This window comes from Lutra lutra, chromosome 5, assembly GCF_902655055.1.
Source record: "Lutra lutra chromosome 5, mLutLut1.2, whole genome shotgun sequence".
Lineage (NCBI taxonomy): Eukaryota > Metazoa > Chordata > Mammalia > Carnivora > Mustelidae > Lutra > Lutra lutra.
In genome coordinates this window covers 7,758,557-7,902,735 of record NC_062282.1, presented here as the reverse complement: position 1 = coordinate 7,902,735, position 144,179 = coordinate 7,758,557, and positions in this window count along the sequence as shown.

The following is a 144,179-nucleotide window of genomic DNA, read 5'->3' as shown; positions in this document are numbered from 1 at the left end:
AAGATGTGAAGAGGGTTCCCAAAAGGATGAAGGAGGAGGCATGGTTGGTAGAGGGAAAAACAACAAACATTTTCCATGAATGGTATCTAGCTGAACAGCATTTTAGGCTGGGAAGCCTTTTCACACTTGAGTATCAGTGGTGCTGAATTTACGAATGTTAAAAAAAAAAAAGCTCTGCAAGAGTGATTTGCTGCTTCTTATACTCACACTATTTCCATGCCCTGAGAATCTTGGGTTTTTTAAATCCCCTTTAACCTGAGGCTGTGGCCCCACAGAAAGCCCTTCCCTGCCTTGCTCCCTCTTGTTACACAAGCTGGGCCCTCCCTGTCCCAGGTCTACCAAGCTGGTCTCTGGGAAGAGGAGTTCAGGGAATTGTAAACCAGTTCCCGGGTGATTGTGAAGGGCAGGTAGAGCTGTGCATGTTGGCTCCTTTTGTCTAGAGGGGCATCCCTCCTCTGAGCCGGGCCTCACCCACCAGCTCACACAGCACCATCTTGCCTCTCCCAGGGAGACTGGGTGCTCATCTCTCTAATGCCACCACAGTTTGCTCACCTTGTGTTCCAGCACCTTCAGCTTGTTATGTTTACATTTTTTTTTGTTTGTTTTAGAGAGAGGGAATACGCACATGCTTGCGTAAGTGGGGGCAGGGCAGAGGGAGAGAGACAGTCTTAAGCAGGCTCCATCTCCCGACCCTGAGATCATGACCTGAGCTGAAATCAAGAGTCAGAGGCCTAACTGGCCGAGCCACCTGGGAGCCCATATTTACATTTTGGGCATCGGTTCCCTCAGCAGATTTTGAGGGACTTGTGGCAGGAATCCTGTCTTCTAAGCACTGGGTTTTGGGATAGTGGAGAACAGAAGGGATTCTGAGAGCTGATGGAGTGGAGGGACGTGTCATCTACCGTCCAATGGGCAGGTTCTGCATGCCCGGGGACCAGAATGGACACAGGTAGAAAGTATTAGAAGTAACGTTTCTATTTATTTTTCCATAGAATCTTTTATTACTATTTCTGGGTATTTTTATGAGGCACGTCATAGGTAGTAATAAATACATGAATATAACTGATATGTTTCTAAATGTACATGTATTGTAAGTGCAGTTTTCAAGAAACTTTAGAAGGTGGAGTGTGAGATCAAGAACAATTGGAGACTAGTGGTTTAGATCATTGTTTTCCCATTACTTAGGAACAACAGTCCACCACAAGGACTCCATTTCACATGTGATTCTGCAAGTGTGTGGGTGGGTGTGTGTCAACTGGAAGAAAAGTTGAAGGAAGTGGCATTTACTAATTTATTATTAGTAATAATAATAATAATAATTTATTATAATATTATTATAATGTTATAATTTATTATTAGTTTTTGTTATTTATTTTATTTATTAATTTTTATTTATTTTTATTACTACTATTATTAGTAATAATATAATTTATTATTATATTAAATTATTAATAATGAATTATTAATAATTTACTAACGATGCTGCGATGATTTCTGACAATTCCAGTGCTGTGTTAATTCATTAAAAATGCTCAGCTCACTTTTAGCTCCCGGAACTGATTTCAACCACCCCTGTGCTAGGGTCACACCCAACAGCTTGGGCGTGTGTGGGTGTGGACAGTGCAGGTGCTGCTTGGACGAAGAGGGTTCTGGATTTGGAGTCGTAGTCATCCCAAGAAGCGTGGGTTCAGAGCATGTGTGATGTCGATTGTGTGGATGGTGAGGATCGGGCCCCTAGGGAGGGGGGAGAGACGGAGGGAGGAAAGGCGGGGAAGGGCAGCTGGAAGACTGGTGCTTATTAAACACGAGGCTAGCTAGGGAGGCCTGGGCCTTGGGAGTCAAGTGGGGGACTTGGAAAGGTGGAAGGCGGTCAGTCATCAGTCCTCTGAAGTCCTCGCAGCCTTACCAGAGTCTGTCCCTTGGAAAGCATCAACACGAGTTCCTGTGGCCCAGTCTGTGGGCCTGGATTAACTTGAGTTCCGAGCACACACTTCAGGAAAAGTATCTCCGACTTGGCTTATCCCTGATTTGGGGACAGTTGTAGGTGGAAAGGACAGTGATGTCACGGGGATGGGTTTTCCACCCAAGAGCTCCGAGCCTTTAGGACATTTCCTGGGAAGGCTTCTGTTTTTTCCGGGCCTCGATGTTTTCTCCTCCCATCTAGGAATGGGGGCCACCTGAATTCAGACCGAAGTTTGTGTGCGATTTCCTGAAATCAATGCTGAGGTGTGACCTAGTTCTGCTTTCCTTGTCTATCCTTCTTTTCCTTTCCTTATGATTGCCCAGAGAGGGCAGAAAGGGGGATTTCTTCCCAAGCTTCGAACAGCCACTCGATGACCGCTCTTCTTTCTGACCTCCCTGTGCTTGGCCACTCTCTTATTTGATGGGAGATGCCTGGATGCTGTAAACTTGCCTTTGGAAGCTGTTCTAAGAAAATAGTATTCCATTTTGGGCTTAACCAGGGCTCTACCTTCTCAGCAGACTTAAAATCATCTTGTAGTAATAATTCTTGCATGGCAAACCGTGTGTGATCTCGAGGCTTTCTGAAATGAAAAGCTTGACGTTTAAAATTGGATGCTATCGATAACCAGCCCCATACCTGGCAAGGGGGTGTTTGAGTGGGGTCTTAATGCCCTAGTTTTCATTAACTAGTCACTGTAGCAAGAGTTTATTAAATCGCAAATCGGAAACTCTTAGTTAAAAGGGCTGGCTGTGATCCAATAAATATATTCATTGTTAACAGTGGGGCCCCAGGCTAGGAAAAGGCACTCACTTAGAAATGTGTGTGTGAGTCCCATCTGGGTCCTAGCTCCTGTGTCTTGAAGTTGAACTGGAACATCATTGCCACACTTGGCCAGCGCCCTTGGGCTCACCTTTGAGAGCTTTGCGGAGAAAGGCAGGGGAAGACAGCATAGGTTTTGCTCTTTCCGTAGTCCTAAGGATCTCCACCAGCCCCCAGCGGGGAGAGTTTCTTGCCAGCTGACCTTCTGATCAGCCAGGGGAGGTATAAAGTGAGGGGGGTATCGATTGTCTTTGACTTTTGAGAAGTAAGACAAAGGTGCTTTCTGCTGATGGCTAAAACTAATTACAACCCGGGACCGCTGGGCTTTCAGCATCTTAAACAAAGCAGTGCCCTGCTGTCTCCTAGGAAATCAAATAGAAGCTAAGAGCAAAGGGGGAAGCAGCGCAGGGGAGCTCCGTTCACACCCTCTGCTTACTGGACTTCTGGAAGCGGGAGTTCTGTTCCGAGGACTGATGTAGTCCTTCTCATTGTCTTCCTTGGGTGATAGAGGACCGGGGGTGGGGGTCACCGTGTTCATGCCCGAACCCACTCAAAGCAGGGCTTGGCATCTCTGAGCATCCCCCGAACAGATCTGATTTGACCACGTGTTCATGAGAAAGGGATGGTTGGCTCTGGGTGTCCTGGAGAGTTGGAGAAGCTCGTTTGCATCACTGTCCACACAGCAACAATGGAGTCAGGTTTCGGTCAGACAGCTACGGCCCCCGCCAACATTCTTCTCTGCCTTCAACCCCCAACACCCTGTCTGAAGTCCCTCTAGTTTCTGGATTGACTTTGGCTTTGGCTGGCAGCCCGCAGGCTCCCTCAGCAGAGCAGGGGCGAGGGAACGAGGGGACGAGGGGCTGCGGTCTGTCCAGCACTCCTCCGTGCGCCCCTGGTGTGCTGGTCTGTGTCCTCGTTTGGCTGAGTCTGTGTCCCCAGCGCACTCCTCCCACTGTCCTGTTGGTTCGGTTTCACACTCCCAATAGCCTTCAGGCTTCTAGAGCTTGGAGCTTATCACTGGCCGTCTGGGCTGTTTCCTGCAAACGCTTGCCTCCTAACCGGAGGCTGCGATCTACCTTGTACCAAGTCAGTGGGGCTCGAGGACCTCCTGGGAACCAGTTCTCAGGGGCACATCAGCCTTGTTGGCAGTGCTGCTCTGATCCTGCCCCAGTGAGCCTGTGTGTCCTTTAACCTTGTCCTAGAGGCTAACTTTGCACTTGTCCCCCACTCTTATCAGCCAGACCCCTGTTTTGTTCCTCGGCTTCCATTTCTGCTATAACAATGCACCCTTTAACCCTGGTTTCCTAAACCTGGCATCCTGCTTTCCCCTTGGAAGGCTATTCTAAATGCTTAAACTTCTCTCTGGCACTTTGAGTCCTGCCCCTGCCCCTCTGATGCTGATTCCCCTGGTGAACCGGCCAGTATCGCCTTCTCTAGATTACATGTGGTGGGGAGAATCCCCCTCTCCCTGCACGAGAGGCCCTTGTCCTAATCCCCGGAACCTGTAAGGACATCAGATTGCATGGAAAAGGTGGTGGCAGACGGAATTATGGTTGCCAATAAACAGACGGGGAGATGATTCAGGGGTACGTGGGCCCAGTGTCATCATAAGGGTCCCTAGAAGTGGCAGAGGGAGACAGAAAAGGAGGTCAGATGTGATGTGAAAAGGGCTGGCCTCGCTGGCTTAGAAGATGCGGGAATGGAACATGAGCCGAGGAACTCAGGCAGCCCAGTGAAGCTGGAAAAGATGAGGAAAGGGCTGTCCCCTTAGAGCCTCCAGAAAAGAATGCAGCCCCGCTCTCTGATTTTAGCTCAGGGAAACCCATTCCAGACTTACGACCTTCAGCAGCGTCCGATGGTACCCTTGCGTTGTCTTAAGCCACCGAGTGTATGGTAACTCGTTACAGCAGCCTCGGAAAACCCATTCTCACTGTCCACCGGTTCAAGCATCCAGCATCTCCGACCCCTCCCCAGGCTGCCCACTTGCCCGAACCTCACCTGGCGCTTCCCCCTAGCCTGCCTTTGGTGAGCACTCAGCTCAGTGCCCCGAACGTTCCAGGTGCTGTGTGTGTGGATTCGCTTTACGCTGTATGTAACCCGCCTTGTGCCGGTACCAGAGCCCTGTGGGCTGTGAGCTGGCCCGAGCCGAGCTGCCGAAACATGGCTACGCGCAGGTGGTTTTTGGTAGGTAACCAGCGAGGCAGACAGGTGTTGCCCCCTTTTCTGCCTGCAGACGGCAGGCCTTGCCTTGCAGGTAAAGCTCTCAGCAGGGCCACGAGTGGCATGACCTGCTCTCTGTGGCCGCTCAGGGCCTGGGACTCTGGACCAGCCATCTGCTCTTGAGGGCGACGCAGCTGGCATGCCGGGTTCCTTTGCCTCTTTTCTGTGTGTGCCTAGCAACCGCCAGTCTTCAATGCTGTTGATTTCTCACACACCCACCCACACGCACACATACACACATACCCGAAAATAACTTAAAGCAGGGGTTTGCACATATATTTGTACACCCATGTTCACAGCGGCATTATTCACATCAGCCAAAAGGTAGAAACAACCCAGTTGTTCTTAAAGGATGAAAGGATAAGCAAAATGTGGTCTCTTCTTACAGGAAAATACCGTTCAGCCCTATGAAGGAGGACACTCCTGGCATGTGCTGCCCCATGGCTGCACTGGGTGGACATTATGCTGAGTGCAATAAGGCTGTCGCAAAGACAAATGCTATATGACTCCATTTAGATGAGATTTGCAGAGTAGTCAAATCCGTAGGAGCAGAAAGTAGAATGGTGGTTGCCAGGGGCTGGGGGCGGGCAGGAGGAGTAGGAGCTAGTGGCTGCTGGGTACAGAGTTTCAGTTTTACAAGATGAAGGTTCTGGATGGAGGTGACGGCTAGACCATGGTCTGAATGTAGCTAGTGAACTATATACCAGAAAATGGTAGAAATGGTAAATTTTATGTTATATATATTCTACCACACTAAAACATTTCTTTTTTTAAAGAAAGATTTTTTTAAAAAGGATTTCATTTATTTATTTGACAGAGAGAGAAGGAGAGAGAGAGAGAGAGAGAATGAGCTGGGGGAGAGGAAGAGGCAGAGGGAGAAGAAGCCTCCCGGGTGAGCTGGAAGCCGGATATGGGGCCCGATACCAGGACCCTGGGACCATGACCTGAGCGGAAGGCAGACGTTTAATCAACTGAGCCATTCAGACATCCCTAAAACATTTCTTAACAGCTTCTTATTCTAATTATTGAACTCTTTAGTTTTTGATAAGGACACTGGTGTATGCATTTAATTAAGCACCAAGACTATAAATGTGTGGACATGACCACATGCACAGTTAAGGTGTTTTGGAGACTTCACGGGACCATGTCCCTCCTGACGTTCTGTGTGGCCAGCTGACCTGTGCCTGGGGCCCTCTCTTCCCTCTCACTGATAACCCAGTCTCTAGGCCAACACCCGTTCAAGGTGTGCCCTGTTCTTTCTGCTGGTTCCTGAGCTCCAGGCTTCCATTCTCAGACACCCAGTACATCTCATTGGGGAGGTGGTTGTAAATATTACCCAACCACATGAAAATGAAGTTTTCTAAGTCCTGTAATTGCGGCTAAATGTCATCCCCTGTACATGGACAACATAGGACTTGGGGAGGATCAGGAGATCATCTAATCTGTTTCAGTGGGCCCATTTCAGATGCAGTGCCTTTCCCCACTTTTTAAAGTCTTCCAGAAGTTTCTCCAAATAAGGCTGCATTTGGAGGTTGCAGGAGGATATATCTGTTGGCAGGAACACCATTTAACCTACTGCGTCATCTGAACAAAATAGAGAATGCCAATGAGGAAGGAGTTTGGGATAGAGAGATAGAGAGTGAGTTTGGTCTGGGGCTTGAAAAGTCTGAGGTGTCTACAGAATCCCTTGGTGGAGATGTGTGGGAGGTGTGAGTTGGGAACTCAGGAGAGTGATTTGGGTATGATTGTCTATGTTTGGTAGGTGAGAGGAGGTAAGATTATTCAAGGAGAACGTGTACCAGAAAAAGCAGCGGGATGAGACTGCATTATTCTGGAACGCCAACAATTAAGGGGAGATGGAAGAGTCAAGGTCACCAAGGAGACCAAGAAGAGAAGAACCATGGACCAGTCCTGTTACTGGCAAAGAGGAATTGAGAGTCTCAAGGACACTTCCCAAGGACAAGTGTAGCAGAGATATCAAGGCAATGGCTGTGTTCTAAGGTGCCTGGGTCGTTGTGTTTACATGGACTTGAATTAGGGAGACGTCTGTCATTACTCCTGCCTTGACCGATGAGCCAGCATGTTTGTTTCTGTAATGACAGTTGTAATAATATACGATGGACAACACAACAGCCGTGACTAGGCATGACTTGGCTGTGAGTAGGGTGCTCTGAATTCTGGATGTAGCATTTGAATTTGCGGATAATTACCTTCCCTGGGTAGGGCAATATGCTAAATGCATCTCATTTCCCTTACAAACTTCTGTCTGCTTTCATGCTCCTAATGATCACAATTATAAGGTTGTTTGAGGGTAAAAAGGGATGGGAAACAAAATTGTAGGAAATTAGGTTAAAACGATGTGCAGATGAAGGCAGAACAGTGGGGCACAATTTTGTGTTACTGTCAGAGTCAGGATTGGGCTGCACGGGCCACTGATCTGACTGTGATGATGGATCTCATGAAGGCAGTGGTCTGGTGGGCTCTGGGTTGATTAGTCCCGATTTATTCATTCAGCCCCCAAAATAATTGCTAGAGTTTCCAGTGCTTTTGTACATCCAACTCTCTGAATTAAGTAAGTTTATGGTACTTTCTCTTTTCCACTTCTAAAGAACCAGAAATCCCTATTAATTTTGAAAGGCGGCTCTACGTATCAAAGGCTTTCTATAAGCCCTTTTTGTTGGCTTTAGGTCTGGGTTTGACTCACCTGGAACTTAACTGAGCCGACTGAGTGTATTAGTTGGGACAGGCTGTGTTTTGCTGCAGTAGGAAACAACCCCAACATCTCAACACCGTAACCCAAGAGTGTTCTTACTCACACTTCATATCCAGCATGGTGGGTGGATAGCTGTGCCCTTGCAGTTCTCGGCAGTCCAGGATGTTGGAGCTCTACCATTTTTTGGCTCTGTCATCTAGAACACATGGCCACAGCAAGGGAAGAGACCGTGGCTCTTTGCTACCTCAGATCCATGCATCCACCAGAAGCTAGTCTCACGGTCTCTCAGCTTCCAGATGCAAGGGCCCGAGATGTGCGATCTTCCATTGGCCAGAGTGGGAGGAGAGTGGGATACTGGTGATTGCTAGTGATGTCCACCAGGAACTGATGTAGAAAGCATCAGTGACATGCACCTTTCAGCACTATTGTTTGGTCTCAGGACCAAACACCCTCATGACTGGAATCCCAACTGACCTTCTACAACGTCACTGGTTTGCCAGGAAATCCTTCCTGGAGAACTACTTAGCTATGAATATGTGAGTAAATGTTTGCCAGATATGTCTGGGGTACCAAGGAGCCCATGCTACCTTCTGGGGAAACTTTCTGCCCCAGAAGATGCAGAAGACGTGCCCAGGTAGGCCCCCCACCCCGCCCCGCCATCTAGTGACCCTATACCACTGGATATCTCTGATTGGCCAAGGAGGGATAACCTCATTGGTTGATGCATGACCAATCAGATTCTGTTTCTCATAATTGTAACAAGATGACACAGAGGCTGTGATTGGGCTGTGAGTCTAGGGCGCCTTCTGGGTGGATCCAAGCTGTTGATTCTCTATGCAACACGCCAGAAAGCCACAGGGCTTCTGCAAGTTCGAGTTCCCTGTCAGTCCCGGTCCTGGGACACGTGTCCTGGCAGGGAAGCCTGGGGGTCTGACCTCCAAAATGTTGGTCTTTGATGGCTTACTCTTCCTATATGAAGCAACACTCAAATGATGTGAGTTGGGGTGGGGAGGGGCATGGAGCAGAGGCACGGAGCCAGAGGGGGTTCTTTGCAGGTTGGGTCAAGGCAAGGGGGAGAGAGGGAGGGAGCCAGGTACTGGGTTCTGCCATCTGTCATCTGGAAGCCAACTGGAGGCAGTTGCTCTGTGTCTTAGTTTGCTCACGCGGCTGTAACAAAATCCCACAGTCTGGGTGGCTCAAATGACAGACATTTATCTCTGGCAGTTCTGGGAGCCTGGAAAGTTTGAGGTCAGGGTGCCAGCATCGTGGGGTTCTGCTGAGAATCCTTGGCCTGGCTCACAGATGGCGGCTCTCTGGCTGTGTTTTCACCTAGAAAGGTAAGGAGTCAGGCCCTTCTTCTCCACACAAAAGGGTGCTAATCCTGTCTGGGGCTCTATTTTCCTAATCTCATCTAAGCCTAATCACCTCCCAAGGTCCCACTTCCAAAAATCTCCGCTGGGGGGCTAGAGCTTCAACATGAATTTGGAGAGGGGGGAGGGGACACAAAACTTCAGTGCATACACTGTGCAAAAGATTTTAATTGATTTCTGCATTGCTGGGTGACTCAGAGGAATGTTTCGCCTGGGGTTGTACCTAGTTTCTGCAGCTGAGCAGGCTGACTTTTTTTTTTTTTTTTTTTTTTTGATGTTCAGTTAGCAACTGTATAGTTAGTTCATCATTAGCTTTCGGTATAGTGTTCAATGATTCATTAGTTGCGTATAACCCCCAGTGCTCATTGTAGCACCCTGGATAAAGAAGATGTATGTACAATGGGACATTACTCAGCCATCAGAAAGGATGAACACCCACCATTTGCATCAACATAGATGCAACTAGAAGGACTGATGCTAAGTGAAGTCCAGCAGAGAAAGACCATGATCATATGGTTTCACTCCTATGTGGCACATAAGGAATAGCGCAGAGGACCACAGGGGAGGGGAGGGAAATCTGAAGGGGGAGCATGCTGGCTTTTAAAGTTGGTGGCCTTGGGGCATCTTCCTGCTGTACAGGAGAGCTTTCAAGTACCAGAACTGAAGGACACGTGGGGCTGGGTTTGAGGCAGCCGGGGGCATGGTCTTGAGGAAGGGCAGAATGCTTGTGTGCCCGGGAAGCAGGAGGAACGGGCATGGAGAGAAGAAGGAAGAGAGGAGGGAAAAGGTCACACCTGTAAGTCATTTCTGGTTCCAAGCTGTGGTTCCTGAGAAACCTTACTGAACCTCCTATCTGTAAACATGCTTGAATGAGATTGTTTAGGTGAGTGTCTCTTCCTTAACAGAAAGAAAGCGGGGTGGTGAATATCTCCATTCTTGCAACCAGAGTTGTTGCTATACCATTCACTCATCCAGCAAAGGCATCCTGACCTCTCACCATATGGGGTCTTCTGCTGCGCCCTGGGGATAAAATGGGAATAAAGTAGGGGGACCTACTCTGGTCCAGTGGCAATGCAAATAAGCAAACAGGACAGGGAGATGGGGTAGATAGGAGGGATGCCATCTCTACAGGCTTGTCAGAGAAGGTTAGGGTGCTGCGAATGGGTAAGAATGTGCTGGGGAGGGGAGGGCAGGAGGGTGAGCACTCCAGGCAGAAGGGCGAAGGACACAAGTCCAACTGGGGCTCTGGTTAACAGTCCCTGTTACAGAAATGTCCGGCTCAATTACCTACAACTCATGCTAATATAACAAGGGTCAGTGTTTACCCTGATGCCTGGCACTGTGGACAGCTCCAGTATCCTTAATATTATGAACACTCTTAATTAAATAGGTTCTTCAGATGATACCTGATGGCCATACTAATTAGGAACTTAAGAAAACATTAGCAGTGAATCACTAGAGATTTCTTTCTGAAAGGCTGGGTTTTAGAAGGACACAGTAAAGAACACGAACTAAAGCTATTTTCCCATGTTACAAGGTCGGTCCACCAATTACGGGCTTGTTTCTTTGGCCTGTGTCTGTTGGAAATGAGTGCTAAATATTGGCACAGGCTTATGGTCCACTAGTGTATAATTGATCCAATTTTCTTCATTAAAATATATATATTTCCCCCCAAATTCTGTTCTGCTGCTCCTGAAAAAAAATGCCAGGATCCTTCTGAGGGAAGATTTTCCTTGTGTTCATCTCAGCCAGTCAAGGACTTTTGTCACTGCTGGGCCCATTCAGATGCGGTGGCAGTTATGGACCACGGAATTGCTGAGGTTAGTACCTGGCCAAGGCCCACCATGGAATGTTCTGGAGTAGGGCCCAGAATCCAATTCTCCATGCTCTATCTTTGGTCATCTCTTAGCTTTTTCTTACTATTCTGTTGATTTCCTGATTAATGGAAAAGACCTGATTTTTTTTTTTTTTTTACAAAACCGTTTTATTTTAAAACAGGAAGAATCTGTTATGAGAAGTCAAATGTGCTAATTGAGAAGATGGCTTACTGAAAGGTTTTGCTCTTCTTAAAAAGCTTTGACTTTCAGAACTTGAAGGGCACCTCAAGGTGACCACACCCACCCAGGGACAGTGGCTCACAGGGAACCTTTCTTCTGGGAGCTGGTGATGTTGGCCCGTGGGTAACACACCCAAGTTTTCAGTTTTCTTAAGTGTGAAATTTAGGGCTTGGATTTGATTACCTAAGAGATTTCGAAACCTCTCATTTCCAAACTTCTTCTTTTTTAAAAACTTGAGTACAGTTGAGGCACTATGTTGCATTGGCTTCAGGGGTGTAACATAGTGATGCAGCATCTCTCTGCGTTCTCCTGTGCTCATCGTAGGTGTAGCTGCCATCTGTCACCATGCAACACGACACAGTAGCATTCACAATAGTCCCTGCGTGGTACCTTTTATCCTGTGACTCATTCATTCCATTACTGGCACCCTGTATCTCCCACTCCCCTTCACCCATTTTGCCTGTCCCTCATCTCCCTCCCTTTGGCATCTATCGGTTTACTCTCTGTATTTATAGGTCTGATTGAGCTTTTTGTTTATTTGTTTTTCATTTGTTTTGTTTCTTAGATTCCACATATGAATGAAATCCTGTGGTATTTGTCTTTCTCTGACTGACTTATTTCACTTAGTGTAATACCCTTTAGGTCCATCCATGTTGTCGCAAATGGCAAGATCGCATTCTTTTTTATGGCTGAGTAATATTCCATTTTGTGTGTGTGTGTGTTTGCGCACGTATGTGTGTGTGTGTATATACCGCATCTTCTTTACCCAGTCATCTATTGATAGACACTTGGGTTTGCTTCCAGGGGTGAACTTATCTTTTTGAATTAGTGTTTTTGTTGTCTATGCGTAACAAGTTTTTATGAATCTTTACAGTGTGGGAGAGAGAGGCATTGAAGAACTTGCCCTTGACTTGTACGGCTACTAACAGGCAGGACCCCAAGCTCAGAGTTATAAGTGTGATGTTCTTTCAACATTCTAGAGTGTTAAATAGTCTAAGTGGGAGAGTAAACTCCTATCTAAGGCATTATTTTCATTGTTATTCAAAACACAGCTCAAATTGATATTTGTCAGATACAAAGGGCAACACGAGAAAAATGATTTTCTAAAAGGTCCCTGGACGAAGGCTATATTTAGAATACTCATGGGCTCCATTTGCCATGATGACATCTCTCTCTCTTTCATAGTGACCTTCATGTTTATAATAGATATGTTTTCAATATTTTAATTTTAGTAGCGGAACAATCTAAATTAACCCATTTGTTCCTGAACGAGGTGCCAAGATTTCATCACTGGAGATCGAGTCAGCGTACAGCAAACCCGAAATGTTTGGGGGCGCCTGAGGGAAACACAGCCGGCAGGTGGGGCTGGGAGGAGATTGGGGTTGCCGGCCAGGCAGGAGCTGCGTGTGTATGTTTGTGTGTGTGTGTGTGTGTGTGTGTGTAGGGGATAACTGGGGGCACAACTGGGGATATGAACTTGAGTCCAGAAAAGACAGATTTCTCTACCCAGAAGGCTACTGATAATTTGGGATGTGGGACTATGTGATGGGAGGAGCCCGAGTTCAATTTTGTTTTAGGTAGATGTCAGAACATAGACTCAAAGTGTAATCAAGATTCCAGGGTCAATGTTCAACCTGTCCAGACTCCCTTCCAGCCATGCCCCTCTCACCAGGTGGAGAGTCAGGGGACACAAAGGTGGTGGCCCTCATTAGACCCAACCCTCCTCTCTGACTTCATCCTGGATATCTGAGGTCCTGGAGTTCCCTGTCCGAAACCCTTAATCTTGCTTTCCAGGCCCGAGCCATGTCTTCCTTGGGTTTGTCCTACAGTGAATGAATGGCTCATCCCACCGTATGTAAGGCCACAGGCCCCAAGGGTGGCCGGGGTTTGACTGGTGACTGGAATAAGCGGTCACTAGAGCTTGCGTGTGAGGAGAGAAATGTGCGCACTCGGACACATGAGCAACTTGAGAAACTGGAGAAATTTTAGACTTAAACTTGGCCTTCTAGGTCATTTGAAGGTGTGTTTGACAAGAGTCAATAACGTGCAGGTTTGTTGGCTCGATGAATAACGTGCCCACGTTGAGACGTAGAGCTCCCGGGCCTCCACTGTGCTCTTGTCTCGGGCCCTGTGAATGATGCAGGGCTGGAGGGGTGGGGAGGGCTGATACTCCAAATCTTTAAAAGGATAAAGGACCTTGGTCTCTTTCATGTTTTAAACACCTGTTTGTGTGTGAATAATTGATATGTTCATCACACGTGCTATTAGCCAGTCACCGGATTCTTGAAGACCTGCCCGGCAGCCTGTAGGGTTTCTACCCAGACTTCAAAGCGGCACAGGCCAGGTGCAGCTGGCTTCCCCCACGCAGGCTCCGTCCCCTCCTTCCCGTGGGCAGGATGTTGTGGGAATGAGCACTGGCTGCACCAGCTCCCTGCTCCCCCGTTCTTCACCACCACGTCTGCTTCCTGGGAATTTTCCTAAAATTCTGTGAGAGGCAAAGGGAGATAAAGGTAACATCTGGCCTTGACAACGAGCCAGGACTTGTTCTAAATACTTCATATATTTGGGGACCTGCTACAGATTTTGTGAGTTGCAGATCAAGTGAAAGTACTGGGCTCCGGGTTCAAAAATGATTAGGAATTTCAAGACAATGACAACAGAGCATTAAACCAAACTGGGGGGGGGGAGCTTTTAAGCAGGGAGAGGGTGGGGGTCCTGTGCGATCACATAGGCTGCATATTAACTCGTTACTGCATACGTTCCCATTTTACAGATGGGGATAAGTGTGATCAGTCAAAGTTCTCAAGGTTAAAACAGCACTGCTGAGATTGGAACACAGGTGTACCTGGTTGTGTATGTATCTCACTGCCTCCCTGGGGAAGACCAGGGCCCCACACCTACAGCAGACCTTCATACAACCTCTCCGTGAGATGGCAGGGCCCTTCCTCCAAGCTTTCTCATTTGGTGTTGCCAACTGCCCCTACCCGTAACCCCTAAAAAAAAAAAAAAATTCACACCTCCATTAGGAAAATAAATCCCGAAAGCCATGACCCCCCACCCCGGTAACTTACTGACCATTTATTCTGTCGTAATTTAAACATGGTCTCGGGGGAGTCTCCTCCCACCACATACACACACACAAACCGAGAAGCTTAATAAAGTTTTAAGCCAACAAAAATCAATCTTGTCTGTCCTGGGAGAGATTTGAGTGCCATGAAAATCAGATTTTCTCCATATTGTTGTAGTAACAAAATTACATTCCCCTTAAAACATTCCACTTATTTTTGCCTACTTATTCTCTTTTATAGTCCTTTTCTTCCATTAGCCTAAATCTGTGAGTTTTTTTTCTGGATTGTCCCAGATTCCAAGCAATCAAGAGATAAGGAAAAGTCTATTTTAATCGACTTTGATTTAGCTGACGTTTCAATACACTGAACACACATGAGAGGGTCACTCTCCAGGAATGCCTTTCCTTGTTTTGTGAAAATGTTCTTCCTTTCCAACAAGTTTTGCCAAGAAGTTAATCTTCATGTCAAGACATACTGTTGGGTGAATGAAAAGATGGGATGTCCTGTCCTCTGGGAGGGCACCTTCAGCAACACTCTTCCCAAATACTTGACACCGAGCCAGACTGTTACTAGAACAAACAATTGATTAATTTTGCAGCATTTGTAACAGAAAACTTGTATGTGAAGTGCGTCTTCTTTCTAATGAAGTTGGAGGGCTGCGTAAGTGACTCATTGGAATGATGACCGGATTGCTTGAGGTTTCTTTCCCATGACAAATTACAGGGTAAAATGAGCGTCTCTTAAGTTTCCAGATCTTCCCCCCAGATCTCCAAGTTCCCATGCTAAAGGGTGTCTGCAAATTGGCTCGAGAGTTGAGGGAATGGAAGAAGGAGCAGGGGTAGAAGGAGAAAGGAAATCTCCTTGGAAAAGTTTAAAATACATTAAGTCGATCTGATCAGTAAAAGAAGACAGCTGCATTTCAAGAAGATGTTAAATGTTCTGTACAAATCATTTTACATTGATTAAACAGTACACTGTAATTTCTTTACAAAATTGAATGGGCTACAGTGAAAAATAGTATCTAGCCCACTCTGAACAATAACATCCCTCTGAAGACCTTTACTGCGAACTGAGAATTTTAAATTAGATGAAGAAATAACAATGCGTGATGTTGCCTAGCAACCGCTATTTGCCTGTTAGTAACAGAATCCGAATGGGGAAGTTTGGGGGCACTTTCAGAGACAAATAAACTAATTACCTGGGGCAAAATTAAAAGAATTTCCCAAAGCTGAACCTTATGCCAGTATCATTTCATTCATATATTTGTACCAAGGAGAGAGTCTCATGGTTGTGGAGGTTCATGCCTTGGTTAATGGCTCTTGAATCAGTTACATCCTGGGTGTCCAGGAGAAGGGGCTTTGGTTTGGGAGGGGGACGATGGTGATCCAGCTTAGGCCCTGGGTGGGGTCCCGGATGCAGGGAGTGGGTTGTGTCTTCACAGTCGTCTGGTGTTTTTGTGGATATTGGTTGCCTCCCAAGAGCAGAGGTGCGCGAAGGCTCTAGTTCCTGCCCTCCGCAACCTCATTGCCCAGTGTCCACAATGAAAGCAAGTCTCATAACGAATTCAGCCACCAAACAAGCTTTGCTTAGCAAGAAGCCTGTCCTTGGAAGCTCAGAGAAGGCTCTGCCGTCTGTCCTCAGGCTCTCTGAGCCTCACACCTCCCACCAGAATCCTTAGCAATTTCGTGCCATGCAAGACTTAATAGGATTGCAGACGTGCTCTTGGGTAGCTGACCAGACCCTCATGCCCTGCTCATGCCTGAGCAGTGGTGCTGGGAAATATTCCAGCCAATTCACAGATCTGAACAATGCTCATTTCACCAACAAAAAATTATTTCTAGCAAACCCTTGGATAGAGTCTGAGCGTGGGAGTTGAAGGCTTTGCAAAGTGGGCTTCTCAAAATGGTCTTTCAGAGAGTAAGGGACTGCCCCTGGGGTGTAGATTTCTTTGTTTGTTTGTTTATTTAAATTCAGTTAGCCAACATGAAATGCATCATTACTTTCGGATGTAGTGTTCTGTGATGCCTTAGTTGCGTATGACACCCAGTGCTCAGCACATCGTGTTAGAGGGTCAATTTCTTTTTAAAAAAATTATTATTTTTTTTAATATTTTATTTATTTATTTGACAGACAGAGACCCCAAGTAGGCAGAGGGTCAGGCAGAGAGAGAGAGGAGGAAGCAGTCTCCTCGCGGAGCAGAGGGCCTGATGTGGGGCTCGATCCCAGGATCCTGGGATCATGACCCGAGCTGAAAGCAGAGGCTTTAACCCACTGAGCCACCCAGGGGCCCGGAGGGTCGATTTCTGATTGGGGTCTTTAGAGTGCCAGTGAACCACTCCCTAGGCTGCAGATTAAAACTGGTAGCACACACACGTGTGTATTTTACCAAACCTAAGCTGCCATCATGTGTTAGACACACTGGTATTTTAGGTCTTACTAAGAAAGGAAAAAAAAAGTCCTGCCCATAAAACGGATACCATGCTTCTTATCTCTTAGAAATTTTATTTTATACTCACTGAAAGGGACTTTTAAGATTAGAGTTGAGTTTTTACCAAACCTTGAGCATGTTTGACCATTAAGAAGGGAAAACATAGGTGAAGAATAGCTTACGGGTTTCCTAAAAAACTTTGATCCCAAATTTGACTTTCCTCACTTTTTTTTGACCAAACTGGTGTTTTTTTTTTTTTTCCCCAGTGCTGTTCTTTGTGTCCCCAAGGACACTGATGGTGTGCCTTTACTTGATGGTGTGCCTTTTATTTAAAATAACAAAAAGATGTGGGCTGGTTCTTACCCGGCCACCAGTGGCTGCCAGGACCAGGGGCCGCGGGGCCACGAGAAAGCCATCACATGTGTGGGAATGTGCGAGACTCCTCCACCGAGAGCTTTGTACTGCCTGCAGTTTGAGGTACTGTTATAGGTTTGTCCTCTTAAGACAGACGGATTCTCATTGGGGTATTTTCATAAAAGGGTCTGGTGTGTTTCTAGTGGCAGACATTTCATTTTTTCAATGATTTTTAAAAAAATGATCTCCATGTCCCATGTGGAGCTCGAACTTATATCCCTGAGATCAGGAGTCACACGCTGGACTGATTGAGCCAGCCAGGTGCCCCACATTTCATTCTTGAGTTTCTCTGTAGAAGAGCACCTCCATTCGGATTTGGACTGATGGTAACTGAGCTCCTGCTTGTGGGTTTGCTTTCTTTTAAAGATTTATTTATTTATTCATTAGAGAGAGCGAGCGAGAGAGAGAGCGTGCACACAAGCAGGAGGGGCAGAGGGAGAGGGAGAGAGAGTCTGAAGCAGGCCTCACGCTGAGCTTGGAGCCCAATGCAGGGCTTGATCTCATGACCTTGAGATCACGACCTGAGCCAAAACCTAGAGCCAAACACCTAACCGACTGTGCCATCGAGGCGCCCCATCCCTGCTTACAGATGGAACGGGAGAAATTTGCTCAGACCAGCTCCAGGCTCTGTACCTTTCCAGCCTTGTTCTTTGCCGCCACACTCATGTCTGAGGTATTGGAGCTGCAATTGTCTGTTCTGGGGGACATAATGAAATACTGCAGGCAGGACAGCCGAAGCAGGAACTTGTGTTTCCACAGTCCTGGAGTCCGAACTCAAGGGGTCAGCAGGTTTGGGCTTTTTCCTGTGGCTTCTCTACTTGGTGTGCAGACCACTGCCTTCTCGCTGTGACCTCTCGTGGGCTCCTGTGTACAAGCATCCCTGCTTTCTGTTTCTCTTCTTGCAAAGACATAGGTCTTAATGGATTAGTGGCCTACCCCATGACCTCATTTAGCCTTAATTACCTCCTTAAAGGCTCTTTCTTTATATAGTCACATTGGGATTTGGGGTTTCAACCTATGAATTTGGGGAGGCTGGTAAATAATTCAGTCCATAACAGGGACTGTAGATAACGTTAGGGCTGGAGGGTGACCTCCGGATCTATACTTCAGTGCTGGGTGAGATGACATGGGGGTGGCAGGGAAATCCTGCTACATTTCTCTACCGTGATGATGTGGTTAGACTTGGACATGACTGTGAGACCAACCAACCTGTTTCTCCTGTTCAGTTTCCCCTTAACAAGGTCCCCGAGACACAGTGGCCAGTCCACCCCCACCCGAAGGAGGAAAAGGGAAGTGGAGACAAAGCAGAGTAGGAGGAGATCACAATCCCCACCCACACGGGTTCAGATCTTACCTCTGCAAACTCAGGCAGGTGCTTGCTGTGGCCGAGCCCGTACTCAGTAGGGTCTGCTCAAGGGAGGGTCTCGCAGCTTCCATTTCGTTTGTGTCCTGCTAAGTCCCTCTCTGAGCATGCGTGTACGTTGATGTCAATGACGGAAAGTGGCGGCGTGCCTCTAATTAGCCATTCCCTACACTCCCCTACAACTGTTTGGCTCCTCCCGGTTAAAACATATTCTGTTTCATCTGCTGGCGTTTCTTCCCCATTGCTAACGTCCAATCTGAATGTTTTTTTGTTTTTTTTTTTCCAAATTAAACTTTGTACTTTGAGATAACTGTGGATTCACATGCCATTATGGGGAATAATATTGAATGTCCCCGGGCCCCCTTTATTCAGTTTTTCCCAGCGGTGTCATCTTGTACAACTACAGTGAGGGTATCACAACCAGGACGTAGACATGGACACAGGCAAGACGTGAGCAATTTCCGTCCCCATCAGGACTTCTCACATTGCTCCTAACACACACACATGCTTCCCTCTCACGCTGCCATACCTTAGAGCCCGACAAGCCCTCGTCTGTTCTCCATTTCTGAAATGTTGTCATTTTGAGAATATTGTATAAATGGGTCCTACAGTATGTTACATTTATTTATTTATTTTATTTTTTATACACATATATTTTTATCCCCAGGGGTACAGGTCTGTGAATCGCCAGGTTTACACACTTCACAGCACTCACCATAGCACATACCCTCCCCAATGTCCATAACCCCACCCCCCTTCCAACCCCCCTACCCCCATCAACCCTCAGTTTGTTTTGTGAGATTAAGAGTCACTTATGGTTTGTCTCCCTCCCAATCCCATCTTGTTTCATTTACGCTTCTCCTACCCCCTTACCCCCCCATGTTGCCTCTCCTCTCCCTCATATCAGGGAGATCATATGATAGTTGTCTTTCTCCGATTGACTTATTTCGCTAAGCATGATACCCTCTAGTTCCATCCACGTCGTCGCAAATGGCAAGATTTCATTTCTTTTGATGGCTGCATAGTATTCCATTGTGTATATATACCACATCTTCTTTATCCATTCGTCTGTTGATGGACATCTAGGTTCTTTCCATAGTTTGGCTATTGAAGACATTGCTACTATAAACATTCGGGTGCACGTGCCCCTTCGGATCACTACGTTTGTATCTTTAGGGTAAATACTGAGCAGTGCAATTGCTGGGTCATAGGGTAGTTCTATTTTCAACATTTTGAGGAACCTCCATGCTGTTTTCCAGAGTGGTTGCACCAGCTTGCATTCCCACCAACAGTGTAGGAGGGTTCCCCTTTCTCCGCATCCTCGCCAGCATCTGTCATTTCCTGACTTGTTAATTTTAGCCATTCTGACTGGTGTGAGGTGATATCTCATTGTGGTTTTGATTTGTATTTCCCTGATGCCGAGTGATATGGAGCACTTTTTCATGTGTCTGTTGGCCATCTGGATGTCTTCTTTGCAGAAATGTCTGTTCATGTCTTCTGCCCATTTCTTGATTGGATTATTTGTTCTTTGGGTGTTGAGTTTGCTAAGTTCTTTATAGATTTTGGACACTAGCCCTTTATCTGATATGTCATTTCCAAATATCTTCTCCCATTCTGTCAGTTGTCTTTTGGTTTTGTTAACTGTCTCCTTTGCTGTGCAAAAGCTTTTGATCTTGATAAAATCCCAATAGTTCATTTTTGCCCTTGCTTCCCTTGCCTTTGGAGATGTTCCTAGGAAGATGTTGCTGCGGCTGAGGTCGAAGAAGTTGCTGCCTGTGTTCTCCTCAAGGATTTTGATGGATTCCTTTCTCACATTGAGGTCTTTCATCCATTTTGAGTCTATTTTCGTGTGTGGTGTAGGGAAATGACCCAATTTCATTTTTCTGCATGTGGCTGTCCAATTTTCCCAACACCATTTATTGAAGAGGGTCTTTTTTCCATTGGACATTCTTTCCTGCTTTGTCGAAGATGAGTTGACCATAGAGTTGAGGGTCCATTTCTGGGCTCTCTATTCTGTTCCATTGATCTATGTGTCTGTTTTTGTGCCAGTACCATGCTGTCTTGATGATGACAGCTTTGTAATAGAGCTTGAAGTCCGGAATTGTGATGCCACCAACTTTGGCTTTCTTTTTCAATATTGCTTTGGCTATTCGAGGTCTTTTCTGGTTCCATATAAATTTTAGGATTATTTGTTCCATTTCTTTGAAAAAAATGGATGGTACTTTGATAGGAATTGCATTAAATGTGTAGATTGCTTTAGGTAGCATAGACATTTTCACAATATTTATTCTTCCAATCCAGGAGCATGGAACATTTTTCCATTTCTTTGTGTCTTCCTCAATTTCTTTCATGAGTACTTTATAGTTTTCTGTGTATAGATTCTTAGTCTCTTTGGTTAGGTTTATTCCTAGGTATCTTATAGTTTTGGGTGCAATTGTAAATGGGATGGACTCCTTAATTTCTCTTTCTTCTGTCTTGTTGTTGGTGTAGAGAAATGCAACTGATTTCTGTGCATTGATTTTATATCCTGACACTTTACTGAATTCCTGTACAAGTTCTAGCAGTTTTGGAGTGGAGTCTTTTGGGTTTTCCACATATAGTATCATATCATCTGCGAAGAGTGATAGTTTGACTTCTTCTTTGCCGATTTGGATGCCTTTAATTTCCTTTTGTTGTCTGATTGCTGAGGCTAGGACTTCTAGTACTATGTTGAATAGCAGTGGTGATAACGGACATCCCTGTCATGTTCCTGACCGTAGCGGAAAAGCTTTCAGTTTTTCTCCATTGAGAATGATATTTGCGGTGGGTTTTTCATAGATGGCTTTGATAATATTGAGGCATGTGCCCTCTTCCCTCACTTTGAAGAGTTTTGATCAGGAAGGGATGCTGTACTTTGTCAAATGCTTTTTCAGCATCTATGGAGAGTATCACATGGTTCTTGTTCTTTCTTTTATTAATGTGTTGTATCACATTGATTGATTTGAGGATGTTGAACCAGCCTTGCAGCCCTGGAATAAATCCCACTTGGTCGTGGTGAATAATCCTTTTAATGTATTTTTGAATCCTATTGGCTAGTATTTTGGTGAGAATTTTCGCATCTGTGTTCATCAAGGATATTGGTCTGTAGTTCTTTTTTTTTTTTTTTAAAGATTTTATTTATTTATTTGACAGAGAGAGATCACAAGTAGACAGAGAGGCAGGCAGAGAGAGAGAGAGAGAGAGGGAGGGAAGCAGGCTCCCTGCTGAGCAGAGAGCCTGACGCGGGGCTCGATCCCAGGACCCTGAGATCATGACCTGAGCCAAAGGCAACGGCTTAACCCACTGAGCCACCCAGGCTCCCCAGTACTCTTTTTTGATGGGATCCTTGTCTGGTTTTGGGATCAAGGCGATGCTGGCCTCATAAAATGAGTTTGGAAGTTTTCCTTCCATTTCCATTTTTTGGAACAGTTTCAGGAGAATAGGAATTAGTTCTTCTTTAAATGTTTGGTAGAATTCCCCCGGGAAGCCGTCTGGCCCTGGGCTTTTGTTTGTTTGGAGATTTTTGATGACTGTTTCAATCTCCTTACTGGTTATGGGTCTGTTCAGGCTTTCTATTTCTTCCTGGTTCAGTTGTGGTAGTTTATATGTCTCTAGGAATGCATCCATTTCATCCAGATTGTCAAATTTGTTGGCGTAGAGTTGCTCATAGTATGTTCTTATAATTGTCTGTATTTCTTTGGTGTTAGTTGTGATCTCTCCTCTTTCATTCATGATTTTATTTATTTGGGTCCTTTCTCTTTTCTTTTTTGATAAGTCTGGCCAGGGGTTTATCAATCTTATTAATTCTTTCAAAGAACCAGCTCCTAGTTTTGTTGATTTGTTCTATTGTTTTTTTGGTTTCTATTTCATTGATTTCTGCTCTGATCTTTATGATTTCTCTTCTCCTGTTGGGTTTAGGGTTTCTTTCTTGTTCTTTATCAAGCTCCTTTAGGTGTAGGGTTAGGTTGTGTGCCTGAGACCTTTCTTGTTTCTTGAGAAAGGCTTGTACCGCTATATATTTTCCTCTCAGGACTGCCTTTGTTGTGTCCCACAGATTCTGAACCGTTGTGTTTTCATTATCATTTGTTTCCATGAATTTTTTCAATTCTTCTTTAATTTCCTGGTTGACCCATTCATTCTTTAGAAGGATGCTGTTTAGTCTCCATGTTTTTGGGTTCTTTCCAAATTTCCTCTTGTGATTGAGTTCTAGCTTCAGAGCATTATGGTCTGAATATATGCAGGGAATGATTCCAATCTTTTGATACCAGTTGAGACCTGATTTAGGACCAAGAATGTGATCTATTCTGGAGAATGTTCCATGTGCACTAGAGAAGAATGTGTATTCTGTTGCTTTGGGATGAAATGTTCTGAATATATCTGTGATGTCCATCTGGTCCAGTGTGTCATTTAAGGCCTTTATTTCCTTGTTGACCTTTTGCTTGGATGATCTGTCCATTTCAGTGAGGGGAGTGTTAAAATCCCCTACTATTATTGTATTATTGTTGATGTGTTTCTTTGATTTTGTTATTAATTGGTTTATATAGTTGGCTGCTCCCACGTTAGGGGCATAGATATTTAAAATCGTTAGACCCTCTTGTTGGGCAGATCCTTTGAGTATGATATAGTGTCCTTCCTCATCTCTTATTATAGTCTTTGGCTTAAAATCTAATTGATCTGATATAAGGATTGCCACTCCTGCTTTCTTCTGATATCCATTAGCATGGTAAATTCTTTTCCACCCCCTCACTTTAAATCTGGAGGTTTCTTCGGGTTTAAAATGAGTTTCTTGTAGGCAGCATATAGATGGGTTTTGTTTTTTTATCCATTCTGATACCCTTTGTCTTTTGATTGGGGCATTTAGCCCATTAACATTCAGGGTAAGTATTGAGAGATATGAATTTAGTGCCATTGTATTGCCTGTAAGGTGACTGTTACTGTGTATTGTCTCTGTTCCTTTCTGATTTACTACTTTTAGGGTCTCTCTTTGCTTAGAGGACACCTTTCAATATTTCCTGTAGAGCTGGTTTGGTGTTTGCAAATTCTTTCAGTTTTTGTTTGTCCTAGAAGCTTTTAATCTCTCCTATTTTCAGTGATAGCCTAGCTGGATATAGTATTCTTGGCTACATGTTTTTCTCGTTTAGTACTCTGAATATATCATGCCAGTTCTTTCTGGCCTGCCAGGTCTCTGTGGATAAGTCTGCTGCCAATCTAATATTTTTACCATTGTATGTTATAGACTTCTTTTTCCATCTGCTTTCAGGATTTTCTCTTTGTCACTAAGACTTGTAAATTTTACTATTAGGTGACGGGGTGTGGACCTATTCTTATTGATTTTGAGGGGGGTTCTCTGAACCTCCTGGATTTTGATGCTTGTTCCCTTTGCCATATTGGGGAAATTCTCTCCAATAATTCTCTCCAATATACCTTCTGCTCCCCTGTCTCTTTCTTCTTCTTCTGGAATCCCAATTATTCTAATGTTGTTTCGTCTTATGGTGTCACTTATCTCTCGAATTCTACCCTCATGGTCCAGTAGCTGTTTGTCCCTCTTTTGCTCAGTTTCTTTATTCTCTGTCATTTGGTCTTCTATATCACTAATTCTTTCTTCTGCCTCATTTATCCTAGCAGTGAGAGCCTCCATTTTTGATTGCACCTCATTAATAGCTTTTTTGATTTCAACTTGGTTAGATTTTAGTTCTTTTATTTCTCCAGAAAGGGCTTTTATATCTCCTGAGAGGGTTTCTCTAATATCTTCCATGCCTTTTTCGAGCCCGGCTAGAACCTTGAGAATCATCATTCTGAACTCTAGATCTGACATATTACCAATGTCTGTACTGATTAGGTCCCTAGCCTTTGGTACTGCCTCTTGTTCTTTTTTTTGTGGTGAATTTTTCTGCCTTGTCCTTTTGTCCAGATAAGAGTATATGAAGGAGCAGGTAAAATACTAAAAGGGTGGCAACAACCCCAGGAAAGTATGCTTTAACCAAATCAGAAGAGATCCCAAATCATGAGGGGGGAGAAAGGGGATGAAAAGAGGTTCAGAAAGAAAAAAAAAAGACACAATTAAAAAAAGAAAACGAATAAAGAAAAAATATAAAAAAGAAAAAAATATATATATTAGATAAACTAGTTAAAAAACGTTAAAAAAGAAAAGAGTAAAAGTTAAAAAAAATTTGGCAGAAGAAGAGAAAAAAAATTGAAAAAGAAAAAAAATTAAATTAACTGCAAGGCTAAAGAATCATGGGGAGAAAGCCATGAGTTCCGTGCTTTGCTTTCTTCTCCTTGGAATTCCGCCGCTCTCCTTGGTATTGAATGTTTTTTTTTTTTTTTTTAAGATTTTATTTATTTATTTGACAGAGAGAGATCACAAGTAGACGGAGAGGAAGGCAGAGAGAGAGAGAGAGAGGGAAGCAGGCTTCCTGCTGAGCAGAGAGCCCGATGTGGGACTCGATCCCAGGACCCTGAGATCATGACCTGAGCCGAAGGCAGCGGCTCAACCCACCGAGCCACCCAGGCGCCCCTCTCCTTGGTATTGAAACTGCACTCCTTGGTAGGTGAACTTGGTCCTGGCTGGGTTTCCCATTGATCTTCTGGGGGAGGGGCCTGTTGTAGTGATTCTCAAGTGTCTTTGGCCCAGGCGGAGTTGCACCGCCCTTACCCGGGGCCGCGCTGAGTAATCCGCTCGGGTTTGCTGGGTTCGCTTTCGGGAGCTTTTGTTCCCTGAGCGCTTTCCGTAGAGTTCCGGAGGACGGGAATGAAGATGGCGGCCTCCCGGTCTCCGGCCCGGAGGAGCCGAGAGCCCGGGGCCCCACTCCTCAGTGTGCCCTCAGAGAACAGCGCCCAATGACTCCCGCCACCCTGGCCTCCGGCCGCGCTCCGAGCTGACCGAGCCTGCGACCGGTTCAAGGTAACCCCGAGCTGAGAGTCACCCCTCGGCTCTGTCTCTGTAGCAGGCTTCCCCATTCTAATACCGGTAAGCTCTGCGACACTCAGCTACCCCCGATCCTTCTGTGACCCTGCGGGACCTGAGGCCACGCTGATCCCGCGTGGGCTTCACCCTGGCTTAGCCTCTGGAGCGATGTCCCTCAGCGGAACAGACTTTTAAAAGTCCCGATTTTGTGCTCCGTTGCTCTGCCGCTCGCCGGGAGCCGGCCCCTCCCCCCGCGGTCTATCTTACGGTCGCTTTGGATTCACTTCTCCGCCAGTCCTACCTTTCAGATAGTGGTTGATTTTCTGTTTCTAGAATTGCTGTTCTTCTCTTCGATCTCCCATTGGATTTGTAGGTGTTTGCAATCTTTAGATAAGCTATCTAGCTGATCTCCGCTACCTGAAGTCGTCTCAGCTGCTACTTCTCCGCCATCTTGACTCCTCCCCCAGTATGTTACATTTTAAGGTGGGTTCCTTTTTCCCCCACTCAGCATAATTCTAGAGTTTCACCCAACTTGTCAGACTCCTCTCCATTGTTCAGAGCCGTCTTCGGTTTGTTTTATATGTGATGTCCGGGTATGTCGTTGTTGTTGTCGTTGTCGTTGTACTTAGTGGAAGGAGTCAGGAAACGTGTATCTCCTCCCTTCTTGGAAGCAGAAATTCACCCTGAAGGGGTTGATGCTGGTGGTTTTGATGTTTGCTGCTGTGCAGGTGACAGCAATGACATAGGACAGTTGCCTCGCCAGGAGGCAAGTTGGAGGCAGTCCCATGTGAAAAGATGTGTCTCAGAAGGAAAGAGAGCATGTTGTGTGGCCTGGGGTGGCGTCTTGAGTATAGACCATGGAGCAGGTCACCTCCCGGACTAGCCGGACGTGATGGTTCACCGAGTCCTGGTCTCCTCACTCCTCTGTTTCCCACTCTGCATATACTAAAACCATAAGGATTTTGAACGTGGCTGATGTTTCACTGAGTGGCTGAGAGGCTGGAGCGCCCAGTTTGTGCTGTAGGTTGGCTTTCCTCACAGCAGCCTCTCGGAAGGACTTGGTCCCGCGCGGTGTTTTTTGGGGGACCTTCCTGAGCACTCACCTCTGCGGGAGGGAGCTGGAGAAAGTGGGAGAGGTCAGCTCTGAGGAACCCCCCACCTCGACAGCTTAGGTCAACCCTGGGCATGACCTTCAGAGTCGTCTGGAGCTGGCCCCAGCCATCGAGGCCTTTCTGGAAGAGTCTCTGGGGAAGACCTGTGTGGGAGGATGTGCCGTCCACCAGCTCCGTGTAGCTGAGGTGTCCCCGAAGGGTCTGACCGCTGAGGCTGTCCGCCCACAGCACCTGGAGCAGCCAGGCTCCTTGTCCTTTGTCAAAGGTGACTCTGGGCGGTGCCTCGTGGTGTGCACCGTGGCCTGTCACTAGCGAGATGGATATTAAGGATAATTCTCAAGATTGTTTTACTGTTCAGGTGCATAGTCAAAACTATCCCAGGACCGATTCCTTTTGTGGGAAAATAATGCCCAAGTTAGCAGTGATTCATAAGTTCTGATTTCTTGATATGAGTGTCGGGGTCTTTAAAATGGCTTTTTTATCTCCCTAAAAGGGATAGCTTACATCTATTTGGATTTTTTAGGTTAATTTTCAATTTATTCAAATAAAAAAATGCAGAAGTCTTGTTTTCCTTAAGCTCCTAAGTCCCGCATATAAATCTGATCGCTCTTTTTATAAATCCATTGAATGTTAACAGCCCTCTTCAAGGGTGCTTTTATTAGTGTTCAGCTGAACAGACAAAACTACCTTAAATAATCAGCTCGCTTTACAACTTGGTTAATTAAATTCCTTTAAACATTTTTACTGCATTTATAAATATATTTGATTTCTCCTCCATAGTTGATGTGATCAATCAAACTTATGGATATAGTAAATCTCAAGTTCGCTTAAGCATCCTGGGGCACTATTTACAAACCTAGCCAACTTCTCTTAGCTTAAAATCTCAGGTCTAAAATAAATTGCTTATTTTCATGGAATCACACAGCCCATTCACTGGTCCTGATAGACCAAATTATCCCCAAACACTTTACATCCTAGACGTATGCAGGTTCCCCAGTGTACCACATGGGCATTGATGTTCTAACCTGCTGAGAACTGGTGCTTGTAGGCAGGTGATCGCAACTCAACCAGGTTACAGGGAAGAAGGTCTGAAGCCAAAACCTCCTTATGGGTATTTATCAGAATGGACTCTTATTATCAAGTCTGTGAGTTCTGTGAATTCCCATTTGTCATCTCGTGGGGGGGTCTGATCACATTGTACAGAAGGTCCCTGCGGAAGATACGACATTACCCGCAGGCCAGTCTCCTCCCAGCGCAGGGGCTGGATAGACTTATGACATCAAATGTCAATGGTGTCATTTATAGGGTTCTTCGTCTGTCCAGTTCATGAGGCATGGGGGTGGTTACTGACATATTTTACTCAGTCATATAGCTTGAACACCCCTTGAACATGCCCAGGGTATAACTTAAACCAATATATCATAGCATTGCATTGTGTATGTGAGAGTATTTTAAGATGGATTATATTCATCTTAAGATCTTCCAAGAGTTAAATGATACTCAGTGAAAAAGTCATTTACCATTTTCTGTGGGCTGAATTGTGTCCCCTCCTCCCCCAAATCCACGTGTTGAAGCCCTAACCACCAAGGAATTATATGAGGTGGTGGGGCCTTTGGGAGATTATTAAGTTTAGGTGAGGTCCTGAAGGGAGATTCCTCATGATGGGATTAGAGTTTCCTTTCCTTTCTCTGCCTCCCACCCCCTTTCTCTCTTCCTTCCCAATGTGTGTGGACACCATGAGAAGGCAGGGTTCTCTGCAAGCCAGAAGAAGGGCTTCTACCAGAATCCAACCATGTTGGCCCCTTGATCTTGGACTTCCAGCCTCCAGAACTGTGAGAAAGAAATTTCTATTGTTTCAGCCCTCCAGTCTATGGGATTTTGTTATGGCAGCCTGAGCTGAGTAACACACTGTTCTGGGTATATTGGGGTTGTCATCCTAACAGAAGGACGTTGCTTCTCTTTAAGAGAATTTTGTCTGGGACCCATGCCCTGGGTGGCCAGACCTTTCTGTGCCTCAGATGGACATGTGGAGCCTTTTGTAGTCATCTGTAGGTGGACTATAGGAACTCCTAGGTCATTCCCTTCAACTGGGATGGTCTTGTAGCCCATGTCCTAAGGGTTCAAATGAATTCTCACCAATTACTGGATTAACTGTGAGTTGAGAAAAGCCCTCAACCTCCCTGAGATGTACTAGCTTTCCTCCCTACTTGACTAGACTTTGTTTCATTAGCTCTAAGTCATTTCCATGGTTTCTGTTGTCTTTAGCAGGACAAATACATGAGTTTTTCCTCTCATTTGAGTCTGTGATGAGTCTCACCCCACTGCCTGGAAAGCAAACTTCTTTTAGGAATTCTCTTTTATTTTTGCTGTTTTTTTCTTTAACAGTGATTAGGAAATATTGATCCATGTAGAGGGACGTAAATAGTGTACATGTCTATTATGAAGCATGGGAATACAACTGTGGAGTGGAGTGTCTCAGTAGAGTGTTTCATGTAGTCAAAGAAAGATGGAGCCACTGGTCTTCAGGAGGACAGGGCATGGTGCAGTTCTAGGGCTCTTGGAAACAAGAGCTTCTGAACTACCCCTCCAGGGTGTGGCTGCCAATTTGCTGATTCAACACCAGCTCCCATCTCTCCTGGGCATATCCTTCAAGGTTTAATTCCCAGGAGGGAGTCTGTGTGACCTAGCTTGGTCACACACTCAAGTCTGTGGTCAGGGTGTGGCACGTCCTATTTTTGGGGGGCTCCAAAGGGAGGTAGACAAAACAAAAACCCATCCCTCATGCTCTCCAAGCTAGAACTTGCCAGTAGCTTCCTGCCTTTGTTCCCCTTTGTCCCCAAGTAGGTCTCCCTGCATTGGATGGTAGCAGGCCTAGAGTATCCTATTCTGTAGCTGGTCTCACTTCCCTCTATTGCTTGGAAAATCCTCGAATCTCATTTGAATGTCATTTTCAACCTTTCCAATTTTCCAGCCTTGATGCAGATTTTCTTTGTTCAGCTGGTGCTCATTTTGAGAAGGAATTAAATTCTGTGTTTGAGGCATATTTTGAGTTGTAGGGGATACTTCTGGGCAGGTTTGTGGGTGAGATGGGATGAGTGGAATGACAAAGAAGGTGAGAGAAGTTGAATGTAGCAACTTTCATGGAATAAAGGAATAAAGGAGCAGGGATGAATTTGCTGGGGTGGGGGCAGGGAAGAGACAATTAGTAGAGTTTTCAACCTTATGGGTTTGGGGATGGCCAGTAGGTCGTTGCAAATGTGGGTTGGGTTGCTCAGCTTCTCTTCCCCTTAAGCTACAGTTTTTTGCTCATTCCCTCCCTCCTGAAGGTCTAGTCTTTGCCATCTACTTCATATTTGTCCACAGTATTTGTGTCTACCTTGCTGCAAAGGATTATGACCACCATTGTAGGAACTTATGCATTGAATACATTGAGCATTGGTATATATGTTTCCTTTCAATTTCAGACTGCCTGATGGAGATTGACTGAAGAGGCAGATGGTTCTGGGCTGAGAGCGGTCTTGCTGCCTGATCTGAATCTTGGTCCCATCACAAACTGCTCATATCACCTAGTTAGTCCCTTCACCACTCTGGGCCTCAGTTTCCCCATCCATAAAGTGAGGATAATCCCAGAATTTGCCCAATTGATTCATTATGATGATTAAAGGAATTGATATATGTACAGCACTTTAAACAGTGCCTGGTATGGGATGAGCATGACATAGATGCCAGTGGTGGTTGTTACCTGTCTGTGTGTAGTTGTATAGAAGAGACCTTTCCTGGGCGTCAGGGCAATTTGCTTGCAGTGGGATTTTGAGGCAGGTCATTTTGCCAACTGGGGTTCCATTGTCTTGACTGTGGCATTAGGAGACAGAGGAAATGTTCTCCAAGGGCCTTTTTCCATGGGCCACAATGAATGAAGGGGCAAGAGCATGTTTCTGGGTGCTGTCTGGCTTTCATGCCATGTCCTCAAAGAGTGAGATGCTGGGGAAGGATCCATAAAGGTTGACTCTTAGGATGGGCCCTGCTGGGCAGAGCTTTCTGCCCAGAATGGCTCTTGCTTGTGGAGGTCAAACAGGGCTGGTGCCATATACACAAGCAAGGGGCTCCCAGGCTGTAGGGCAGTCTCTTGCAGTGGGGTTCTGAGTGGAGCCAAACACAGGGTCTTCAAGGATGGGGCAGAAGCAGCCTCTAATGAGGCCCAGGGACCCTTTCTCCAGAAAAATGTTTTTTATTTTTTTTTTTAAAGATTTTTTATTTATTTATTTGACAGAGAGAAATCACAAGTAGGCAGAGAGGCAGGCAGAGAGAGAGGAGGAAGCAGGCTCCCTGCTGAGCAGAAAGCCCGATGTGGGGCTTGAACCCAGGACCTGGGATCATGACCTGAGCCGAGGGCAGCGGCTTAACCCACTGAGCCACCCAGGCGCCCCGAAAAATGTTTTTTAAATGCATAAAATATAATACACAGGATTACAAAGGCAACCGATTTTGTTAAAATATAATTAGCAAATATATGGATCCCACTGGTGATTTAGTGATCCGCCGGCTTCCCTGTTACCATAGTAAAAGCAAGCACGGGCTCCCACCGCAGGTCTCACAGCTGCCTGAATTTTGAAATAGTGAAGACAGTAAATAGTTTGAGATAACTGTGCAACCTTAATGTGAATGAAGATATCTGTGATTTCTCTTGGTGATAAAGTCTCTGGGATGAATGACTGTGGCTGTTGCCTGCAGTGCCATTTGAAGAAAATGCTAAATTCCAGTTAGAACTTAGGGACAATAAAGATGTACCTTCCCTTCCCCCTGCCCCTCCCATCCCAGTGTGTGGATCCTCTGAATTCATCCCACCTATATGATGTCTGTGATTCTGTGACCCAAAGCCAGAACGATACACAGGTTGGGAGGCATGTGAGAGGCTGGGGAAAACCAATTTCTAAAGAGCCCACAATATTCCCATTTGTCAGTAGGAAGATCTCCTAGAGAGCAGGGAAATTAGCAAGTCCCTCTCAAAAGGGCAACATGTTCATTGTAGAAGCAAATTTGGGGCCCGAGGGTTTGAGAAGCAGCATGACTTTGTGTCCGGGTGCCCACAAGCTAGGTGAGGCTGAGTTCAGTTTGGGCCCTGGTTTCTTGCAGAGATTCCTGGATGCAAAAAGGGATGTGATTTCCTGTCAGAGAGCAGTAGGGTTAAATAGATAAAAATGCCAGCTTATCACCCACAATGCAGTGGACCCGCAGGATGATTTAATGCAGCTTTCAATGGCACCGTTAAGATTTATGTGGATAATCATCTCAATGGAGGCAATGATAAGTTATCACATTTATTATTTGCATATAGAAAGGTCCTTCTCGAATCCTCTGCGTTCTCACAGTTCAAGCCTATGCTTGAGAAGAAGGTAAATGGTTTTGAGATTTAATTAGAGAGTACTAGAAAGGTAAATTTACAGGGTGTAACATGTCAAGAGTAGACTATGTATTGAGACTAAAAGAAAAAATGGAGGACATTTGTTTTCTGGTATATGCAAGCCTGGCATAGACAGAGTGATCTCTGAAGTTCTAATGCAAGCCACGAGCTTGTTCTAGAATGTCTGTGATGGGGTAGTCCTTTTTGGGTAATTTTATGGCCGTCACTGCACAGGGTCAGTGGAAGCCAGACAGTGGGACCCAGACCCAGACACTGTGGAATTCAGACAAAGACCTGTGAGTCTCCACATGTCTCTACATTTTTTTTTTTCTGATCCTGTGGGAGTTCTTGGTATTCAAAAGGGATCTTCGAAAAAGTTAGGAACCAGTGCTCTGGAGGATAGGCAATTATTTCCACGGAAATGCAATTTCAAATTTATTCTCAGCAAATTTCAAGAGACATCAGTGTGCTCAGTTACATAGATACCACATTTCAGAGGGATGGCTTTTATGAAACAGCATGCTGTTTCATATACAAAACTTTATTTCCTTATCCTTTTCATTTTGTTACTAGTAAGTCCTTTTTATAAAAACACTAGGAGCTCAGTTTTTAAGTTCTATTTCAATATTATTTTAAAGCTGATGTTCACAGAGAACCTTACAAACCTTGAGTTTGTAGCTAGAAACTGGCCATGGAAGTTTCAGGTTGCAGTAGTTTCTAAGGGAAACCACTGCATTTAAATTTGAGCTGAAATGAAATAAAACGGGATTGAGTGGAGGCTCTTTGCTCATCTTTGGGAAATGTAAGATGGTGGGAGAAATTGATCAAAGAACTGTAGTCTGTATCAGTTTTTGTGAGGTGATTCATTTGAGTGGTAGTCCATTTTTTTTTCCTTATTTGAACTGATGGAATTTGGGGGTCTGATGAAATTCTGGAACTTTCCTAAAGGACAAATGAGAGATATACTTGTAATTAGTTGATATTTTTTCCTACCGTGGGAGTGACTTCCTTGTAACTAACTATAGTGGAGAAAAGCATCACGTGGCCAGATGCCAGAAGGGCTTTGAAACATGGAGCAGTCTCCAAGTCAAGTTCTTCTGCAACTCAGCAGCTGCTCTGGGAGGACTTAAGAATTCACAATATCCAAAAGGAATTTTCTCTTCAAGGCCAGAGACCAATTTGATCTCCAGTGTTGGAGGCCAGCCTGATCCACAGTGTGAGCTCAGTTAAGGATAAAGGATAAAATTAATGATTTAGTCTTCCAGGTAGTTTTCCTAACTGAGTTGCCTAGACTATGGGAGCTGAGAAATGTCAGATCCGAGGGCCGGACCGTTAAAATGTGCTCGTCGCCCAAAGTCTTCCGGCTCTACGTGCTTCTGCTCTTCTGCTGAGAAGGTCAGGATGTCCGAGAATCCTGCAGGGGAGGATTGTGACTTGGCGATGGCCTTTGGGAGGAGGCTATGTTGCACGAGCTCTAGGGCAAGCTGTTCTGTGGGCTAGCTATGGTGTCCGCCTCTGTCACTTTGGAACACAGCAAGCAGACATAGCAGGCTCTGGCCCAGTGGTGGTGTGGCTGAGGTCAGCTCTCGAGGCTGGCTCAAGGGATCTATTTTTTTTTAAATTTAATTAATTTTTTTCAGTGATCCAAAATTGTTTTTGCACCACACCCAGTGCTTCCATGCAATCCGTGCCCTCCATAATACCTACCACTGGGCTCACCCAACCCCCACCCCCCTCCAAAACCCTCAATTTGTTTCTCAGAGTCCACAGTCTCTCATGGTTTGTCTCCCCCTCCGACTTCCCCCAACTCCCTTCTCCTCGCCATCTCCTAGTGTCCCCTGTGTTATTTCAAGGGGATCTATTGACTCAGGTTTGTTCTAATGATGTGAAAAGGTCAGCAGATTGGGAGAATGTCTTAGGAAGATGACCACATACCTTTAAGAACTAGCCAGAAAGAAAAGTTTCAGCTTCTCCCATCTTTCAGGACTAACCTTCACCCTCCTGTTCTCTGGACAACCCGGTATCCTCAAAAGCCGCGGCGAGCAGGTCCCCCTTCCCAGGATCCTGTGGGCAGACTTGACTTTCGTGAGCTTTAAGGGGTCCAGGAGGAAGGAACCATCAGGCCATCTGCTTAGTGCCTCTCTGTTCTCGCAGGTAACAGAGCCTTCGGACTCCTCAGATGCCCTCCTGGGAGTGGCATTGCCAAGGAGGAACAAACAGGTTAATTAAAAGCAAATCTTGTAAAAGGTAATTGTTTCTTTGATTGTAATCACTGATCTGGTGCAGAGAGCAGAATGAGGGGAGAGGCCTTAATTTAGGTGGCAGCTCGGCTTTAAGCCACCTGATTAGGCTTCTTAAAAGCAATGAATTTGGAAGTACAAGCGAGATTGAATTCCCCAAAGCGGGGGTTCCTCCTTGAAGAACAACAAACCGTGAACGTCTCTTGGTGAGTCACAGAGTGGGGCACTGGGGCAAGTCCTCTGGGCACCCTTACGTTTATTCTACTCACCAGTTCTAGTAACCAAATCATCTGAATCTTCCCAGGGGGCTGTGGGCTCTCTCGGGGGGAAAGTGGGTCAATCTTGACCTTTGCATTTTTATAGTATTCACAGATTCTTGACACACAAATCTTTGTTGAGGGAATAAGTAAAAGAAGGAAGGAGACAGGCTAGTTTGGGTCAGTTAAGGTCAAGGATTGAAGCCCTTGCTGGTTCCATGCAGAAGTGAGACACAGGCAGTGTCCTCCGTGAAGCTGTCTGCACTACTTCGGGAAAAGGAGTGGTGGTCCTCACTGTCCCACTGAACATGTCATCCCAGGCCCACTCTCCCATCTTATGTCCGCAGCTCCCTTTCCTACCCTTGCTGACTCACGAGTTCAGGGCTGGCAAATGTGGGTAAACAGAGGTGACATGAAGTAATCATCTAGCTCACCACACAGTGCTCCCAGGCTCTAGGGAATGTCTGCTCGGAGAATCTCGTTCTTCCCACTGCTCGTGATTCAGGGGCGGCCTCCCAACCTTCTAAGACATCTGGACTCCTTGACATCTGGATCTAAAAAAGCAAAGCACAGCAGAGACAAAGTGTCTCCTTGGCCAACAAGGCTCGTTTATTGGGGGGGGCTTCCATTTTTCCCCCTGAGAGGAGTCAAACATTCTCTTAAGTAACGCACACTGAAAACGATCTTTCTGAAAGGGGAATTTGTCTACCTATGGCAGGATAAGCTGTTGGAAGTACATCATTTCTATGAGAGAAATGCATGTGACATGCGTTCCCAACGGTGATTTTTCCCCCAAGGAGGCAAAAATTGATTCTCAGGGCGGGGAGTGAAAAAAATCTTAGCTATTGCGATGGTTTGTAGACCTTTCAAGGGTCATAGTGCATAAACGGACACCCAGATGCTAAAATGTCTTACGGAGGGACATTTAGGAGAAGCCTAAAAAGGCTCCTTTGGGGGAGGGGTGATGATGGAAAACGGGAACACAGGTCGATGTTAATGGAGGTCATTCTAGTCGCCATGTTTCGAGGCCCAGCTCACGTGGAGGCTTCTCTAGGATGCTTTCCTTCCTTTTCCAGTCTGCGGTGGGCTCTTCTGAATCCGGCGGAATCCCCCCGAAGGAGATGAGAGGAGTGCATTCGAGTGAGGGCCTGTGGGGCAGAGTCCTGTCTGCTGCAGGACCGCCACGGGCTGTTGCACAAGTGTGCTCCCCGGCGGCTCTAGGACAAGCGCAGAGGCAGGAGTTCGTGGGGCCTCCGGCCAACACCGACCCAGCCAGCAGCCGCGGGATCCTAAGTCGTGATCGGGGACAGCAGCTTATGAGAACCCACCAGGGCCTTCACCACGAAGCACCTTTGGTGTTTTCATTTCTTTCATGTTGGTCTGTTGGTTGACTTCAACGAAGAGCCCTGGGCCACTCTTTCATTTGATTCCAAGTATAAAAAACAGGGAACAAAGTCTGATGCCTAATTTCGTCTTGATGAGGTCATGTTCTTTAGATGACTTGCCTGATAGGCTGGTCGTCAGGTTCCCACCATTTCCAGATTTCCACATCATCAGCAACTCAGTCAAGTTCATCACTCTGTTCTCTGGACCCAGTATCTAGGAATCAGGGCTAACCAACGGTATATATATGTATATAAAAGAGGGTTTGATATGCAGAATCAAAGAAACGAAAAGCTTGTTTATCCATATCAGATCCGTGTATCTGAGAAACGGACCCATCACGGACAAAATTTCCTGGCCAAGGAGAAAGAGGGCCGGCTGGAACTGAAGGAAGCGCGGCCCAGCCTCAGGCGCGAGCGAGCGCAGCCGGAGCGCAGCCGGAGCGTCAGCCCGATCTGCTTCCAGGGACGGCCGGCGTCATGCCTGATGCACCACTCAGTTCCCAGGAATCTGAAAGGAAAATGACACTGTTTGGGGCTTATGAGAAAGACAGTGGACAGACATCTCACTTTACCACAGGGAGTACTTCCTTTTTTTTTTTTTTTTAAATTTTATTTATTTATTAGAGAGAGAGAGTGAGCATGAGAGGGGAGAAGGTCCGGGGGAGAAGCAGACTCCCCGCGGGACTTGATCCCGGGACTCCGGGATCATGACCTGAGCCAAAGGCAGTGGCTTAACCAACTGAGCCACCCAGGCGCCCCCACGGAGCACCTCTCTACCGATCCATCCCAGAGCACTCTGCTAGGGACAGTTGCTGGGATATAGTTGACTTCATATATCTGATTTTAACAGAATGCAAAAAAACTTGTTATAATTACTCATCACCTTTATTTTTATTTTTTAAAAATTTTTAAATTTTTTATTATTAAAAAAAAAGATTTTATTTATTTGACAGAGAGAGACACAGCGAGAGAGGGAATACAAACAGGGGCAGGGAGAGGGAGAAGCAGACTTCCTGCTGTGCAAGGAGCCAGATGTGGGGCTCAATCCCAGGACTGTGGGATCATGACCCAAGCTGGAGGCAGATGCTTAAGGACTGAGCCACCCAGGCACCCCTTCTTTTTTTTTTTTTTTAAATTTTTTAATTTTTAATTTTTAAAATTTTTTTAATTTTCAGCATAACAGTATTCATTGTTTTTGCACCACACCCAGTGCTCCATGCAGTCCGTGCCCTCTCCAATACCCACCACCTGGTTCCCCCAACCTCCCACCCCCCACCGCTTCAAACCCCTCAGATTGTTTTTCAGAGTCCATAGTCTCATTGGAAGGGGAGGTGAACCAGGCGCCCCTTCTTGTCCTCTGTAGATGATTAATACAGTATCTAGTGTATGTTTTAAAAATTCATTTAACAGTACAGTATTTTAATAATGGGGGAATGGGCAAAATGAGTGAAGGGGAGTGGGAGATCTAGGCTCCAGTCATGGGATGAATGAGTCACGGGATGAAAGGACGACAGAGAGTATAGTCAGCCGTATTGTAATAGTGTTGTGTGGTGACAGGTGGCGGCCACACTTGTGGGGAGCAGAGCATAACAAAAAAAAAATTTAAAAAAGAAAAATATGTTATTTAATTTCTAAAACATAAAGCATCCTTAAGAACAAAAAATGGATTTGACTTACAAATCTCCTTGAATATGTATGAAACTAAACTAATAAAAATCACTGGCGAGGATGAGAGGCTGTAAGACTAAGTTAAAGTGTGTGCGTGTGTGTGTGTGTGTGCACACGCACACGCACAGAAGACAAAGCGTCATTCGATACGGTAGCGAACAAATGATCCCCTTGAAGAAAATGACTAAAGTTCACCAAGAGCAATGGAATCTTCATGGTTTTGAAATAAATCAAGGCTTTTGGTACAATGCTAATTTGCGTAAACACGCCCCCCCCTCCGCCCCAAGGCTAACTCTGAGAAGGACGTTTGGCTTTCTGAGTGGGCTAAACAGATCTGTTGCATATTTCGTATTTGCTGGGTATGTCCTTTCTTCATTATTTGATTTCTAAATAATCCGTTTTTATATGGCCTCACGGTAGGCACGACAAGACCGTCATTGAAGGTCTTGGTCCTATGTCATTGCCTGGGGGCCTCGCAGTGACTGAAGCTGTCCCCGGTGCGGCTGCAACCCTTCTTTGCGCAGCAGCTCACAAACTAGGGGTGATGCGTGATGCTTGGATATCGGTAAAGCACTGTACGTGGAAGCCCCGAGACCGACGTGAATAAGCGTGACCCCGCGGAACTGACTTCTCAGTGGGATCCTACAGATACAGACCTGTTCCACAACCGCCTGCAGATCCGCCCTGAGAGCCCGTCGTTCCGCTCCAGATACGGTGGCCGGAAGCTCTGGAAGCTCTGGTGATCCTGCTAATTCAGAGAGCCTGCAGGAGAGAAGGCTGTGGTACGGGGATGCCCATCCCGGGAGAGAAGGCCATGCTCGGCCCCGGTGTAGGGTGAGCTATCCGAGCCCGGGAATCCGCAGACTGGGCTCTGGGTAGGTCACCAAGAATTAGCTCTCTGATCTTGGGCAAGCCATTTAACTTCCTTGGATCTCATTTTCTCGGACCAGACTGAGACATTTGGATTAGATCTCCAAAACTGAACTTTCAATAATCCTGTAATCCCTTTCTCTCGTTCTGAGAAAGCAAAACTGAGCAGCCAGCTACCTGTCTATAGGGTGACAGGTGTCCTTTAACATAGCTGCTTGGTGCATCGCTGTCCCTGGGGCCCAGGTGGGCCAGCATCCTGGGGGCCCAGTGCTCTGTCCCTCAAGTAGTTTCTTCAAGAGAAAAGGTGAGACCTGTAGCCCTGGACATGACTCGGCTTTTTCTGGATTCTTTCTGATGCCCCATGTATTTTTAGGGATGTGTATAATTGTTTCATCATGTGATGTCTTTAAAACTATGCCAGGATCAAGATATATTTGAACCTGAGCCAGAGTTCCTCTCTTAGAGAACTAAATTTTTTTGTGATGTTCTTCTGCTGCCTTGGATAATCTCTACCTCCCTCAACAGTGTTTCTTGGATTAGTAAACCACTCCACTTTTATATACATTGAGTTTGAAATTTGGAAACTGCCATTTACTCAGTTGGTCTCCAAATGAGGTCCATTGTGAAGGGGAAAAAAAAATGGAACAAAAGTCTCCTGAACTATAATTGAAGTTTCTCTAAGTTTTCTAACCACCATTATGTGGGATGGAGCACTATAAAAACTTCGAAATTTTAGCTGTGCTGCAGTTAAACCAATGGACTAAAACCAAGTTTGAATTATAGCCATGAAATTGCATTATTCTAGAAATAATTCCAGTATAAATGCCATAAAATAGGATGATTTTTTTGGGGGGGAGTTAGGCTCCTCCCCCCACCAATCTCCTCTCAGATGGTCTTATGACATCTTACGGCAATTCAAAGCCGATTTACAACTGATAAGATGCATCAGTCAAACGTTTATTCATCTGCCAAATTTGGTATCGATTGAAAGTGTTTTACATTTCCTATCTATTTCATCAATACTGTTAGGTTTCTTCCTGGCCTGGGCTTCTGGGCTGTGCCCTTGCTTTGTTCCTGCTTATCACCTCCATTGATTGATCAAGTATTAGTTCCAGTTGATTGTTTTTCATTAAGTCTTCCTTTAGAATCATCCAGAGAAAGTTAACTCCTATCTGCCTTGTATTTCCGATACTCTGTTTGAATCCCATGAAACCCAGAAATGAAGCTTGATTATTCAGGGAGAAGAATGGATCTCAAACATGGGACCTGAAGCCACCCAGAGAGCAAAGAACACTTGCTAACTTGAAAAGGGATGAAATGTTAGGGCTCACAGGTACGTCAAATGCTAGATTGCATCATAGAGAGACTCCACAAAACGTCTTGACTTTACAACGGCACTTTGCTAGAGGTAGCATGCAAATGTTGTGTGTTCTACAAAGCTGAGACCCTACCCTATGGGTGCTTATGGTAAAAACTCATCTCCTAATACTTACTGTAGCTGAAATTCAGTGCAAGGTTCAGGGAAACAGAATTCTTAAGAAGTAACCTAATCCATCCATCTGGAGATGATCAGCTCCACATGAAAGATATTGAATCACTTTCTTGCCAAGTAGGTAGAGCTCCTCTTGAATATGAAATTCTGTAGGTACGGGTTTAATGCATGTGCTGCTCATGTATGTATGTAGGCTGCTGATGAGAACCTGTTCCCCTGGTTTGGGTTTCCAGAGAGCTCCCCACAAAGGGTGGGAGTATGAGGAAGTAGTCTGGACCTCCTCTTCCTGCTGGTGGGCTCCTGGGGAAGGGGCATTGCCGAGGATTGGAGCTGGATAGCCACTGTCCGTGTCTGTGCCATTTGAGTGTGGGAGGGCAAAGTTCAAGGGCTCTGCTTGTATCTGGAAGGTTCTCTGGCTCTGGTGCCATGGCTGGTACCAGCTCTCCTACTTCCTGTTTCCTACTGCTCAGGGTTTCCCTAGGAGAAGGTGCCTTCTCTCTCATTCTCACACTTTCTCTATGCAGTGATGAGTGTCTGGGGTAGGTCTGTGGTCCTGCACTTCTCAAGTAAGCGTCAAGGTCTAGCACGGGAGGGAGAAGCCTCGCGGGAGCCTCAGGTCCAACTGTTCTCCAGTCCTGTTCTAGGTGAGGACCTGATTCCTCGATCCCCATGGTGGCATTTCCCCCTCTGCTTTTAATCTACAGGTAAGAAGGAGCAAGCATTAGGATCCCCACTCCATCCCAGGCTCCAAAGTGTCAGTTTATTGCCTGGAGATCCCAGGAGGGTCAGCCTCTGTTCTTGGCTCTTCTGAGTTACCCCGCCTCCGGGTGGTAGGGTGAGCAAGAGGTCTTCACTGAAGCAGTACTTCTGGGAGGGCCTAAATGAGTGCCAGCACTCAGAGGGTTTCCAAGCAGGGTCGTGGAATCAGAGCTGGCTTGGAGCTGAAAGCGGATCACCAGCCAGATGTACAGCAATTGTCCGATGATAAACACTCACATGCTTCTGGATCGTGTTACTGTTTGACCTCCCTTTGGTTCTCAAAGGCGACCCAGACCAGGTTCCTGATGACCCCCAATCTTCCATTTGATGCTTCCCTCTCTCCCTTTCCACCTACGGTTCTCCTCTTTGAAATGAGGGCTTGGTCATTCACATTAAGAACAGTGGGCTAAGGCATATCTTGATAATTTTTTTAAAACCACATAAATTTGAAACTGCTTCTTAATGATCACAGTGAGCACATAAAGATATGTAAATACACGTATGTATGTGTGTGCACGTCTATTACACATGACAGGAAATATACATGGATATTTATATGCAAATATATGCATATGAAACATATATATGTACACCCACACACATATATATGTATGTTAATCCTTTTTTAATTTTTAATTTTAATTTTATTTTTTAAAAGATTTTATTTATTTATTTGACAGAGAGAGACATCACAAGTAGGCAGAGAGGCAGGCAGAGAGAGAGGGGGAAGCAGGCTCCCTGCTGAGCAGAGAGTCCGATGTGGGGCTCGATCCCAGGACCCTGAGATCATGACCTGAGTTGAAGGCAGAGGCTCAACCCACTGAGCCACCCAGGTGCCCCAATCCTTTTTTTAAACTAAAGCTCAAAGATAGCCACTCCTTGCTATTTATGGCCCCTGTCAAATTTTAAACACGTCGTCTGAAATTTTAGAAGAGTATGTATCATCCCTGGAAAGTTCATGATATTTTTCATTCATTCATTTTCTGCTGGAACAAAGCAGGTTCACTAAATAATTTGAAGCCAACAATTGAGGTAACAGTATGCAGGATTTCAAAGAAATCCAGTCTTGGAATGTCTGGGCTTGCATGAGGTAATCACAAATCTTTCCTTAGGTGGTATACCTTGGCATGTTTCAGAGTATTTTCCATGGGAAACACAAGTTTTCTGTAGTTAGGTAACTTTGGGACATATTGTGTTAAAGTGAAATGGGTCTCTTTGCGATGGGACTAGTCAGAGCCTTTAGTGAACTAGAATATATTCCGGATTTCTAATGTGGGATAGTAGTGGCAGAATGGAAATGATCATTCCCCCCAAGTACATCGGACCATGGAACCCTTTCTTTAAGGTGCAGCTCATCAGACTAGGGTTTTATAGGACAAACTTTGGGAAACACTTATCTAAATGCATCTAAAAAATCCTCATCTTCCCCACTTTTAAATATTCCCTTACCCGTACTTTAGCTGTCTTCTGTTTGTCTTATGGAACATTTTTGCTGACTTACTTTTTATATGTAGCTTTGTCTTGTCTCTCGTGTTAACCTCTTTCCTTTATGTCCCACTGGACTGTATACTTGGTGGGGACAGGGTTGTGGCTCACTTTCCTGTGTCTCTTCCTCCCTCGCACCCTCCCCCCTGCATAGTGTTTTTCTTGAAAGAGACATCAAATCCCTATTTGTTGAATGGACATGGGCCTCTACACTTGATTTCTCTTAGTTTATTTTTTGCTGAAACCCCTGTCTCCCAAGACCCCCCAACACCCCCCAACTAACTTTCTTAAAACAAAAAGGAAAGAGTGGTTGTGCTTGTTAGGAGATTTCAGGGAGAGTGGCCGCAAATAAATTATTCAATCAGAGAGGGAAATGTAGCAATTATCTTATTAATAGCAGTGTTGTGAGAAACCAGCCTCCAGATAGCCCCAGAGCCATGGTTCACATGCCAGGAACTGCAATTCTGCCACAGCAGGCGGCCAACTTTCCTTATCTGAGTGGGTCAGATTCTGATGATGAGCCCACCTCTTCTTGATTCTCCACAGATTTCAGGCCCTTGGACAACAGTGGCAGAGAGGGCCATTGTGTGGCCAAGGATGCAGATGTCCAAACACAGAGCACATATCCTATTCACCAACACCCTCACTGGGAACTCATGCCTCCTTAGAACTTGGTTAAAGAAGTGCCTTTTGGGACAATTTATGCCCAACTGGCGCTTGTCCTAGTCTATTGTAACATTCCTAGACACCAACAAAACAGGATAAAATGAAAATAAAAAACAAAAAAATGAAAGAATTAAGATATTTGTTTTTACTTACTACACACATGAAAGGTTAGCCAACAACCAAGGTCTAAACGGTGTCATCTTTAAAAACAACAACAAAAAATTTGCCTGTGTGATATTGTGACATACTAAGAGATATATACTTGTTCCTAGTTCTTGGCACAGACTTCGTAATGCCCCTGGAATTTCCCTGTAGAACTGAGATGAGCATCTTCTGTTATTCTTCATAAAGCCCTTTCAATCATATTTGAGTTTATGATAATTAGGTGACTATGGAAGGAGGGGGCTGCTTGCCAGAGAAGTCAACCCTGTGATTAGAGGGGTGAGATTTTTCAGCCTCACCCCTGACCTCCAGGGTGGGAAGAGGGGCTGGAGATTAAGTTAATTACCAATGGCTAATGATTTAATCAACCATATCTACACAGTGGAACCTCCACAAAAATCCTAACTGACAGGGTTCACAAAGCTTCTGGGTTGGTGAACACATCGAAGTACGGGGAGGGGGGCATGCCCCAGAGAGGCCATGGAAGTCTCTCTCCCAGCTCCCCCCTTATACATCGCCCTGTGCTTCTCTTCTGTTTATATCTTTTATAATAAACTCCCAGATAGTAAGTAAAACCCTCCGAGTTCTGTCAGCTGCTCCAAGCAAATTATCGAATTTGAGAAGGGGGTCATGGGAACCCTTCATTTATAGTCAGTCAGTTGGTCATAAATACCAGAGGCCAAGACTTTCCATTGGTGTCCAAAGTGAGGGCGGTCTTACGGGACTCAGCCCTTAATCTGTGGGGTCTGTGCTAATGTCAGATAGCCAGCATCAGCCTTTCTTGGTATGTGAAACCTACATATTGCAGTCAGAAGAGTTGCATGTAACAGAAAGAGGAGTTTTGTTTTAGCCTAGTTACAGGTTATGATTTTTAACTCAGGGTCCGTGTGAGCATGTTTGGTCCTACAAGTGACAGAAATGCAACTCAAATTAACTTAACATTGGTTTCCCGTATCTGGGGTGCCTAGGTTTGAGGGGCACACGCAGTGATATCAGGATGCCATCTCTCTAGCTTTCGAATCTGCTTCCTCGAATTTTGTCCTTCTCTGGTAGGTTCACATGTTGTCAGAGGTCCCTCTCAGAACTCCTGGGCTCACATCTTCCCAGTGATGAAGCTCGCAATGCATGGAGAGTGTCTCCTTTCTGATGATTCTGGCAAAGTCCCTGTTGGGGGAGGTGGACTGCCTTCCCTGACCTACGTGGCTGTCTGTCCCCGAAGTAATCAATCACTGTGGTCAGGAGCTTGTGTTTCTTAGATGGACCAAGCCTGAGTCACGAGTCTTAAATACATTGGTTGGAAAGAGTTTCCCACAAGGGGTTCTGTTACTGGAAGAAATTGGGAGGAAGGGAAAGTCGGGGGGAGGAGATGAAAGCTAGAATTACAGCAGTCCACCCCAGGAACCTTCCAGAATGAAGCAGGAGGGACCTCAAGTATCCCCATCATTGAGTTTCTTTACTCAAGACACTAGACTCACTGGTTTTATGCCTTCCAGTATTTTCTGTGATGAAAAATGTGGTAAGAGGGTTCCCCTCATCAACATCTAAGTGACTCTTTTTTTTTTTTTACACTTTAATTTTTTATTTTTTTCCAGCATAACAGTATTCATTATTTTGGCACCACACCCAGTGCTCCATGCAATCTGTGCCCTCTACAATACCCACCACCTGGTGCCCCCAACCTCCCACCCCCCACCCCTTCAAAATTCTCAGATCGTTTTTCAGAGTCCATAGTCTCTCATGGTTCACCTCCCCTTCCAATTTCCCTCAACTCCCTTCTCCTCTCCATCTCCCCTTGTCCTCCATGCTATTTGTTATGCTCCACAAATAAGTGAAACCATATGATAATTGACTCTCTCTGCTTGACTTATTTCTAAGTGACTCTTTTTTACACATTTATACTCAGGAGACATTTTTCTCGATGTAGTTGAGGTTCAATACTTACATTACTCACGTTTGGAGTCAATTAAACCCATGGAGAAGAGCAGCAAGCCCTTGTGAGGCTCAGGGTTTGGGACCAGGGGTGCTCTGTAGAGATGTCAGCATGAAACAGGAGCCTGTTGGCTCTCCAGGCACGGCCACCTGTGAGCGCTCTGAGGGCTCCCTGGGCCGTCTCCTCACTGTGTCACTCTGTGTCAGTTCTGTCCGAGGCTGGTATTTCTCCGGCTTCTCAGCCCCACTGGACCCTGTTTTACCCTCAGAGAGGTGGGCTGTTTGCCAGAGGCTGCCTGTGCTCTGGGAGTGCTGGGGCCTCGGCCGGGGGTCCGCCAGCTGGAGCATCTCCGTCTACGTCCTTGTATGGTTTCATGGTGTTTTGCCTGTACATAAAACGTTAGGGATGTAATTGATTCGATAGGTAAAATCACTCCTCTATGGAGCACATTTTTACTAGCTTTTGAAAAAGTGTTCCACAAATTCTCTACATAATGTGATATTATTTCATTGGAAGTTTTCTGTTAATTTTAGCGTATGAGACTGCAGAAGGACGGCGGGTGTTAATTTGTGCTTTATCCATGTCTAGGAAAAAATTAGAGGAGAGTGGTCTTGTCTTTAGATTTGTTTAGGCTTATTTAATCTTTAGTTAAGGAACCTCCCTGTGTTAGTGTCCTGGGGCTGCCGTGACACCTTACCACAAACTCAGGAGCTTAGAGAGAAGTCTAGCCTGTCACAGTTGGAGAAGCTGGAAGGCTGAAAGCAAAGTGACGGCAGGGCCACGCCCCCTTTGAAGCCTCCAAGGGAGTCGGGTTGGGGGGGGCTCTTCCTCCCGTTCCTTGGCCTGCCTCCATCTTCACACGCCCTCTGTATCTGTGTCTTCTTCTGTCTCTTTTAAGTTAGACTTACAAGAGTTAGACTCTGTCTCTTGTAAGTTAGACTCTGACTTAGAGCCAATGGGATGATCTGATCTCCGGATGATCTGATCTCTGGTCCTTAATAACTTTGCAAAACCCCCTCTTTCCAACTCCAGTCACAGCCCCGGATTCTTGGCAGACTTGTCTTTGGGGAGACCACCACTCCACCCACTGTAGCCCTTCTTCCTGTGGTAGTTTCTCCCAAGGAGATGCATTTGTTTTGTTTTAAAATCAGACAGATAGGGGCACCTGGGTGGCTCAGTGGGTTAAAGCCTCTGCCTTCGGCTCAGGTCGTGATCCCAGTGTCCTGGGATCGAGCCCAGCGTCGGGCTCTCTGCTCGGCGGGGAGCCTGCTTCCTCCTCTCTCTCTGCCTGCCTCTCTGCCTACTTGTGATCTCTGTCTGTCAAATAAATAAATAAAATCTTAAAAAAAATCAGACAGATATACACCCAAGGAGAGCGCAAGGTGAAAATGAAGGCCCAGAGATAATGGCAGAGATAGCCAGCAAATCCCGAGACGTGGGGAGAGAGGCACACAGCAGACTCTTACTCACCACCCTCAGTGGGAACCCCCTTGGCAACACCTTGAACTTGGACTTCCAGCCTCCAGACCTGGGAGACCATACATTTCTGCATTGAAGCCCCTCGTCACCCCCTACCTGGTGTAGCAGTACTCAGTATGGTAGCCCAAGGAATTAAAACAAGAAGCGTTTAGGGTTAATTTTCTTCTGAGAATTGGCCTGAGTTCTGAACAATTAACTTCAAAAGAACTTTTTGAGCACAACTCATTTGTCAGCTGGGAGCTGCCTTACAGCGAAGCAAAAGCTCTATGTCATGTTGACAATTATTTGGGACATGGAGTTCTTGGTTCCCAAGAGAGTTCAAGATTTTTAGTGAGTTTTAAGTGATTATGGTATCTTCAAACAGGTTGTCAAAAGAATAACTAGATTTTATAGCCCTTTTGACCTACTTCTTATTTATCTTTATTTTCCTTTAGAATTACTCTTTATAAATGTTTTTCCCTTAGAATTTTTGTTCGTTCAGACCTACAAGTCAACACAATAGACACGGACGACTCATCTGAAAATAAAAGCAAATTAATGTATATTTTGAAGGAACATTGTGTGCAATTTTTCTCTTCCAATTAGCCCAATTAGTCAGTGACATCTAGGACGGTTTCTTCCAGAAAGAATTACGGGCTGAAAATCCAGTTCTTCACTTTAACGAGTTGTTCCAAGAGAGCCGGTCATCTGCATAAATTGATAAGTACGAGATGTTCTGGGTAATAATTCCTAGTGTTTATGCCACTCTTCCATTGTTCATTAATTTTTGTCAATTAAACTTAAGGGTTTATAAATTTGAAAGAAGCAACAATTCATTGGTTACATAAAACTCCCCCAAAAGGTTACAATTCTCTAACATTGTGCATTTTTTCCTCCCACACCTCTCAGTATAGACCCTAATGTTCACACGCATGTGTACACATCTGCACACACATATGCACAATCCGTGTGCCTGTGTGCACATACACAGGCACAGTTCTGCCTTTTAGTTCATAAGTGGGCAAGATGAGGGAGAGTCAGCAGAGGAGTTGTATTCTCTGTAGCTGGCACTTGTTCAGTGTACAACACGCTGCCTGGATTCCCGTCCTGAGAATTAGAATGTGTCTTTTTCACAACCAGGAGAACTTGGAACTGAGAAATGATGATTATGCTCTTCTATAGCCTGGTAGCTGGAGTTCGCCTTAATGAATGGAAAAGTACAGGGAAGCATCTTCATAAAAATGATCTACTTTGAAATGATAATCTGGTGTCTAGCCCTTATTGGCTCTCAGGTTCAAATTGAAGTCACGTTTTCTTTTAGAGTGGCATGACTTCAGACATCCCCCTGCAGGTGCCTGCCCTCCTTACCTACTCTCCTGGGTATTTGGGGGACTCCTGTGGATTGGGGATCTGCTCTCTTGTGACCTTCATCCCTCCAGTCTCATCTTCTTGGACTACTCCACCATCCCTGCTGCTGCTGGCCCTCATGGAGAGAGCCTTCTGGTGGACACAGCCCCCCATCTTTTGGTGAAGGCTAAGGGGCCATTACTCTGGCCTGAGAAAGGGGCATTCCTGACTCCCTTTGCCTCTCTGTCTCCAACATAAGTCAAGCCCTTCCACTTAGAGCCCATAGTGCCGTTGAAATCAGGCTGCACTGGTAAAGTTCTACTGAATGTCTATGAATTAGAGAAGAGAAATACAACAACAAGAGAAATATGATAAGAATTTACGATGGTTATGAGATGTGGTTTTCAGAGTGAGTCACACCCCCACCCCCATCATTATATCTACACATTCAAAGTCCATCTACTACAGGGTCAAAGAGAAGATGTTCCCCTTCACCCCATTCTAAATGTCATCTCTGAAATCATTCTGTGTTCCTGTATCCACCTCTTCCCAGGGAAATTGATGCTGGGAATATACACTCATCCTAACAGAAACTGCCCATGTCTCACTGCGGGGTCTCCAAAGATAATCATTCCAGAAGAGGACAGTTCAGCACCAAATGTTCTCCAAGATTCAGGACAGTTCATGCAAATAATACCAGGGTACGTGTTAACAGTCTTACGCAGCTATTTATTTCCTTTTATAGCCCAGACTCCAGCATTAGGGGAAAGTCCATATCTTCATGATTTTCCTGAAGTTCCAGGTCTCAAATTGGGGGATCTCATGTTTTATTGGGGAAGATTGACATAGTTCTTAATAAGCAGTAGCTCTTTCTAAAATTCACACCAAATCCAGAATGATTTCTTTCCTCACTTCCTTTTCCTCACCCTCCAGTGAGATGTCAACAAAGACACAATTCAAACTCAATCATTTGTAATCTGGTTTTGCATCAGGTCGCCTCATAGTTTTCCCTTGGAACAGTGGGCAGGCACTCACTCTACATCTGAGGAACTAGAAGGATGTGGTCAAGACTTTCCCTCAAGCAAATGAGCCATCCCCTGGCTTCCACCTCTTGAGAAAATTCTGCAGTTCCAGAAATCCAGAAATCTTAGAGATTAGTTTCTTTCCTTCTTTAAAAAAAAAAAAAAGCAAATTTAATTGGCTAATTGGTAGTACCTCATTAGTTTCAGGTGTAGTGTTCCATAAATATCAGCTGTGTGTAACACCCAGTGCTCATCACATCACGTGCCCTCCTTAATGCCCATCCCCCAATTACCCCCCCCCCCCCCCGCCCCACCTCCAGCAGCCCTCAGTGTGTTTCCTAGAGTTAAGAGTCTCTCTTGGTTTGTCTCCCTCTCTCATGACATCAGAGACTAGTTTCCAATAGGCCACCTTCTGACACAAATATCAACAGCTGTATTTCACGGACCGTGTTGGTCAATTTTTAATTTCCTCAAGTGAAACTGAAGAAGAGCATGTTTATAATTTTAGTTGGCCAGGCTATCTGTCAGGAATTTCAGGGAATAGGTTCCAGCCTTGGCTGGTGCTGTTCTCTGGGCATTTTGATGTTCAGAAGTCCTAAATTCTTAAAAAAAAAAAAAAAAAGAAGTCCTAAATTCTGAAGAAGATGGGTACTATGCTGATTGTGCTACTATTTTGCATCACCATATTAATGATGGTGGCAAGGTCAAGAAGCTTCCGAGATGAGAGCCACGGTCCTGCGACTACTCATGGAATTGATGGGAAAGGCAGACTGACACACAAATGAGCATGACACAGAATAGACACTCTAATAGTGGGGTTTACATGGTACAATGGGAACACTGCATACGGTGGCATTCTGTCTGGCCAAGGCTCGGTGAAAGCTAAAGGGAAGAACTATTTTTCTTCATTTTTAATTAGGAAGATGAGTAGATCTTCTAAAGTAGATTAGCAGGGAAGACTTTTCTAAACACAGAGGATATGAGCAAAGGCCTGGAAGTAACTGAGAAGGAGCAGACCATCTGCCCTGATTAGATTGGAAGGTAGACGGAATGGGGCAGAGGCTGGTAGGATAGGCTCGGGCCATTTTCTGAGGGTCTTGAATGCCACGTTCAGGGAGGTTTGCCTGATTCTACAAGTGATGCAAGTTCTCAGGTATTTATGAAAGACCAACAGAATACATGTTTCCTCTTCCAGGATGTAGCATGCAGCTGAGAAGGGGCTGCAAAGGGCTGCACAGATGCTTCTCTCTTATGGAGTGGAAGTAAAATTGGGTTTCCGCATCAGAAAGCTGGATGTGTGGTATTAGGCTGAAGGCGGTAGGGAGAAGCTAGTTCTTGTGTGGACCTGGGTGATCAGTGTAGAAGTGAAAGAGAAATTTACATGTTATTAGAAGCAGGTGGACATACATTCAAGGAGTAATATTTCTGTAGTGTCAAGAGGAAAACTCTCATGGAAGAGCCCAGGATGGGTAATCAGGGATGGAATGGCTCAGCTCACTGTGATAAGATGGGAGATGGTGGAGTGTTTCAACAGAGAGGAAGGACTCAAATGAAGAGAGGTCCAGAAAAACAGTAGTAGAAAACTGTCCACTGGGTTTGGCCATTAAAGAACTAGAGGAAGCAAAAAAAAAAAAAAAAAAGAACTAGAGGAAGCTTCCTTCGAGGTGGGATGATTTGAGGGGAGGGAGAATTGCAGGGGTTGAGAACAAAAGGGCAGGGGAATGTTCCAGTTGGAGACAATTGTTTCATGAATATTTAATAGCGTGAATGAATATGTTCTCTGGACTTACGTCTATACTCATCAATTACTCAGCTAATTATGTGATCTGGGCAGTACAAAGATCACTGCTCCGCCTCTTAAAATAACTTCCCTCCTTTAGTCTCTGGCAAGAGGCCTATCTCTGCTCATTAGCTGGGATATAGGCAGTCATTTTTAGTGTTTGAAATGGTGATGGGATGTAGGGGAAGAAAAGCTTCTCTTAAGATTGTGAAAAACCCTATTGTCAGAGAATGAAACATCCACGTGTAGCTCTGATGTACCCATGTACTAGTTTGCTGGGGCCACCATGACAAACTACCCAGGGTGCGTGGTTTAAGCAGAGATTAAATTTCTCCCAGTTCTGGGGGCCAGAGTTCTGAAGTGGAGGTGTCCTCAAGGTTAGTTCCTTGTGAGGAATGCGGAAAGCTCTTGTAGGCCCTTTCCTTGGCTTATAGTTGGCTGTCTTCACATGATCTCCCTCTATTTGTGTATCTGAGTCCAAATTCCTGCTTTTATTTATTTTTGAAGGATTTTGTTTATTTATTTGAGAGAGAGAGAGGGAGGGAGAGCGTGTGTGCATGGTAGGGGCAGGGGCAGAGGGAGAAACAGACTCCCTGCTGAGCTGGGACCCGATGTGGGGCTCCGTGCCAGGACCCTGGGATCATGACCTGAGCCAAAGGCAGATGCTTAACAGACTGAGCCTCCCAGATGCCCCCAAATTTCTGCTTTTATTTTTATTATTCTTCAAATTTTATTTTTTCAGTGTTCCAAAAGTTATTGTTTATGCACCACATCCAGTGCTCCATGCAATATGTGCCCTCCATAATACCCACCACCAGGCTCACCCAACCTCCCACCCCTCACCCCTCCAAAACCCTCAGATTGTTTTTCAGAGTCCATAGTCTCTCATGGTTTGTCTTCCCCTCTGATTTCCCCCATTTCACTCTTTGTTTCCTTCTCCTAATGTCCTCCGTGTTATTCCTTATGCTCCACAAGTAAGTGAAACCATGTGATAATTGACTCTCCCTGTTTGACTTATTTCACTCAGCATAATCTCCTCCAGTCCTGTCCATGTTGATACAAAAGTTGGGTATTCATCCTTTCTGATAGCTGAGTAATATTTCATTGTATATATGGACCACATCTTCTTTATCCATTCATCTGTTGAAGAGCATCTTGGCTCTTTCCACAGTTTGGCGACTGCGGCCATTTCTGCTATGAACACCGGGGTACAGATGGCCCTTCTTTTCACTACATCTGTTTCTTTGGGGTAAATACCCAGTAGTGCAATTGCAGGGTCAGAGGGAAGCTCTATTTTTAATTTCTTGAGGAATCTCCACACTGTTCTCCAAATTGGCTGCACCAACTTGCATTCCCACCAACAGTGTAAGAGGGTTCCCCTCTCTCCACATCCTCCCCAACACTTGTTGTTTACTGTCTTGTTAGTTTTAGCCATTCTAACTGGTGTAAGGTGGTATCTCAATGTGGTTTTTATTTGAATCTCCCCGATGATGAACATTTTTTCACATGTCTGTTAACCATTTGTATGCCTTCTTTGGAGAAGAGTCTGTTCATGTCTTTTGCCCATTTTTTAACGTGATTATCTGTTTTTTTCAAATTTCTGCTTTTAAATGAGGACACCAGTCATAAAGAATTAGAATCTCATTTGAAATAATCTCATTTTGACCTAGTTACTCTTTAAAGACACCATCTTCAAATACAGTCACACTCCTAGGTGCTGGGGGGTTAGGACTTCATCAAATGAATTTGGGAGGCCATAATTCAGCCCATGGCACCCATTCTACCCAATAATCTGTAAAAGAGTATTTGGAGGGTTTGAGAAGCACTTAGAACCAGGGGCAGATTATCAACATGAGCCCAGAGGATGAGAGTGGGAGAAGACGTTTCTGGTGTGGGAACTTCACTGGCTGCACAACAAGATGTCCTGAGCAGCAGACATGCTTTCATGTCTTTGAAAGTTTTATCTGTATCCCTGCGACTTGATGTCCCTCACCATAAAATCATTCCACCACCTCTTCTTGTTCCTCACTGCATGCTCATCAGTCTCTTGTTTGTAATTTGATTTTCTGTGTTAGAATTTTCCAAGAGGGGAGAATGTGCTCACCAGAAGAGAGAAGTCTCATGGTGAATAAAGAGTTCTTTTTTTTTTTTTTCAAGATTTTATTTTTAAGTAATGTCTGTACCCAATGTGGGGCTCGAACCCACAACCCTGAGATCAAGTTGCACGCTCTACCGACTGAGCCAGTCAGGGGCTCCAGTAAAGAGTTCCTTTCATGGGAATTAAGAAATCATCATTCTCCCTTACAAGATCAGCCTCTTGAGGACAGCTGGAGCTGGTCCCTGGGAGATGTCTGGTGCCTAGTAGAGCTAGGGATCCAGCATCTTCCCTAGTGTTCTTCTCCCAGGAGACTAGGCACTACTTGGTCTTCTCAAGAAGCTTCTGTGGCTCTGTTCACTGCAGACGCAACACCTGTCAATCCTTTTCCTAAAGGATCTTATGGGAAGACTTTGAATCATTTGCTAAAATTAGATTTTTGGATTACTCTTAGCTTTCTGTTACCCATATTCTGTCTCCTAGCCCTGCAAATAATTGAGATGCGAAGGTAACTTGCAATGTTACACAGCGTTATCCATAATTGTGAACTTCCATGGTCTTCTGGGATTCTGTTCCTTTACAGTGGTGTCTCATCAGACCAAGACCCCTCCCAAGAAATCACTTGTCATTAAAAAAAGAAAAAAAAAATCATCGTTAGAGCCACAGTGTGTGTGTAGAGGGCCTGTGGCTGGAAATGCCTACTTCCAGCATCGCCTTTCAGAAGTGTTAAGCACAGGCTTCTCTTGCCCTGAGCAACTATAGTTTCTCTCACTCTCACTCATGCTTCCCTTTCACATTTGCCTTAAGGGGCTTTTGTGTCCTGAATGGGATTTTTTTGTTCAAAAAGCCTGACTCATAAATCTGCTAGGAGTTATTAATGTTCTTATGACTTCTGCACCAGACAGTGGCTGTATCTTTGACCTATGATTCAGTAGATATCTTCTGAAGAGTAGAAAACTGGAATTGCAGAGGTGAAATATTTATATACTTTCCTTCACCCAAGATCCCAAGGACGAATGAGAAGGTGAATACATCCTGAAAAAAAGTCTAAAGAACAATGAAAGTGAGCTACTTAAAGAGAAGAAAGATGCTAATAGGATGTTATTAATGATTCATTTGAAGAACTATAGGTACAAGGTTGTTTCTGTGCAATATATTAGTAATTTTTTTTTTGCTTTTCATATTAAAATACTTTGATTGTATCAATCAGGGTTCTCCAGGCTGTGTGTGTGTGTGTGTGTGTGTGTGTGTGTGTGTGTTGGCAAGTTCCAAATCTATAGTTCAAATCTGAAGGCCCTTAGGCTGGAGACCCAGGAAAGATCTGAGTCAGGTCAGGAGTCTAAAGACTGTCATATTACTAGTGAAAAGTGGATGTCGCTATTGAAGTTTGAAGGTTATCTGCTGAAAGAATCCTTTCTTGTTCCAGGGAGGTCAGTCTTTTGCTCTGTTAAGGCCTTCAACTGGTTGGATAAGGCCCAACTATATTATGGAGGGCCATCTGCTTTAATTGAAGTCCACCAACTTAAATGTAAATGTCATAAAAAAAAGAAAACAAAAACACCAAAGAAGCACCTAGAATAATATTTGATCATATATCTGGGCACCATGTTCCAGCCAAGTTGACAAATAAAATTAACCATCACAGGGATATTCTCCAAAAGTATAAAAGCATTTTGATTGTAATTATATGGATTGTATCTTTTTAACTTATGGCAGGACAGTTGATGTCTCATGTATAACTAGCAAAGAAGAGGCAGTCACAGGAGCACATGGTCAGGTGGAGTGGAATCAGGGGGAATGGCTCCCTTACAGTTACTCAGCAAAGTTTGAATCTTAGAACCCTTATGAGTGCATACGTCCAGTGTAAGTCCATGAAGCTTACACTGCTATGTTTGTGTGTGTGTTCAGTTTCAGCTAAGCCTTTAGAAGACTTTGGGTTGGAGGCAAGGACAGAACCAGTTGGGTGATGATGCCATCTTATATCAATTTGAACTTGAAAAAATGACATTGTTCTTGAATCTATAGACTTCAACAGTTTTATCAGTAATTTGAATGAAGACAGACAGGTGTGATTATTATAATTTTTTGATATGATGAATCCAGACTGGACAGTAGGTAAGATCACAAAGAAGGGACCAGGATCATGTGGAGAGATCCTAACATAGAACTGAGTCTAAGGGGAAATTTACAGGAGCACCTTTCTGATCCTCTTCTTGGCTTCTTGAACACTTTGGCAGATTGCAGGAAGGTGGGGTTGTGACTGGGTCATGTGGGACGTGTGAAAAACACTTAGGAGACTGGAGGTGAGACCAGATTTGTTGAATTTGCCAGAGCAAACTAGATACATTGACAGCTTGTGCTGAGTTTGCCCCTCAAGTCAGCAATGCCTGCTGGGACAGGGCAGTGTGCTCAACAGAAAGTCACAAAACAATTGGCCCGTTCATTTAGTCATTAAGTACTTAAATGGTTTTGCTAAAAGAGGCTTCCATTTAAAAATTGCTAGAAAGTAGAGTGCGTGGTGAGATACTTCCCTGTGCCCGTTCTCATTACTGTCACATTATTTAGAAAACCAGCACTCAGAATTCACTTCCATGGTGGAGGTCTTTATAGTATAAATCCATTTGTTATGGCAAATGGATCTCTATTAGTATATTTTAGCTTAAATCAATTATATAAGTGCTTCGTAAGAACATTTATTTTGCCCAGTGTTTCACCAGCATCAAGGATTTTAGAAAGTGTTTGATCTTTCCTTTTCTGAGACTCTTTTATAAGAGTGATGGGTTTACTAAAATTTACAGTGAAGCTAACCTGATTACTCTGAGCTATTTTTAAGAGGATTAGACTATTTGAGGGCGGATGGATTCTAATCCCATGACTAATGTTTTGGCCAATATAGTACAATGCTTTTTGATTATGAAAATTGGTTAGTAACCATGTCAGTATGCTCCATCCTTTGCTGCTTATGACAAACCATACTAAAATGTTTCTGTTGGAACTTGGTTACAGATCAGCTCCATAGTCCTTAATTAATCACTGTGTCGTAGGGCAACCTGCCATGTTGCAGAAGGGACCTAGGGGTAAAGTTCCTTGGCTGTTGACGATTGGGGGTGACTCATTATATCCAAGTGTTTCCCATTATTTAATCAAGGTCGAATACAGAAAATGGAGTGGAGTGGTTGTGGTAATAATCATCTCAGAGGGGTCTGGTTTTTGCCATGACAGAATTAAGTGTCCAGGTTGAAGTTTCCAATTTTTTTTTCCCCTAAAAGAAAACAGCTTAGTTGAGTTTATTATCGTTTTGCTAAAATTTACAATGGTTACAAGCTTTAGGAAAGTGGTTAATTTACATCACTCCTCAAGCGCAAGGGAAATCTCATGGATTTTGTAACCGTATCTGTGGACCCAAAGCCGTTTAATCTGATAAAAGAAAATTTGGGGGTACATTTGTACCAAAGGAGATCTGGAACTGTGGTTTCATTAGTGAAAGATTTTTCACAGTCATGTGGAGACTTCATGGAGACAAGAGAATCGAACATTTGAAATTGGGACTCTTCTGGTGAAAATAAACTCAGGCTCCATCCTGATCCTTCCCCCACCCCTATTTCTTCCCTGATCCTGGTGGTTCCTTCGTCATTATTTTTCACTAGTTCAGAGCACCACTTGGTAGCTCAAGCTAGAACCTCAGGCATCATCAGGTACACCTTCTTCTTGCAGAATTTCTCTGCCAATCAACTGCTGGGTCCTAGGGATTCTATTTCTAATACCGCTGGAGGGGTTCAGAATGAATTGCCCCAACGTGCGCCACTTTAGTACACAGATTACTTTGAGCTCTGGAACACTCAAGGCCCAAAAGACTCCGGAAGAAGCTTTGACTTTCCCCCTGACCGCCTGAAAGAATTTATTCATTTATTTATCAAAATATTTTATTTATTTATTTGACAGAGACAGCGAGAGAGGGAACACAAGCAGGGGAAGTAGGACAGGGAGAAGCAGGCTTCCCACCAAGCAGGGAGCCTGATGCAGGGCTGGATCCCGGAAGCCTGGGATCATGACCTGAGCTGAAGGCAGACACTTAATGACTGAGCCACCCAAGCGCCCCACCTAAAAGAATTTGAATAGAGGACCTAGTCCGGGAAGAAGCTAGTCAGTCATCGCAAAGATGACTGTGTTATAATATGAACTAGAGTTGGTAGACAAGGAGAAGCTTAGCAAGGCCCATTTGATCAGAGTCCTTTCTGCATCCCTTGGCCCTGTATGGCCTAGCAAAGGTTTGATTACCAAACACTTACTCTTTTTCATCTTCCTGTGATTTGTCTTCCTTCCCTTTAAAGTTCCAGACCCCCGTCCCCATCTCGTTAGTTCAGGATGACATATATACCTCATTTTGCCTGACTGTCTTTGCGATCTCTCATGTTTCTGTGGATTGCATAATTAAATTTGATTTTTTTCCCCTGTGAATTTGTCTCCTGCCAGTGTAACTCATAGACCAGTCAGAAGAAGAATTGTCCCTCTCACCATCATCCACTTCTCTCCACGTCCACACTGCCATTTTGGGAGAAGCCACCACCATACTTTTTGTGGGTTATAGGAACAGTAATCAAAATTTGCCTCTAAATTCCCCTTAGCTCTCTTCAGCCCATTTAAAAAATTTGCTTATTTACTTATTTATTTGACACAGAGAGAGAGAGAGAGAGCGTGCACGCACAAGGGAGGGGGGGCACAGCAGGCAGAGGGAGAAGCAGGCTCCCCACCAAGCAGGGAATCCAATGAGGGACTCTATCCCAGGACCCTGGGGTCATGACCTGAGCCCAACTGACTGAGCCACCAGGCGCCCCCACCCTCAGTCCATTCTTGACACTACAGCAGAGTCACATTTTTAAGACACAGAGTTGATCATGTCACCCACCTGCTTAACTCACGTGATGGCTCCGCATTGCTGTTTAGATGAAACCCCAGATCCTCACCATGACACACGGATCGTCCATTACAGGCCCCTGTTCGCTCCCATATCTCCCTCCTCCTTTGCACTCATTCTCTGTGCTCTATGCTACCCTTCCTTTGGTTTCTTCAAAGATTTTATTTATTTATTTGACAGACAGAGATCACAAGTAGGCAGAGAGGCAGGCAGAGAGAGAGGTGGAAGCAGACTCCCCGCTGAGCAGAGAGCCTGATGCGGGGTTTGATCCCAGGACCCCGAGATCATGACCTGAGCTAAAGCCAGAGCTTAACCCACTGAGCCACCCAGGCACCCCCTTCCTTTGGTTTCTTAAATGGAGGCCTTCCCGCTCTGAGTGTGCATGCCTCTGTCCTCTGCTCGGATCCTCCTGCAGCTTCCACCTCCCGCACTTTGACCGCACTGATACCGCCTCACATCTCAGCTCTCCTGGTGACTGGCACTGCCCAAACTGGCCTTTTCCGACCCTGCAGTCTGGCTTAGATCTCCCTGCCATCTGCCACTGTAGCACCCAGCACTTTTCCTTTGTGGATAGTTGTGATGGCATCATTATTTATCTACCTGTTCCGTGTCTCTCTCACTAAACTAGGGGTAGGGACTGTGTCTGCTGTGTCTTCTCTGTATCAGAGCTTTACTTGGTCCCGACCGCATGGCAGGGGTTCTTTGCTGAATAGAGACATAAGTGAAAATCTGGGGTGTGTGGTTCCTATGCCAGGGGGAGCTGTGATCGGAGCTAGAAGGTCAGAAACCAAGAATCTATACATTCAGTAGTTTATGCCTGAGTGGCAGCATAAGGTGAGTGAATGTGAGCCCAGTGCATTTCTTCTCTTCGACTATGCTTTATCCTGTTGGTACATCTCTACCACTCTAAGTACCTCCCTAAGGAAATGAGTGTTAAGAGCAGAGATTAGAGAAAAGCAGGCGGGGTCACTTTCTGGCTAGTGAGTTGTGATACCGAGTGTGGCCCAGTAAAGAAGATAACTGGTTTTCATCCCCAGTTCAGAGCACAGGACTTCAAAACCTTTGGCATTTCCTATGTGATGAGTATCATTTGTTACTCTTTTTTTTTTAATGCCTTTTAAAGTATTTTTTTAGTTTTTGCTTTTGTTTGCATTTTTAGTTCTTGCTTTTTTTTATTATTATGTTCACTTAGCCAACATATAGCACATCATTAGTGTTTGATGTATGTTCAATAATTCATTAGTTGTGTGTAACACCCAGTGCTCATCACAACATGTGCCCTCCTTAATACCCATCACCAGGTCACCCCATTCCCGCATCCCCTCCCTTCTGTAATCTTCAGTTTGGTTCCTGGAGTCCAGAGTCTCTCATGGTTTGTCTCCCTCTTTGATTTCTTCCCATTCCGTTTTCCCTCCCTTCCCTATGGTCCTCTATGCTATTCCTTATGTTGCACATGAGTGAAACCATATGATAATTGTCTTTCTCTGTTGGCTTATTTCACTCAGCATCATCCCCTCCAGTCCCATCCACGTCGATGCAAGTGGTGGGTGTTCATCCTTTCTGATGGCTGAGTGATATTCCATTATATGTATGAACCACATCTATCCATTCATCTGCTGAAGGACATCTAGGCTCCTTCCACAGTTTGGGGATTGTGGACACTGCTGCTGTGAATATTGGGGAACATGTGCCCCTTATTTTCACTACATCTGTATCTTTGGGGTATATACCTAGTAGCCTTTTGTTATTCTTAATGAGCCCTTTTCAACCACACTTGAGTTTATGCTAACAAGATGACTCAAGGTGGGTCCTCAGATATAAGATGGGGGCTGGCCGTGCCTGAAAGATCAGGCATCTGGGGAAGGAGAGGGGCTGGAGACAGCTCTACCATGTGGCCAGTGATGGACTAAGACTCTGGACACCCCATACAGGAGGAGCTTCCTGTTTGGAGAACACATTGATATGCTGTGGGGATGACATGCCCTGACTCCCTGGGGAGAGGGCAAGGGAGGTCTGCATCTGGAACCCTCTCAGATTTTGCCCTATGCATCCTCCACATCTGGGTGTTTCCAAGTTTTGTCCTTTAATAAAACTTAAATAGTAAGAGCAGTGCTCTCTGTGAGTTCCTTGACTTGTTTTAAGGAACAAGGGGGGTCATGGGATCCTCCAGATTTATAGCCTAGTAGTGCAGGCAGCCCCCGGAACTTGCAACTGCTATCTGAAGTGGGGTCGTCTTGTGCAGGTCTTGGCCCTTAACTCGTGGGGTCTGCCCCAACTCTGGGGGATCAGCGTTGACTGAAAGTAAGAACCAAACACAATCAACAAGAGATCCAGTTGGTGTCAGAGACTTGGTGTCAGGACAAGAAGAGAGAAGATTCAGGGCAACAATCCCAGCAGAGTTCCCTTGCTTTGGGGCCAGTACAGCTGTCCTGGGGAAGCAGTGGGGCACAGATGTTAGCTGACCCTTGGAAAGGGAGCCTCAGCGCCCTGCCTTCCTAAGACAGGGGCCATCAGACGCTGAACTCTCAGGGGGTTTTGTAGGGCATGAGAGCAGAACAGCCCTGTGCCTCCAGATAGCAAGATCCCAGAGAGGACCTGCCTGTCCCATGAAACCCAGATGAAATTTCTCAGGTTTTATGGTAGACAGAAGCAGCCACCTGACCCTGGGGCTGCTGGGAGGGCATAGAAGTAGCAAGAAAGAGCCAATGTGCACACAAGGCAGAAAGTCAGATCAGAAGGGGTTTTGGGGAATTGGGGGGTATGGGTGGGCTGTAGGGAATGCACATTTTAACAACCAAGCAGTGTGCTCATATGGATATATGTCAACCCTGCATCTCCCATCATTCTCTTGTTAAAGTCTCTCAGTGCCTAGTATTTATACAATTTGTGTCAAAAACCAGAGACATGGAATCACATTTACATATGTAATTACTTTGCAGTATGATTTTTTATGGCAGGCAGAGTTAGGGTCCTTCAAAGACGTCCACGTCTGAGTCCTTAGATGTTGCAAATTTGTTACCTAGACAACCAAAAGAACTCTGCAGTTGTGGTTTGGGTAAGGATTTTGAGGTGGGAGATTATCCTGACTTAACTGGGTGGGTCCAGTGTAATCACAGAGGTCCTATAAGAGGGAGGCAGGAGGATTAGTCAGAAAGGATGTGACAACAGAAGGAGAGGTCAAAGTCAGAGAGAGATTTGAAGATGCTACATGGCTGGCTTTGATGATGGAGGGAGGGGCCACAAGCCAAGGAATATAGGTGGTGTGGAAGTTGAAGAAGGCAAAAAAAAAAAAAAATCTCTTCTAGAGCTTCCAGAAAGAACACAGCTCTGTGACATCTTGAGTTGAGCCCAGGGAGACCCACGGTAACTTCTGATCTCCAGAACTGCAAGCTCATACATCTATCATTGTTTTAAACCGCTAAGATGGCAGTCATTTGTTAAAGTAGGAAAAGGAAACTAAAACAATCTTCCACTTAAAATATGTAGCAAACATTCTCCATGTCCCTGGATATATTCCTTCAGCCTCATTTTTAATGACTCCCATGGTTTTCCATTATGAAGCTGTATCATAATTTATTTATTTATTTTTAAATTTATTTATTTATTATTATTATTTTTAACATCTTTATTTTTTTTCATGTTCCAAGATTCATTGTATCGTAATTTATTTACTGATCTCCTATGCTGGACATTTAGGTTGCTTTCAGTTTTTTTTTTCTTTTTTTCTTTTTGCTAAACACCATTGTAATTAATATCCTTGACATACGTCCTTCTGCACTTTCCTGAGATTTCCTTAGGATCAATCTCTAGAAGTGCAGTTCTAGGAAATGCACGTTTTAGAGGTTTGTGACACACATCTGACATTTGATTTTGGGGTATGGAGGCTTCCCATATCCATTTGTTGGCGATTGGGTCCTTTGCCTTCATTTATGAAAGTAGGTCTGCTGAAAGGGAACACCCCTTAATATTTGGCTCAATCCTTTCTTCTTCCTTCTGTTCTCCACTGCAAAGAGGAGAAAAGAAAGAAGCGAATATAGTACCAGAGGGCTCTGATTTACCGAGAGCCTGTGGGGAGGGTCTGTCTGGGAGTACCTTGTAGGCAGCGAAGCCAACAGCTTGCAAGAGTTGAACCCTCGAGTCACCTGCACTTGAATTTACTGATGGATTCTCTACAATATTTGCTTCTGTGTGGACATGTGTGTGCCCACCGGTGACCGGGGCTATATTCTGGGATGCTGTGCCATCTTCCGTGGGCACATGGTGAATACTGAGTTGAGAGAGGTATGCTGTGAATTCCCAAGAGCATCTGTTATGCATGTTAATCACATCTCTAGACTCTATTATTTGAAAATAAAGACACCAGTAGAGTTAATCAGGGACAATGGATTAATATGACAAGGGTATTGCATTGGGAAAAGTGATAATCAACTCAGAGCTTGAACAGTTGGGGGTTTTAATTTGGAAATAAATGCAAAACGGACACCCTTCTTCGCTTCGAAAATACTAAGGCAAACTCAGAAGTGACTGGAATGCAAAGTAAAAGGGGGAAGATAAGGAAGAGGGGAGAGAGAAACTGGGAGAATGCATGAAGATGGTAATTTGCCAGATCTTAAACATGCTAATAGGAGTTCCGGTTCCCCCGGTCCCCAGGTCCCAGCCTGTTATGACCCTGGTGCTGTACACAAGCTTTTCGACTCTGTTTATTATTAATCACCTACATATAATGGAGTTAGCTGCTGTGCATGTTTAAGGAAATCGCCATGGATAAACTCTCAAGGGACTGTTGACCACATACCAGAGAAAGTCTCTATTTCTATAAGCCAAACATCTGGAAAGAAGTCAAAATAAATCTGGAGATTTATCTTCATGTTGTAAAATACAAAGTTACTTTGGAATACCCAAATTTTGAATTTTACAATTTTCTTCTGCCTGTTTGGGTGATTTGCCCCCAGTAGAAGAACCATCCTTTTCCTTACGTCTCCTCCTTGGGCCAAGCAGACGTGGAGGAACGGGGTGCCAGTGCCCATGCCTGCTGGAACCCCGGTGTTAGCACCTCTGTCAAACTAGCATGGCCTTTGCAGCTGAAAACAACATAAATGTACTCTTTCACAGTTGTGGAGGCCAGAAGTGCAAAGTCAAGGTGTCTGTAGGGTCATGCCCTCTGACAGCTTTAGGAGAGGACCCTTCCTCACCTCTGCCAGTTTTGGAGGCTCCAGATATTCCTTGACTTGTGGCCGTGTCCCTCCTACTCTCTGCCTCTGTCCTCACATCCCTCCTCCTCCTCTCCTGGTCTTCTCCTCTTCTGTCTTCCTTTAGGGACACTGTCGTTGAATGAAGAGCACACCCCTGGGTAATCCAGGATGATCTTCTCTCCAGATCCTTAACGTAATTGCACCTGCAAAGATCCCTTTTCCAAATGAGGTCGCATCTCAGGTAACAAGGGTGAGAACGTGGGCATGCCTTTTTGGGGGCCATCACCTAACCCCACTGTACTCTGCTGTCCACTGGAGGCGGATGTGGACAGAGTCGGTAGTGGCTGCTTGGTTGACTTGCCCGGGGGACTGAATACACAAGTGGACAATGGCCAGACCATATATATAAAAATAGAACTCTGACCCACAGCCTATAGCCACTTGCCCCTGAAACCAACCCATTATCTCCATAAGCAGCCCAGGAAGCCAGCCTGCTGTAAGTCAGACTTGTGGGAAGTCAGACGCTATCTCTAGGAGTCATCCAGGAAGCTAAACAACTCTCTGCCTCTGTCCTCACAGACTATAATAGTCAGCCCCAAATGGCCAGGACTTGATTAATAACTGACAGCTTCCCTAATTTTTGTTCTTACTCTGGCTTAGGACTAGCCAGAGAAGCCACACCTGTACATTTGGCCAATTGCACTGGATACCTGCTTCTACTTGGCCCTCCTCCAGCACCCCCCTGCCCACTGCCTCCAGTCAGGGCACACCGAGGCCTCCCCTGGTCTCCACCAGGAAGCTTTCCTGCTCCTCTGCCTGCCTTTGGGTCTCTGCCAGAATGCGAGTGATGGTGGCCAACTCCTGTGCTCTAGCAAGTTCTGGATAGATAGTCTGTGCTTTTCGTGTTTGGTTGGTTTTCATCTACTTCCACCTGCCTGTGCTCTTCTTCCGACTGTATCAGGCAAACATTCGCTGTTGGGGGGTATCCTGCCTTTAATCCCCCCTTCTGCACCTTAGTGGCGATCCATGCTACTGAGAGCGCCATGTCACGTTGGGAGACCAGGGTGGCGGTGGAGGGCAGGGTGGGAAGGTGTGCTGAGCAAAGGGCTATGTGGTAGCGGGGCCACGAGGGACTAGAAACAGTAGGAACTAGGACAGGATGCCGGGAGACACCACAGAAAGCATTCAAAACCCCACTCAGAAGCTATACTTATGCAAAGCTGCCTGTGTCTGCAACCCAAGCATTTGTAAGTCGTGCTGTTTTTCAGATTCCTTTCTCTCTCTCTGGCCTTTCCCTAGTTACCCTAATGGTGTTGCACTTGGCATGGCCCATCATTTGGTTTCTCCTACCCTGTAATTATGGGAAACGGACCAGAAGGCACACAGGAGGAAGACAGATTTTTCAGGTGGCCCTGACTGTAGAAGAATGGAAGGGAAGCCCGAGGGGCTAACCTGTGAAGAAAACGTACTCCAGTGTGAGAAGGTGTGAAGTCCACCTGCTTTCATATAAAGAGCTCAGGGCTGCGAGACAGGTGGAGGGTGGCCTGGAACAAGGGGTCGATTTATAGGATGCTTGTAGTTCCCTTCACTCCATTAATTCACGTCCTGGTACTAGCCCGACGTTCACCAGATGAGACAATAATTCCCGGTGTCTGTATTTTTCACACAAAAACTCCTAGTTTTCAGGAGAAACATCTCAGGGTCAGTGGGACCACTGGCCCTATGAGCCGTGAGGACAGATGGGAGCAGTGGTTTTTGGAGCTCAGCTCCTGCTCCGAGCCTTGCAAAGGTTTTCCCCCGCCTGGGGCAGCCCAAGGGGACCCACCAGGTGCTGAGATCCCTTCCTCACGCCAACTCTCATGACACCCACCATATGTTTCAGTTTTGCATGTGGGGCTCCCGCCTGCATTTCACTTTAAGACATATTCTTCTCGCTGGACATTTGGAAGACGTTGCAGCTGAGGGGTGTGGGGGGAGTAAGCTCTGCAGCCGGTGGCTGGAGCTTCTCTCTTGCCCGGAACAGTCTGGCCTCGCCATCCTCGCTCCACCCCTGCTTGGTGTCCGGAGGTACGTGATGATGGTGCCCCGCTCTCCCCTGGTTCAAAGGTGTCTGGAGCCCTCCTCTCTCAGGCTGTGCTCGAACCACTGGCTGATAATGGTGTGCAAATGAACACATGCTTTATTGAAAGTTCTGTAGCATCCCTGGGGAGAAGGTGTAATGAATCCCGGTCCTCTGGACGAAAAGCTGGCGCCGCTCACTATTATGATAGTGTGCCCCGCATGATGCTGGACAGGTCCGTCGGAAGGCTGGGTTTGAACTGCAGCTGGTGACACCCAAGCCTGAGGTCACTGGGCTCCCATGATGCCCTTTGTGTGCAGCTGCCTTTGGAATGCCAGTCGCTGTGTCTGATTGAGGAGCTAGTGGCCACGAACCAAAACTTGACTTCTTTATAATGAGGATCGGACGGCAGCAGGGGAATTCCTGCCCCAGAAGCAAGGAGAATCAAAAGGAAGACCTGGTCTATACCGGTCTGCTCTGTGGATGCAGAGCCGGCGGGCGCAGGTGCTGACCGTGCAGCATGAGTGACTGGGGCCACGACCCCTGGGCAGCCCTGCAGTGCTGTAACAGGCAGGAGCTGGAGGAAGCCTCTAGCGTTATCCCATCAGGACGGGGGCAGGGGATAGGGAGTATGAAGTGGGGGCTCCTTCCAGCTCTAAGACAGGTGGATTTTCCCCCATTGGCCGCTGTAGCCAATGACTACAAACTTCGCAATTTAAAACAGCACATGTGTATTCTGTTAGAGTCCCAGGGATTACAGAAATCTGAACTGTGTCTCACCGGCTCAAATCAAGGTGTTGACAAAGGCTGGTTCCTCCTGGGGGCTCCGGGGGAGAATCCGTTCCTTGGCTCCTCCAGCATGTAAGACCGCTCGTCCTCGGCTTCTGTTTACGTGGCTGGGCCCACGTGGAGAACCCAGGATCGTCTCTCCATCTCAAGATATGCCATCACATCTGCAGTGTTCTTTTGACCTATACGGTAACATACTCCATGGTCCAGGGACTGCTGTGTGGACATCTGGGGGGGCCGCTTGTCAGCTGCTGCATCAGGCAGTTCTCAGACTTGGGGGTGGGGGTAGTTCAGCATAGATCCAGCTCTGAGACCTGACCTAGGCCTCTGATTTTCAGAGCGTCTTGCTTCAGGAAACCTCCCCTTCCCTGGAACTGGAGCACAGGGAAGAAGAGGGTGCAGAAACCCCAGGCCGGCGATATCCTCGAGAAACAGCCAGAGTGACCAAAAGATGCTAGATGGGCCCACCGTGCGCCCTGCCCCTGGAGACAAGGCGAACGAGGGTGCAGACCAGGCTGTCCCTGACCCTCTACGCTTGCAGGCAGGTCCCTGGGCGTTGGTTTTCTTGGCTGTGGCAGGAGTGTAATTCAAACTGCCAACACCCACAAAAGCCTTATTTTAAAAATTTTATTTTACTTTGATTGTTCATTCTTTTAAAAAAGCATATCTATTGTTTCTTTCTAACAGTAATCACAATACCTGTCAAGGGCAGAATGTTTGAATAATTCAGAAATCCTTGAATTAATCAGAATCCTGCTGTCCAGTTGTCTCTGCTCCAAAGGCAGGGCCTCCTTGTTTTCTAGGCAAATGCGCACGTGCACGTACGTGCGTAACTGGGACCAACCATTCTGTAAGCGTGTATGTTATTTTATTTATTTATTTTAAAGATTTTGTTTATTTATTTGAAAGAGAGCACGAGTAGAGGAGGGGGGGAGAGGGAGAAGCAGACTCCCCACCGAGCAGGGAGCCTGACGTGGGGCTTGATCCCAGGATTCTGGGATCGTGACTTGAGGCAAAGGCAGACGCTTAAGCTACTGAGCCACCCAGACATCCCCATATGAAATATTTTTGCAGTAGTTACTCAGCTCCTATATAGGAAGGGATTTTGATTTATTAACTAGTGCAGTGTTCATCCACATGCACACATTTTGGTGCTTTTCACACTACTTTTCCCTACACTCAGGCTTCCCCGGAGGGGGGCTTCCACAGTCTTCTTTCATGAAAGCCATGGGCCGCAAGCCCTGTGTGTATCCTACTACGCGAGTTTCGTAGATGGCTTTCAGAATTTATGGAGAGACAACAGTCTTTCGATTTTAACCTATTGATTTGCAAGAATTGGGCCTTTTGAAAGAGAAAAAGGTGTTTGAGATTCAGTGACATGTCTTTGGCTGTATCAAAAGCTAAGGGAGTCTCTGTGTATAGATTGATAATGTTTATGCTATAAAAATGGATCTGGGGGAATGGAGAAGAAGCCACACTAGCCTGTCACCGTGCTGGATAAAGATTCAGTGCCATGTGTGGGTGGGTGCTAGGGGATTGGAGAGGACAGGAGCAGAAAGAGAGCTCTGTGGTCCAGGGAGTGAGGGACTGGGCCCCAGGCCAGGGATCTGGGTGTGCCCTGGAGAGGCCAACAATTCGATCACACTCCAGTCTTGGAAACAGGCAATGCTTGCTTTGTCGACGTCTGTATCTCAGCTCTCGGGGGTGCTATAGAATTTCAGGCCACTTGGCTGATTCAATTCACTTCAAATTCATGGTTTCAAACTTCCAGTGAGTTCCCAAGTCTTCCCCCCAAACCTATTTCTCCCCCCTGGGATATTTGCTCTCCATTCTCTGGGATAACTATTCTGTGCGTCAGTTTTTCTCCTTAAATCTCCAGATTCCTCTTCCTTCCCATCCCTCCCATGACCAGGTCATCAGTGAGGTGTCAGCTGTGAAACTAGAAGGAATGAGATGGAAGCATTTAATTTAGCACTATTGCAGCTAGGGACCTACAAGCCCTGGAAGTACTTCTCCTTTCTCCATCCCCAGACTGGAGGCTGCCATTCCTACTGTTTTGTCGAGGATTGAACTCCTGTATGTTCCTTTCCCTCCTTCCGATGTCATCCGTTTCTCTCTGCTGGGTCATTTTTCAGGCTGTAGTTTTATCTGATCCACTTAGATCATCTTTGACCCCCTCCTGCTGGAGTTAGTGCCCTATCGTTCTGCTCCATTTCACAGGAGGAATCCTCAATCTTGTAAGGACTATGGACCTACAGTCTCTGTTTCCCATCTCAGACCCTTGAGATCTATTTTTTTTTTAAGTTAAAATTTTTTTTTAGTTTTTTTTTTAATTTTTAATTTTTTCAGCGTAACAGTATTCATTATTTTTGCACCACACCCAGTGCTCCATGCAATCCGTGCCCTCTCTAATACCCACCACCTGGATCCCCCAACCTCTCACCCCCCACCCCCTCAAAACCCTCAGATTGTTTTTCAGAGTCCATAGTCTCTCATGTTTCACCTCCCCTTCCAATTTCCCTCAAATCCCTTCTCCTTTCCATCTCCCCATGTCCTCCATGTTATTTGTTATGCTCCACAAATAAGTGAAACCATATGATAATTGACTCTCTCTGCTTGACTTATTTTACTCAGCATCATCTCTTCCAGTCCCGTCCATGTTGATACAAAAGTTGGGTATTCATCCTTTCTGATGGAGGCATCATACTCCATAGTGTATATGGACCACATCTTCCTTATCCATTCGTCCGTTGAAGGGCATCTTGGTTCTTTCCACAGTTTGGCAACCGTGGACATTGCTGCTATAAACATTGGGGTACAGATGGCCCTTCTTTTCACTACATCTGTATCTTTGGGGTAAATACCCAGTAGTGCAATGGCAGGGTCCTAGGGAAGCTCTATTTTTAATTTCCTGAGGAATCTCCACACTGTTCTCCAAAGTGGCTGCACCAACTTGCATTCCCACCAACAGTGTAAAAGGGTTCCCCTTTCTCCGCATCCTCTCCAACACATGTTGTTTCCTGTCTTGCTAATTTTGGCCATTCTAACTGGTGTAAGGTGGTATCTCAATGAGATCTATTTTTTAAAAAAATGTTTATTTTTAAATTTCTTTTCAGTGTTCCAGAATTAATTGTTGATGCACCACACCCAGTGCTCCATGCAATACATGTCCTCCACAATACCCACCACCAGGCTCACCCAAACCCCTACCTCCCTCCCCTCTAAAACCCTCAGTTTGTTTTTCAGAGTCTGCAGTCTCACATGGTTCATCTCCCCCTCCAATTTCCCCCAACTCACTTCTCTCCATCTCCCCATATCCTACGTGTTATTCCTTATGCTCGTTTTTTACCCACTTTTATTTTGACTGGCTGTCTTCGAGGCCACCAGTGGTCTCCACATTCCAGTTGGGACTCTTCTTATGGAAGAGACACTCTACCAGAACCTCATGCTCCAGGATTTCTTCTGACCTGACCTCTTTTCTTTCTCTTTCCCATTGTTCGTTCCACTGCTTCTCCTCAACTGCAACTATCTGAGGGCCCCTGGGCTCACTTTTACTCCCTCTTCTCTCTCTGCCCCCGAGAGGTCAGATTTGTTCTCATGACTCCCACATGTAAGTGCCTAGCCCAGATGTGTGCTGTGAACCTGACATCCCTCCCTCAACCATCGGAGGTCTCACAGGCATCTCAGAGCTGCCATGTCCTCCTCCTTCTATCTTCCTTCCCTTCCATAGTCAGTAAATGACACCCCTACCAGCCAGCCAGCCACCGAGCTGCTTCCCCCCTCCCAATGAAAGCCATCCATCCATCTTGCCATAGCCCATGTCAAGGTACAGTTCAAGTGCATTTGCTTTTCTCTTCCTCTGCCATCACTCCTTGTTCCAACCCTCTTAAATCTCACTGGGGCCACTGTGAGATGGCAGCCTTATGACTCTGACCCCTTTTCTATTTCCTGTAGCAGTCATCAGTGCCCATTTCACTTCCCTTTACATTTAAAGTAAAATCCCAGCTCCTGCCCTCGCGTCTGAGAGTCCTCTTGTGCACCCCTGCCTCCCTGGCTAACTCGTTCTCCTCTGTGTAACGTATACTCAGTGCCAGCCATGCTGGGACTCTCCCGCCCCAGATGCACTGCACACATTCCTTCCTCTCCCCAGGACTTCTCAACCTCAGCACTGTTGACATTTGGAGCTGCCTCGTTCTTTGTTGTGGGTCTGACATTTGCATTCCAGAGTGTTCAGGAGTGTCCCTGGCTTCTACCAAGCACACATTAGTAGCATCCTGCCATGCCAAGTTGTGATCACTACAAATGTTTCCAGATGCTGTCAAAGGGCTCTGAATTGGCAGAATCACCCCTGACTGAGAGCCATTGCTCTGCCTGAAATTCCACCCACCAGTCATCCCCTAACCTAGGGGCCAGCATTAACAGGACTTAACAACTGGGATAGCATAGACTTCAACCAATCAGAATTTATGCTGGCCCCAAGCAGCCTTATCTTTGTCTGTAGAATGAAGATACTGATAATCCTCACCTTGTAGGCTTGTTGTGAGAGCAAAGGAGTTTAAGTGGATCAAGTGTTTATCCCGGGGCCTGCCACGGAAGAAATGCGCCATAAGCCTCCGATGTTCCCCTTGCCATCCCCTATTCTAACTGGCTCATTACTGGCCAAGTCTGAAGCAGCCCCTCCAACTCCGTTATTTTTTATGGCTGCTCTCTGGTTGTTTCCGTAGAACCCTTGCAGGTTGTAATTAATTTGTCGTCGTCGTATCCATCTTTGTGTGTGCATTGATCTGCTACCTGACTTCCCGTGTAAATCCCACCGAGGCAAGTGCATCAAGGTAGTCCAACTGTTGTGACAGATAACTGCTCCACCCCTCTGATCTCACACAATACAGTATTACTTCCTTTTTCTCGAATGGCAGTTCCACATGAGTGTCCGGCACACAAGCAAGCCTTCCGTGGCCCTTGTGTGGCTCCTCCTTCCTCTGCGGGGCTCACTGTGGCATCTTCTGCCTCGATTTGGCAGATTTGGATGGGGGGAAAGATGGAGGATTTGACATGGAAGATTTTCAGCGGACCTGGGCTGGGAACACCCAGCGGCACCCCTGGTTAGTGCTCAGTCTCGTGGCCACATAGCTGCAAGGCAGGCTGGAAAATGTAGTCTGGTTGTGTCCAGCAGAGGCAGGAAAGGGTGTGGGGAGCATCTGGTCGGTCTGTTTGCAGGCAGGCGTGCATCTGTAGGCTCAGTGTCTACAACAGTGCTGGGCACAGGGTTGATAATACGTAAGTATTGTTGAATGAACCAGTGAATCAATGAGTAGGCTTTAACCCGTGTAAATCTTTCCTGAGCATCTACATGGGAAGGGATTCACTTTTTTTCAGTGTGACTGTAGCACTTACAAACTTTATTATGTATTGAGAAGCTTGTGGAAGGATGATTTATAGTAACTGAGCACCACGCTTAGCTCTGCAAGTAAGAGCCACCCAAAGCTTGGGAAGACCACCTGCTTCTCTGTGTGGGGCCTCAGTTTCCCCCATCTGCCCAGGGTCTCTCCTGGAGTGCACAGATGCCGTCTGACTTTGTTTCAGATGTGAGCTGTAGCACAGGTTTGTATACAACAGAGACATGAAATAAAAGCTTCTAGATTGATTTTTGGACTGGCGTCGTTCCCTCTGCCTGTCATGCTCCTCCCGGTCTGGTCTGCTCTATGGAAGATACATCAGACAGGACTCTTGACCAGGTGGACTGGAAAGACAAGAGTGTTGAAACACAGGTTGTCTCTCCCCACCCCCGGCAGGGGTTGGCAACAAATATTGTGGTTTACATCAGAATTACAACAAACTCCTTGACAAGCCTTTTGTTATAGGGTTGCCATATTTATGGGAAAAAAGTGTAGGATATCTGTTGCTTGGGACATACTGTAAGTATGCAAAGAATTTGTTGTTGTTCATCTGAAATTCTAAGCAGACTGGACACCAAATTTTATCTGGCAACCTTATTCACGTGGACCCTCAGTGTTTAGCACTGGCCTTGCTAAGAGTGTGTCTCCATTTCTGATGAGTCTGAACAGTGGCAGAACTGACCGGGTACTTCTGAGATGTGTGAGTGGTGAGAGTAGGTCCCCCTCCTCCCTGATCACATGTAAGTTGTTTCCTTGATGATGGCTTGGGTGTTCATCCTTGAGCTCCCTACTTCTATTTTGGGGGCTGGCTGGGCACGTTGCCGTGTCTTTCTGTATGTTCCAGCCCATGGGTCCTTTACTTTCCAGTGTGAAGTAGAAGGGACTGTCTTGGCCTCCTACTCATCTTGCTTTCCACCTGACCAAAATTATTCATCCAAGCCTCTAATGATTGTATTTCCTTCTCCTTTATTAAAATTGGGGTCAACCTTAACATCTGTGAGCCATGTTCAGATTTAATTAAGATACACTTGGTTTGGTCCACAACCACTTATAAATTTTAATTAAACTGGATATATATTATACTGAATTATTTTACAAGAACCAGTGCATTTGATAAGAAATGTAATTATCTGTGTTTGAAATGCTATAGTTTTATATTTTGAAATCCTGATTTTAAAAAGAAAAGTCATTTTAGGTTAACTTTCATCTTGAATAAGCATTGAGGAATGAGGCCATTTCTGGCTTTGATTTTAATTTGTATTAGTCTCCTTCCATTATGGGAGAATATTCCTTTGTTCATTCATTCAACATGGAGGGTCTATTTAGTATCAGCAACTATGCAAGTCATCATCATATTAGAAACTCAGGTTTGCAGATTTGTAATGGTTTTCCTTTGCCCTTGCCTTTTGTCTTCATAGCCTTCATGAGGTGAGGTAGTTATCCACTTAGGTATAAGGATGAATATGAGTATCTTACCACCGGTTCATATGGTGAGGCCCTAAGCCCCAGTGTGGTTGTATTTGGAGACAGGGCTTTTGGTAGGTAATTAAAGTAAAGTGAAGCCAAAGGCTAGGGTCTTAATCTGATGGGATTGGTGCTTTTATAAGAGGAAGAGGCATCAGAGGTCTCTCTCTCCCATGCACACATCAAGGAAAGGCCAGGTGTACATGCACACAGCGAACAAATATCTCCAGACCAGGAATGGATCTCTTACCAGAATCTGACCGTGCCGGCACCCTGATCTCAGACTCTAGCTCCCAGAACTGTGTCAAAGAAATTTCTGTTGTGAAGCCACCCTGTCTGTGGTATTGTGTTGTGGTGACCTGATCTGACTAATAGAGTGAGCCTGAGTCGAATGTTTTGGATATGTAGGTTTTCTACGGGCTTTGGCACTCCAGCCTGGGAGGTGGGCCACTCTGTCTCCAGAGCAGTTTGCCCTTTGCTGTCATAAACTTCATGAAGTCAGCTACTCCGTGGTTCTGGGAACAGCACTGACTCCATCACTAGAGTTCCTGGGACAACTCTTGAGGATGGAGCAAAGCTAACCAGCTTGTCCTTGGACTGACTCATGACCTTGACTTATTAACATAGCATCTTGACTGATTGAACTTCACAGCCTAGACACTGGTGATTTACAACCTTCAAGTCCCCACGAGAGACGATAAATGCAGAATTCAATTTATCAGCTCCCGCAGCTTCCATTCCATCAAGGGGAGTTTTTCCATTAGAAGAGGTAATAATACTTTCCTTTTTTTGTGTTCCATCGTGTCTCATATGTCAACATATTTCAGAACATTAAAAAAAATCTCAAGTTCAGCTTAATATTTGATGTGACTTTTACACTGCTGAGCCATGTCCTGCCCTAAAAGCCTGGTTCCTGTCTTTCCCTCAGAGGCTCACCTTCTGTACCTCTTTGATGCACTAAAAATGCTCTCTGTGGATCAATGGTGAGTACCAGCCCTCCAGACATAGAGCTGTGACAGAAAATCAATGTGCGGTGTGGACAGTTGAGGAGAACCTTAAATAATGTCTTAAAAGAATCTGCAGTCCTGGCTCCCAAAGCCCGTGGAGACTGCTGGGAGGGGTCACACCTGCGAACATGTGCATTCTTTCTTGGTGTGCAGGAGTTAATGAAACCAGCAGATGAGAACTACAGTCAAATCACAAAAAAGCATTTGGATTCATAGATGATTCTGACACTTTTCCCCCCTCCTATCCCTATGGTGAGAATATTTAAAAAATACTGAACTTGGCACTTTCCTTAAGTCATGCTGAGACCTAACGCATGTATCTCATTTTCTTTCTAAAAGCAACACTTAGCAACTTTTACTTGCTGGCATCATCTCGTGCCAAGAACAGTGAGGATGCTCCGGGGGAGAACCAGCGGCTACTTTCTTCTGGTGTCGGTTGAGAAGGGAAGGGCTGAGTACCCCCATTTATTAGCTTCTCGTTACAGCATCAAGCGTTATGAAATGGCCATCTGCGGAAGGACCGATGAAGGAGCTACAAGCCAATGTCTGCAATTCCTGAGATACTCCAAGATACCTGTAACAGCTTTGGATGCTGATTTTTTGCTAGGTTTGGATTTCTTCTGGTGGAGTACACCTTGGATAACATCCTCTGAGGTTTTCCTGGCATAAAATTTATGCTCACACAACTTCTTAGGCCCCTGTCATTAAACAAGAATGGGCAGGTCTTGGAGGGTGTACTTTTCTCCATAGTTTTTGTAGCTGTGTTTGCTAAAACAACAACAACAACAAAAACTACAAGGCAGCTCAGAAACTCAAAGGGCAGGACTGTGTCACTGTAGCACTGTAGCCACGAGAACTTCCCCGCAAGGACCGCCTGGCTTGCTGCTGTTGTGTGGTGTTGCAAAGCTGCCTGTGTGGTGTTGCAAAGCTGTGCAAAGCGTGCTCTCCTGTTTCAGTTTACAGGCACTCAGTGCTGAGAACTAGGTGTGAGATGTGCCTGGAGTGGGTGTGCCTATGTGGAAAGTGAGAGGGACATGGGAGATGGCAAGGCAGAGGAGGAGATGCAGGCTGTTTGCCACAAGGAGGAGAGGAAGCGTGGCTTATGGCAGGGAGAGGGGGATCTGGGAGCAGGTGGCTCTTTTTAGCACTCACTGGAAAGAAACAAGAGCTGTGAAGAAATTTTTTTTCCAATGGAGAAATTGGAAAACACAAACATTTGTGACTCATAATCATTTAGGGAAGGAAGAGCCTCAGGTCACACTGGACTTTGAAGACAGACCTCCCCTTTCTCCTCCTACTCCCACTCCCCCCCTCCTCTTCTCCCCCCTCTTCCTCCCCCTCCTCCTCTTCTCCCTCCTCCTCCTCCCTCCTCCTTCTCTCCCTCCTCCTCCTCTTCCCCCTTCTCCTCCTCCTTCTTCTCTCTCCCCCCACTCCTCCTTCTTCTTTTTTCTTTTTTAAGATTTTATTCATTTATTTGGGAGAGAGAGTGAGAGATTGCAAGTGGAGGGGAGGGGCAGGGGGACAAGCAGACCCCTCACTGAGCAAGGAGCTTGATGTGAGGCTCTATGCCAGGACTCCGAAATCATGAGCTGAACTAAAGTTAGAAGCTCAACATCCTGAGTCACCCAAGTGCCCCTGAAGATGGACCTTCTGGTGTTTCTTTCTAGGACACAATGGCTCAATTTAGGTTCTAGAGCTGCTCTGATCAATACAGCAGCCACTGGCCACATGTGGTTGGTGTGAATTGTGTCAAATACGTGTTGGATTTCCAAGACATGATAAGAAAAAAGTATTGAATTTCTTAATACTCAATTTTTAAAAAATATTGATTACATGATAAAATGGTATTTTGGATATATTGGGTTAATGAAGTACATTATTAAAATTAATGTCAATTCAGCCTTCTAGTTATAAAAAGAGTAAGTAATGGATATAATGTGCAGCATGGTGATGAGTTAATAATACCATGGTGCATATTTGGAAGTTACTAAGAGAGTAGGTCTTATAGGTTCTCATCACAAGAAAAATAGTTGTAACCATGTGTGGTGATGGACATTAACTAGATTTACTGTGGTAGTCATGTCACAATGTATCTGAATACCAAATCATTATGTTGTTAACCTGAAACTAACATAATGTTCTCAGTAAGAAAGTTAATTTCACCATGGTTTTTTGTTTGTTTGTTTATTTTTACTTTTAACAGTATGGGTACTGGAAAACTTAAAATTTTACATGTGCCTTACATTTTATTTTTTTTCCTGGGCAGCACTGCTCCAGGTTATATAAATAGATTAGGTTGAATGTCTCTTATGCACAATCACACCATAAAACAATTTAAGTTCCACAATTTAAAAAAATTCTGCAAATTTTTTCTCTAAGTCACCTGGTTCCAGAGGGCTCACCAAACATGTCACCCTGCTGACCAAACCCCCATTTGTCAATGTCCCCCTTGAAATAGGATGTCTGGAATTGTAGGTAATGATGGCTGACGTGGTTGAGAAAGGGCTCAGGGGAAGTAAATAGTATGGGGGCTTGGAATCTGCATAACAAGATCAGGATCGCTCCCAGTCTGATACAGTTCATGATCTTTTCAGGGTGACTTTGCTGTGAGATGGGCTGAGGTCTGACTTGGATCTGACTCTCTAGCAATAGGATGGCCCCCAGGTAGATGGAAGCAAGAGTCACAGACCCCAAGTGCAGTACTCACAACTCCCCCCACCCCATGCTCCTGGTGGTCCAGATTGTGCCCTCCTTTTAATAGCAATCTGATCATAGGATCAGTTGGATGCTCTCCCATCTGCCCCTGGGAGAGAATATTAGGGCAAATAATTTCCCTGGTTATATAAACAAGAGATGCTGCATTTGTAACCGCTGAGCTTTCAGAATTTGTAACTCAGGTGCCTCAAAAGCCACGCAGGGCAAGTTCCACGGTCCCTGTTCTCTGGGCTTCCAATCCCTTGACCCGCTGTGTAAGCAGATTGTTTGCTCCTGACTCGCGCTAAGCCATACTTGAGCTGTGGTAGGTGATGTCAGTGTGTTTTAGTGGATAGGAAATCCAGGCTCTCAGAATATTCTAGAGGCTCGTATTTGTTTAGTTCAGGTGGCCGGTGAAGGGGTCATGAGCAGGACTAGAGAAATGGTTCCTAATGCTCGGGAGTCTAGCTGTGCTGCGCCCCAATTTCACCCAACACCCTCTGTTGACTGACAGCTGGGAGGATGGGAGTAGGGGGTTGGGGTGGGGCGGGGCTGCAGGAAGGTGGGGTGGGGAAGGAAGGAGGGATTTAGAGGATTTAGAAGAAAAGAGGGATTTAGTGCTCTCTCTCTTCTCCCTGGAACCACTTCTCAGCACATCACCTCTTCAATCTTGGGAAATACTGTCAAAATGGAAAAGTTTCTTTTGACCAGTTGAGGGGTATGTGTGTGTGTGTTTTCATCATTTTAATCGGTTAAAGCTAATCTCTTTAAACCTTTATTTAGAGAAAACCCTTGACATCTGGTATATACATACTTGAAAATCTTGCCCCAAGGAAGTAGTGCCCTAATCTTTCATGAGTCATCATTCAGAATCCAGCAAATACTCTGCTGGTCAAGTTCTCTCAGATGCGTGTCCAAAAGATACCTCTATTTGGTGAACCACTTTGGGGTTTTCCTGCTTCTCCCTTGAGTGCCTGCCCCCTCCTCATCTGGGGCCACATTGTGCAAATTACCCTTCTCCCTCAATACTTCTTCAGCCACCACTAGCATCTTAGCAGACCGCACACCATCCTCACAGAGGCATTGTGGGAGCCTTGTGGCAAAAGGTGCTTTGTAAAAAAATAATGGTACCTAAACAGAAGGTCATTATTACTAGATCAGCTTCTCTCTCCCAGACTGATTATTTTGGTCTTGCAAAGACTGGCATTTGCCATCTGCTGGCCCAGTTACCTAAATGATTCAAATTCTCTGAAACCTGGTCACACAGCTCCTCATTCTTCCCAACTCCTCTTTGAGGGCTGCTGGCAGATTTTAGAACCCCGGGGTTTGGATCCTTGTTGGAGCCACTTAGCTTTATGGTAGGCAAGAGCACTCCCCAAGGTAGCCCCATGACCCTCTTGCCCTGATGGTGGTCTTGCTTTAGTTTCTAATCTACCTCATGCCTCATTCGTATCATCTATTTTGTCCTGTATCATCTCGCTCTTGAAAGTGTACAGGGAGTCTTTTGGGAAAGTCAAAGAAAGCTGCATGATGCCTGCTTTCTATATATTTCTTTATTAACTTGGTTGAAGGTTGGATAACTTTTGGCCATATTATCTAAAAATGAAATTCCAGTAAGTTAGTTGAGGATGATCTATTTTATGTTTGGACTCTTTTGGTTCACCCATTTTTGCCCCCATGCTATTTACTGTATTATCTTAAAAAACTATCCTCTTTCTAGATTACCTCTGTAACTGAACTTTAAATTTATGTTCTAAATTTTTGTGACTTGTTGAATTTACTGTTTCCTGTGTATATATGTTGTTTAAATCAATCTGAGTTAAACTTGAAATGGCAGGGGAAGCATGGAGTCATGGTGCAACCAAAGGGACCCCTGCTATTAGCACCGGGTGTAGGGAGAGGCAATGGTACCAGGCATGTGGGTATTGGCTTTTCCAGCATCTCATTAGTTCTGAACATAGACATTGCCAGGGACTCTCTGTTTCTTGATACTATTCCATTCCTGACTCTGCCTTACTTGTTAATATAAAATAGTGATTTCAAATCAAAGTAAAGAAATCATTTATGATTCCATGCTATAGGCCAGTTGTAGGTTATGGAAGACATGCACGGAGCCACAAATACATACAACCATGTCGTGTTCCCCTCCCATAGTCAAATAACAGGGAAAGCCTTGAAAATCAGTTCAAGATATCAAAACACTCGATAACTAATCAGAGTATTAGTTGTGCAAATAGTAATTACTGCAGGAAATCTGAGAAGAGAGAGATCCTTTTTAAAGAATGAATTTTTCGAAACAAAAATGTGTTTTTGTTTCTTCTGTGCTCATAGACATAATACATCCTCATAAACAGGACACAAAGATGAAGTCATCTATGACCTCTATGTAGAAATTACTGCCGTTGACCAATTTAGAATACAGGCTTCTAGGTTTTTTGTTCCATTTTAATTTATTAGTTTTTGTTTGCTTTAGAAGAAACCATCCCAAAGCTCAGTGGCTTGAAATACCAAGCATTTATTTATTTATTGTTTATTGTTGTTAGCATTTATGTAGCTCATGGTTCTTCAGGTTGGCCATTTGTGCTGGGTTCAGTTGGGGTGTTCAGGAGCAGTAGTCTCCCATGACTTCACCATCAGCTGGTGGATTGGCCTTGACCAGCCCAGGTGGGACATCTGGGCCTTTCTTCAGTGGCCTCTCCTTATTCCAGCAGCCTACCCTGGGCTGGTTCACACAGTGGCGTTGGGTTTCAGGAACAGCAGAAAGGCAAAGGCCAACAAGCAAATATGTTTTAAGTCTGTGGTTCTATCGTATCTGCTATTGATCCATGGGTAAAAATCAAGTGAAATGGCTAAGCATACCGAGAGTCAGTGTGAGAGGTATTCTGGAAGAGCATGGAAACAGGGAGGCATGAACATTCAGTTGGGACATACTTCTGTCAGCGCACCACAACTGAATTACAACTGGATAGCCAGTTGTAATATTTTAACAACATGAGATTCTATTGTCCATGGTGTGTTAATCAGGGGTGGCTGGAGAAACAGAACCAATACAGTGTATTTATATCTGTCTGTGTCTGTATAAGAGAGTTAGCCAGAGATACATCGATATAGATAGACACATAGAATCATGTTTATTATAAGGACTTATCTCATGCATTGTGGAGTTTGGGGGGTCTTGAGATCTATCTGTAGGATTAATTGGCAAACTGGAGACTCGGGAGGGCGGATGGTTTAGTTCCATGTGAGTCTGAATACCTGAGGACCAGGAGGGCCAGTAAGAGAGCTCCAGTCCTGAGGCCGGCAGGCTCAAAATGAGGGAGAGCTGATGTTTCAATTTGAGTCCAAAGGCAGGAAAAAAAGTCTCCATTTGAAGACAGTCAGGTGGGAAGAATTTTCTCCTACCAGCGGTGATTCAGCATTTTTTTGTGCTATTCAGGGGTTTAGCTGACTGAATAGGCCCACCCACGTTAGGGAGGGCACTCGGCATTTTACTAGGTCTGTTGATTTAAATGTTATTCTCATCCGAAATAAAATAAAACAAAACAAAACAACAAAAACAGTCTCCCAGACTCAGAAACATGCAAAATAAGGTTTGGCCAAATATTTGGGCACCCCGTGGCCCAGTCGACTCATAGAATTAACCATTACACATGGTGTTGTGAATCCTGGTTTGTTTGTTTTGTCTTTGTTTTTGTTTCTTAGTTTAAATATATGTCATGGACATTTTTTCATGTCAGTAAATATAGATGAACATTATCATTTTTGATGGCTGCATAGTATTATTCTTTGATTCACATCATTTATTTCCATTTTCTTGACAAACACTTGAGTTCTGGCTCACATATTACCACTCTATTTGCATAACGAAGTTTGATCCATATTGCTAAGTTGTCCTCTAAATTATTTGTACCATCTCACCAGCAAGCGTAGGACTGTAACACCTTCGGCAACACAAAATGTTTATTCATTCGACAGGTATCTGTTGAGTGTCTCCCATGTGCTAGACATTGTGCAAGGAGCAAGGTGTTCAGTAGTGAGCAGAGCACTGAGGGCCCTGGCCTCAGGAGGCATCCATTCTATGGGGAGAGACACAGAGTAAACATATAAAAGCAGAGCTTGGTGAGGCACCCACAGCCTGTGACAGGTGAGTGAAGGGAGTACATGATGTAATATGATATAAGCATAAAGGAGTAGAGGTGATTACTCTAGACAAGGCTATCCGTTTCATTACTGCTGACCTATTAGATAGGAGAACTTGCTTTAGTTTTGAGAGAGATAGGAAGGCATTATGAAGATGGGATTTGAATGGGATCTCAAAGTACACAAAATGGATTTGGCCTGGACATTTGGCATGAAGCATTCTGGAGGTTTTGCAAGACCACAGTTGTCGGGGTGGAAAAACTCAGGAGTCACTGAGAAATGGGCCCATCGGTTCCTTAAACCAGTTTCCAAGAACTCAAGTGAATATGGTTTCCAGGGCACACTGAAGGCCAAACTGTCTCCATAGTCTAGTATTGTCATTCTAGGTAAAGGAAAATCTGTGTAGGTTGAATTAACAGCACCTGATTGTAGCATGTCTTTCTTTTTCCAGTGCTATTTGACGACTTGATTTGACTAATCTGAATTTGCGGGCATGTATTGCATGGAGCACTGGGTGTGATGCATAAACAATGAATCTTGAAACACTGAAAAAATAAAATAAACTTTAAATATCCCCCCAAAAAAGTCACAGTGTTTGTAATCACCTGATATTTCATTTTTCAAAGAACAATTGTTTTTCAAAAAACTCTTCCTGTGATTAAGCTACAGTACCACCAGGAGGCAGTATTGGGATAACCGCTGGCCCAAACACGGTATAAATCATCCTATGGAGAGTATAAGAAGTTGGCAGTTCATGATCTTATAAAAGCTAATCTTACTTGTTTAAATTTGAATTTCACAGGAACCTCAAATGAGTAATTACCTTGGAGTGTCTTTGGAAAATGAATAAAAGTCTAAGCTGCCGTTTGGTGGCTAATTTTTCTTATTATCAATGTGTTTTATAGTGATTGTGATTAAAATGCTCTTTTGTTATTCACCACGAAGATCTCATAACAAAAGCCCAATGAGTGCTCATGGCAGACCCGCTTTTCAGATTGGCAGTGGCCTCAGGCTGGCCAAGGCTGCTGTCCACGTGGAATGTCTGGACACGTCGGCTCATCTGTAACAAGTTTGGGTTTTCCAAGTAGCAAAGCCCTGAAGGAAAAATAAATCTGTAATACGCTTTGCCTGTACGTATGCAATGTCCTTAGAGATTTCCCAATTACAGGTTTTCTGAGTTTCCCTCTTTATTTTATTTTGTTTTTAGAAGAGATCGTGACTCATTTCAGCTTCTGGTGTCCCCTTGCTTAGTTCTCTTCTTTAACTACAAGCAAGCGTGACCTGATTTGCATTGATGCTTGTATCCCTCTCCACTAAGCTGCAGCAAAAGCTTAATATAGAAGCATCGGGTAGTCAGAAAGGTACTTTTAAAAAACTTTATAGGGGCGCCTGGGTGGCTCAGTGGATGGAGCCTCTGCCTTTGACTCAGGTCATGATCTCAGGGTCCTGGGATCGAGCCCCACATCGGGCTCTCTGCTCAGCGGAGAGCCTGCTTCCCTCTCTCTGCCTGCCTCTCTGCCTGCTTGTGATCTCTGTCTGTCAAATAAATAAAATCTTAAAAAAAAACCTGTTTATATATAGATATCTATACATTTTTTAGAACCTTTTTTAAAGGTTTTATTTATTCATCTGACAGAGAGAGAGAGAGATCACAAGCAGGCAGAGAGGCAGGCAGAGAGAGGGGGGGGGGGAAGCAGGCTCCCTGCTGAGCAGAGAGCCCGATAATGCGGGGCTCGATCTGAGGACCCTGAGATCATGATCTGTGCCAAAGGCAGAGGCTTAACCCACGGAGCCACCCAGAGGCCCTAAAAAACTGTTTTTGTTAGCGACGACCGTATTCTTATGTAGAGCGGACCATTGGAACAAAATTAAAGTATGCTTTTGAGAAAGAGGTTAAAACTGGATTTTATCACAATCATTTCAAAGAGTTAGTATCACCAACCGACTCTTCTGAACTTCCAGTGTGTTCCGAGCTGATGGCAAGAAGCTGGGAATCAAAGAGGGTCTTGGTAGCAAGAGGAGCATTTGTCACAACAATTGGAGGAGGAAGCGGGACCATTCCCCACAGTGCCAGGGGGATGGGACCCAGCGGAGCAAAGAGAGGGTGCCCTTGGGGCTGGCTGGATGTGATTGAGCTGTTGTGTGACTCAGTTTCCCCCAGACACGCAGCCTTCATTCCTTAAGACACAGGTTTACCTGGGCCACTGGCTGGCTCACTTTGGTCTCAGGTGGGATACTGGGATCCCATGAGAGCTGATTTACAAAAATAGGTGGTGGACCAGATTTGGTGCACGAGCCCACCCCCCTGATAAAACACGAACCCGTCTGCCTACTATGAAGGACTCTGTCTATTGGTCCTACCCCATACCCAGCTTCACCTCCTACCGTGGCACGCAGGTCCTGCCCACTCCACGTGGCTGCTTCTGACCCATCTTGACCCTTCTGTCTGTTTCTGCTGCCCCTGCTTGTCCAAGCTGCAGCCTCCTTCCTGGACGAGCCATCGCAGACCTCCTCCAGAATAAAGAAGTGGAAGAAAACTCACATCATGCATTTCCACCACTCAGGTGGGACAATACCCTTTTTCCCCCCCATTCTTCCAACTTCTGAGCTGCATACTCTGTCTCATCAGCAGACCTGGGCGCTGGTGGTCCTCGGCGGGCCCTGTGCCCAAAAGGGCTGAGCAGTAAGCCCGACAGCCCTGGCCTGACATCCCATCTACGTTCCCACACTGCTGGGGCCGTGTGCATTACTGACCCGGTTCAAGAAGCCATTCCTAAGACACCATTCCACAGAAAGGAAAATCAATAAGTAATTTCTCTCCCCCCGAGTAGCGCCATGGGTGACAAGGACAGTACACACCCACCCACGACTGTGAGGGAGTGTGCCTGGGGGAAAAGGCTGCGCTGTGCCCAGCTCTAAATGAAAATCAAGACAAATGGTGGAGGCAAAGGAGGCCAGAATGGATAGATGCTGATGTGTGGGGAGCCATTTTTCATAGGCATTTAATTTTAGTTCACCTAGGCACTTTGCACCAGGGCGTGCGTTGGCGGAGCTATAATTCTATTTACGGATGGACAACATGGACTATTTTTCATGGTGAAGGGCAAGGCTCGAATCTCTTGGATCTGAATCTGTCCCGGGGCCTCCTCATCTTTCCCAGTTTGGAGAGCCCTCTGCAGAAATTGCAAGTAAGTGATGAAATGTGAGCGCCGCCGCCGGCGGAAGAGAATCCCTCCTGTGCTTTCGAAGTGGAGCTCGCCGCAACCGCCATCCATCATTTCTTGCTTCCATAGCGCGGCCACCGAAATGGAGCTGATTCAGCGCAGTTTGAGGAAACAGAAGCAACATCACGTTAAAGAAGCCTCGTGGCTTTATGGCTGATGGATGCGCATTTCTTTGGTGCTTTCTGAAATAAATATTGTAGACAAAGCTCTTTAATCTCTTCTTTCAATGAGCGGAAAGCTCTTTGGTCCCCAAATGTTTCTTAGTACTTTGGCTAGAGGCTATTATTCTACATACAGCTGACCCTTGAACAGTGAGGTGGGGGCGGGGAGGAATCGGGGACACAGACAACACCCCCCACCCATCCCTTGCAGTGGAAAATCTGCCCGGAACTTATGACTTTCTCAAAACTTAGCTACCAAGAACCTACTGTTGACCGGAAGCTTTCCTAATGAACAGTCGACTAAGACATATTTTGTATTCTATACAGTATCCTTACAATAAAATCAGCTAGAAAAAAGAAACTATTATGAAGAAAATCCTAAGGAAGAGAAAATACATTTACAGCCCTGTTCTGGAGTTAGCAGAAAAAAATCTACTTCTTCGTGGACCTGGACAGTTCAATCCCGTGTTATTTCGGAGGAAACTATAAATGTCCCTAAGGGCCTCAAACATTTTTGACACTAGTAAACAGTACTTTTCTAGGCAAGGTAGCAAACTTGTTTTCTTCCTGACTTGCCTTTCCCAGTAGGTGATGGAATGCAGATGGAACAATAATGCCAATTATATCAAGATGATGAAGCAACAGAAAGGTTCTAGAAACAACCCTTCATCCATTAATAGAATTAATGGTCCCATTATGTCATCTAACAAATTTTATTTTCCTCTGTGTGCTGAGAAGCATGAAATTATCATGTAAATAATGTCACATCTGTGTAAACATTTTGCAAGGTGCTCTCCAAATTCGAATTTAAGCTGTCATCTCTCTGTTAACTGTTGTAGTCCCTGAAGTTTTTTTCCTCCTCACATGAGAACTGTAAATTGATTTTTAATTTAACTCTACTGCCTATGTGTCAGGAATCTGTGTGTTTTGAAGGATCTGGAGAGAGTGCCCGCCAACACCGTTTGGAATTAACATTCTGTGAGCAAGGACAGCCAGCAAGAGGTTTGTGTGATTATCCTTAGCACTCCTAGCTGACTTCATAACCCCTTTAAAGGTAATCTCAGGGGCGCCTGAGTGGCTCAGTGGGTTAAGCCGCTGCCTTCGGCTCAGGTCATGATCCCAGGTCCTGGGTTCGAGCCCCGCATCGGGCTTTCTGCTCAGCAGGGAGCCTGCTTCCTCCTCTCTCTCTGCCTGCCTCTCTGCTTACTTGTGATTTCTCTCTGTCAAATAAATAAATAAAATCTTTAAAAAAAAATAAAGGTAATCTCATTTTTCCCTTTTGCCTTTGCCAAGTGTGTTTTTATGTCTTCATGCCTGTGTGATGAGGGTCCCTGTGGCCTTCTAGCTTCAGGGTTGTTCTCTGGGAACTCCCTCTTAGATAAGTCTGCATCCAGGGGTTGGCAGTGATGGAAAGAAAGTGATCACTACAGAATCCTGCCCATCCGGATTCCACAAGCTGCCTCTTCATTCTCGTGCTTACGTCCAAATCTTGAGTGTTACAACTGAATGGCATTCATTTTCAGAGAAATGCAGTTTCTGACATTGTGTATTTTGGTGTAGGCATTTGCTAGAGTACTCACCACACACACACACACACACACACACACACACACACAGCTTCACTGGGAACTTGTATTAATTAGTAATGCAAACTCAAACTATTCCCAAGAGAATGGAGGACATTCCAAGCCTCCTCGACATTTCAAGCACACATCTTACATCATTTCATTTAATTCAGACCTCCCCACTCAGAGACGCAGTTTTGTTAGCTGGACGGTTATTTCTAAGGTACCTTTTGTTCTGAATTCAAACCGTCTTAACTAAGTGTGCTATTTATGGTTTTGCACAGTAGAATCATTGGTCTTGCTACGATGCCATTCCATTGGGCACTGGTATTCAGCACCAAACTAATTGCAAATCAAGTCTTACCATCTCAAGGATGTGAGGGTTGGGAAATGTTTTCTCCTGTCACTTGGGTTCAGGCAGAACAACAAGATAATTTCAAGCCCTCTGCGCCATGTGCATCATTAAAGAGGCTGTTGTCAGTAGAGGCTTTTTAGAGTGTGAATGGTCGTGTGTGTGTGTGTGTGTGTGTGTGGCATGGGGGAGGACGTGCAAAAGGACACAGCAGCCTCAGAGACAGGCTGACCACTGCCTAAAGTTGCTAAGATTTGCAACTTCCTATCTCAATGTCTGAGTCTCGTGAAGATATGGCTGATATTCTGTTCCTATAAGTGCAGGGTGTTTGGATATTGGCTTCGTCTCCTTCAGCATGATTTAAAACTCACGGACATGATCAGAATGCTTACTGGCTGTTTCAAGGCAGTGGTTTCCAGGTGACCGTAGCAGCCAATTTGATAAAACGGAGTGTGTTAAACATATATTTTACATCGTCGGTAATGAGACCTGCCCAGATAGCCAATTTCATACCTTGCACTTGGGCTGACCAGAACAAAGAGCTTGTCAGGGCTGTTCTAGGGCGTGAGCTGGTGGTGACTTCTCACTTGGGACTTTTTTCCGCCTCTCTGGGCCCCTCTGGGAGGAACCCTGCCACCCAGGGGCCGCGTTTCCTGAAAGCCCGCTGTGGAAGGCTTCCGTAGCTTATGGTAAAAGCAGGCTTCTCGGAATGACCGACGTTACTGGTAGATCCCAGGCTGCTGTGGTGTTGACACAGCCATCCAAGCACGGCCTGATCTCAAAGACCGCCGTAAGGGATCGCGTTTGTTTCGATGACAGGTTGTCAGGAAAGTGAAGGACTGTGGTTTCATGTCATTTTCCATCACCTCTGAATCATTCACAAATATGCTCCAGGCAGGAGTCTTGGGAACTGTATGAAAAATGACAGTGGCACACTTAGGGCACGTGGCTGTCCCGCGGCACCCGGGTCCTCAGGGACAAGGCACTCGCGGAGCCAGGCATCGCTGGGGGCCGATGGGGTTGGGAGGGAGAAGCTCTCAGAGGAATGTCTCAGCTGTGGCCAGGTCTCAAAGAGAAATGAACGCCTGCTTCCTCTTCCTTAATCTCTCCGTGGCCAGCCTGTCATTCTCTGATTACTGTTTCTCCAACCGTAGTGAGTGATCGGGACACAAAACACAGTTTCTGGGAACCCCCAGAGAACGTTGTTTAAATGAAATACCGTATCTCCTGTACTACAGCCTCTGCGAAGGGCACAGCATGGCCATTTAGGTGTAGGGTTCGTTTATCATTATTTTATCCCAGCAGCACTCACTGAACATTTACTATGTACCAGGTTCTCGTTGAGGTACTGAGATCAGAGCCATGGACACGGGAGAGTCACCTCCTACCCTCCTTCTGCGAATATTCTAGAGGGGAGAGAGAGAATGAAGAAGCAAAATACGAACAACAGATCCCCCTTGGCCTAGACGTGGCCAGGGCCGGGCTCCCTGCCACAAGAGGGACGTGGGCGCTCCCAGGAGACCTTGGGGAGAAGCCTGGCTGAGCCTAGGGAGGACCGCCCGGCCCCGAGGATGTGCACGCTGGGCTCCGAGCTGGTCATTCTTCTCGGGTCACAATCTGGAGTAAATAGACCTGCCTTTCCTTCGTCAGCTCTCAGCTAGCCTTTGGAGAAATGCCGTCAAAGTTTCACAACTTGACCTCAGGGTGCTCCTGTCCTGCTTGTACACTGGGTTGGAAAGGTGTTTGGAGAAATTTTGTCTTAGTTTCTTTTAAAATTAAAGAAGGCGAAGAGGAAAAAAAATCCCACCTTGTCCAACGATCCTGGTCTGGAGTCCTGGATGTGACCTGCGCTGGCAGGGTGGGTGGGGATAAGTCTTGGACCTTCCCGGGTCATTCTTCTTTTCTCAAATGAGGCCATTGGTTGAGAGGCACTTTTGGTTCCCAGGAGTTGTGTGCATCTCCCTGTGGGAGCCCCTGTGCGTCTCCCCCTGGCAGCTCGTGTGCGTCTCCCCACGGGAGCCCGTGCGCATCTCTCCGTACAAGTCCATGGGCGCCGTCTCCGTGTGAACCATGGGCAGTCATCCACATGTGCCTGCATACTCCGTCTTTTTGCCATCTGGTGTGCACTCTCTGTGTAAACCTCTGTCCGTTCTTCTCCCAAATCTCACGGACACTGCTATTTCTGTGTGTGCTTACGGGTCCTCTCTCCATTTAAGCCCACATGTGCCCTCCTTTTATGAGATTGTGGCACCTTCCCCCTGCAGGCCTGTGCATGCTCTTACCTCGCCAATCTTGGAGGTCTGTAATTGTGGCTGTTGGGGCCTCAAGGCCTGCAGGGAACCCGAGGTGTGCCCTGCCCTTGACAATGGTCTTCCTCTAGGATTTTCATCCGAGTAAGATAGCCCAGTGCCTGGAGACCAAGGATTGACTCTGGGCATCCTCCATGGACCGGGCATGCCTGGGCCCTGTCCCAGGCCCTCCATGGTGTGTGGCAGCTGATAAATTCCCACTGGCTTTTCCTGGAAATGGTGTCCTTGGTGTTTGTCCAGGCCCTCCCATGGGTCCCGCCTAGCTCTGCGAGGCCATGTCACCATTGACGTCCAGGAGAGGGAGCCTGCTTCTGAAGGGGAGGTTGGCCCTGTGGTCCATCACTGTACCCCCCCGCCTTGGTACACAGTGGCATTTACTAAATTTCCTATTGGGAATTGCCCTGAGTTTGCTGCGTGACACATAGCTGCGAGGTGTTCTCCCCTGGACAAAGGCATCGGGTCAACAGTTAGAGGTGGGGGAGAGGGTTCGTTATGCCCCCCAACCTTCCCTGCTTAGTTAGTGGTGGAATCAAGTCTTACACTAGACCTGCACCTCAGAAAGAGTCAAGAACAGTTCACACGGTGTCTAGGGGAGCCTGATGACGTCTTTGCTCTCTGTCCTTGCAGCTGGTTCTTGCACGTCTCATGGGGAAGGCTCAGTGACACCTCTGTGGTGGTTTTCCTGTGACAGGCCCCTGCCATCCCTCTAGACTCCAGGCCCCTGGAGCCTCTGACTCAGCTGCTGCAAATAGGACCTTTCAGAGGTAAGCCTCGGTGCTGTCTCTCTGGGTGCGGTTGTGGGGGCTCAGACTTAGAATATGTTCTAACTCAAAAGCATTTTGCACATATGAGAGATGATTAGGAATCTGTCTCCCCTTACATAGGCATAGATGTTAACATTTTAGTGACTCAAAAGGAGTCCCATTTTCTCATTGACAACTTCCTTTTCAAAAAGGTAAGTTCTCTAAGTTACGGGAATATGCTTTCCCCTCACCCTCTCACCCTCCCTGGAGACTCTCTAAGGTTATTTCCCTCACAACTGAAAAGTGTTATGATGGAAAGTGTTACCCCTCCTAACCTGAGGGGGATACAAGTCCCCTTTCTGGATCTCATCTGGAGGGAGGTAGATGGTGGGCTTCTGTGAAAAGGCTGATTGAGACAAAAATAGGTTAGAAATTGTGGTCATGGAAGGGATGTGCCATAGGGCTGGTTGGCATGCTCTGTGGAAATAAAGGCATGTTTGGGTTGGAGGTCCTGAACTTGATGCCCATCTACGTTCCCCTCCATGCTGCTCTCCCCTTAAAGATAGCGGCTACGCAGTGCTTGCCCAGTGGACCAGGAGGAACAGGGTATGTTAAAGAGACAAATGGGGGATGCTTGGGTGGCTTGGTTGGTTAAGCATCTGCCTTGGGCTAAGGTCATGATCTCAGGGTCCTAGGATCGAGCCCTGTATTGGGTTCCCCACTCAGCAGGGAGTCTGCTTCTCCCTCTGCCTGCCACTCCTTCTGCTTGTGCACTCTCTCTCTCTCTTTCTATCGAATAAATAAAACTTTTAAAAGAGAGAGAGAGAGAAACAAGTGGACCCCAGGTAGAGATAGCAGTAAAGATCTGAGAATTCCTGGGAGAGCCTACCCACCCCCTGCACCTTGGTGCTGCTAAACCCTGACTAGTCCTCTCTTCCCCAGAAGTGGTTTCTGTGCAGGGGCCCTGCCCAGATCCCCAGGGTGGTATGGCGTGCCATGGTGCCCAGTGAGAATCCACACCTAGTGGGAACCCAGGCAGCTTCTCGAAGCTGGAAAAGGCAAGAAAACCAGAAGGAAGGGGGCCCTGCCATCATCTTAATTTTAGCCCAGAGTGGCTTGGACAGAACTACAAGAAAATGAATTTGTGTGGTCTTAAGCCACCATGTGTGTGGCAATTTGTGACAGCAGCAAAAGGAATAAGGATAGGCACCCACGGAAGAATTGAAGTCACACACGGAAGAGTAGTGATTCACCCGGCTCAGGGCAAAAGGAGTGGAGCAGAGACTGGTCTGTGGGTGCTGAGGGCCAGGGAGCCCACAGCTGCCTGGAGGCAGTGCCCCCTGGGGAGCTGGCCAGGCCCTAGACGGGGAGGGGCAGCAGGGTGGGAGCTGGACAGTTGGGACGCCAGGCTACCTGGGTTTGCAAGTCAGAGACCTGAGACCACAGGGATGTCTCAGCCACTCATTGTACTTGAAAAGTCCTGTGCTAGACCCAGGGCCGTCTTCTCCAACCCCAGTTGGTGATATCCCCTCCATCTCCTGGCTCAAAACACCATTCTCACTGCGGCCTCCTCCCCACATCCCCTTGCCTAATCCATCCAAATACATTTATCCTGTTGGACTCTGACCTTCCTCTTTGAGTTCATCTACTGTTGTCCTCACAGCCACTTCCATTTTTCACAGACCAAAATGGCTGTTCACATTATGGCTTCTATTCTCTGCGTTCTGGACGTTTCTTCCCCTTGGCTTGTTCTCACTTGTTTCTTGGGTTTAAGCTCAAATGTCACTCTGTAGCGGGGGCTTCCCTGACCCCAGGACCCTTGCAAACCATTGTTCTCTGTCACATCCCCTGGTTTTCGTTTAAGTCACAGTTTGCTCACCTTGATGTGAAATCATCTTGTTTGTTGAGTTTTGTGCTTATTGTCATTCCTTCTTGAGAACGGGCAAGCCCATGACTGTCCTGTTCACTTCTGAGTCCTCCATGACCGGAGTGGCCCCTGGCACGTGCTTGACATCCTAAGCATCTCCAGAGTCTTTGCCATACTCCATCTGCTGCCCCATCACCCTGCCTCTCACAGGGATTGACAGTGGGAGACCTTTGTAACATAACAAACTTTGAATTGTGTTTGGTCTTGAATCTGCCAGAGTCCTTCTTTTTCAAGCTGACCTGTAAGGAGAAAGGGAAGTCCCAGAGAGTCTGGGGCTTTCTAAATAGTAGAAGAAGCTCACATGTGACTTACACAGTTTGGGGCAATTAATACAAGCTGAGAAATTCATTTGTAAATTCAGTAAACAAATTCCATTTCCTAGAATAAACTTATTCTATAGATTTAATGAACAATGCACTAGTTCATATGTCTTGAATCCTTCGCACGCTTTCAAATCAAAGATTGTATTTCTGGGAAGTTGAGTAAGAAAAATGTAGGTTGGAATTGAATTATTTTGGGAAGCTTCTTTCTTCCTCTTAGTAAATATCACAAGAGACAGATCCAACATAGATTTAAATTTAAATGAAATATCTCCCCTCCACCTTCACTGTACCCCAATGATGTGGAATGCAAACATTTCCTATCAGCTACTACTACTTCCTACTATTACTACCACTTCTGCCCACTATTCTTACTACTGCTGCCCACTATTACAACTGCTGTCTACTGTTACTACTACTACTGCCTGTTACTGCTACTACTATTGCCTACTACAGCTACTACTGCTGCAATGACTACTACTATGACAACTACTACAGTTACCACTACAACTACTTCTATAATTACTGCTATTGCTACAATTACTACTACTACTACAACTGCTACTATTACTGCTGCTATCATTACTATGATGATGCGGGCTACAATTATTATTACTACTAAAATTACTGCTACTACTATTACTACTACCATTGCTACAATTATTACTACTACTAATTACTATTACTACTCTACTTGCTACTCAATTCCTACTCTATTACAATTATTACAATGATGACTACAGTATTGCTACTACTAAAATTACTATATTACTACAACTACAACAACTACAACAGTTACTCTCACTGGTATGACTACTGTTACACTGATAACAGCTATTACTGTTAACAGTTACTCCCACTCCCCCTCTCTACTGCTTGTGATGATCCGTATAGTTCTTCCATAGTTCACAGGCTTCTTCCCTTCCACATCCCACTTCATTTCTTTCTTTTTAAAATTTTTTAAATTTTTATTTTTTTAAATGATTTTTATTTATTCATTTGTCAGAGAGAGAGAGAGAGAGAGCACACAAGCAGGCAGAGGCAGAGAGAGAAGCAGGCTCCCCACCGAGCAAGGAGCCCATGCGGGACTCGATCCCAGGACCCTGGGATCATGACCTGAGCCAAAGGCAGTGGCCCAACCAACTGAGCCACCCAGGCATCCCTCTTTTTTTTTTTTTTTTTGAAGATTTTATTTATTTGAGAGACAGAGAGCGAGCGAGCAGGGGAGGGGACGGAGGGACAGGAAGAGAGAGAGAATCCCAAGCAGACTCTGTGCTGAGGGTGGAGCCTGACACGGGGCTCGTCTCACAACCCTGAGATCATGACCTGAACTGAAATCTGAGTCCAATGCTTAACTGATTGAGCTACCCAGGTGCCCCTGCCCACATCTCCCCACCCCCGGCCTGACTTCCTTTCTTTTGTGGGAAGAATATCTTTCCTTTCTGGTGTCTGTATTAAACTTTTAGTTTTAGAATAATTATAGGTTCACAGAAAATTGGTAAAAAGATACAGTGAGGTCCCATGTACCCTTCACCCAGTTTCCCCTAATGGTAACATCCCACATTACTCAAGTATAGTATCAAAACCAGGAAATCAACGTTGGGGTTTCTTTTAATTTTAATAAAGCCCAAATCAATCTTTCTCCCTGCCTCCCTGCCCCATGTATATATCACTAACGAAAATTAAAAGATCACTATGTTCGAAGTCTAGAATCTTTGGGCTGGACTGTCAGTTCTTTGTTCTTTGTGTTTTGTTTGTTTCTAGGTGTTATTTATAATATCAGATGTTGTATTAGCTCATGCCATTTTCTAACATAAAGCCTTGAAATGGTGCGTTGTAGTGGAACAGACTCTTTAATACAGTGATATTTTATGAATATGAAGAAACAGAAGTAAAATGCAGTTTTGTTTGCCTGGAGGTGTACTGCTATTTGCTGTGAAGTGATTGGGGTGTAGGGCTCCTCTCTCTCTCAGCAGGAAACAGCCCCACAGCCCGTGGAGAGAGTCTCAAGTAGAGGGATTTCTAGGGAGCAGCCATGCTGCACTCTGGAACCCTTAGATGGAGTTTCTTGTGGGGTCTTCTTCTGGAAGTCAGCGAAGTTAGATTTACCTTCATCTGTGCAGAATGGCCATGGACAAAAGGGCCTCACAAGATCCCGTTCCAAGCTTCATGAATTTCTTACTGCCATTTTTCTGGCAGGAAGATAGACCTAAAACATTGGTTTGGTCATTCTGATCATTCCAGTGATCTGGTCAGTTATTTCAATAGGGAGCACTGTCCTTATTTTATTGTTCATATTTTGTCTCCCCCACAATTGTGGTGTTTCATTTTGGGGAGCAGGTGTGGGGAAAAGGAAGGATGCACCCTTAACATATAAGTTTGTCCTTTAGGAGCAAGAGATCTAGTGAACACAAACCAGAGGGATGCTGGAAAGGGCCCTTCTAACACCAGGCTCATGTGGTAACCACAGGATTACAAAGAGTTGAACTAATTAATTCACGGCTCACTTGTTCTGACCCATGGCTGTACTTCACAGGAAAAATGCCAATGCTCTCCTCCCACCAAGACCAATTACATCATAATCCCCAGGAGGTGGGGCAACATTAATTAATTAATTAATCAACATTAATAACATTTCAGGTACATAATCAGGGTTGACAACCCCTGACCATAGCACTGAAGACAACATATCCCAGGTGAAAGAAACTGTGTTTGCTTGGATTCTTTTATTAAAAGGTTGGACTATGTAGATTGTGTGATGTCCAGTGTGAAGGAGAGACCAGGAGTGGGGAAGACAGAATGTGGGGTTCATTCCAGCAGGCAGTGCAGGACAAGTAGCAAAGTCAATATGGTGGGCAATGTTCACAGGCAGCATTGCAGTTCTGGGTAGACTGTGCTTTCCAAAATAGACCCATGTCAGTGCATGGAAATTTAGAAATAGAACCCCCTTTGTCAGAAGGCTTGACATCATCTCCAGGTGAACTGGATTTGGAAAGTGGAGTGTCATGGCAGGGATGGAAGACATGCAGTATGGATGACCTCCCACTTTCCATGCAACATGGCACTTTCCCCACGAAGCTTGAATGGAATTGCAGATCTCTTCAGTCTCCTGGAAGCCAGTCTTGAGTGATCCAGAAGGATAAAGAAAGAGGACTGGGAGTCAGAAGCTTTCAGATCTTGGGCTTCATCTGAGGAGGCAAGGCTGCAATCTGGATGCCTGGGAAGGCTAACTCCTTCTGGGAATTTTCCACTATGGCTGCCTCACTGGAGTGCACTTGGTTTGTGGGAAGAGACTACTTGGGGATCTTGCTCTGAGGAGTCAGAGAAGGGCATGGGGATGATGCTGGCAACCCCCTACCCCCAGTACTTCCTTAGAAACCCCACACTTCTGTGAGTGGTGGCATTCATGCTCTGTAATTGGCTTTAATAATTTAAACTATAATCTTATCATTAGTCTCTTCTGTCTTCTTTCTAATCAAATTTCACAGCATCCTGGTGAAAGGGAAGGGAAAGGAAGGCAAGGGAAGGGAAGGGGAGGGGAGGAAGGGGAGGGAAGGGGAGGGAAGGGAAGGGAAGACTGTAAAACCCCATAAGGTAAAAGTGAGAATGCTGACACCCAGGCTGGGTTTAAAGTGACCTCTAGGAGACTCGACCACTGCTCAAGTGAGCTGGTCTCCTGTAATCACAATTCTCTCTTCTCCTCAACCTTACTAGAAGCCACTCATTAATTATAGATAGAAAATATAAAGGTTGGTTTTCCTGCCTTGCATTCATCACAGAGATGTATAGTAAATGCAGTGAGATTGCATTGCTAAACTTGAACTCATCTTAAATCAAAGTGACCTTTAAATAATCCTTCAAACTTTTCCCCCTAGTCTTCATCCCCAAATAACTACTGGTACATAGATCAACTTTTATTAATGACATATTAAATTAGATTAACTTTACTTGAGCTCAGGCTGAAAGGTTGGAAAATAGCTTTTATTGCATGCTCTAGATGAAATCTTTTGTAATGCATTATATTAATATGCTATTTGATTCTCCAACTGAGATAAGGAAACAGAATTATGTTGGAGAATGGAAATCACAGTGCAATCTCAGGCTGGACCAAGTCATCAAAACTAAAGGAGAAATTTCTAAAATACAAAACCAAAGAAGAAGAAGTGTCATGGACAGAATCCACAATCCTCACCTTTCCTGGAAATGTCTTCAGAGACAATGATCTTCCCCAATGTTGCTCTTCCTCAGTGACCTTCTTTTAGACCTTCTCATATTCTCTGGGTCCTTATGTTTTGGCCATTCACCTTTGCTATGTTTCTTGTCTTTGAGCTGGAAGAGCAGGTACAGAATCATGGGAAGGCCCTGATCCAGCTCCTGAACCCAAACCCGAATCTGAGCCAATTTAGGATCATAGGACCACTACATAAGAGGCTACTGCAATTTCTTGTGATAGGGAGACTATGGAAGCTTTTTTCCCCTTGTCCTTCCAGCTGGTTTCCCCAGATCTTCTCCTCTGGGGCTCAATAGCTTGGAAGAATAATGTCTGATAGAATATATCCACCTGTGTGCAACTACAAGAATCCTAAGAAATGCCATCAGAGATGTTAGAGTTCATTGCTGATCCTCTGGAAAGGTGACCAGGTAAAGGGTACTCCAAAGGTCCTATATATGCAAAACAAACCTCAGAAAATATTAGCCAATGATTTCTGTTACCCCTGAGAAGTTGTTACAGAGCTGTGTATTTAAACCTTAGAAGACAAGTAAGACCCTCATATTTGCAAATTGAGTAGTTGAATTAGGAGAATGACTCACGTATTCTAGATGTTTTATATATTTATTATGGATTGAATTGTGTCATGATTGTCAGTGAATTGAAAAATGCATATGCTAAAGTTTTAATGTCCAGTACCTTAGAATATGAGGTCATTTAGAAGTAAGGTCATCTCAGATATAATTGGTTATATTAACAGAGGTCAATCAACAACATGACTAGTATTCTTACAAAAAGGGAAATTTGGGGGGCGCCTGGGTGGCTCAGTGGGTTAAGGCCTCTGCCTTCGGCTCGGGTCATGATCCCGGGGTCCTGGGATCAAGCCCCGCATCAGGCTCTGCTCAGCAGGGAGCCTGCTTTCTCCTCTCTCTCTGTCTGCCTCTCTGCCTACTGTGATCTCTGTCTGTCAAATAAATAAATAAAATCTTAAAAAAAAAAAAACAAAAAAAAAACCCAAAAAAAAACAAAAAGGGAAATTTGGAAACAGAGACACATTCAGGGAGAATACTATGTGAACATGAAGACAGCCATCTGAATGACCAAATGAACATGACTATGAGCCAAGGAGAGAGACCTGAGACAGATTTTCCTTCATAGCCCTCAGAAGGAAGCAACTCCATCAACACCTTGATCTTGGACTTTTCAGCTTCTATATCTGTACAACAATACCTTTCTGTTAAGCCGTGAAGACGGTGGTACTTTGTTTTATCAGCCCTAGAAAACAAATATAATATTACATTGAGAGGAAGAAAGAAAGGAAGAAAATAAGAAAAAAATGGGAAAAAGTGGAATTAAATAAAGAAGTAAACATTTATAGTACATACCAGTTCTCATGTCATTTGAAAAAATTATCTACAGCAAGGCAAACATTAATTTTACAGGGGAAAAAAACCCCTAAGGCTTAGACCATTCATGAAGAGCTCAAGTTTGCATCACCTGGAATTTGTAGAAGAGCCAAACTATTTGTCATATCACACATCCTATATGAGGAATAAATACTTTCTAGTTAACTTCAAAAAACAAGGAAACTTGTCCCACAATGGGAAGGTTTCACTCAGTTCCAATTATGGCTCTTTGGGTTCTAAGAAACAGAATCCCACCCTGGCTTATCAGAAAGAATGGTGGTAGGCTTTTCTTTGCTTTATTGAAAGTGTCAGGGAACATCTTGTGAAACCCAAGGAAGGAAATATCCTAGGGTCAGCTGAGCCTAGAGGGGGGAACTAGAGATTCAGAAAGAAGGTCCAGTCGCCCCCTCCCCTCCCCATCTCTTAGGGCTGCATGTTTTCTCTCTTCTCAGATTCTGTCCATCATGGATTCCCAGGTGGCTAGAGTCCAGTGTGGCCTCTTGGTGTTCACCTTCTTGTGCAGTCCCCTCCCTTTATGTGAGATAGTAAGTGCAGATTCTTTTAAGCCACTGAATTTGTGGTGGTTTGTTAATGCTGAGATCTCTGTTTTCAGCATTTTCTTTCTTTCTTTCTTTTTTTTTTGGCCATGAACTTGGTTCTGTATAGCTGCTTAGTACTAATAGCCCAGCTGTTAGCTCAAGCACCCACTGGAGGCTCTAACTTCACTCTGTCACAGTTCATTTTTTCAAACAGACTTGAAATTCTTAGAGAAGGAGACTAATTCTTAGAGAAATTTTAGGTTTGCTGCAAAATTGAGCAGAATGTAATGAGTTCCCACATACCCCTTACCCCTACACAAGCACAGCTTCCCCTACCATCAACATCCTATACCAGAGTGATGCATTTATCACAACTGGTGAACCCGTGTGACACATCACTATCACTCCAAGTTCAGAGTTGCATTAGGGTTAACTCTTGGAATTGTACATTCTGTGGTTTTGACAAATGTATAATGAACAGCCTGTATTTACCATTATAGTATCATATGGAGTATTTTTGCTACTTTAAAAATCTTTTGTGCTTCTCTTATACATCTTTATCTCCCTCCCCAACCCCTAGAAAACATGGATATTTTTACTGTCTCAATAGTTTTGCCTTTTTCAGAATGTCATAGGGTTGGAGTCATATAGTATGAAGCTTTTCATATTGGCTTCTTTCACTCAGTAGTATGCATTTAAGTTTCCTCCATGTCTTTTCATGGCTTGATAGCTCCTTTCTTTTTAGTGCTGAATAATATTCCGTTGTCTGGATGGACTAGAGTTTATTTATCAGTTCACTTACTGAAGGCATCTTGATTGCCCTTTGCTTCCAAGTTTTGGCAGTTATGAATAAAGATGCTATAAATATCCATGTGCACATAAGTGTGGATATAAGTTTTCAGCTCATCTGGATAAATCCCAAGGAGTGTGGTTGCTGGAATATATGACAAAAGTATATTTAATTTTGTAAGAAACTCAGATGTCTTCCAAAATGGTTGTACCATTTTGCATTCCCACCAGCAGCTCATGAGAGTTCCTGTTGCTCCACATCCTCACTGCATTTGATGTTGTCGGTATTCTGGATTCTGGCCATTCTAATAGCTGTGTAGTTGTATCTCATTATTGTTTTAATTTTCAGTTCCGTAAGGATGTATGATGTGGAGCATCTTTTAATATGCTTGTTTGCAATCTGTATATCTTTGGTGAGGTGTCCAGGATTTTTGCCCATTTATAAATCTGGGTGTTCATTTCCTTACTGTTTAGTTTTAAGAGTTCTTTGTATATTTTGAGTAACTCTTCTTCATCAGATTGTCTTTTGCAAGTATTTTCTCAGTCTGTGCCTTTTTCTTCTCATTCTCTTGACTGTGGCTTTCACAGTGAAGGGTTTTTTTTTCATTTTAAAAAAAGATTTATGTATTTATTTGAGAGAGAGAAAGAGAGAGAGAGAGCACAAGCACAGAAGGGAGGGGCAGAGGGAAAGGGAGACTCTCAAACAGATTCCCCATTGAGCACTGAGCCCCACGAGGGGCTCCATCTCATGACCTTGAGATCATGACCTGAGCCAAAACCGAGAGTCAGATGCTCAACTGACTGAGCCACCCAGGTGCTCTGAAGTTTTTTAAAATTTAATTTTAATGAAGTCCAGCTTATTAATTCATTCTTTCATGGATTGTGCCTTTGGTGTTTTATCTAAAAAGTCATCATTATGCCTAAGGTCATCTAGATTTTTACTTGTTATCTCCTAGGAGACTTATAGCTTTGCATTTTATATTTAGATTTATGACTCATTCTGAGTTAATTTTCATGAAGGGTGTAAGGTCTGTATCCAGATTCTTTTTTTTTTTTTTTTTTTTTTTGGCATGTGGTTTTCCAGTTGTTCCAGCACTGTTTTTTGAAAAGACCATCTGTTCTCCATTACATTACCTGTGCTTTTGGTCAAAGATTAATTGACTATATTTATATGGGTCTATTTTTGATCTCTCTATTCTGTTCTATTGATCTGCCTATTTTGCCAATGCAACACTGTCTTGATTACTGTAGCTTTATAGAGATTCTTAAAGTTGGATATTGTCACTCCTCTGACCTTGCTCTCCATCAATAAGGTGTTGACTATTCTGAGTCTTTCCACTCTTCATGGAAACTTTAGAATAAGTTTGTCAATACCTACAGAACAAATTGCTGGGATTTTTTTTTTTTGGCAGGGGGGTGGGGGAATCACATTGAATCTATAGATCAAGTTGGAAAAAACTGACATCTTTACAATATTGAGTTTTCCTATTCATAAATATGGAAAATTTCCCCATTTGTTTAGTTCTTCTTTGATTTCTTTTTGTCAGTTTTATGACTTTTCTTGTAGATCTTATATGCTCACCTCTTGTCATCTACAAACAAAGACAGTTTTATTTCTTCCTTCCCCATTTATTACTTTTTAGTTCCTTTTTTGTCTGAATTGCATTAACTAGGACTTGCATAAGATGCTGAAAAGGAGTGGTGTGAGAGGGCATCCTTGCCTATTTATGATCTTGTGGAAAAGCTAATTTCTCACTGTTAAGTATGATGTTAGCTGTAGCCTTTTTAGAGATGTAATTTATTCAATTGAGGAATTTGCCCTCTATTCCCAGTATTCTGAAGTTCTTTTATTTTTTATTTTTTATTTTTTATTTATTTATTTTTAAAGATTTTATTTATTTATTTGACAGAGAGAAATCACAAGTAAGCAGAGAGGCAGACAGAGAGAGAGGAGGAAGCAGGCTCCCCGCTGAGCAGAAAGCCTGATGTGGGGCTCGAACCCAGGACCTGGGATCATGACCTGAGCCGAAGGCAGCGGCTTAACCCACTGAGCCACCCAGGCGCCCCAATTCTGAAGTTCTTATCATGAATGGGTATTGGATTTTGTCATATCCTTTTCCTGCATGTATTGATACAATTATGTGATTGTTTTTCTTTAGCCTATTGATATGATGGCTTATATTAATTGAATTTCAAAAGTTAATCCAGGCTTCTATGCTTGGGATAAATCCCACTTTGTCATGGTATATAATTCTTTTTATAAATTGCTGAATATGATTTGCTCATATTTTATTGAGCATTTTTGCATCTATGTTCATTAAAGATGTAGTTTTTTTTTTAATTTATTACCCCTTTGTCAGTTTGGGTATAAGGCAATGCTGTCCTCATAGAATGAGTTAAGAAGCTTCTATCTTTTTTTTTTTTTATGTTCTGAGAGAGACTGGCAAGAATGAGCACAATTTTCCTCCTAAATGGGTAGAACTCACCAATGAACCTATCTGAACCTGGTGCTTTCTGTTTGAAAGATTAATTATTGGTTCAATTTCTTTAATAGATACAAGCCTTTTCAGATTGTCAGTTTTTCCTTGTGTGAGTTTTAGCAGATTGTGTCTTTCAAGAAATTGGTCCCTTTCATGTAAGTTATCAAATTTGTGAGCACAGTTGTTCATAGTATCCCTTTGCTATCATTTTAATGTCCATGTGATCTGTAGTAATGTTCCCTCTTTCATTTCTGATATTAGTAATTTGTGTCTTCTCTGTTTGTTTCTTAGTTAGCCTGACTAGAGGATTATTGATTTTTTTGGATCTTTTTAAAGAACTAGCTTTTAGTTTCATTACTTTTCTTTATTGATTTGCTATTTTCAATTTTATTAATTTCTGCTCTAATTTTTATTATTTCTTTTCTTTTGCTTACTTGGATTTGCTTTGCTCTTCTTTTTTTGCTTTCTTAAGGTGAAAGCTTAGAAGATGAATTTTAGGTCTCTCTTCTTTTTGAATACACACTTTCAACGCTACAAATTTCCCTCTATGTACTGCTTTCACTAACTCTCACTGATTTTGATAAGTTGTATTTTAACTTTAAAAATATTTTAAGATTTCTCTCCTGTCTTCTTTAACCCATGTGCTAATTAGAGGTGTGTTGTTTCACTGCCAAGTGTTTGAAGATTTCCCAGCTATTTATTAGTGACTTCTAGTTTACCTATCCCGGGGCTTGAGAGAAGGCACTGTGTAATTTCCACTCTTTTACTTAAAGTTGTTCAGGAGTTTCTAATGGCCCTGAATGTGGTTGATTTTTTTGTTCAGTTTTTTACTTGTTGGAATGCAGTGGTGGCTTACAAGCTCCTTACATGTTGGATTATAAATCAAAAGTTGCAATTGTATAAAAAAGCATCATAGTGATTTCTGGTCAGCCAAGCAGTAACACGTTAGACAGTAACATGCCCAGGACATACCTCTAGGAGCAGTTGCTACCCTTAGTTCATATCTTCTTAGGGAGCATCCACTTACATAATAAACTTATGATTAAGAAATACATCATAGGGGCACCTGGGTGGCTCAGTGGGTTAAAGCTTCTGCCTTCGGCTCAGGTCATGATCCCAGGCTTTTGGGATGGAGCCCCGTGTCGGGCTCTCTGCTCAGTGGGGAGCCTGCTTCCTCCTCTCTCTCTCTGCCTGTCTCTCAGCCTACTTGTGATCTCTGTCTGTCAAATAAATGAATAAAACCTTAAAAAAAAAAAAAAGAAATTCATCATAGAGGGATGCCTGGGTGGCTCAGTCGGTTAATCACATGCCTTTGGCCTAAGTCATGACCAGGTCCTTCATTGGACTCTGCTCAGTGGGGAGCCTGCTTCTCCCTCTGCCTGCCTCTCCCCCTGCTTATGCTCTCTCTCTCTGACAAATAAATAAATAAAATCTTTAAAAAAAATTCATAATAGAGATCTTACAACCTCATGGATCCTTGGTAAATCTAAGGAGTAGAGCATGGTATTCAATGACATACAAATGGAAGAGCCATTCAGCTATGTTGGGGATACCCCAGGTGTCGGCTGTGATGTCTTGGCATACATTGCTGGTGATATCTGGGAGACAGTGGTAATGCCAAATGGCAATGGAAGATTAGCAGGAATGCAATCTTGCAGTCCAGTGGGTCTGCCAGTTCTGAAATCCTTTCATTCAGTTCAGGTCTGCTGGATTGGACTTGGGAGGATGATAAATGGGTTGGTGCCAGTGCAATTATTGGTGGTCAGTTAGAGCAAAAAAACCACGGGTGAGATAAGTGAAGGACAATCTACTATATGAGGCACCTGCCAAACCTATTTTTCTAGGCTAGTTGTACTTTTCTTTTATTCTCCAGCAAATGAATAGAACAATTTGATTTCCAGTCTCACTGCCTCACTGTGGTCTACACCCACATCACTTCATGCTTGCATAATTGAAATTGTTTTCCCACAGTTGCCCAGCTTTCGGTCTTTCTCCCATCCAAATCATTCTTACCACAGGAAAATTTATTCATTAAATACCCCATTTCTCATGTACACTGAATTTTAAAAAGTTTTCAGTTGCCTCCATTACATACAGGACCAAATGTAAACTCCACCCAATATTCCAGATCTTCTGTGTGAATACTAGAGATCGTTGATAATTCTTTCTCACGGTTTCCTGGCACCTACTTTCATCTCTGGCCATATTGTTCTCCATATGAGCAAATGCCCTTGTCTGTGCCTATCTTTACTTCTGCCATCTCTTTATTCAGGTGGATGCTCTCCTCTCTGCCTGAACAAACTCTGTGCCAGCTTCAAGTCCTGCTGTCTTCTCTAAGAAGCATTTTTTTTGGACCATTTCTTTTTCTTCTTTTTTACACTAAGTGCTATTTTTATTTTTAAAACTTCAATTAATTAACATACAATGTATTATTAGTTTCAGATCTAGGATGCAGTGATTCATTAATGTTATATAATGCCCAGTACTCATTACACCATGTGCCCTCCTTAATGTCCATCACCCAGTTACCCCCGCCGCCCTGCTCCCCTCCAGCAACCCTCAGTTTGTTTCCTATGATTAAGAGTCTCTTATGGTTTGTCTCCCTTTCTACTTTTGTCTTATTTTTCCCTCTTTTCCCTCATTATCCTCTGTTTTGTTTCTTAAAGTCCACATATGACTAAGATCATATGATAATTGTCTTTCTCTGATTGACTTATTTCTCTTAGCATTATAACCTCTAGTTCCAACCACATTATTGCAAATGGCAAGATTTCATTTTTCTGGCAGCTGAGTAGTGCTCCATTGTATGTGTGTGTGTGTCCACCCACCCACACACGCACACACACACACCCTCCCCACATCTTCTTTATCCATTCATCTGCCAATAGACTTCTGGGTTCTTTCCATAGTTTAGCTATCGTGGATATTGCTGCTGTAAACATTGGGGTTCAGGTGTCCCTTCAGATCACTACATTTTTATATTTGTGGTAAATCCCTAATAGTGCAACTGCTGGGTTGTAGGGTAGCTCTATTTTCAAATTTTTGAGGAACCTCCATACTGTTTTCCAGAGTGGCTGCACCAGCTTGCATTCCCATGAACAATGTAAGAGGGTTCCCCTTTCTCCGCATCCTTGCCAACGTCTGTCATTTCCTGACTTGTTAATTTTTGGCATTCTGACTGGTGTGAGGTGGTATCTCACTGTGGTTTTGATTTGTATTTCCCTGATGCCGAGTGATGTGGAGCACTTTTTCATGTGTCTGTTGGCCATGTCTTCTTTGCAGAAATGTCTGTTCATGTCTTCTGCGCATTTTGTGATTTGATTATTTGTTCTTTGGGCATTAAGTTTTATAAATTCTTTATAGATTTTGAACACTAGTCTTTTATCTGATAAAGACATTTGTAAATATCTTCTCCCATTTTGTTGGTTGTCTTTTGGTTTTGTCAGCTGTTTCCTTTGCTGTGCAAAAGCTTTTTATCTTGATCAAGTCCAAATAGTGCATTTTTTCCCTTTGTTTCCCTTGCCTTTGGAGACTTGTCTAGCAAGAAGTTGCTGTGGCTGAGATCACAGTGGTCACTGCCTGTGTTCTCCTCAAGAATTTTGATGGATTCCTGTCTTACATTGAGGTCTTTCATTCATTTGGAGTTTATTTTTGTGTACAGTGTAAGGAAATTATCCAGTTTCATTCTTCTGCTGTCCAACTTCCCCAGCACCATTTGCTGAAGAGACTGTCTTTTTTCCATTGGATATTCTTTCCTGCTTTGTCGAAGATTAGGTGACCATGGTATTGAGGGGCCATTTCTGGGTTCTGTATTTTGTTGCATTGACCTATCTGTCTGTTTTTGTGCCACTACCACACCATCTTGATGTCACAGCTTTGTCATAGAACTTGAAGTCTGAAATGGTGATGCTCCAGCTTTGGTTTTCTTTTTCAACATTCCTCTGGCTATTCTGGTTCTTTTCTGGTTTCATACAAATTTTGGGATTGTTTGTTCTAGTTCTGTGAAAAAAGTTGATGGTATTTTGATAGGGATTATATTAAATGTGTAGATCACTCTAGGTAGCATAGACATTTTAATAATATTTGTTCTTTCAATTCATGAGCATGGAACATTTTTCCATTTCTTTGTGACCTCCTCAATTTCTTTCCTGAATGTTGTATAGTTTTCTGAGTACAGATCCTTTCCCTCTTTGGTGAGGTTTATTCCTAGGTACCTTATGGATTTGGGTGAAATTGTAAATGGGATTGATTCCTTAATATCTCTTTCTTCTGTCTCGTTTGTGCATAGAAATGCAACTGATTTCTGTACATTGATTTTATATCCTGCCACTTTGCTGAATTCCTGTATGAGTTCTAGCAATTTTGAGGTGGAGTCTTTTGGGTTTTCCACATAGAGTATCATGTCATCTGTGAAGAGTGAGAGTTTGACTTCTTTGCTGATTTGGATGCCTTTTATTTCTTTTTGTTGTCTGATTGCTAAGGCTAGGACTTCTAGTAATGTGTTGAACAGCAGTGGTGATAGTGGACATCTCTGCTGTGTTCCTGACCTTAGGGGAAAAGCTCTCAGTTTTTCCTCATTGAGTATGGTATTTGCTGTGGGCTTTTCATAGATGGCTTTTATGATATTGAGGTATGTTCCCTCTGTCCCTACACTGTGAAGAGTTTTAATCAAGAAAGGATGCTGTATTTTGTCAAATGTTTTTTTCTGCATCTATTGAGAGGATCATATGGTTCTTGTCCTTTCTTTTATTAATGTGTTGTCACCTTGATTGATTTGTGGATGTTGAACCACCTTGCAGCCCAGGAATAAATCCCACAGGGTTGTGGTCAATAATATTTTTAATGTACTGGATCCTATTGGCTAATATCTTTGTGAAAATTTTGGCGTCCATGTTCATCAAGGATATTGGTCTATAATTCTCCTTTTTGGTGGGGCCTTTGTCTGATTTTGGGATCAAAGTAGTGCTGGCCTCATAAAAAGTTTAAGGTGCAACTGGGTGGCTCTGTCAGATAAGCATCTGCCTTTGGCTCAGGGTCCTGGGATTGAGCCCCACATCAGGCTCCTTGGTCAATGGGGACCTTGCTTCTCTCCTGCCTGCCATTCCTCTTTCTTGTGCTTGCTCTCTGTCTCTCTCTCTTGCTTGTTCTCTCTGTGTCAAATAAATAAATAAAATCTTTAAAAAATAGTTTAGAGGTTTTCCTTCCATTTCTATTTTTTGAAACAACTTCAGAAGAATAGGTATTAATTCTTCTTTATATGTTTGGTAGAATTCCCCTGGACTCTAGCTTGTTGGGAGATTTTTGATAACTGCCCCAGTTTCCTTGCTGTTTTTGGGTCTGTTCAGCTTTTCTATTTCTTCCTGTTTCAGTTTTGTAGTTTATATGTCTCTGGGAATGCATCCATTTCTTCCAGATTTCCTAACTTGTTGGCATATAGTTGCTCATAATATGTTCTTACAACTGTTTGTATTTCGTTGGTATTAATTGTGATCTCTCCCCCTTCATTCATGATTTTATCTATTTGGATCCTTTCTCTTTTCTTTTTGATAAGTCTTGCCAGGGGTTCATCAATTTTATTAATTCTTTCAAAGAATCAGCTCCTAGTTTTGTTGATCTGTTCTGCTGTTCGTTTGGTCTCTATTTCATTGGTTTCTGCCCTAATCTTTACTAAATCTCTTTTTCTGTTGGGTTTAGGCTTTATTTGCCATTCTTTCTCCAGCTCCTTTAGGAGGAAGGTTAAATTGTGTATTAGAGATCTTTCTTGTTTTTGAGAAAGGCTTGTATTGCTATACATTCCCTCTTACGACTGCCTTTGCTGCATCCAAAAGGTTTTAAATAGTTGTGTTTTCATTTTCATTTATTTCCATGAAGTTTTAAAATTCTTCTTTAATTACATGGTTGATCCATTCATTCTCTAGTAGGATACTCTTTGGCCTCCATGTATTAGAGTTTTTTCCAAATTTCCTCTTATGAGTGAGTTCAAGTTTCAAAGCATTGTGGTCTGAAAATATGCAGGAAATGATCCCATTTTTGAAAAGATTTTACTTATTTATGAGAGAGGGAGGGAGAGTACACAAGTCAAGGGAGTGGCAGGGGTGAGGGAAAGCAGACTCCCCACAGAGCAGGGAGCCCAATGTGGAGCTCAATCCCAGGACCCAGGGATCATGACCTGAGCTGAAGGCAAATGTTTAACAGACTGAGCCACACAGGCACCCTGGGAATGATCCCAATCTTTTGGTACTGGGTGCGACCTGATTTGTGACCTAGTATGTGATCTATTCTGGAGAATGTTCCATGTGCACTTGAGAAGAACGTGTATTCTGTTGCTTTGGGATGGGATGTTTTGAATGTATCTGTGAAGTTCTTCTGGCCCAGTGTGTTATTCAAAGTCCTTTTTCTTTGTTGATCTTTTGCTTAGATGATCTGTCTGTTGCAATGAGTGGGGTGTTAAAGTCCCCTCCTATTATTGTATTATTGTTGATGTGTTTCTTTAATTTTATTGTTAATTGGTTTATATAATTGGCTGCTCCCATGTTAGGGGCATAAATATTTACAGTTGTTCAACTTTCTTGTTTGATAGACCCTTTCTTGTTGGTAGACCCTTCAGTTATGATATAGTGTCCTTCCACATTTTATTATAGTCTTTGGTTTAAAATCCAATTTGTCTGATATAAGGATTGCTACCCCAGCTTTCTTTTGATGTCCATTAGCATGAAACATGGTTCTCCACCCCCTCACTCTCAATCTGGAGGTGTCTTTGGGTCTAAAATGTCTCTTGCAGATGAGCATATGGATGGGTCTTGCTTTTTTATACAAACTGATACCCTGTGTCTTTTAATTAGGGCATTTAGCCCATTTACATTCAGAGTAACTATTGACAGATATGAATTTAGTTCCATTGTATTATCTGTAAAGTCACTATATCTTTTTTTAATTTTTATGTATTAAATTATATATATATATATATATATATATATATATACACACATATATGTACAGTTGACACACTGTTACATTACGATTTTCAGATGTACAGCTTACTAAATTTCAGGTGTACAACAGTGATTCAACAACTCCACATATTATGCTATACTTCCCAACTGTCACCATTCAATGCTATTACAACACCATTGACTATAATCCCTATGCTGTACCTTTATCTCCATGATTTATTCACTCCATAACTAGAAGCCTGTATCTCCCACTCTTCTTCACCTACTTTGCCCATCCCCCCATCCACCTCCCCTCTGGCAAGTATCAGTTTGTTCTCTGTATTTATGGTCTGTTTTCAATTTTTTGGTTTGTTTTATTTTTTGGATTCCACATATAAGTGAAATCATATGCTATTAATCTTTCTCTGACCTATTTCACTTAGCACAATACTCTCTAGGTCCATCCATGGACACATATATACATGTGTGTGTGTGTGTATACATATATATATATACATATATATACACATATATCATATATGTTATAATATACATATAATTAAATACATTGAGAGGATAGAATGTAACTGTAAAGATGAAAATTTAAAAAGACTCTAACTATAAAAAAAAGGAAAATAAAAAGAGAGAATATGATCAGGCAGGTGAAGAGAATAGAGCAATACAGTAGATCCTGGGTGTATTTTGGTCTGTTTGTTAGAAGAAACTGCATCCCAAAATGTAAAGAGGGAAAACTTATGTCTATACAAAAATAAAATTAAATACAATGAAAAGATAGAATGTAACTGTAAAAATTAAAATTAAAAGAGACTTTAAAAAAGAATTGATAAGACAAGAAATTGGTTGAAAAAGGAAAAAGAAAAAATGAAAACTGGAAGATTAACGAATCATGGGGAAAAGCCCATGAATTCTATATACCATTTTCCCCTGTCGCTGGAGTTTAGCAGTTCTGTGTGATTGGTAAAGTTAGCATTGGCCAAATGTTCTTGGTGATCTTCTGGGGAGCCCTGTTGCACTGATTCTCAGGTATCTTTGCCCTGGGGTTGAGTTGCACTGCCCTTGATGGAGCCAGATAAGTAATCTGCTCGGGTTCCCTCTCTGTGGCTTTTCCCTGAACGATTTCAGTACAGCTTTAGAAGATGAGAATGAACATGGCAGCCTCCCAGTCTCTGTCCTGGAGCTGAAAGCCAGTGCGCCCTCAGGGAAATGCAGTCAATCATTCCTGTCTCCTGGTCTCTGGCCACTCTCTGTGCTCACCCAGTTTGTGACCCAGCAACTCCACTCAGGCACACGACCCCATTTCGAGTATCCAAACCCAGCAGACTCGTGCAGTGCGCTCCCCTGCTGCTCCTCCCCAGGGAGGAAGGAAGGTCTCACCCATTCTGCTATTTGTTGGGCCCCTGCTTGGAGAGCAGATACCCCACCGTGCCACAGCTTGGGGTTTACGGCAAACTCTAGCTGAGGGCACACTCCTGGGCTTGCTGATGGCAGCCTGTTTCCCTGCTCTGATGCCTGGAGCTCTGCCACACTCAGGCTCCCCTGGTCTTCCCAGGATCCCGGGGAATCCTGAGACCACACTGTCCCATCTAGGCTTCCTCCCCACTTCACCACCTGAGTGCCTTTCAGGCAGGGATGTCCCTCTCTGGAGCAGACTTCTATAAGCTCTGATTTTGCATTCTGCTGCTATAGCGCTTTCCAGTAGCCGCCTGACGAAGGCTCCCTCCTCATGTTGTTATTCTTCCCATATAGCACCTCATATTTGCTTCTCGGCACCTCCTACTTTGCAGAAAGTGGTCGCTTTTCTATTTGTAGAAAATTGCAGCTGTTCTTCCCTTAGATGTCTGGTTGAGTTCGCAGGTGTCCAGAATGAACTGATAGCTATCTAGCCGAATTCCTGGGACCAGACAAAATTAAGGTCTCCCACTCCTCTGCCATCTTGGACTCCTAGAGCGCTTCAATCCCCAGTGTCTTCACGAAATAAGATACACATATACTGGTCTGTATTCCTGGTTCTTGACATAGAGCTCCTAAAACCCCTCTAAACAAAGGTGCTGGGAGAATCTTTTGTTTTAATATTTAGTCTCTGACCCCAGTTCCTGGCACAGAGCTCCTAAGACCTTACAATTTCCTGAGTGATAAGAGGTTTAGCACTGAGCTTCTAAAACCCTTGGAATTCCCTGGATGATGGAATATCTTTTGTTCTGATGACTTGACTCTTGATGGGCTCCTGGGTGGGGGCTGGTCACAAGAGAGATCAAGCCATGATCAGAAGTTTGGAACTTTTAGCCCCTCTCTCCATTGTCTATGAGGTGAGAGGCAGGGGAAATAGAGTTAAAAATCAACCATTCCTGCAAAATGCAGCCTCTGTAAAAATCCCAATAGTATGGGGTTTGGGAAGCTTCCAGGCTGGTAAACACATGTATATTCCAGAAGGGCAGTATACCCCAACTCTGTGGGGACAGAAACTCCTGCATTCAGGGCCCCCCCAGCCTATGTATATCTTCATATGGCTGTTCATTTGTATCCTTTATTATATCCTGTATTGTGTATTGAACTGGTAAATGTAAGCATTTCCCTGAGTTTTGTGAGTCATTTTAGCAAATGATCAAATTCATGGAGGGGACCTCTGATTTGAACCTCTGATTTGCAGCCAAGTTGGACTGAGATTGTAGAAAACTTGGAGACCCCTTATGTACAATTCACATCTCAAGTGGGGACAGTCTTGTGGGATTGAGCCCTTAACCTGTGCGGTCTGCCCCTGCTGGTGTTGGAGGATTGCTTGGTGTGTGGAAAACTCGCACACCTGCCATCAGATGTGAAGTATGGAGACTGAGTTCTGAATAGAAATGTTCCTTGAACAGGGTCCACCCTGATAAATAGTTCCATTGAGGCTAAGCACAGCCAGCATTGTTCTTCCTGACACAAGGTAAAACCCTTCGAGCAAGTGCATCTTAAAGTTTCGAGTGATAACTTACACACAATGAAACATACCCTTCATCTTGTGTAAATCACCTGGACTCTGGGATGTGATGCTTCATTTGATACTGAAGCAGAGTGAAGCCCACTGACCACTTTGGAAGTGGACTCTGGGCTGGGGACCAGCTTCCGATAATGTCCTGACCACTTGGGCTCTGTCCAGGGATTTCAGCTTTGACTGTTACTTGCATAAAAGCCCTCTGAAGTTATAAGGTAATTAGGTGAGTCTTTTATGGAACATCGATCAGAGAAAAGCACTTATAATGCATACTGTTTTAAAACGATTTACTTAGACCCCGCCCCCCCAGTTTTTTTCTATTGTGAGGTGACTGCTTATTTAAAATTTTCATCTCTAGCTATTTTACTGTTTTGTCTTTAAACTAGGAGAAGGAAAAAAAATCCCTCCTGGTGCTCTAGTTTGGAACCACATGAAAGGGAGTGGAGTAGAGAAATTAGCGGAGTGGTCACGCCTGTCCCTCTGAATGCTTCATTGGTCATACACCCTGTAATTTTCCTTTAAAATACTTCAGCACCAACGGTATGAAATAGTTACATGAGGGGCTAGTTAGTTTCACTCTTTATCCTACGGGTGCTTAGTTAGCCTTTACAGTGTCCCAAAGAGGACCCTGTCCTCCAACAGGGGCACGGTTAGCATCTAACGATGCTAGACAGGAATTCACTGTTCAGCTCCTTCTGCCCCCACATCGTCACCCAATTTCATCTGCAACCATCTGTGCTGGAGATTTGTTAATTAGGGAAGGGTTTCTGGAGATGACTTTTCCTCATGGAGTAAGTGGTGCTCACAATAACTGGAATGTGTCCTTTGGCAAACCTCTGTGCAGTCCCCTCTGCCCTTCCATGGACAGGGGTGTGGGAATTTGGAGGGGCTGGCAGGAAATGTGTGTGTCCTTGGAGTGCTGCCCTTGGTCTGGGGCTCTGCTGCACGTTGTTTCCTACCTCTCAGTGGAGACTTCTGTGTCCAGATCACACAAGGTGCTCAGGGCGTACCTCAGCAGCTGAGCTCCCAGGAACAGCATTTTGTGCCCGCTGGCCAAGAAACATCCACGTGTGTGGCAGAATAGAGTTTGCAACCTGCTGGTGGTGACATGTCATCTGGTGGGAGCAAGGCTGCATGTAAGGGACCCCTTTGCCCTTCTCATCGCTAGAGGCCATCAGCATCAAGCAAGAGTCAAGCTTGAGTTGAAGAACATTGTCAAAACCACACACACATATGGTTTCCACCTTGCTTCTCTCACTTAAAGAATTCTCTCGTCTCCCAGAGCCAAGAGCTGAGGATAAGATTAGATTATTGTGCCACAAAGTGAGAGGCACTCTGAAAAGCAAGTTCCTATGTTTATATTATGTCTTACTCAGTAATCACTCTCACATTTTCCCATTGGTAATAAGGGATATTGTGGTAGTCAGTTTTGTGTCAACTGGGCTAAGGGAAACCCAGATGGTTGGTAAAACATGATTTCTGGATGTGTCTGTGAAGTTGTTTCTGGAAGAGGTTAGCCGTTGAGTCAGTAAACTGAGGGAAGATCCCCCTCACTGATGCGGGAGTGGGGGCTCACCCAATCCATCAGGGGCCCTCAAAAAGGGAAAAGGTGGGGACGCCTGGGTGGCTCAGTTGGTTAAGCAGCTGCCTTCGGCTCAGGTCATGATCCCAGCGTCCTGGGATCGAGTCCCACATCGGGCTCCTTGTTTGGCGGGGAGCCTGCTTCTCCCTCTGCCTCTGCCTGCCATTCTGTCTGCCTGTGCTCGCTCGCTCTCCTCTCTCTCTGACAAATAAATAAAATCTTAAAAAAAAAAAAAAGGGAAAAGGTGGAGGAAGGGTTAATTCTGTCTCTCTCTCCTTCAGCTGAGATGTCCACCTTTTCCTACCGTCTGACTCTGGGGTTCCTGGTTCTCAAGCCGTAAGACTCCATGGGTTTTGCTGGGTCTCTAGCTGTACATGGTGGACTATGGGACTTCTCAGTCTCTAGAATCACGTGAATCAACTCCTAAAGCATGTCCTCTTCTATATATATATATGTTTCCTATTGATTCTGTCCTTCTGGAAAACACTAAGACAGATACACTGAATTTGAGGGTGTATATTTTTCATATGTGGTTATTTTAGAGTTTAAAAAAATCAGTGGCGCCCGGGTGGTCTATCTGATTAAGCTTTGGACTCTTGGTTTTGGCTCAAGTCCTAATCTCAGTGTCCTTAGATCCAGCCCCAAGCTCAGCATGGGCTCGGCTTGAGAGTTTCTCTCCCTCTCCCTCTGCCCCTTCTGCTCTGCTCTCTGTCTCTCAAATAAGTACATAAATCTTTAAAAAAGATCAGATTGTTCTGAACGATTGTTAGGCCAGCAAAATTAGCCTATGTAATTAACCCAAGATGAGATATGTATTGATCATTCAAAACTCAGTCACTGGAAACACAAGGACGACTGAATGGTGATGGTCCTACTTGGAATTCTGAAGCAGGTCCCTGTGTAATTAGAAAATACATTGTTATGAAATTCAGAGAATTAATTAAAGTTAAAATTTGAAGCAGTACATTTAAGATATGTCCTTCACCCGCGTTTTGTCTCCAACGGTTGTGTTTATATGTCAATCTTAAACAGAAAATGGGTTCTTTAGTCTGCAGGCTCCTAGTGATTTTATCTTTCTTTCCCTTCGGATAAATTATTTCCTTGCTTTCATCATTTTCCTGACAGATTTTGAGCTGCATGGTCTACTAAAGTAGAAGAAACATGCTTAATACAGTCAAATGACTTCTTTCTAATGTTAATTCAGCACAAAAGGAACCCTCCTAAGGATGGGAATGTATGCTCTCATAAAACTCGTCTGGAAGCAAAGTTACAATACGCACCCACTTTGTCATTCCAAGAAAGTTATTGCAGTCACAAACCGCAAACGCCTTTCCGAGTTCTGGGGATGGAAATGCAGTTTGCATCCTAGCAGATAAAGTGAGAGCAGGTCCGTCTACTTGAAGGCAGCTGAGGTTGTCTCGTCACTCTTGCTTTAGAACCTCGCACTCCCCAAATTACCCAGACTGCCAACGGGGAGAAACCGTGCAGGGCTTCTAATTGATTACCGCTCTCCCTCCTCTGAAAAGAAGCGAACAAGCCTCAGATGTAAGATAGCAAGTCTGTGGGAAGTTCTGAATTCACCATCTATTTTAATAAACAAAGTCTTTCTGAAATGCGGCATTTTTAACTCAAGAAGGGATTTTTAGAACTCAAGTCTTTTGCTTTTTATTTAAAGGTTCTAATAGTTTCTTTGGGAAAGTTCAGTGAACTTTTCTCACTGAAAGGAGTATTTTGGAGACCATAAAGAAGTGAATATTACAAATAACAAAGCCTTACACTCGTATAGCATTCTGGAATATACAGAGCACTTTACTGTTCAGTCCTCACAATGAGCCTTTTAGATAAACAGAATTTCCATTTTATAAATGAGTTCCTGGAGGCTCAAAGAAATAAAACAATTTGCCCAAAGTTACATATATGGTGGTAGATTATTAACTTGAACCCACCGATGGCAAATCTTTAGAAAACACCATATTAGTTCTCTTTGAAGAATTAGCTGAAGGAAAATTTGAGACCACCCTTAGCCTTCTGGGGAAGCAGCCACCTTTTCTGGTGTTCCAGAAATTCAATAATGCAGATGTTTTCACTATAAAATGAATAAATACACAGGCTCATTAAGAGATCTGTCTTTTCAGAGAAAGACAAATACCATATGATTTCACTCGTGAAATTTAAAAAATAAAACAAATGAACAACAAATAAAAAAAATTGGAAACAGGCCCATTAATATGGGGAATAGACTGATGGTTGTCAAAGAGAAAGGGCTGGGGGTGATGGTCAAAATGGGTGAAGGTGGGTGGGAGATACAGGCTGCCAGTTACGGAGTAAATCAGGCACAGGGATGAAAGGGACAGCATAAGGAATATAGTCAACAGTATCCCAATAGCATTGTATGGTGACAGATGGTAGCTGCACTTATGGTGACCATAGTCTAACATATGGAGTGGTCAAATCACTATGTTGTACACCCGAAACTAATATAGCATTGTGTTCAACCATACTTCAATGAGAGAAAGAGATTGATTGAGGCCAGTCTTTTTGAAACCTGTGTCCATGCTCTTTCTGAATCATTTCTTGGGGATCAGAGCCAAGCTGTGGTCTCCCTTCTTTGCCCTGAGGTCACCATGCACACAGTAGGCACAAAAGCAATGGGTACATTTGGCGAGCACTTCTGTGTTCATGGAATTGCGTTCGTTGTTTAAGTACATGCAAAATAATTAGCAAGCGTAGAAAATGAGGCCCTTGCCTTCAAAGTACGTAGACAATCAGCTTGAAGAGCTTAGACTCAGAAAGAATGCCAAAAAGATCATGGCAAGATGACAAGATTTCTTTGCTGGGAATAAAGTAAGACATTAGGTGAGGAAGACTTTCTGCAGAAAGAGGGGGCTGAAGGGAAGTCTAGATTTGGATCAGTAGCTAAGAAGGGAGGGTAAGTAACAAGGAAGGGCTTGGAAAGGTCTAACAGGTTTGGAGAATAGTAATGGTTATATTTTGTAAACTAACCTAAGCCAATTAGGTTTTTTCAGTGGGTGGGGGGCATAGGTGATGGAGCCCTGAAAACGTTAAAGGTGGCTACAGGTTAGCTATTCTCTTAAAACCTCAAGGCCAGGTTCCAATGAATGTTGGTCTCAGAGTAATGCTCCTTGATCTTGTGTGGATATTTGCTAGATATTGGCAAGAGACCCAAGACCCAATCTGTTCCGTTAGATCCATGACTTCTCAGTTCTCTGAGCTGTAGGTGTTCCGGTCTAACTAGGGAAGGATACAACAGCTTGTCAGAGGCAGGCTCTACATTTACAATCACCTCTGACCACCAGAAACACCCCTCCTTGGTGGCCACACCCAGGATGCTGAGGGACCCAGTCCTTGCCCCATTCCTAAGGGGGGGTGGTGACAACAGACCACTGTGGATTCATATATTCTGCATAACAGTGGGGACAGTTCTGAAATATTTTCACCAGTGCCCATAGCTTGAAGACCTTTAATTTTGCCAAAGAGAACCTGATTCTGACATTCATCATGGAGGTTCCAGAGGTCACCATCTTTACCAATAAAGACCCACTGCACAGTACAGGTCAGTGATTGAGATCCAGGGAGCAGACCCCCTCCTAGCAGTCCTGCTGGAGTTCTGGCTTCCTGACTGTGGCTCCATCAACCCCTGCGGGACTCTCCATTTTTTTTTTTTTTTTTTAATTGGGGGCAGCTGATGCCTCTAGAGCTATAATTTAAATAAGCTGGCACATACCCAGTATGGTACTGTCTCTGATGAAATATTTTTAGGCGTGTTCCAGACAGTGTAATAAAAGGCTGGTGGGTTGGGGCAGCCCTGTTAAGAGAATGCCCGGAAGGACATGTTGCATATATTGGATTTGCAAAGAACAGATCTGTAATAGTTATTGTTCACCTCCAAGAGTTTTTTGGGAAGAAAAAAAAAAAATCAAACTTGACTGTTGCTCTGATTCCAAAGAAAATTTTGCCTTCTGTAGGTTTTTCAAGCAGTGCTATTCCAATAACCAGCCAGACTGCCCTCCGCTTGGCTAACCCCCCAGGGTGCACGTGGACTACGGCCCCCAGCACCGCAGGGGGTACTGACGGCAAAGGCTACACGGTGCCTTCATCTAGTGCCACTTCCTCTGAAACAGAAGTTATTTTCTCTCGAAACTGTGCATCATATTTATAACAGCTTATTGATCAAAGCCAGGTCTACTTTCAGAGCAGAGAGGAAACCATGCGCCCCTTCCTTGTGAGTTAGCTTACCGCCAGCAGGCACTGGCGGGGTACTCCTTTGTGCAGTTGCGCCCCTGCTCCCCGCCCCTCTCCACCTCCCGCCCGGCCCTGCCCCATCCTGGGCCCGCCACTCCCCACCCCGCCCCACCTGGCCCCTGGATCGTGCAGCCGCAAAGCCCAAGTTACGAAAGTCGAGGGCTTTGGTCTACAGGTCCCGAGCGACCACAAGTTGTCTATGGGCTTCTCAGTCCCAACCCTACTTCTGCGCATCAAGAAGTATCCCCACCATTCTCCGGCCTTCTTTATTATGCCTGCCGTGTATGTGGATCCCTTTTTGGCATTCATGTTTTAGATTTTAGAAAAATGTCGAACCTCAAGCAGCAAGCCTGCAAACGTTACTCTCGTGTTTTGGGGGTGGAGATCAGTCTATGGCAACTCTGCTTTGTAGCTGGGCCAAAAAATGCACTAAGTCAACCACACAAAGAAACCTGCTGTGAAGCGGTTTCACCACTGAGGGGGGCTCCTGGCGTGGAGGCGGATGACATCATTTTAGGGGTCTGTGCGGTCCAGCAGCTCTGTTTCGAGCCTTCGTATCTCCATGTGACCAGAGTGGAATGAAGTTAACTTACTTGTGCAGGTCTGCTGGGACTGCCGTAACCGAATGCCACAGACTCCATGGCTTGAACAACAGAAATATAATTTCTTCCCGATCCTGGAGGCTTCAAGTCCAAGACTAAGGTGTCAGTAGCTTTGGTTTCTTCCCAGGTTCTCTCTGTGGTGTGCTGCGGCTGCCTTCTCTGTGTCCTCCTGTAGCTTCCCCCCTCCTGTTTCCTCTTCGGATAAGGACACCGATCTGATTGTATTAGGGCCCTCATTAGAGACTTCGTTTTAATTTAATTACCTCTTTAAAGACCTCACCTCCAAAGACAGTCACTTTCTGAGGTTACAGGGCTTGGGGCTTCAGTATATGAACGTGGGGGCCCGGGCACAGTTCAGTCCATTATGCCTGCTCCAGTACCCATATTAACAAGGACCACCCCACTTCCTTCCCGCTATTCGCTATTCGGAGCTGTCTTGTCACTTTTTATTATACCTCAAAGTTCCTTAAGTGCTTGAAGATCATGTGAGGGGTGGCCGCATGCAGCACCTCTCAGACCCATCTGATCTTTGACCCGGAGCAGCTTTTAAAGAGACAGATTCATGGGACCCTGCTTGTCTTCCTCCCAGCGTCTTAGGCAGCAGACAGGTCTTAGGAATCTGTATTCTCTTTACAAAATAGAACAGTCCCTCAGGGCACAGATGTACAAACAGGAACATGCATTTGTCTAGAAATCCTTCCTTCTGGGGAGGGGCTAGGGAACCAGAGTGGGAAGGGAACGGTATCCTTGTTACACACCTTTTTTTTTTTAGATTTTTATTTATTTATTTGACAGACAGAGATCACAAGCAGGCAGAGAGGCAGGCAGAGAGAGAGAGGAGGAAGCAGGCTCCCTGCCGAGCAGAGAGCCCGATGTGGGGCTTGATCCCAGGACCCTGGGATCATGACCAGAGCCGAAGGCAGAGGCTTTAACCCACTGAGCCACCCAGGCGCCCCTTGTTACACACTTTTATGCCATTTGGATTTCTTTCTTTCTTTTTTTAAGATTGTTATTTATTTGAGAGAGAGAGAGAGAAAGAGAGAGCGAGTGCGAGCACGAGAAGGGGAGGGTCAGAGGGAGAAGCAAACTCCCCGCTGAGCAGAGAGCCCCATGCGGGACTCGATCCCAGGACCGTGAGATCATGACCTGAGCGGAAGGCAGACGCTTAACCAACGGAGCCACTCAGGTGCCCCTAGGAGCTTATAGTTCAAGATCAACGCTCATCTGAGTTACAGAACTTCAAGATGGGACCTCAGCTGGGACTGGGGTGGTACAGGACTCACAGACAAAAGCACAGGTGGCCCAGGTGGCCTGTGAGATGATGGTCAGGGGAAAGCGGGAAACGGAAAGCCAGGCCAACCAAGGCATCACCATATTTGAAGCGGAAGGCAGGAGGGACCTGCCACCCTAGGTTTAGTGGTTCTTATTCTCGCTGCACACAAGAATTATCAGGGAACACTAAAAATCCTACTCTCCAGATCTCCTTCCAGAAATCCTGTGGATTTGGTCTAGGGACAGAAGCAAGCATCAGCACTTTCTAAGAGCTGGCCAGGTGATTCTGATGCGGGGCTCGCTGCCTCAATGAGTACACCATCAGTGGTCAAGTCGACCTTGCACACTCCTGGGACTGACCACAAGACAAATCCATTCCGGGCTCCATGACCAGTTTATTCCTTATCAGTGAAGAGTTAAGGAAGTAGAAATGGGCCTTAGTCTTTTTGAGAAGGTCTGTCTTCTTGCGTGTAAGACTCTTGATCCCGGCCTAAAGCCAGCTTCCACTGGCCCATCCAGCCAGAGAGGAGGTTCCAAAGGCAAGAGTGGGTAGAGAAGATGCTTTTCTCCAGAGAATTTTAGAGATGGAGTGGTGGGATGCCAACAGTGGGGAATCACCTGTGTATTGGCATCTCTGGGGAGCTTGAGTCCTACTGAGACCTGAGTTTTTCCCTGAGGTTGACACCTACGGTATGGGGCTCCTCCTGGGCACCAGCATTTTCTGAAGCCCCCCAAAGTGATTCTGGGTCTGTATGTAGCAAAGTTCAGAACCGTTGGCTTCTCAATGATGTAATTGCAAAGCAGGGAAGGAAAAGAAAAACCCAGCAACGGCTAGGAACCGTTGCGGAGATGAGCTCTCCAAAGACTGAGAAAGAAGTAGTAAAGTTGTTGGACGAGGAGGTGTGAGGAAGAATCCATTAGAGGCCTCAGGACACTCAAAATTCACTTACCATTCTAGACACTCAGCCTGATACCCCCGATCAGAATGCCTTGCACAGCCTGCTTCTAAGGGTGGCCCTTCTGCTTTGAAACCTCTGCCAAAGGCTGGCTGCCCCAGAGTAGGAAGATAAGATAAAACAGAGGAAGAAAAATCCCGAAATCTACCTTTTCTGGGTCAGAGGATTGTGGGCAGAGGGATGGAGAGAGGGTAGAGAAGGAGGAGTGTGTTGGGACCCCACGGCTTCTGGCGGGGTGGGGAGATTCCAAATATAGAACAACTGGTCCAGAACCTGGGTGAGGCTCCGGGGAAGCCTGAGAAGTGGGGTGAGATGCTGAGGGCAGGATGCTTTGGGGGTCAGATTGTCAGGCTCATGGGCAGAGAGGAGGGGGGAGGTGGGACAGGGGCCCTGGGGAGACTTGGGGTATAGGTGTTCATTTATATTGTAACAACCGGTCCAGCTGTCCTCGGTGCTGGTTGAGGTGTGAGCCCTGGTCTCATGTCTGTCCTCTGGGTGTTTGTGTGCAGGGGAGGTCCTGCATGCTGGGATGCCAGATGAATCAAGCTGGCACACCGTGGGCTGGGGGATTTCGCTGTTTGTTCTTTAAAGCTCTGGAAGCACTCTGTGGATTAGGAAGGCCTGGCAGAGGCTGGGCCAGAGCAAAGCTGACAGGTTGAATCCAATGGGTTCATGTGCTCCTGGCCCCAAAGAGCTTTGCATATGTGGGTTATTTCTAGAAAAATCTACCGTATGAGAATATTAGAAATTAAACCTTCAAAAATATTTATGTAATCATTTATTAAAGACAACAATTATAAAATGACTACATGAAAATATAAATAACACAGTTCTAGGAAAAGGAACAGTATTCTCCAAAGCAAAATAAAGTATTTGGGAAGAGATTGGCCTTGGTTTACCTTTTTTTTTTTGCATATGTTTTTAATGGAAGACAGCTACATTCTCATATGTGCTTCTGTATTTGGTCTTGCCTATTTATTGTTTTCCAGATACATATGTGCCTATAAAAGAGAATATTTAATGCTTTTCCCCCCAGATAATTACAGATATTCTTCTTTGATATTGCATAAAAACTCTACTGCAGATTAGTGAGAGAATGAGATTTTAAAAGCTCAATCATGATGTAGTATTATGACAGAAATAGCTCCATGGAGCCTTGAGAGTGTCTCAGAACCCCAAGGAGCCCCCAGATGACACTGAGGACTAGTGAGGCAGCAAGAGGAAGACGACGGGTTCCGACAGAACCTTGTGTAATCGACTTGCTGTGGCTTTCCCTCCACGTTTCCTTGCTCCGTGGGCCGCCTTATCTTGTTTTCAAAATCCTTTGTTAAGGCTAATATGTGGGTGTAAGTAGGTCACAGTGGCCTTTCACACCAGAGCCAGACAATTTCACCAGGCCAGTAATTTAAACTTTGAGTTGTTAAGGAGGAAAAAAAAAAAAGCAACTCACAAAGCAAAGGCCGACTACAAATGATTCTTTTACTTGGACGCTCACATGTTGAAAGTGGGTTTTTGTAGACCTCCAGTCTTGCTGATGCTGAACATTTTTTTTTCTTCTTTATGTCACTTTTAAAAAAACAGATCCAGCCCTTAAGTTATGCTTGTAGGTGGAGTGTGTGATATTCGTTATTCTTTTCAGATGGCAACGTGGAATGTCGCATGTGATGGGGTTTGGAGGCTGAGGAGGATGTGCTGCTGGCCAGATCACAGCAAAGAGCAGGTTAAGCCGTGAGAACACGTAGTGTACTTAGATGTTGGTGGGGGGTGGGTCCTTAAGGGTCAGGCAGACTAAGTTTTGGGGTGAGCTGAGAGTTAAGTCTTAGAACAGGCGAGGACAAGGTTATGGGTAAATGCAGTAAGAAAGCATTTGGATTGGGGCTTCTAGGAGCTTAGGAATTTTGTGCCCTTCATCACTATGGAGTTGTCTTTTGGGAGAGAAGCTTCTCCTGGCTTCTTTTATTCTTGCTGTCTTTATTTCCACAGACATTTCCAACTCAACTTGACCATGAAATTGGGGGATTTCTAAAGGGTGCATCTTGGGTCTCTTTTTCTTCCTACCTTTTATTCGATTCCGTGTCATCTGTGGAACCCCACAGCTCCTTTACCCCCTTAAATCAAGTTGTCCTACAAATGTCATTCTCTGGCTCTGGCTTTTCTCCAACTTCTATAGTAAACAGCCGACTTGACGTTTCTGCTGGAAGAGCCCCAGTATACCTCATGCTCCGCTGTCCCCAAGCCCACTCTTCTTCGTGCCCTGCATATTGCCATGAACGTCACCACCGACCGTTTCTAGTTAGACTTCGGAGGCCTCCGCGGCCGTCTTGCTTCCTCAGGGTCTGTTAGGGGCTACTGATGCATTACCGGAAGTGCACACTGAAGTTTAAAATTCTCAAGCTGGCCTTCAAGCCCCTGCACCCCGTGTCTTTCCCTGGCTCCTCCATTTTCATCCCAGAAAGGCTCCCCAAACACTCTTTCTTTTAGTCCCACTTACCTGTTTTCACCTCCTCAAAGGTGCCATCCTCCTTCTGCCATCTTGGCACCGTCCGTGCTTTCTTTGCCCTCAGCCTGAGTGCACCCTCCCGTCCTCAGCTTGCCTCTCCTCCCCGTAGTTGGAGATGGAAGCTCTTCCCTTGGGGAAATCAGGAGCTCCCTCTCAGAAAAGGCTCATCATCTCCCCTTGATCATCATCTCCCCCCAGTGTCTCTTTGGTGAACACTCTGGATGTTTCCATTGTAGCATTTATTCAGGTGGTAATGTGGCCTTCCTTTCTGGCACTCTGCTTTGTGTCCATTCCCTCAGTCAGACTGTTGGCTAGTGAGATCTGGGCCATTTTGAGGGAGGTGATGTTGCACTATTTTCTCACCACTATGTACAAATCCAGGGCCACCCCCATGAAATACTCCCCTAGCCATCTACATGCTTTGTGCATAGGGCTATCAATACATGCATTATGGATTGGTCGCTTTTTTTTTCTTTTAGCTTTTTATTAGGGTTCAAAGTAATTCACACCACTATTGCCACAGTGTTACATCATTCTGTATTTGTCTAGTCATTCTCCCTTACCAATGAGATTTATGCCTTTCTGTGTGTTCCTGCTTTTGTTTTTTGCTTGTTTTCATGTTGGTCTGAAGACACGTATCTTGTCTTCATCATTTCTTGTATACCAGGTCTAGTGTGGGCAAACTCCCTTAATTTTTATTTCTCTGGAAAGGATGTTCTCTTCATTTTTAAAGTAGAGTCTTGCCAGGCACAGTATTCTTTATATATGCATGTTTTTCCTTTCAGTACTTTGAAAATATCCTCCAACCCTCTCCTGGCCTGTAGAATTTCTGCCAGAAAATCACCAATCATCTTCTTGCTGCTTTCAGAATTCTCTTGTCTTTAACTTTAAACAATTTAATTATGTCATGCCTCAGTAAAAATTAATAATAATAATAAAATAAAAAGAAAGCTTACAGGATTTTCACAGCCTATGCATCACGGAAGTCCCAGAAGGAAAAAGAGAAAAAGCAAGAGGCAGAAAGATTATTTAAAGAAGTGACCAGGAGCTTGGGTGGCTCATTTGGTTAAGTGACTACCATCTTCTCAGGTCATGATCCTGGAGTCCTGGGATCGAGCCCCACATCGGGCTTCCTGCTTGTGGGGAGCCTGCTTCTCCCTCTGCCTCTGCCTGCCACTCTGTCTGCCTGTGCTCTCTCTCTCTCTCTCTCTCTCTCTGACAAATAAATAAATAAAATCTCATTTTCTCTCAAATAAACAAATAAAATCTTTAAAAAAAATGACCATTAGCTCCCAAATATCGGAAGTAAAATAGGCATCCAGGTTCCCAAAGCACACAAGACCCCAGAGAGGTTGAACATACAGTAGACTGATTAATTTTTCAAAATAATTTAGCAGAGTGTGGAAGGTTTAGGATAGAAGAAGCCTTTTCCTATTTCTTAGAATCTTTAGAATCAGCAGAGCACCTAGACTCTTTGGGGTCTGGGAAAGCAACTCAACAGAAAAAACGTAGGCAGGGTTGGATACATTTCTTTTTGGAGATTCACTCATTGTGACAGTTAGCCCTTTAGCAACAAGAGAGCAAGGGGAGAAAAAGAGGTGTTTCAGAATTGGGCAACCATTGTGGAAACTCATCTGGGAGGCAGCTCCAGGTGCAAAGGCTGGGAGGGAGACAGGAGCACTGGAGCCAGAAGGGTGGCCTTGGTGGAAGGGAGGTCCTGGTGGGGCTGGAGAGTGGGAGACCCAGTGTTAGGGGTCAGGCCTATGATGCTCTCTGGGCCATCCAGTTCCTGTCTAAGCCCCAGCTGCACTGATCTCCTTACAGCTGGCCCACTGCCCAGGGCAGTTTCCACCCTTCAGCTTCTGCTCGTGGTCCTTGCCGTGTTGCTTGGCTTCTCACCCCTTTCCTGGGATACTCATACTTAGCTTTCGAGATTCTGCTCAAACTTCCATTTGTTGCCTTTTCTTTCTTTCTTTTCTTTTTTTTTTTTAATGCTTGTGTTGCATCCACACATAATTCTATTCTCCTAGTGGCAACCTTTTATAACTTATTGTACTGGTTCATTTTCAGGTTTTCCCCTGCTGGACAGTAAAGTCCTCTGGATAGCTCTGGGTTTTATTCACACTTTGTCCCTAGTACTAGCTTGATACAAGCACACAGTAAGGGTTGTAGAAATGGTCATGGTTGGAACACATGAATAAATCAGGGGCAGATGGTCAGGTGTGACTCAGGTGGTTGGAACTCCACCTTTGAAGGACAAGGGGTGGGGGAGCCTCATGGGACAAGTGGAAGGGATGACAAACCATCATGTAGCTGTCAAAGGTCAATGAAGTGAATGCAGTAACAAAGGAGGAGAAAAAGGATTTGAATTCCTCTCTGGTCAGGGCGCTGATGGAGCAGGAAAGATCAAAGGAGACTTGCTTAGAAATAAAACGTGAAGCATGTTTGAAAATCATTTGAGATCTGTGTAGTGGAACGAAAGACACCTATTTGGCGACTTTGCACTAATATGGTCATGTATATTGTTACAGTATGAACTTGTTTCATACCAGTTGGCTGATGGATACTGTAGAGAACAAATGTCATTGATATCTGCATGTGATTATTAGTAGGTGGTGTGATTGAGTTAGCGTTCAGTGAAAGTCCTAGCTATGGCTGGGTACAGGCAATAGAGACCCTGCAGTCCTGCGGATAGCATGTAAATTTGTTCCATTACTTTGGAAGACCGTTTGGCGGCATCTACTCAAGTGAGCACACATAGATTTTATGCCCCGGCAATTTCACGCCTAACCATAGACCGTGCCTGTGTGCACCGAGGGATGTATATGAGAATGTTCCAAGTGGCCTTTGTCATAATGGTCCTATAAACTTGAAGCACTCCGAATGTCCATCAAGAGTAGAATGGAGGGGCGCCTGGGTGGCTCAGTGGGTTAAGCCGCTGCCTTCGGCTCAGGTCATGATCTCAGAGTCCTGGGATTGAGTCCCGCATCGGGCTCTCTGCTCAGCAGGGAGCCTGCTTCCTCCTCTCTCTCTGCCTGCCTCTCTGCCTGCTTGTGACCTCTCTGTCAAATAAATAAATAAAATCTTTAAAAAAAAAAAGAGTAGAATGGATACATTTTGGAAATTCATGAAATGGACTTCTGTGGAGTCATGAAGACCCATAAAATATGGCAGCATGGAACAACGCGGGTAAATCTCCCAAACATAATGTCAAAAGAAAGAAGCCGGACAGAAGAGACAGAATATCTTCTCTTCTGGGAGACTCACCATTTATATGAAGCATAAAAACAAGGGAAACTTTAGTGGTTTCAAAGACCACAAGTTACATATGGGGGGATGTTGGGGCAGTAACTGGGAGGAGGCTTGAAGGGGCTTCTGGGGCTCGGAGATGTTCTATGTCTTGACCTAGGTGATACTTACGTGGATGTTTTACGTTTTGACAATTTGTTGAAGTGTACACAGAGGCTGTGTGAGGTCTCCACAGGTGTGTTCAGCTGCAATGAAAGAGCTTATTTTAAAAATAGAAATGTTATTTTGTATTTTAGTAAGAAGACATGTACCATCCTCAGGTTTCTTAATATCGTGTCTCTATAAGGAAACAGTTCTTGGATGTTGTTCATAATTTTTTTGACTTTTATTTCCCATAATCCTTTTCCAAATTTATTTGCAAATGGGTTTTCAAATGACTACTTTGGTAAGTCTAACCTGTGTTTTATATTTTACATGTATTTATCACACAAATGCTTTCCTTCTTTCAAAGGTTAATTTGCTGCAATGTGTTCCTTCTCCCTCCCCCAGCTCTTCTGACTCAATGGTACATCATCTTCTCCATCACTAATTTTCAGTTGATCAACTTACTCTTTTTCTCTTAAAGGAGAAATTTACATGTTAATTGAATGCTGGTATAGAACAATTGATGAAACTGTACCTTCTTGTACTTTAGCTTTTTTTTTTCGCCTCTGACTTAGACCGTTTCTAGTTCAATTTCTTAAAATATCCAAATGTAACACCACCACATAGCTGAAAAATGTTTGATCAGAGTCAATTAGAGCAGTGTTGCAGAAACAAAGCTATGGTATATTATAACAAGAGATTGGATTCTATGACACTAAATAATTTGTGTTGAGCCTACAGTGATATCTACATAAAGCAAATGATAGGAATTAATATTCTCTCCAGTTAGCCAAGTCAGCAGCCTTTGAATTTCAAAGTGATTACAAATCTTGTATTTTTAACCAAATGGCTGCACTTGTGTTTAACTTTCCTTTAAAAAAGACATCATAACTTCATAATGGTTATTAAAAAATCAAAATTTTATTGAATATCTATGACACATTCAGCATTGGAGAGACAGTACAGGGCATTGATAGAAACACAGGCATCACACTGTTGGGGTCTGAATCCCAGCCCATAGCTGAGTGACCTTGGGGGAGTCACTTACCCTTTTGACACTTTCGATCGTCTGTCTGGGAAGATGGTTTCCATGTCTGTGAAAGACGAGAAGAGTTACCTATGCATAGCCCCTAGAAGCCTTGTACACAGTAGGCACTCAATGAATGCTGGTTGTTTTGTTGGTTTAGTTGCCATTGTTATATTTGTGTTATGACACTATGCACTGTTATTTAGGACTGAGAGTGAATGTCAATTTAAAAATGTAAAGCCATTTTAATTTGTGTGTGGTAAAGGTCCATGTGACAATAAAAAGGACAATTTGAATGACAGGGAGTGTACAAAAATTATTCTTTTGACGTACGGCTGCTTCTTAGAAAAAGGTCCGTTCTTTTCGAGCTAGCATTTAAATAAGGGTTATTAGCCGAGAGAAGGAAATTGGTGTTGGCAAGTAATGATTACTGATTGCCATTCCTACAGCGTAATAATAGTTGGGGTGACGGGACGGACAGCATCTAACCATTAGGATTCCTGCAGAATGGTACCTTAGTAATCGATAATAGCAATTTATGTTTCATCATGTAACAGTTGAGATCAAAAGGTATCAAGTTGCATATTCCATTCTATTTATACTAAACGTAGAAGAAAGTCTGGCTAGGAGCCTCAGAGCCACCACCCTGACCCACTGATGGCCATGGATGCAGGCACCAGTCCAGGCAGGCCCAGAAGAACTCTTATTATCTGACCTGTGGACTCAGGGGAAATTAAACGCTTATCGTTTACGGCACTGAATTTTGGGAGCTCGTCACAAACAATGGCTAGCTGGTATAATCAATTCATTTGTAGGGGCTGAGAAGCTTTGCCTTAAGATATCAGTGCTGTGTTCTGAAGGTCTTTGAACTCTCCAGTCTCTGCGACCAAGGACATGATGTCTGCTACATCAGTGCAAAGGATGCTTCTGGGTCCTCCAGGTTGGTCTTCTAGTCTGTCCCTCTTTTGAGCTCTTAACCTGACAGTGTGTATCTCTGACAAGTGACTTGTGATCAGCCCTTCCTTGTCTACAATTACGCCTTCGTGGGGTATGCCAGACCTCCCTTACCTGCCCCCAGATTCACAAGATCTAATTTGGGGCTGGCCTCTGCTTTTAGCTTTGTTCCTCCAGCATTGGAGTAACTGGAAGCTAGAAGGCACTGGTGTTGTTGTCTCTAACACTGGTTCCCATCCAGAGACAATTTGGCTACTCAGCAGACATTTGGAAATGTCGAGTGACATTTTTGGTTGTCACAGCTTGGGGAGTTGGTGCCATTGGCATCGAGTGGATAGAAGCTACAGAAGCCGCTCAACATTCTACCATTCCCAGGAAAGACTCCACATAATAAAGATTTTGCCTGCAAAAGTATCAATCATGCCGAGGTCAAGAAATGCTGGTACAGATCTGTGCCAGACAACGTCCCCGCAGCAGGAAGTCTCTGATCTCCAACAGCTGTGACGCCGAGGTTCCCACCTTGGTGGGCCTGCTCTTTCCATAGCTCAAGTCTCAGGACCGAAGGTTTGCTCTCTCTGGTAAGTGGTGCTTCATCCAAACTGAGGCCAAAATCCTTCACAAGGCGGGTGTCCTCCCCAGCGACTGTGGGAGTCTTCCCGTGACACTGTCTCAGGCTCGAGCTTCACTCAGCTCCACGATTCACCATCACCCCCAAATTCCTCAGAGATGAATCTGTAATTCCACAGCCTGGACGATTATAAAGATCCTCACAGATGCTGAACATTCCCCCCACCCTTAATTATATTTTATGTACAATTGAACTTAGCAACTGGTGCTTTTGAACACAACCCTCATAGCTTCCTCTAATGGGGCTTGGGTTTGTGGGATTTGAGTTTATTAAAGACACCTTACGTCTTCTTCAGAGGGTTGCCGCTTTGTTTTTCTTGCTGACAAAGGCAAAACCACAGCAAACTCTGAAGAGGAATGTGTCTGTCCCCCTGGAGACATAGGGACGTTCTGATGATCTGTTTTTACTCAGTTAGGAACCATCGGCTCTGCTAGTACAGAGTGTCTGGTTATCTCGGGAGAGAGCGCCCATCCTGACCGTCGGGGAACTGGCTCCTACAGACCAAGAGCAAGATGTGGGCTTCTTGCCACCTGACCATACCTTTCCGCCCCTGCACCTGGAGTTGCATGCGTCCTTCACATACTTTAGTTGGGTACAGTGATCACGTTCCCGTCCGTGGGAGACCCAGACATGTAATCAATGGTGTGGAGTTAGGGGGCTTTGTTACAGAAATGAGGAATTAGGCTTCATGGGCACGGATATGGCAGAGCCACCTGTGCCCATGGCCACTACCACGGCTGGTTTCTGCAGGGAGGGCTGAGCGTGAGGTCACCCTACGGCCCCCAGAGTGACAATCGGGAAGGATCGATATAGCAGACAGGAGTATGGAGGAACTGAAACCCTGGACCTGGAGAAGGGCAAAATGAAGCCGGCAGGTGTCCCTCGCTGTCTTCATCCATGCCCAGGGGTGAGATCTCCCCTAGAAGCAGGTGTCCTCCACCAGGAAGCCACACACATGCCCGGTCCAGGCTTTGGACAAGCTGAAGGAAATCTCGTGGCCTACGAGCTCAGTATTCCTGAATTTCCCTTTGCCCCAGACTCTGATATGGCTCACCCCACTTTTGTTACCTGTCCTATTTAATATTTGGAGAATTTGTTGACCATATGTTTTCCTGCATTAATTTTTATTTTTTATTTACTTTTATTTTTATAATTAAAAAAGATTTTATTTAGGACAGTGTGTGGGAGAGAGAGAGCACAAGCAGGGAGAAGGGCAGAGGGTGAGGGAGAAGCCGACTCCCACTGAGCAGGGAGCCCGATGTGGGACTCGATCCAGGGACTCTGGGATCATGACCTGAACTGAAGGCAGATGCTTAAGCAACTGAGCCATCCAGGAGCCCAAATTTTTATTAAACAACAACAACAAACCACATTAATATATTATCTCTCTTGATTATTGAGTGTGTTAGTTCCTCGTAAATTTTGCACCCTGGGGCAAAGCCTCAGCCTGCTGATGGACACCGGAGAGTGGACTTTCACATGCCCCCCGTCAGCGTGAGCCAGCAGGTCAGCGATCGTATGGATGCTGCTGTGCCCAGATCCCAGCACGGACTCTCCAAGTGTCAAAAACCAATGCTGCTACTTCACTTTTGCATTCCAAGGCTCACATAAAATGTCCCTGTGGCCACCAGCACCAAGCCAGGACCACAAGGGGAAGGGGACACTGGGAAATGTGCTCTTAGCTTAGCTTCGTGGATGCAGTTCAAAGGCATGATGACAGCCCAGCGTTTTGCACGGTTTTGTTCTACTGTGTGAGAGACGTTGATGGGTGCCCTGAGGCCCCAGCAGTTTCCCTGGAAGCACATTCACATGATGTTGAGTTGCTCCCTGTGTCCTTACCCTTCCACAGTCACTATGTCTGGAACCTGTTGTCATGAACACTCTTATAGCTGTGGATGATGTAGCCACGTGACCTACGTAAAAACAACCCCAAGCTACAGACAGAGACATGGGTTTGAAAGGCCCATCTTGACAACTGCTGCTGGGATGCGCATATCCTTGGTCCTTGTCCAGATGCCGACAGGTCGCGTTTGTTGGCTGTCGGGTTCATGCTGGACGCTCACACGTGTGGTGTCTGGTTAGGTAGCTCAAGGCTGTGATGAGCACAAAGCAACCCAACGAGCACTGTCGGTTCAGGGTGCTGGCTGTGGGTGGCATAGCCAGTGGGAAACCTTCCAGCAACGCGGAGAAATAGTGAGAAACTTCCTGGTGCTTTCCCAGCTCAACGCCTGGGCTTCAGTTCACGATGAGCCATTTTATTCTGCCTGTTACTCTCTGCTGAATTGTGTGTTGTGGAGGTCATTGTATTTGTTTTCCAAACCCGTGAATTGCCTGAGAGCCACCAGATGACTCATGTTCCCCGCACATGGCAGTCGCACAGCTTCCCATTATTAGCTTTTGATGAGGCCAGTGTTAGTGGATTATGCCTCATTCTGGTGGAAGGAAATGACAGCCCCTTGCTGTAATGTGTCCTCCTCCTCTGGTTCCTTCCCATGGTGAGATTTTGATCTCTCTCTCTGTTAGGAGGTGAACAACAGCTGACTTTAGGGCTCCATCCCCCCCCCCCACTTCTAACCTATGACAGGAGCTTGAAAGACATAATATTCTTCTGATGTTCAGTTTGGGGGGTAGAAAGGAGATGTCTTCCCCCAGCCCCCAAAAAGAGGAAAAAGAAAGAACAACTTTTATACCTTTATCTCAGTGGGAATTTCATACTGAGTTCTGATACATTAAGTGGTCCCTAGACAGAAATTTGAAAATACTTCCAGCAGTTTAATTTCAGTTGGCTCTATGAAGGGGAAAGCTTCCCAGAGCACCTGCATGTCAGCCATTCACCCAGAGGCCAGCAGTTAACAGGCCAGCTAGCCCTGAGCACTGTGTGGGGGACCACTGCCACCACCAATGACAGGATTAGTGCTTGGATGTACCTCGAAATGTATTAAGCAGGAGACTGCCTGTGTGTGTTCTAATCCCTGTGGTGATGGCTATTCAAAGAACACAAAGAACTGAAAGGTAGAAAGAGGCATGTTTTGCATATATATTGAATTTTATTCACAGGGGCAGTGTGAAAATTTAGTGGGAAGTTGGAAATATTTCTAAAAATTTTTTTGTACCCAGAAAGAAGGAAGGGGAAGAGTTAATCAACAGTCAGAGGTGTGGCTTAGGGAGAAACCCAATGACTTCCTACACAAATGAGAGCATGCCCAAGTGTTCCGTCCTCATGAACGGTGGATTTCAAGAGAGGCCAGTTGTGAAACTATAAAAATACCTGCGTGTTAAATTCCCATTTCAGGGGGCGCCTGGGTGGCTCAGTGGGTTAAACCTCTGCCTTCACCTCGGGTCATGATCTCAGGGTCCTGGGATTGAGCCCCACATCGGGCTCTCTGCTCAGCGGGGAGCCTGCTTCCTCTTCTCTCTGCCTGCCTCTCTGCCTCATTGTGGTCTCTCTGTCTCTCTCTCTGTTAAATAAATAAATAAAATATAAAAAAAAATTCCCATTTCAGGAGGCGTCTAACATCTTGAGTAAATTATATTTGAATCGGCAACATTTGCACACCGTGGTTTTCTCTTCCGGTCTGAGGCGTTGCGCCCAAAATGTGGAGGAGGGACAATGCGTATCTCTAGGACTCTATTCTTCGTGGCATGTGTCGACACATTTGGGAGTAATTTGTATCCTGGGTAAGCATTGTGCCTTTGTTCCTTTCCGTTACCTGAGTAAACACTTCGGAGCTGAACATGTGTGAGTGCTCAGCCCACCCCATTTGGAGATGAGGAATGTTTCTTATAATCTTGGCGGCTCTACAACACCCCTTTGGTTTTTGGTCCCTTCCTCCTTCAGATGCATCTTCCTCAGCTGTCGTTACTGTCTTTTTTAGTCCCTCCTCCAAGTGCTACCCATAACTTTTAAGAAGTCGTTACAATGTTATGATTTGCATTTTTAGGTTAGCTTCTTCCATCTGTTTTCTGTAAAAGATAATTCTGTGAAGTAAATTTGGCAAGGTTTTATTTAATAGTAATATTAAAAAAAAAAAAACGCCCTAGCAAAGGCAATGATCATCACAAATAGAATGGGAGAAAGACCATGCTGTTGGAATGTGACAGATTTTGCTAAAGCAAAATTCCACTAGGTGGAATGTTCCATGCGGCTTCTGTGAAGCAGGGATTTCTGAGCCAAATTTCCAAGAGAAAAATTATGGACATCAACAGTCATCACTACAGGGGAAGGAGATGGGCAGATCTGGAATTCCCTTGTTAAGGATAATATAAAAAAGTGAATACAAGAATGATCTCATTTGTTGTAATCTGGGCCTCTCCATATCTTCTGAGTGTAGTAACTCCAATGGTTTGCCATCTTGGAATATTGGCTGAATGTTTGAAACTCTCAAACATCCTTGGGTGTCATCCTTTTCGCCCTATGCTCATCAGGGGTCAGCTTCCCCAAACGTGTGGCTGGTCTCTATGAATTCCAGGTTCCTTTTCCTTCTGGAGCATCTTGGTGGGAAAGGATCCTTTCTTACCACCTCCGCTCTTCCCTAGATGCTCTTCTGATCAGCACTTGGATGCCTGGAGAGGGTGCCGCCTTCTCTGGTGGGTCTCAGCAGACAGCTGGAGTGGGGCAGGGTCCCTTTCTTCTTTCAACTTGGGCTCTCAAGTGCCCCAGGAGCCATCACACTGGTGATGTAGTGTCTTTTCTGAAGAGTTGGGGGCAATTTAAGATGGGAATGACTATGCAAGGATAGAGAGGTTAAATGTAAGTTCACCATAGAACAATTGCCTCGGGTCTGTAAGAAAGCATCTAAAGGATTTAAACCCTCTCCAAAAAAGTTCACCATAGCCACCCCATCCCCATCTCAGGGCTCACCTGTCATCCTGCCCCATATGTGCCAATCATTAAAAATCTCTTTCTTCTAGGGGCACCTGGGTGGCTCAGTCGGTTGAGCAACCAACTCTTGATTTCAGCTTAGGTTGGGATCTCCAGGTCGTGATATGGAGCCCTGCGTCAGGCTTGGCACTCAGAGGGGAGTCTGCTTGAGATTCTCTTTCTCTCTCTTCTCTGCCCTCCTCTCCTCCCCCACTTCACACGCTCTTTCCCTTTAAAAAAAAGTTCTTTCTTTTAGCCTACTGCAAAAGAATTGCTACTCACCTTTGGGGAACTGTCACACCCCCTGTTCCCACGCATCCCCCCTGCTCTCTGAGCAGCCTTCACGTCTGAGATACTGAGTCACGGCTGACATTGGAGTTTCTGCAGAATGGTCATTGCTGGCCAGTGATGCACTAAGTTCCTCTTCTTTCCCACAATGCCCAGAACAGTTTTTTGGGGGAGTCTAGGGAATCTCACACTACATGGTAGACCAGTGAGAGCACAGATCCTTGTGGTTCCCACAGCCCTGTGGTGCAAGCCCTTTCCTATTGCAGGGCTTGGACCAAGCTAACAGAAGCATGTCTCCCAAGGGCCAGCAGCACTCTTCCTCAGTGACCAAACTGCGCAGATCTGAAGTTGCAAGCTGGCAGCAGGACGCCGAAGGCAGGTGACAGCACAGAGTTATAAAAATATTTCAATTTGGATTATCTGTTGGCAGGTTGTCCCCTTTCCAGTTCACTGTGGTCCTTACCACTCCCTGTTGAGTCCTGCCTGCTCTCTTATTGATTTTACCTACCTGGGTCCTAAAGTCATTTCAGTGTGTGATCAGATGGAGGAGGGGAGATTGCGTATAACCACCTCTCCCTTTCATGAAGTCTGTGAAAGCCTTGGGCATAGTATATTCTTGCCCCTGTTTGGACTTCACAGACTCAGAAAAGAACCACATTCCCCTTCCTGGTGTCTCCGTTTGCACACACAAGATGTTTTGGAAAGGTGGTTATTGTCTGAACATCAGAAGACCCAGGTCTGAGGGTCTTATGCTTGAAATGGACTGAATCAGTTTCAAGATTGAAAGTAGATGGATATTAAGAAGGGCACATGTTGTGATGAGCACTGGGTATTATACATAACTAATGAATCATTGAACACTACAACTAAATCAATGATGTACTATACAGTGGCTAACTGAAGAGAATTTAAAAAAAGTTGACAGTATCACATAAAAGGTGAAATCAAAGCATGCTCTTTAAGGATCTTTGATCTGGACTTAGAAATGGAAACAGAGAAAGTGAGGGAGATTGAGTGATTGCTCAGACAGAGTGGAGATTCTGGGTAGGACTCCCCGTCTGGGGCTTTCACTTGTATATCAACAAAGTCTCCTGGCATGAGGACTCAGACACAACATGAGCCCAAATAAACTTTGGTCCAGGATAAAGATAATTTAAAAAAGAAAAGAAAAGAAAAGAAAAAGAAAGAGGAAAACCCTCTGGCAATGAACTCTTGGCAGGACTTTGAGATTCCACTCTAGCTCTACTGGTCTGACCCAGTAGAGCACAAAACAGGACCTGAGTGTCAGCCTGAGGGCTGGAGCTGGGGACCCAGCAAAGAGAAATGCAGTAGTTTCTAAAAGTCTGGACTTTTAGATTTTGCAAATTTGTTTAAAGACAATCACAGCAATAGTTTTCCCTGATGAGTGTAATATTGTCAACATCTCACTTTGCCATATAGGAAAGGTTGAGAACAAAATCAAACCAGTGCCACCTACTAGCTCCATAGCTTCCTAGAAGAAAGGAATTTTAGAACCAAAGAAATAGGATGGACATAGTCTCTGAGAGCAGTTTCTCCAAAGAAAGATAATTGTCCAATTTATACCAATAAGATAAGAAAAATGAGGAACATCACTCAAAATATCAAATGCAGAGAAGATGCATTAGATGAGTTTATGTTGTGTTACTCTGTTTTGGCAGTAATTTTGTCCACTTGGGAAGATACGGGTGGTGGTGTAGAACAAGGTGGCCCTGAATTACCCAACTTGTTCCACGTAATACTTCGTTTTTTACCACAGTCACCATTGAGGGTTGGGTTGTATGAGAGTTTTGATAATATTTTACATATTTGGAGGATTCTTGTAATCTGAGGGGAGGTCAGACAAACAACCAAACAAAACAATAGCCCCTTTCCTTCAGTGGCTTCCTGGCTCTCCTTGTGCAGGGCAAAGAGAAAGCAAGAAGAAAGATACTTAGGGTTATGTAGGATCCAAGGGGAGCCCTTTTGGATTGCCAGTCTGGAGTCCTGAGGGCCCGTCGGAGACAGAATATGCCAGAGAGAAATGTTGGGGAAGGATCATCAGGGGGTAAGATGGTGGGATCCAGAGGCATGTGCCATGTTGACTTCAGTACCTCCATTTTTAGTTTCAAACTCAAGACAAGTTCTGTAGCCGTCTGAATTCTTTATTTTCTCACATATAAAATGAAAACCCCAATAGTACTACCTCATTGGGTTGCTGGGAGGGTTATCTGAAAGGTGATGTCTTTGAAGTTCTTAGGAGCAGTCCTGATGTGCCATAAACCCTCAAAAGATGGTCGCATTTATAATTAGACCAGAGCATTATCTGACAGATTAATGATTAATGGAATTAATGGATGACTTAATGATAACAGGGCACCTGTGAATTTTAGGATTAGACGTGCTATTTCTCTAAGTCAGAATGGTCGTGCCTGACAGGTAGTGTGACGATGTACTCTTGCCTGCATATATTAGTTCCCCAACTTAATTAACAAATTATTTCTTCATGTGCCAGAATTAAACTATTTAATTAATCTACCTAACTGGTCTTTGATTAGTGGCCCAAGAGTGGGATACATTTACAGGTGAAATTTATTTCCAGACATATCTGTCTGTCTTTGCATTTCATGTATCATATTTTAGTTTTAGATAGAAAATCCCAAAGCTGTTGTAAGGGCAGTGGGCAATGAATATGGGGAGGGCCATTTGGAAATACCTAATTGAATGCTTAATTCCAGCCCACTCACTCTGCTGCCCAGATTATAATAAGGATTTTGATTTTTGAATTTTTACAATTATTACACTGGCCTCAGTAGTGGACTTTTTCAAAGGGGAAAATGATTATGAAAAGTAGAACCTGTGGCCATATATATATGGTTCTCTCTTTCTGACATGAACTGTTCTGGGGGAATTCTTCCTTCAATCCAGCTCATGGTAACAGTCTAGAAAGTGAAAAGCTACATAGCTGAGTGTGAATTACATTGCTATGTTTTTATACCTATTGCTAAGTTCTCTGAACTACATGGAATCTTTTGGGAAAAATTGCGGGAAATATTTTCTTTCTTGTTTTTTTAAGAGCACAATATCCTAAAAATTGTCTATAAGCCTGGAAGCAAAGATAAGTATATATAAATAAAGTTATTTTTCTTGGTCTAGAGAAAAAGACTATATATTAAATTAGAATATTTAGACACAGACATATATATGTAACTTTATTATATAATAAAATCTATATTTTTGAAGTCAGCAGTGAGTCAAGATTATTTGCAATCACTTTATTTCTTTTGACTTTTTTTTTCTGCCCTGAGCATATGTCCATATTGGAGATTTACTCGTTGATCCTTGTGTTTTCTAACAGTAGACTGATTATAATAATTCAGTTGAGACATTCATTTCCAGGGATGTGGGCAGTGTTGATGTCTTGGACATATAAAATGCTCAATGCATCATCCATAGAAAATTCTTGACAGTGGTTGAAGTGAACAACCACTGCAACCTAGTGTTTTTCTTTATCTGGGCACCACTTGGGGCAGAGAAAGAACTTCAGTTGGCACTTTCTCACACATGAAGAGACAAAAATTATGGGGCAAAATTCCTCCCATAAGATGTGCTCCCTTGGGCTAAGTCTGAGCAGTGGGTTGGGGGACAAGAGAGAGGGACTCTGTTGTTGCTCTGGTGAGCTAGAGCCTGGGGTCCTTGTGTCTGTGTCCAGGAATGTAGTTGGGTCAGGCAGAGCGGACACTGTGGTGTCATTTGAGTGCTGTCGAAAAGTTGTTCATCAACCACACTTTGCCGTGAGTAGTAACTATTGCGTTAGCTACAAGAAATCATGATGTTGATATGAAGGCAGCCAACTTCTGAAATGACAACTGAATTACTTTACCAACCTTGGAAAGAACATGGTCAAACAGAGGCACTGCTCATGTGCCTCTCCTCCATCCAACCTACAATCCTCAAGAATTGTCTAGGAAAGAGATCCTGCCTGTCCAATTGGAATCTTGGGTTGGCTTCTTTATCTCAATTCTCTCCTTTTCAGTATTTCTTCTGACAGTCCTTTTTGTTCTCATTCCCTTGGTTGTCTCCTGGAGCTTGAATTTGGCTCTTTTACTCTCATGGAATGGACGGTGCCTACCGGCTGCTCTCATGAGATCTGACAGACAGACTTGTCCAGAAACTTAATCATTCAAACCCTGCCTCATTCAGCAAAACTCTAGAAACCCTGGTTCTTTCTTATTTCCTTACATTCTTCTGGTTCTTGGGTTTTCAAATGATTTCTGTTTTAAGAAAATTAATACCTTGTATTTTAAATTAGTTTAGTTCCTGTGACATTTTCTGTCGTGGCTTTCCATAGGAATAGGTGACTTTGGTGCGTCCCTTTCTGCCTGCAGTGCATTTAATCCTCTCATCCATCCCGTCTTTCTGGACAAAAGCCACTGACCTTTCAAAATGTAGTTCAAGCAACATTTCCTCCGTCTTCCGGGAAATCTGATCACTTCCCCTTTTGTGGGCGACAGTAGTCCTGACTTTGTTCTGTAACCACATGTGTCATACTTTATGGTACTTACTTAGTTGTATGTCTGTTATTATTTATTTGTCAATAAAGTCCTTGAAGACTGATAAAGTCCTTGAAGATATGTATTAATCATTTTCATATCCCTCATGTCTGGCAGAATGTGTATAGTAGACGCTCAATAAAGTCTTATTGTCTGAACCTAGAGAAACATCATGTGATAACACACAGGGGACCGAGGGTGCAGGCCTATTGAGGAGCAGGAGGTGGGGAAAAGTGGAAAAGAGGAGGTGCCCTGGGACAAAGCACTTGGTTTGGTCTTCTCTGAGAATGCTGGCATGACCCAGCATTTGAGGTGACTCTGAGATTCCTGAGAGATAGGTAGGCTGATGAAGATCCAGTTATAGAGCCTGAAAGGGAGAAAGAGAGATCAAGGCCAAAGCTGTAAGTATGAGTTCTTTTTCCATAAGAGGTATTTGGAGCCATATGTGTGGATAAGATTGCCCCGGTAGAGAGGATAGAGTGAGAAGAGGTGAGGACCTAGGAATCCAGAGCCATGAGCTTGCAAGTTTGTCAGAGGAAGAGAGCTGGAAGTGAAGCTGGTGATCGCTAAGTTACAAAAGGCAAAAATGGTCATGTGTTTGCAAGGATGGATGGTCAAGGATGTTGGTTATTTTTTTTTTAAGATTTTATTTATTTATTTGACAGAAAGAGATTGCAGGTAGGCAGAGAGAGAGAGGAGGAAGCAGGCTCCCTGTGGAGCAGAGAGCCAGATGCGGGGCTCAATCCCAGGACCTTGGGATCATGACCTGAGCCGAAGGCAGAGGCTTTAACCCACTGAGCCATCCAGGTGCCCCAAGGATGTTGGTTATTAAATGAGAACCAAAGAAGGACTTGGTAAAACAATGAATAAATAACAGGGTAAGTGAGATAAAGAGTACCTCGAACTTCATCTACCCAAATGTGAAATCATTATTTCCCCCAACACAATGGGTCTGTGTTGAAAGGTCCTTAGGAACAGTGATTCCCTTGGAGGGTGAAGGGACTTAGCGTATAGTCATGTCCATGGCTGTGATCAATTACAGAGAAAGAATACCAGTCACAAGCAACAAAGGCAAAAGCACACGGGGTGAATTCTGGGGGAAACCAGGTGCTAGCTTTCAAGACTCCTGTCCCTGTGGAGCCACACAGGATGCACTTAATTTCTCCCAGCAATGAGTTACGACAACACATGTGGAATGTTGCCATCCAGGGAAGCTCATTAGAACTTCAATGCCCAGGGTTTTTACTGGGAGCTGATCACATATGTCCCCCCTGTCTGGCACATACTCAAATTCCAGACTCCAAGAAGGAAAGCAGATGTTCAGCATAAACCAATTGTTATTAAAACAGTTTAGGCCCAGTGAGCCACTCTTATCAGTTAATGGCAGGAACCTGCCTGAAATCAAGTTCCCAGATGACAGCCCAGGACCAACCTTATAAATAGGACTTTCAAAGCCCAGCAGTCAGGCCTGGTCTATTAACTCTTTTCTGTACAGAGTCTTTTTTCTAGAATTCTCTGTCATGGTGAATGACACTATCATCAATTCTCTTAAGCAAGTCAGAAACCTAAGCAGCATCCTTTGCCACCTTCTGCCTTTGGATGACTAGGCAGCTTTGGATTTATGAGGAATAATGAAAAAATCTAGAACACACAGGCATATACACAGTCAGACGTGCATTGGGAGGCTTCAAAGAGCTACCAAGGCAGTGAGCATTTCTAGGACTAAGATACAGAAGAAACAGAAAATGAAAAGAGCTGTCTTGTGTTTGGAGCTGCTTTTGTCTACAAGGCAAATGCAAAATCAGAAAAAAAAAAAGGGGGCATCTGAGAGGTTATGGTTCCGAGCAAAGCTTTTGGGAATGTCACAAGGCTGGAGGGTGAAAAACTGGAGTGTAGAACTTTCTAAAAAGAAGAAGAAGAAGAAGTCAATTACTCCAGGTTTTGGGTTGTTATGCTAAAGGTTACACCCTCCAAGTAAGGCTGGACTGGAAACACTGCACAAGTTACAAAGATTTCATGAAACTTTTTAAAAAACGTTCAAAGCCACCTACCCTCAAAATCAAACCTGTGAGCCCCAAGAGGATAAATACAAAGAAAACTATGCCTTGGACCCTCCACTGTAATTTCTGAAGACCAAAGATAAATGGAAATCTTAAAAGTAGTCAGAGATGTCGAAAAGATAGTTCTTTGAAACAGCAAGACCAGCGACTGACTTCTGATGGGAAATCATGGGAAGTACAACCGAACAATTTCCTCCAAGCAATGAAAGAAAATAGCTATGAGCCTGGAGTCCTTTACTCATCACAATATTCTTCAAGAATGAAGGTGAAATAAAGACACTTCCAGAGAAGCAAAACTGAAGATGACTTGTGAGGAGTGCGTCTGCATTAAAGGAAACGATGCAGGGAGTTTTCATTCTGGAGGGAACTGATCCCACATGGAGACATGCAGTATTGAAACGAAGACCAGCAGAAATGGGAATAACTGTTGACAAAAATCAACACAAACAATGTATCGAGATGTTCAACATACATGGTAATTACAAACATGAGAGAAAGAGCACAAACTCTGGGAGGTGAGTGGAGTTGAAGGGTACTAAGCTCCTTGCACTGGGAATTCACAAGAGGAGTGGGAAATTCCATCCTCCACTATCCATGATCTTGTTTTGTTGGTTTCACTTCCTGTAGGACTCTTGAATCCGTGTCTTCTTCTCTGTTCTTCTACTCACATCCCAGTCCCGGTTGCCGTTATCTGTTTCCTGGAAGACTGCAGCCAGGTCCACCGGCCTCCTACTTCCCTTGGGCACCTCACACAGGCTGTTCTCTACCCAGCAGCCAGACCGGTCCTGTAGAATTACTTCTCTGGGTCCAGCTCCTGCTCCTCCTTCATCTGCCTGCAGGTGGTCCCCCCTGCAGAGCCCCCTGACCAGGGGACAGGAGAAAGAAGATGGAGACCAACCATCCTTCTGCTTTGCTGAGTCACTATAGGGTGGCACCTTGCTGGTGCCCTTGTGATCACAGCTCCAGGTCAGCTCCTTGGTCATGGGGCAGTCTGGTGTCCCTCTCTCTGCTTGTAACAGGGCCCTCCTCTTGCTCTTGCTCTTGTACCTTCGCCCCATCACTTGCCATCTTTCTGGAATGCCTCATGGTGCCTGGTGCAGCAAGGCATGCCTTTCTTCTTCACCATTACCCTAATGGGTTTAATCTTCTGGGTATCCTGGAAGGGAAGGGAAACTTTTGCAGAAGCCACTTCTTTCCATGAGGTGGGAATGTTGGCATGAATATGCTCTGTCTTTTGCCTTTCTCTCTTGTGTGGATGGTGTGCCACTTGCCAGCAGAGCAGACCCCCCTGTCTGTTGCCTCGAGTGTGTGTTTAAGTACGACTGGCAGTCCTTTCCTTCTGCCCAGAGGAAAGTGCAGTAGGATGGGGTTCCCTCTTCCTACCCATAGGGAAGTTGCCCTCAGTTGTCTTCACCTGTGAGGCCAGGGGCAGGGGTGGGAAAACTAGGGTTCAGATTAGAAAACCCCTTTTGGTCTCAACAACTAGACTCTAGCTTTGGCCAGAGAACTCAGTCTTCTGCCAGTCACTGGGGACTTACTCGGTCATTCATTGAGACCAAGCCCTAGACTCTATTAGGCTGACTGTCCTGTGAGCATGTTCTTTATTGGCCAGAGCTTTCTGAAGGGGAGGAGTGTGTTCATACGGGCCCTTGCCTACCAGAGTCCCCACCAAGGTGATGCCAGTGGAGTGGTTACTATTTATATGAGGATCTTCATAGTTTTCTCTCATCCATGGGCTTCCGTGTTTGAAGCCATGTGTTTGGAAGACAGAGTATTGAGTGAGTACTGGGAGAGCAATCTTCAGGAAACTGAGTCAGAACGCACAGGGATAGTGCCCAGCAGGAGGGAGAAATGGTCAGCGACCATCTGTGGGCCCCAGCAGCTCTCTGTGCAATGTGAGAGGCTAAGCCACGTCAGCAACGCCTGCATCAGGCTCTTGCTTGGGGAAAGTGTTTGGTTTGAAAAGTCTGTTTAATATTGCGGTATAGTTCACATTTGGGAGAAAACAGTTCCTTGTTTCCATTATACACTCTATGGAATATGGAGCCCTACACTCTATTGGCTGCTGGGGATAGACAGTAAAAAGACTTTCAAGACGGAGGTGGGGTAGAGCTAGGAGTCATGGTGGGGTCTGTTGAAGATGTGCACTTCTTTTTTTTTTTTTTTGCTTATTAAAAGGTGATATGGTTCACCTCCTCTTCCAATTTCCCTCAACTCCCTTCTCCTCTCCATCTCCCCTTGTCCTCCATGCTATTTGTTATGATCCACAAATAAGTGAAACCATATGATAATTGACTTTCTCTGCTTGACTTATTTCACTCAGCATAATCTCTTCCAGTCCCGTCCATGTTGCTACAAAAGTTGGTTATTCATCCTTTCTGATGGAGGCATCATACTCCATAGTGTATATGGACCACATCTTCCTTATCCATTCGTCCGTTAAGGGGCATCTTGGTTCTTTCCACAGTTTGGCGACCGTGGCCATTGCTGCTATGAACATTGGGGTACAGATGGCCCTTCTTTTCACTACATCTGTATCTTTGGGGTAAATACCCAGTAGTGCAATGGCAGGGTCATAGGGAAGCTCTATTTTTAATTTCTTGAGGAATCTCCATACTGCTCTCCAAAGTGGCTGCACCAACTTGCATTCCCACCAACAGGGTAAGAGGGTTCCCCTTTCTCCACATCCTCTCCAACACATGTTGTTCCTGTCTTGCTAATTTTGGCCATTCTAACTGGTGTAAGGTGGTATCTCAATGTGGTTTTAATTTGAATCTCCCTGGCTAGTGATGGTGAACACTTTTTCATATGTCTGATAGCCATTTGTATGTCTTCATTGGAGAAGTGTCTGTTCATATCTTCTACCCATTTTTTGATATGATTGTCTGTTTTGTGTGTGTTGAGTTTGAGGAGTTCTTTATAGATCCTGGATATCAACCTTTTGTCTGTACTGTCATTTGCAAATATCTTCTCCCATTCCGTGGGTTGCCTCTTTGTTTATTTGACTGTTTCCTTTGCTGTGCAGAAGCTTTTGATCTTGATGAAGTCCCAAAAGTTCATCTTCACTTTTGTATCCTTTGCCTTTGGAGACATATTTTTTTTTAAGATTTTATTTATTTGTTTGACAGAAAGAGATCACAAGTAGACAGAGAGGCAGGCAGAGAGAGAGAGAGAGAGAGAGGGAAGCAGGCTCCCCGCTGAGCAGAGAGCCCGATGCGGGGCTCAATCCCAGGACCCTGAGATCATGACCCGAGCCGAAGGCAGAGGCTTTAACCCACTGAGCCACCCAGGTGCCCCTGGAGACATATCTTGAAAGAAGTTGCTGTGGCTGATATCGAAGAGGTTACTGCCTATGTTCTCCTCTAGGATTCTAATGGATTCCTGTCTCACGTTGAGGTCTTTTATCCATTTTGAGTTTATCTTTGTGTACGGTGTAAGAGAATGGTCGAGTTTCATTCTTCTGCATATAGCTGTCCAGTTTTCTCAGCACCATTTATTGAAGAGACTGTCTTTTTTCCACTGTATATTTTTTCCTGTTTTGTCGAAGATTAATTGACCATAGAGTTGAGGGTCCATATCTGGGCTCTCTGCTCTGTTCCACTGGTCTATGTGTCTGTTTTTATGCCAGTACCATGCTGTCTTGGTGATCACAGCTTTGTAGGAAGGCTTGAAATCAGGTAACGGGATGCTCCCAGTTTTATTTTTGTTTTTCAACATTTCCTTAGTGATTCGGGGTCTCTTCTGATTCCATACAAATTTTAGGATTATTTGCTCCAGCTCTTTGAAACATACCGGTGGAATTTTGATTGGAATGGCATTAAAAGTATAGGTTGCTCTAGGCAGTATAGACATTTTAACAATGTTTATTCTTCCGATCCAAGATCGTGGAATTGTCTTCCATCTTTTTGTGTCTTCTTCAATTTCTTTCATGAGTGTTCTGTAGTTCCTTGAGTACAGTTCCTTTACCTCCTTGGTTAGGTTTATTCCCAGGTATCTTATGGTTCTTGGTGCTATAGTAAATGGAATCGATTCTCTAATTTCCCTTTCTGTATTTTCATTGTTAGTGTATAAGAAAGCCACTGATTTCTGTACATTGGCTTTGTATCCTGCCATGTTACTGAATTGCTGTATGAGTTCTAGTAGTTTGGGGGTGGAGTCTTTTGGGTTTTCCATATAAAGAATCATGTCATCTGTGAAGAGAGAGAGTTTGATTTCTTCATTGCCAATTTGGATACGTTTTATTTCTCTTTGTAGTCTGATTGCTGTTGCTAGGACTTCTAATACTATGTTGAACAAGAGTGGTGAGAATGGGAGGTGAACCATGAGAGACTATGGACTCTGAAAAACAATCTGAGAGTTTTGAAGGGGCCGGGGGTGGAAGGTTGGGGGATCCAGGTGGTGGGTATTGGAGAGGGCACGGATTGCATGGAGCACTGGGTGTGGTGCAAAAATAATGAATATTGTTATGCTGAAAAAATTAAAAAATTTAAAAAAAAGGTGATATGGTTTTAAAGTAAGTCAAAGAGAAAGATAGACTACACAAATGTTAAGACTTCCCCTGTTCTAACGTAGCGGATTCTTATTAATTTAAATTAATTTTGGAAAGAACATTTCACATGAGATCTACTGTCTTAAGAAAATTTTAAGCGTACCATACATTGGTGTTGACTATGGGTGCAGGGTTGCCTGACAGATCTCTAGAGTTGTTCGTCTTGCTTGACTGAAACTTTATGACCGTCGACCAACAGCTCTCCACCCCCCTCACCTGGCAGGTACCATTCCACTCTTTGATTTTATGAGCAAGACTACTTCAGACCTCCTGTAAGTGGAATCATGCAGTATTGCCTTTCTGTGATTGGCTTGTTTCACTTGGGATAACATCCTCAATTTTTGTCCATATTGTGTCTTGCAGAATTCCCTTCTTTTAAATGGTTGAATTGTATTCCATTGCATGTGTCGGCAGAATTTCTTTTCCTATTTTTTTTTTTTTAGAGAGGGAGGAGGGATGGGGTGGGGCAGAGGGAGAGAAAGAGTCTTTTTTATTTTTTTAAAGATTTTATTTATTCATTTGAGAGAGAGGGAGTGAGAGCTCGAGAGAGCACAAGCCAGGGGAGAGGCAGAAGCAGACTTCCCACTGAGTTGGGATTTGAGGTGGTGCTTGATCCAGGA